The sequence below is a fragment of the Pristiophorus japonicus genome, chromosome X, assembly GCF_044704955.1.
Source record: "Pristiophorus japonicus isolate sPriJap1 chromosome X, sPriJap1.hap1, whole genome shotgun sequence".
NCBI lineage: Eukaryota > Metazoa > Chordata > Chondrichthyes > Pristiophoridae > Pristiophorus > Pristiophorus japonicus.
In genome coordinates this window covers 3,086,131-3,230,309 of record NC_092010.1, presented here as the reverse complement: position 1 = coordinate 3,230,309, position 144,179 = coordinate 3,086,131, and the positions used below count along the sequence as shown (strand labels likewise).

At 49.2% G+C, this 144,179-nt stretch overlaps 2 protein-coding genes and 1 long non-coding RNA gene across 4 annotated transcripts; all 3 read right to left on the bottom strand.

Moving 5' to 3' along the window:
* Positions 1–86,286: 86,286 nt before the first annotated feature.
* LOC139240832 (uncharacterized) lies at positions 86,287–89,473 on the bottom strand. Of its 2 annotated transcripts, XR_011588747.1 has the most exons (4): positions 88,978–89,473; positions 88,110–88,247; positions 87,428–87,960; positions 86,287–86,930 (listed from the first exon to the last, which is right to left on the bottom strand). It is a non-coding gene; the product is annotated as an uncharacterized lncRNA (long non-coding RNA). The 2 variants fall into 2 exon arrangements; XR_011588746.1 differs by having other exon boundaries at positions 86,287–87,960.
* A 2,898-nt stretch (positions 89,474–92,371) lies between these two features.
* LOC139240777 (zinc finger protein 235-like) lies at positions 92,372–93,590 on the bottom strand (the record flags this gene model as incomplete). The annotated part of the gene is made up of 1 exon (XM_070869255.1): positions 92,372–93,590. A coding segment is annotated over one exon (1,065 nt), but the record flags the coding sequence as incomplete, so codon positions are not given.
* Positions 93,591–94,413: 823 nt separating this feature from the next.
* Positions 94,414–142,696, bottom strand: LOC139240776 (histone-lysine N-methyltransferase PRDM9-like). The gene is made up of 10 exons (XM_070869254.1): positions 142,427–142,696; positions 134,561–134,684; positions 132,319–132,441; positions 131,910–131,980; positions 125,987–126,164; positions 125,591–125,728; positions 124,266–124,537; positions 122,003–122,070; positions 99,580–99,770; positions 94,414–94,430 (listed from the first exon to the last, which is right to left on the bottom strand). The coding sequence occupies exons 1-10, from the start codon at positions 142,448–142,450 to the stop codon at positions 94,414–94,416; spliced, it is 1,206 nt and encodes a 401-aa protein (XP_070725355.1). The 5' UTR covers positions 142,451–142,696.
* Positions 142,697–144,179: the final 1,483 nt, after the last annotated feature.

Below are 144,179 nucleotides of genomic sequence, written 5' to 3'. Positions count from 1 at the left end.
TAAAGGGTACACAGCCAGATAGGGGATGGGTGACCAACAGGAAGAGCAGCAGAAGGAAGATAGTGCAGGGGTCCCCTGCGCTCATCCTCCTCCAAAACAGATACACTGCTTTGGGTACTTTGAGGGGGATGACTCATCAGGGGAGAGCAGCAGCAGCCAAGTTCATGGCACCATGGGTGGCTCTGTTGCACAGGAGGGCAGGAAAAAGAGTGGGAGAGCTACAGTGGTAGGGGATTCTATTGTAAGATAGGCGTTTCTGCGGCCGTAACCGAGACCCCAGGACGGTATGTTGCCTCCCTGGTGCAAGGGTCAAGGATGTCTCAGAGCGGCTGCAGGACATTTTGAAGGGGGAGGGGGAACAGCCAGTTGTCGTGGTGCACATAGGTACCAACAATACAGGTAAAAAAACGGGATGAAGTCCTACAAGACCAATTTAGGGAGCTAGGAGCTAAATTAAAAAATAGGACCTCAAAGGGAGTAATCTCAGGATTGCTAGCAGTGCCATGTGTTAGTCAGGGTAGGAATCGCAGGATAGCTCAGATGAATATGTGGCTTGAGGAGTGGAGCAGAAAGGAGGGATTCAAATTCCTGGTACATTGGAACCAGTTCTGGGGGAGGTGGGACCAGTACAAACCGGACAGTCTGCACCTGGGCAGGACTAGAACCAATGTCCGAGGGGGAGTGTTTGCTAGTGCTGTTGGGGAGGGGTTAAACTAATATGGCAGGGGAGTGGGAACCTCTGCAGGGAGACAGAGGGAAGTAGAATGGGGGCAAAAGCAAAAGATAGAAAGAAGAAAAGTAAAAGTGGAGGGCAGAGAAACCCAAGGCAAAAAGCAAAAAGGGCCACAATACAGCCAAATTCTAAAGGGACAAAGTGTGTTAAAAAGACAAGCCTGAAGTCTCTGTGCGTCAATGCGAGGAGTATTCGTAATAAGGTGGACGAATTAACTGCGCAGATAGCTGTTAATGGATATGATGTCATTGGCATCACGGAGACATGGCTCCAGTGTGACCAAGGCTGGTAACTCAACATCCAGGGGTATTCAACATTCAGGAAGGATAGACAGAAAGGAAAAGGAGATGGGGTAGCATTGCTGGTGAAAGAGGAAATTAATGCAATAGTGAGGAAGGACATTAGCTTGGATGATGTGGAATCAGTATGGGTGGAGCTACGGAATACCAAAGGGCAGAAAATGCTCGTGAGAGTTGTGTACAGACCACCAAACAGTAGTAGTGAGGTTGCGGACAGCATCAAACAAGAAATTAGGGATGTGTGCAATAAAGGTACAGCAGTTATCATGGACGACTTTAATCTACATATTGATTGGGCTAACCAAACTGGTAGCAATGCGGTGGAGGAGGATTTCCTGGAGTGTATTAGGGATTGTTTTCTAGACCAATATGTCGAGGAACCAACTAGAGGGTTGGCCATCCTCGACTGGGTGATGTGTAATGAGAAAGGACTAATTAGCAATTTTGTTGTGCGAGGCCCCTTGGGGAAGAATGACCATAATATGGTAGAATTCTTTATGAAGATGGAGTGACACAGTTAATTCAGAGACTCGGGTCCTGATCTTAAGGAAAGATAACTTCGATGGTATGAGACATGACTAGACTAGAATAGACTGGCGAATGATACTTAAAGGGTTGACGGTGGATAGGCAATGGCAAACATTTAAAGATCGCATGGATGAACTTCAACAATTGAACATCCCTGTCTGAAGTAAAAATAAAACAGGCAAGGTGCCTCAACTGTGGCTAACAAGGGAAATTAAGGATGATGTTAAACCCAAGGAAGAGGCACATAAATTGGCCAGAAAAAGCAGCAAACCTGAGGACTGGGAGAATTTTATAATTCAGCACAGGAGGACAAAGGGTTTAGTTAGGAGGGGGAAAATAGAGTATGAGAGGAAGCTTGCTGGGAACATAAAAACTGACAGCAAAAGCTTTGATAGATATGTGAAGAGAAAAAGATTAGTGAAGACAAACATAGGTAGGTCCCTTGCAGTCAGATTCAGGTGAATTTATAATGGAGAACAAAGAAATGGCAGACCAGTTGAACAAATACTTTGGTTCTGTCTTCACGAAGGAAGACACAAATAACCTTCCAGAAATACTAGGGGACCGAGGGTCTAGTGAGAAGGAGGAACTGAAGGAAATCCTTATTAGGTGGGAAATTGTGTTAGGGAAATTGATGGTATTGAAGGCTGATAAATCTCTGGGGCCTGATAGTCGGCATCCCAGAGTATTAAAGAAGTGGCCCTAGAAATAGTGGATGCATTGGTGATCATTTTCCAACAATATATCGACTCTGGATCAGTTCCTATGGACTGGAGGGTAGCTAATATAACACCACTTTTTAAGAAAGGAAGGTGAGAGAAAATGGGTAATTATAGACTGGATAACCTGACATCAGTAGTGGGGAAAATGTTGGAATCAATTATTAAAGATGAAATAGCAGCGCATTTGGAAAGCAGTGACAGGATCGGTCCAAGTCAGCATGGATTTATGAAAGGGAAATCATGCTAGACAAATCTTCTAGAATTTTTTGAGGATGTAACTGGTAAAGTGGACAAGGGAGAACCTGTGGATGTGGTGTATTTGGACTTTCAAAAGGCTTTTGACAAGGTCCCACACAAAAGATTTGTGTGCAAAATTAAAGCACATGGTATTGGGGGTAATCTATTGACGTGGATAGAGAACTGGTTGGCAGACAGGAAGCAGAGAGTCGGGATAAACGGGTTCTTATCAGAATGGCAGGCAATGACTAATGGGGTGCCGCAGGGCTCAGTGCTGGGATTTCAGCTATTTACATTATACATTAATGATTTAGATGAAGAAATTGAGTGTAATATCTCCAAGTTTGCAGATAAAACTAAGATGGGGGGGGGCAGTGTGAGCTGTGAGGAGGATGCTAAGAGGCTGCAGGGTGACTTGGACAGGTTGGATGAGTGGGCAAACGCATGGCAGATGCAGTATAATGTGGGTAAATATGAGATTATTCACTTTGGTTGCAAAAATACGAAGGCAGAATATTATCTGAATGACGGCAGATTAGGAAAAGGGGAGGTGTAACGAGACCTGGGTCTCATGGTACATCAGTGACTGAAAGGTGGCATGTCAGTACAGCAGCAGGCAGTGAAGAAGGCAAATGGTATGTTGGCCTTCGTAGCTAGGGGATTTGAGTATAGGAGCAGAGAGGTCTTACTGCAGTTGTACAGGACCTTAGTGAGGCCTCATCTGGAATATTGTGTTCAGTTTTGGTCTCCTAATCTGAGGAAGGACATTCTTGCTATTGAGGGAATGCAGCGAAGGTTCACCAGTCAGATTCCTGGGATGGCTGGACTGACTTATGAGGAGAGTCAGGATCGACTGGGCCTGTATTCACTGGAGTTTAGCGGAATGAGAGGGGATCTCATAGAAACATATAAAATTCTTACGGGACTGGACAGTTTAGATGCAGGAGGAATGTTCCCAATGTTGGGGAAATCCAGAACCAGATGCCACAATCTAAGGATAAGGGGTAAGCTATTTAGGACTGAGATGAGGAGAAACTTCTTCACTCAGAGAGTTGTTAATCTGTGGAATTCCCTACCGCAGAGATTTGTTGATGCCAGTTCATTGGATATGTTCAAGAGGGAGTTAGATATGGCCCTTATGGCTAAAGGGATCAAGGGGTATGGAGAGAAAGCAGGAAAGGGGTACTGAGGTGAATGATCAGCCATGATCTTATTGAATGGTGGTGCAGGCTCAAAGGGCCGAATAACCTACTCCTGCACCTATTTTCTATATTTCTATGTTTCTATGACAAACCTACTGGAGTTTTTTGAGGATGTAACTGATAGAATAGAAAAGGGAGAACCAATGAATGTAGTGTATTTGAATTTTCAGAAGTCCCTTGATAAAGTCCCACATAAGAGGTCAGTGTGCAAAATTAAAACCCGTGGGATTGGGGGTAATGTACTGACATGGATTGAAAATTGATTAACTGACAGGAAACAGAGATTAGGAATAAACAGGTCTTTTTCGGGGTGGCGGGCAGTGACTAATGGGGTACCACAGGGATCAGTGCTTGGGGCCCAGCTATTCACAATATATAGAAATGATTTCGATGAGGGAACCAAATGTAATATTTCCAAGTTTGCTGATGACATAAAACTCGGTGGGATTGTAAGTTCTGAGGAGGATGCACCAACACTGCAAGTTGATTTAGATAGGTTGAGTGAACGGGCAAACACATGGCAGATGCTGTATAACGTGGATAAATGTGAAGTTATCCACTTTGGTAGGAAAAACATAAGGGCAAAGTATTATTTAAATGGTGATGGCTTGGGAAGTGTTGATGTACAGAGGGATCTGGGTGTCCTTGTACACCAGTCATTGAAAGCAAACATGCAGGTGCAGCAAGCAGTTAAGAAGGCAAATGATATGTTGGCCTTCATTACAAGAGGTTTTGAGTATAGGAGCAAGGATGTCTTACGACAATTATACAGGGCCTTGGTGAGACTGTACCTGGAGTATTGTGTGCAGTTTTATTCTCCATACCTAAGAAAGGATATATTTGCCACAGAGGGAGTGCAGCGAAGGTTCACCAGACTGATTCCCGGGATGGCAGGACTGTCGTGTGAGGAGAGATTGGGTCGACTAGGCCTGTATTCACTAGAGTTTAGAAGAATGAGAGGGGATCGCATTGAAACGTATAAAATTCTGACTGGATTGGATAGATTGGATGTGGGGAGGATGTTTCCCCGGGCTGGGAAGTCTAGAACAAGGGGTCACAGTCTCAGGATACGGGGTAGGAAATTTGGGACTGAGATGAGGAGAAATGTTTTCACTCAGAGGGTGGTGACCCTGTGGAATTCTCTACCACAGAAGGCTGTGGAGGCCAAGTCACTGAATATATTTAAATGGGAGATAGATAGATTTCTAGATAAGGAATGGAGTGATTGGGGAATGGAGTGATCGGGGAATGGAGTGATCGGGGAATGGAGTGATCTGGGATTGGAGTGATCGGGGAATGGAGTGATCGGGGAATGGAGTGATTGCGGAATGGAGTGATCGGGGAATGGAGTGATCAGGGATTGGAGTGATTGGGGAATGGAGTGATCGGGGAATGGAGTGATTGCGGAATGGAGTGATCGGGGAATGGAGTGATCAGGGATTGGAGTGATTGGAGAATGGTGTGATCAGGGAATGGAGTGATTGGGGAATGGAGTGATCGGGGACTGGCGTGATCGGGGAATGGAGTGATCAGGGAATGTAGTGATCAAGGATTGGAATGATTGGAGAATGGTGTGATCAGGGAAAGGAGTGATTGGGGAATGGATTGATCAGGAATGGAGTGATCGGGGAATAGAGTGATCGGTGAATGGAGTGATTGGGGAATGGAGTGATCGAGAATGGAGTGATCAGGAATGGAGTGATCAGGAATGGAGTGATCGTGGAATGGAGTGATTGGGGAATGGGAGTGATTGGGGAATGGAGTGATTGGGAATGGAGTGATCAGGAATGGAGTGATCGGGGAATGGAGTGATCGGGGAATGGAGTGATTGGGGAATGGCATGATCGGGGAATGGAGTGATCGGGGAATGGAGTGATTGGGGAATGGAGTGATCGGGAATGGAGTGATTGGGAATGGAGTGATCAGGAACGGAGTGTTGTGGAATGGAATGATTGGAGAATGGAGTGATCAGGAATGGAGTGATCGGGGAATGGAGTGATCGGGGAATGCAGCGATCGGGAATGGAGTGATCGGGGAATGGAGTGATCGGGGAATGGAGTGATCGGGAATGGAGTGATCAGGAATGGAGTGATTGGGGATTGGAGTGACTGGGGAATGGAGTGATCAGGAATGGAATGATCGGAGAATTGAGTGATTGGGGAATGGTGTGATTGGGGAATTAAGTGATTGGAGATTGGAGTGATCAGGGAATGGAGTGATTAGGAATGGAGTGATTGGGGAATGGAGTGAACAGGAATGGAGTGATTGGAGAATGGAGTGATTGGAGAATGGAGTGATTGGGGAATGGAGTGATTGAGGAATGGAGTGATTGGGGAATGGAGTGATTGGGAAATGGAGTGAACAGAAATGGAGTGATTGGAGAATCGAGTGATAAGGAATAGAGTGATTGGGGAATGGATTGAAAAGGAATGAAGTGATTGGAGAACTGGGTGATAAGGAATGGAGTGATTGGGGAATGGAGTGATTGGGGAATGGAGTGATCGGGGAAGGGAGTGATTGTGGAATGGAGTGAAAAGGAATGGAGTGATTGGAGAATCGAGTGATAAGGAATAGAGTGATTGGGGAACGGATTGAAAAGGAATGAAGTGATTGGAGAACTGGGTGATAAGCAATGGAGTGATTGGGGAATGGAGTGATTGGGGAATGGAATGATCGGGGAAGGGAGTGATTGCGGAATGGAATGAAAAGGAATGGAGTGATTGGAGAATCGAGTGATAAGGAATGAAGTGATCAGGGAATGGAGTGATTGCGGAATGGAGTGATCGGGGAATGGAGTGATCAGGGATTGGAGTGATTGGAGAATGGAGTGATCAGGGAATGGCGTGATCGGGGAATGGAGTGATTGGGGAATGGAGTGAAAAGGAATGAAATGATTGGAGAACGGGATGATAAGGAATGGAGTGATTGGGGAATGGCGTGATTGGGGAATGGAGTGATCGGGGAATGGAGTGATTGGGGAATGGAGTGAAAAGGAATGGAGTGATTGGAGAATCGAGTGATAAGGAATGGAGTGATTGGGGAATGGAGTGAAAAGGAATGGAGTGATCGGGGAATGGAGTGATCTGGGATTGGAGTGATCGGGGAATGGAGTGAACAGGAATGGAGTGATTGGAGAATGGAGTGATTGGAGAATGGAGTGATTGGGGAATGGAGTGATTGAGGAATGGAGTGATTGGGGAATGGAGTGATTGGGAAATGGAGTGAACAGAAATGGAGTGATTGGAGAATCGAGTGATAAGGAATAGAGTGATTGGGGAATGGATTGAAAAGGAATGAAGTGATTGGAGAACTGGGTGATAAGGAATGGAGTGATTGGGGAATGGAGTGATTGGGGAATGGAGTGATCGGGGAAGGGAGTGATTGTGGAATGGAGTGAAAAGGAATGGAGTGATTGGAGAATCGAGTGATAAGGAATAGAGTGATTGGGGAACGGATTGAAAAGGAATGAAGTGATTGGAGAACTGGGTGATAAGCAATGGAGTGATTGGGGAATGGAGTGATTGGGGAATGGAATGATCGGGGAAGGGAGTGATTGCGGAATGGAATGAAAAGGAATGGAGTGATTGGAGAATCGAGTGATAAGGAATGAAGTGATCAGGGAATGGAGTGATTGCGGAATGGAGTGATCGGGGAATGGAGTGATCAGGGATTGGAGTGATTGGAGAATGGAGTGATCAGGGAATGGCGTGATCGGGGAATGGAGTGATTGGGGAATGGAGTGAAAAGGAATGAAATGATTGGAGAACGGGATGATAAGGAATGGAGTGATTGGGGAATGGCGTGATTGGGGAATGGAGTGATCGGGGAATGGAGTGATTGGGGAATGGAGTGAAAAGGAATGGAGTGATTGGAGAATCGAGTGATAAGGAATGGAGTGATTGGGGAATGGAGTGAAAAGGAATGGAGTGATCGGGGAATGGAGTGATCTGGGATTGGAGTGATCGGGGAATGGAGTGATCAGGGAATGGAGTGATTGTGGAATGGAGTGATCGGGGAATGGAGTGGTCAGGGATTGGAGTGATTGGAGAATGGAGTGATCAGGGAATGGAGTGATTGGTGAATGGAGTGATCGAGGACTGGCGTGATCGGGGAATGGAGTGATCAGGGAATGTAGTGATCAGGGATTGGAATGATTGGAGAATGGTGTGATCAGGGAAAGGAGTGATTGGGGAATGGAGTGATCGGGAATGGATTGATTGGGGAATGGAGTGATTGGGGAATGGAGTGATCGGGGAAAGGAGTGATCGGGGAATGGATTGATTGGGGAATGGAGTGATCGGGGAATGCAGCGATCGGGAATGGAGAGATCAGGGAATGGAGTGATCAGGAATGGAGTCATCAGGAATGTAGTGATTGTGGATTGGAGTGATTGGGGAATGGAGTGATCAGGAATGGAGTGATTGGGGAATGGAGTGATCGGGGAATGGAATGATCGGGGAATTGAGTGATTGGGGAATGGTGTGATTGGGGAATTAAGTGATTGGAGATTGGAGTGATCAGGGAATGGAGTGATTAGGAATGGAGTGATTGGGGAATGGAGTGAACAGGAATGGAGTGATTGGAGAATGGAGTGATTGAGGAATGGAGTGATCGGGGAAGGGAGTGATTGTGGAATGGAGTGAAAAGGAATGGAGTGATTGGAGAATCGAGTGATAAGGAATAGAGTGATTGGGGAACGGATTGAAAAGGAATGAAGTGATTGGAGAACTGGGTGATAAGGAATGGAGTGATTGGGGAATGGAGTGATTGGGGAATGGAATGATCGGGGAAGGGAGTGATTGCGGAATGGAATGAAAAGAAATGGAGTGATTGGAGAATCGAGTGATAAGGAATGAAGTGATCAGGGAATGGAGTGATTGCGGAATGGAGTGATCGGGGAATGGAGTGATCAGGGATTGGAGTGATTGGAGAATGGAGTGATCAGGGAATGGCGTGATCGGGGAATGGAGTGATTGGGGAATGGAGTGAAAAGGAATGAAATGATTGGAGAATGGGATGATAAGGAATGGAGTGAATGGGGAATGGAGTGATTGGGGAATGGAGTGATCGGGGAATGGAGTGATTGGGGAATGGAGTGAAAAGGAATGGAGTGATTGGAGAATCGAGTGATAAGGAATGGAGTGATTGGGTAATGGAGTGAAAAGGAATGGAGTGATCGGGGAATGGAGTGATCTGGGATTGGAGTGATCGGGGAATGGAGTGATCAGGGAATGGAGTGATTGTGGAATGGAGTGATCGGGGAATGGAGTGGTCAGGGATTGGAGTGATTGGAGAATGGAGTGATCAGGGAATGGAGTGATTGGTGAATGGAGTGATCGAGGACTGGCGTGATCGGGGAATGGAGTGATCAGGGAATGTAGTGATCAGGGATTGGAATGATTGGAGAATGGTGTGATCAGGGAAAAGAGTGATTGGGGAATGGAGTGATCGGGAATGGATTGATTGGGGAATGGAGTGATTGGGGAATGGAGTGACCGGGGAAAGGAGTGATCGGGGAATGGATTGATTGGGGAATGGAGTGATCGGGGAATGCAGCGATCGGGAATGGAGAGATCAGGGAATGGAGTGATCGGGAATGGAGTGATCAGGAATGGAGTGATTGTGGATTGGAGTGATTGGGGAATGGAGTGATCAGGAATGGAGTGATCGGGGAATGGAGTGATTGGGGAATGGAATGATCGGGAATAGATGGATTGGGGAATGGAGTGATCGGGGAATGAACTGATCGGGGAATGGAGTGATTGGCGAATGGAGTGATCAGGGAATGGAGTGACCGCGAATGGAGTGATCGGGGAATGGAGTGATTGGGGAAGGGAGTGATCGGGGAGTGGAGTGATCGGGAATGGAGTGATTGGCGAATGGAGTGATCGGGGAATGGAGTGACCGGGAACGGAGTGATCGGGGAATGGAGTGATTGGGGAAGGGAGTGATCGGGGAGTGGAGTGATCGGGAATGGTGTGATTGGGAGTGGAGTGATCAGGAGCGGACTGTTGGGGAATGGAGTGATTGGAGAATGGAGTGATCAGGGAATGGCGTGATCGGGGAATGGAGTGATTGGGGAATGGAGTGAAAAGGAATGAAATGATTGGAGAACGGGATGATAAGGAATGGAGTGATTGGGGAATGGCGTGATTGGGGAATGGAGTGATCGGGGAATGGAGTGATTGGGGAATGGAGTGAAAAGGAATGGAGTGATTGGAGAATCGAGTGATAAGGAATGGAGTGATTGGGGAATGGAGTGAAAAGGAATGGAGTGATCGGGGAATGGAGTGATCTGGGATTGGAGTGATCGGGGAATGGAGTGATCAGGGAATGGAGTGATTGTGGAATGGAGTGATCGGGGAATGGAGTGGTCAGGGATTGGAGTGATTGGAGAATGGAGTGATCAGGGAATGGAGTGATTGGTGAATGGAGTGATCGAGGACTGGCGTGATCGGGGAATGGAGTGATCAGGGAATGTAGTGATCAGGGATTGGAATGATTGGAGAATGGTGTGATCAGGGAAAGGAGTGATTGGGGAATGGAGTGATCGGGAATGGATTGATTGGGGAATGGAGTGATTGGGGAATGGAGTGATCGGGGAAAGGAGTGATCGGGGAATGGATTGATTGGGGAATGGAGTGATCGGGGAATGCAGCGATCGGGAATGGAGAGATCAGGGAATGGAGTGATCAGGAATGGAGTCATCAGGAATGTAGTGATTGTGGATTGGAGTGATTGGGGAATGGAGTGATCAGGAATGGAGTGATCGGGGAATGGAGTGATCGGGGAATGGAATGATCGGGGAATTGAGTGATTGGGGAATGGTGTGATTGGGGAATTAAGTGATTGGAGATTGGAGTGATCAGGAAATGGAGTGATTAGGAATGGAGTGATTGGGGAATGGAGTGAACAGGAATGGAGTGATTGGAGAATGGAGTGATTGAGGAATGGAGTGATCGGGGAAGGGAGTGATTGTGGAATGGAGTGAAAAGGAATGGAGTGATTGGAGAATCGAGTGATAAGGAATAGAGTGATTGGGGAACGGATTGAAAAGGAATGAAGTGATTGGAGAACTGGGTGATAAGGAATGGAGTGATTGGGGAATGGAGTGATTGGGGAATGGAATGATCGGGGAAGGGAGTGATTGCGGAATGGAATGAAAAGGAATGGAGTGATTGGAGAATCGAGTGATAAGGAATGAAGTGATCAGGGAATGGAGTGATTGCGGAATGGAGTGATCGGGGAATGGAGTGATCAGGGATTGGAGTGATTGGAGAATGGAGTGATCAGGGAATGGCGTGATCGGGGAATGGAGTGATTGGGGAATGGAGTGAAAAGGAATGAAATGATTGGAGAATGGGATGATAAGGAATGGAGTGAATGGGGAATGGAGTGATTGGGGAATGGAGTGATCGGGGAATGGAGTGATTGGGGAATGGAGTGAAAAGGAATGGAGTGATTGGAGAATCGAGTGATAAGGAATGGAGTGATTGGGTAATGGAGTGAAAAGGAATGGAGTGATCGGGGAATGGAGTGATCTGGGATTGGAGTGATCGGGGAATGGAGTGATCAGGGAATGGAGTGATTGTGGAATGGAGTGATCGGGGAATGGAGTGGTCAGGGATTGGAGTGATTGGAGAATGGAGTGATCAGGGAATGGAGTGATTGGTGAATGGAGTGATCGAGGACTGGCGTGATCGGGGAATGGAGTGATCAGGGAATGTAGTGATCAGGGATTGGAATGATTGGAGAATGGTGTGATCAGGGAAAAGAGTGATTGGGGAATGGAGTGATCAGGAATGGATTGATTGGGGAATGGAGTGATTGGGGAATGGAGTGACCGGGGAAAGGAGTGATCGGGGAATGGATTGATTGGGGAATGGAGTGATCGGGGAATGCAGCGATCGGGAATGGAGAGATCAGGGAATGGAGTGATCGGGAATGGAGTGATCAGGAATGGAGTGATTGTGGATTGGAGTGATTGGGGAATGGAGTGATCAGGAATGGAGTGATTGGGGAATGGAGTGATCGGGGAATGGAATGATCGGGAATAGATGGATTGGGGAATGGAGTGATCGGGGAATGAACTGATCGGGGAATGGAGTGATTGGCGAATGGAGTGATCAGGGAATGGAGTGACCGCGAATGGAGTGATCGGGGAATGGAGTGATTGGGCAAGGGAGTGATCGGGGAGTTGAGTGATCGGGAATGGAGTGATTGGCGAATGGAGTGATCGGGGAATGGAGTGACCGGGAACGGAGTGATCGGGGAATGGAGTGATTGGGGAAGGGAGTGATCGGGGAGTGGAGTGATCGGGAATGGTGTGATTGGGAGTGGAGTGATCAGGAGCGGACTGTTGGGGAATGGAGTGATTGGAGAATGGAGTGATCAGGAATGGAGTGATCGGGGAATGGAGTGATCGGGGAATGGAATGATCGTGGGATGCAGCAATCGGGAATGGAGTGATTGGGGAATGTAGTGATCGGGGAATGGAGTGATCAGGAATTGTGAGATTGGGGATTGGAGTGATTGGGGAATGGAGTGATCAGTAATGGAGTGATCGGGGAATGGAGTGATCGGGGAATGGAGTGATCGGGGAATTGAGTGATTGGGGAATGAAGTGATTGGGGAATGGAGTGATCAGGGAATGGAGTGATTGGGGAATGGAGTGATCGGGGAAGGGGGTGATTGGGGAAGGGAGTGATTGGGGAATGGAGTGATCGGGGAATGGAGTGATCAGGGTTTGTAGTGATTGGAGAATGGAGTGATCAGGGAATGGATTGATTAGGGAATGTAGTGATCAGGAATTGGTGTGATTGGAGAATGGAGTGATCAGGGAATGGAGTGATTGGGGAATGGAGTGATTGGGGAATGGAGTGATCGGGAATGGAGTAATTGGGGAATGGAGTGATTGGGGAATGGAGTGATTGGAGAATGGAGTGATCGGGGACTGGCGTGATCGGGGAATGGAGTGATCGGGGAATGGAGTGATCAGGGATTGGAGTGATTGGAGAATGGAGTGATCAGGGAATGGAGTGATTGGGGAATGGAGTAATTGGGGAATGGAGTGATCGGGAATGGAGTAATTGGGGAATGGAGTGATTTTGGAATGGAGTGATTGGAGAATGGAGTGATCGGGAATGGAGTGATTGGGGAATGGAGTGATCAGGGAATGGAGTGATCGGGGAATGGATTGATTGGGGAATGGATTGATCGGGGAATGCAGCGATCAGGAATGGAGAGATCGATGAAGGGAGTGATCGGGAATGGAGTGATCAGGAATGGAGTGATTGGGGAATGGAGTGATCAGGAATGGAGTGATCGGGGAATGGAGTGATCATGAATGGAGTGATTGGGGAATGGAGTGATCGGGGAATGGAGTGATTGGGGAATGGAGTGATCGGGAATGGAGTGATCAGGGAATGGAGTGATTGGAGAATGGAGTGATCAGGGAATGGAGTGATTGGGGAATGGAGTAATTGGGGAATGGAGTGATCGGGAATGGAGTAATTGGGGAATGGAGTGATTGGGGAATGGAGTGATTGGAGAATGGAGTGATCGGGAATGGAGTGATTGGGGAATGGAGTGATTGGGGAATGGAGTGATCAGGGAATGGAGTGATCGCGGAATGCAGCAATCGGGAATGGAGTGATTGGGGAATGGAGTGATCAGGAATGGAGTGATCGGGGACTTGAGTGATCGGGGAATTGAGTGATTGGGGAATGAAGTGATAAGGAATGGAGTGATTGCGGAATGGAGTGATTGGAGAATGGAGTGATAAGGAATGGAGTGATTGGGGATTGGAGTGATTGGGGAATGGAGTGATCAGGAATGGAGTGATCGGGGAATGGAGTGATCATGAATGGAGTGATTGGGGAATGGAGTGATTGGGGAATGGAGTGATTGGGGAATGGAGTGATCGGGAATGGAGTGATAGGGGAATGGAGTGATCGGGGAATGGAGTGATTGGGGAATGGATTGATTGGGGAATGGAGTGATCGGGGATTGGAGTGATTGGCGAATGGAGTGATCGGGGAATGGAGTGACCGGGCATGGAGTGATCGGCGAATGGAGTGATCGGGAAATGGAGTGATTGGGGAATGGAGTGATTGGGAATGGTGTGATCGGGGAATGCAGCAATCGGGAATGGAGTGATTGGGGAATGGAGTGATCGGGAATGGAGTGATTGGGAATGGAGTGATCGGGGAATGCAGCAATCGGGAATGGAGTGATTGGGGAATGGAGTGATCAGGAATGGAGTGATCGGGGACTTGAGTGATCGGGGAATTGAGTGATTGGGGAATGAAGTGATAAGGAATGGAGTGATTGCGGAATGGAGTGATTGGAGAATGGAGTGATAAGGAATGGAGTGATCGTGGAATGCAGCAATCGGGAATGGAGTGATTGGGGAATGGAGTGATCAGGAATGGAGTGATCGGAGAATGGAGTGATCAGGAATGGAATGATCGCGGAATGCAGCAATCGGGAATGGAGTGATTGGGGAATTGAGTGATCAGGAATGGAGTGATAAGGAATGGAGTGATTGCGGAATGGAGTGATTGGAGAATGGAGTGATAAGGAATGGAGTGATTGGGGAATGGAGTGATTGGGGAATGAAGTGATAAGGAATGGAGTGATTGCGGAATTAAGTGAACAGGAATGGAGTGATTGGAGAATGGAGTGATAAGGAATGGAGTGATTGGGGAATGGAGTGATCGGGGAAGGGAGTGATCAGATCGGGGAATGGAGTGATCAGGGATTGGAGTGATCGTGGAATGGAGTGATCGGGGAAGGGAATGATTGGGGAATAGAGTGATCGGGAACTGGCGTGATTGGGGAATGGAGTGATCGGAATGGAGTGATCAGGGATTGGAGTGATTGGAGAATGGATTGATCAGGGAATGGAGTGATTGGGGAATGGAGTGATTGGGGAATGGAGTGACCGGGAATAGAGTGATTGGGAATGGAGTGATCGGGGAATGGAGTGATCAGGAATGGAATGATCGGGAATGGAGTGATCGGGGAATGGAGTGATCAGGGAATGGAGTGATTGGGGAATGGAGTGATTGGGAATGGAGTGAACGGTAATGGAGTTATCGGGAATGGTGTGATTGGGGAATTTAGTGAGGGGGAATGGAGTGATGGGGAATGGAGTGATCGGAGAATGGAGTGATCGGGAATGGAGTGATCGGGGAATGTAGTGATTAGGAATGGAGTGATCGGGAATGGATTGATTGGGAATGGAGTGATTGGAGAATGGAGTGATGGGGAATGGAGTGATGGGGAATGGAATGATCGGGAATGGAGTGATTGGGGAATGTAATGATCGGGAATGGAATGATTGGGGAATGGAGTGATGTGGAATGGAGTGATCGGGGAATGGAGTGATCATGAATGGAGTGTTCGGGGAATGGAGTGAACGGTAATGGAGTTATCGGGAATGGAGTGATCGGGGAATGTAATGATCTGGGACTGGAGTGAACGGTAATGGAGTTATCGGGAATGGTGTGATTGGGGAATGGAGTGATCGGGGAATATAGTGATCAGGAATGGAGTGATTGGGGAATGGAGTGATGGGGAATGGAGTGATTGGGAATGGAGTGATTGGGGAATGTAGTGATCGGGGAATGGAGTGATCAGGGTTTGGAATGATTGGAGAATGGAGTGATCAGGGAATGGAGTGATCAGGGAATGTAGTGATCAGGGATTGGTGTGATTGGAGAATGGAGTGATCAGGGAATGGAGTGATTGGGGAATGGAGTGATTGGGGAATGGAGTGATCGGGGACTGGCGTGATCGGGGAATGGAGTGATCGGGGAATGGAGTGATCAGGGATTGGAGTGTTTGGAGAATGGAGTGATCAGAGAATGGAGTGATTGGGGAATGGAGTAATTGGGGAATGGAGTGATCGGGAATGGAGTAATTGGGGAATGGAGTGATTGGGGAATGGAGTGATTGGAGAATGGAGTGATCGGGGACTGGCGTGATCGGGGAATGGAGTGATCGGGGAATGGAGTGATCAGGGATTGGAGTGATTGGAGAATGGAGTGATCAGGGAATGGAGTGATCGGGAATGGAGTAATTGGGGAATGGAGTGATTGGGGAATGGAGTGATTGGAGAATGGAGTGATCGGGAATGGAGTGATTGGGGAATGGAGTGATTGGGGAATGGCGTGATCAGGGAATGGAGTGATCGGGGAATGGATTGATTGGGGAATGGAGTGATCGGGGAATGCAGCGATCAGGAATGGAGAGATCGATGAAGGGAGTGATCGGGGAATGGAGTGATAATGAATGGAGTGATTGGGGAATGGAGTGATCGGGGAATGGAGTGATTGGGGAATGGAGTGATCGGGAATGGAGTGATCAGGGAATGGAGTGATTGGGGAATGGAGTAATTGGGGAATGGAGTGATCGGGAATGGAGTAATTGGGGAATGGAATGAATGGGGAATGGAGTGATTGGAGAATGGAGTGATCAGGAATGGAGTGATTGGGGAATGGAGTGATTGGGGAATGAAGTGATCAGGGAATGGAGTGATCGGGGAATGGATTGATTGGGGAATGGAGTGATCGGGAATGGAGTGATTAGTGAATGGAGTGATTGGAGAATGGAGTGATCAGGGAATGGAGTGATTGGGGAATGGAGTAATTGGAGAATGGAGTGATCGGGAATGGATTAATTGGGGAATGGAGTGATCAGAGAATGGAGTGATTGGGGAATGGAGTAATTGGGGAATGGAGTGATTGGGAATGGAGTAATTGGGGAATGGAGTGATTGGGGAATGGAGTGATTGGAGAATGGAGTGATCGGGGACTGGCGTGATCGGGGAATGGAGTGATCGGGGAATGGAGTGATCAGGGATTGGAGTGATTGGAGAATGGAGTGATCAGGGAATGGAGTGATCGGGAATGGAGTAATTGGGGAATGGAGTGATTGGGGAATGGAGTGATTGGAGAATGGAGTGATCGGGAATGGAGTGATTGGGGAATGGAGTGATTGGGGAATGGCGTGATCAGGGAATGGAGTGATCGGGGAATGGATTGATTGGGGAATGGAGTGATCGGGGAATGCAGTGATCAGGATTGGAGAGATCGATGAAGGGAGTGATCGGGAATGGAGTGATCAGGAATGGAGTGATTGGGGAATGGAGTAATCAGGAATGGAGTGATCGGGGAATGGAGTGATCATGAATGGAGTGATTGGGGAATGGAGTGATCGGGGAATGGAGTGATTGGGGAATGGAGTGATCGGAAATGGAGTGATCAGGGAATGGAGTGATTGGAGAATGGAGTGATCAGGGAATGGAGTGATTGGGGAATGGAGTAATTGGGGAATGGAGTGATCGGGAATGGAGTAATTGGGGAATGGAATGATTGGAGAATGGAGTGATTGGAGAATGGAGTGATCGGGAATGGAGTGATTGGGGAATGGAGTGATTGGGGAATGGAGTGATCAGGGAATGGAGTGATCGGGGAATGGATTGATTGGGGAATGGAGTGATCGGGGAATGCAGCGATCGGGAATGGAGAGATCGATGAAGGGAGTGATCGGGAATGGAGTGATCAGGAATGGAGTGATTGGGGATTGGAGTGATTGGGGAATGGAGTGATCAGGAATGGAGTGATCGGGGAATGGAGTGATCATGAATGGAGTGATTGGGGAATGGAGTGATCGGGGAATGGAGTGATTGGGGAATGGAGTGATCGGAAATGGAGTGATTGGAGAATCGAGTGATCGGGGAATGGAGTGATTGGGGAATGGATTGATTGGGGAATGGAGTGATCGGTGAATGGAGTGATTGGGGAATGGCTTGATTGGCGAATGGAGTGATCGGGGAATGGAGTGACCGGGCATGGAGTGATCGGAGAATCAAGTGATCAGGGAATGGAGTGATTGGGGAATGGATTGATTGGGGAATGGAGTGATCGGCGAATGGAGTGATCGGGGAATGGAGTGATCGGGGAGGGGAGTGAATGGGGAATGGAGTGATCGAGGAATGGAGAGATCGGGAATGGAGTGATTGGGAAAGGAGTGATCAGGAACGGACTGTTGGGGTATGGAGTGATTGGAGAATGGAGTGATCAGGAATGGAGTGATCGGAGAATGGAGTGATCAGGAATGGAGTGATCGCGGAATGCAGCAATCGGGAATGGAGTGATTGGGGAATGGAGTGATCAGGAATGGAGTGATCGGGTACTTGAGTGATCGGGGAATTGAGTGATCGGGAATGGAGTGATCGGGGAATGGAGTGATCAGGAATGGAATGATCGGGAATGGAGTGATCGGGGAATGGAGTGATCAGGGAATGGAGTGATCGGGGAATGGAGTGATTGGGAATGGAGTGAACAGTAATTGAGTTATCGGGAATGGTGTGATTGGGGAATTTAGTGATGGGGAATGGTATTATCGGGAATGGAGTGATTGGGGAATGTAATGATCGGGAATGGAGTGATTGGGGAATGGAGTGATGTGGAATGGAGTGATCGGGGAATGGAGTGATCATGAATGGAGTGTTCGGGGAATGGAGTGAACGGTAATGGAGTTATCGGGAATGTAGTGATCGGGGAATGTAATGATCTGGGACTGGAGTGAACGGTAATGGAGTTATCGGGAATGGTGTGATTGGGGAATGGAGTGATCGGGGAATGTAGTGATCAGGAATGGAGTGATTGGGGAATGGAGTGATGGGGAATGGAGTGATTGGGAATGGAGTGATTGGGGAATGTAGTGATCGGGGAATGGAGTGATCAGGGTTTGGAGTGATTGGAGAATGGAGTGATCAGGGAATGGAGTGATCAGGGAATGTAGTGATCACGGATTGGTGTGATTGGAGAATGGAGTGATCAGGGAATGGAGTGATTGGGGAATGGAGTGATTGGGGAATGGAGTGATCGGGGACTGGCGTGATCGGGGAATGGAGTGATCGGGGAATGGAGTGATCAGGGATTGGAGTGATTGGAGAATGGAGTGATCAGAGAATGGAGTGATTGGGGAATGGAGTAATTGGGGAATGGAGTGATCGGGAATGGAGTAATTGGGGAATGGAGTGATTGGGGAATGGAGTGATTGGAGAATGGGTGATCGGGGACTGGCGTGATCGGGGAATGGAGTGATCGGGGAATGGAGTGATCAGGGATTGGAGTGATTGGAGAATGGAGTGATCAGGGAATGGAGTGATTGGGGAATGGAGTAATTGGGGAATGGAGTGATCGGGAATGGAGTAATTGGGGAATGGAGTGATTGGGGAATGGAGTGATTGGAGAATGGAGTGATTGGGGAATGTAGTGATCAGGAATGGAGTGATCGGGGAATGTAGTGATCAGGAATGGAGTGATTGGGGAATGGAGTGATCGGGAATGGAGTGATCAGGGAATGGAGTGATTGGAGAATGGAGTGATCAGGGAATGGAGTGATCGGGAATGGAGTAATTGGGGAATGGAGTGATTGGGGAATGGAGTGATCAAGAATGGAGTGATCGGGTAATGGAGTGATCATGAATGGAGTGATTGGGGAATGGAGTGATCGGGGAATGGAGTGATTGGGGAATGGAGTGATCGGGAATGGAGTGATTGGGGAATGGAGTGATTGGAGAATGGAGTGATCAGGGAATGGAGTGATCGGGAATGGAGTGATCAGGGAATGGAGTGATCGGGAATGGAGTAATTGGGGAATGGAGTGATTGGGGAATGGAGTGATCAGGAATGGAATGATCGGGAATGGAGTGATCGGGGAATGGAGTGATCAGGGAATGGAGTGATCGGGGAATGGAGTGATTGGGAATGGAGTGAACGGTAATGGAGTTATCGGGAATGGTGTGATTGGGGAATTTAGTGAGGGGGAATGGAGTGATGGGGAATGGAGTGATCGGAGAATGGAGTGATCGGGAATGGAGTGATCGGGGAATGTAGTGATTAGGAATGGAGTGATCGGGAATGGAGTGATCGGGAATGGAGTGATTGGAGAATGGAGTGATGGGGAATGGAGTGATGGGGAATGGAATGATCGGGAATGGAGTGATTGGGGAATGTAATGATCGGGAATGGAGTGATTGGGGAATGGAGTGATGTGGAATGGAGTGATCGGGGAATGGAGTGATCATGAATGGAGTGTTCGGGGAATGGAGTGAACGGTAATGGAGTTATCGGGAATGGAGTGATCGGGGAATGTAATGATCTGGGACTGGAGTGAACGGTAATGGAGTTATCGGGAATGGTGTGATTGGGGAATGGAGTGATCGGGGAATGTAGTGATCAGGAATGGAGTCATTGGGGAATGGAGTGATGGGGAATGGAGTGATTGGGAATGGAGTGATTGGGGAATGTAGTGATCGGGGAATGGAGTGATCAGGGTTTGGAGTGATTGGAGAATGGAGTGATCAGGGAATGGAGTGATCAGGGAATGTAGTGATCAGGGATTGGTGTGATTGGGGAATGGAGTGATTGGGGAATGGAGTGATTGGGGAATGGAGTGATCGGGGACTGGCGTGATCGGGGAATGGAGTGATCGGGGAATGGAGTGATCAGGGAATGTCGTGATCAGGAATGGAGTGATTGGGGAATGGAGTGATGGGGAATGGAGTGATTGGGGAATGGATTGATTGGGGAATGGAGTGATCGGGAATGGAGTGATCAGTGAATGGAGTGATTGGAGAATGGAGTGATCAGGGAATGGAGTGATTGGGGAATGGAGTAATTGGAGAATGGAGTGATCGGGAATGGAGTAATTGGGGAATGGAGTGATTGGGGAATGGAGTGATCAGGAATGGAGTGATCGGGAAATGGAGTGATCATGAATGGAGTGATTGGGGAATGGAGTGATGGGGAATGGAGTGATTGGGAATGGAGTGATTGGGGAATGTAGTGATCAGGAATGGAGTGATCGGGTAATGGAGTGATCAGGAATGGAGTGATTGAGGAATGGAGTGATGGGAAATGGAGTGATCGGGGAATGTCGTGATCAGGAATGGAGTGATTGGGGAATGGAGTGATGGGGAATGGAGTGATTGGGGAATGGATTGATTGGGGAATGGAGTGATCGGGAATGGAGTGATCAGTGAATGGAGTGATTGGAGAATGGAGTGATCAGGGAATGGAGTGATTGGGGAATGGAGTAATTGGAGAATGGAGTGATCGGGAATGGAGTAATTGGGGAATGGAGTGATTGGGGAATGAAGTGATCAGGTATGGAGTGATCGGGAAATGGAGTGATCATGAATGGAGTGATTGGGGAATGGACTGATCGGGGAATGGAGTGATTGGGGAATAGAAACATAGAAACATAGAAAATAGGTGCAGGAGTAGGCCATTCGGCCCTTCTAGCCTGCACCGCCATTCAATGAGTTCATGGCTGAACATTCAACTTCAGTACCCCATTCCTGCTTTCTCGCCATACCCCTTGATCCCCCTAGCAGTAAGGACCTCATCTAACTCCTTTTTGAATATATTTAGTGAATTGGCCTCAACAACTTTCTGTGGTAGAGAATTCCACAGGTTCACCACTCTCTGGGTGAAGAAGTTCCTCCGCATCTCGGTCCTAAATGGCTTACCCCTTATCCTTAGACTGTGACCCCTGGTTCTGGACTTCCCCAACATTGGGAACATTCTTCCTGCATCTAACCTGTCTAACCCCGTCAGAATTTTATATGTTTCTATGAGGTCCCCTCTCATTCTTCTGAACTCCAGTGAATACAAGCCCAGTTGATCCAGTCTTTCTTGATAGGTCAGTCCCGCCATCCCGGGAATCAGTCTGGTGAACCTTCGCTGCACTCCCTCAATAGCAAGAATGTCCTTCCTCAGGTTAGGAGACCAAAACTGTACACAATACTCCAGGTGTGGCCTCACCAATGCCCTGTACAACTGTAGCAACACCTCCCTGCCCCTGTACTCAAATCCCCTTGCTATGAAGGCCAACATGCCATTTGCTTTCTTAACCGCCTGCTGCACCTGCATGCCAACCTTCAATGACTGATGTACCATGACACCCAGGTCTCTTTGCACCTCCCCTTTTCCTAATCTGTCACCATTCAGATAATAGTCTGTCTCTCTGTTTTTACCACCAAAGTGGATAACCTCACATTTATCCACATTATACTTCATCTGCCATGCATTTGCCCACTCACCTAACCTATCCAAGTCGCTCTGCAGCCTCACAGCATCCTCCTCGCAGCTCACACTGCCACCCAACTTAGTGTCATCCGCAAATTTGGAGATACTACATTTAATCCCCTCATCTAAATCATTAATGTACAGTGTAAACAGCTGGGGCCCCTGCACAGAACCTTGCGGTACCCCACTAGTCACTGCCTGCCATTCTGAAAAGTACCCATTTACTCCTACTCTTTGCTTCCTGTCTGACAACCAGTTCTCAATCCATGTCAGTACACTACCCCCAATCCCATGTGCTCTAACTTTGCACATCAATCTCTTGTGTGGGACCTTGTCGAACGCCTTCTGAAAGGCCAAATATACCACATCAACTGGTTCTCCCTTATCCACTCTACTGGAAACATCCTCAAAAAATTCCAGAAGATTTGTCAAGCATGATTTCCCTTTCACAAATCCATGCTGACTTGGACCTATCATGTCACCTCTTTCCAAATGCACTGCTATGACATCCTTAATAATTGATTCCATCATTTTACCCACTACCGATGTCAGGCTGACCGGTCTATAATTCCCTGTTTTCTCTCTCCCTCCTTTTTTAAAAAGTGGGGTTACATTGGCTACCCTCCACTCCATAGGAACTGATCATAGAGTGATCGGGAATGGAGTGATCAGGGGATGGAGTGATTGGAGAATGGAGTGATTGGGGAATGGAGTAATTGGGGAATGGAGTGATCGGGAATGGAGTAATTGGGGAATGGAGTGATCGGGAATGGAGTGATAGGGGAATGGAGTGATCGGGGAATGGAGTGATTGGGGAATGGATTGATTGGGGAATGGAGTGATCGGGGAATAGAGTGGTTTGCGAATGGAGTGATCGGGGAATAGAGTGATCGGCGAATGGAGTGATCGGGGAATGGAGTGATTGGGGAGGGGAGTGAATGGGGTATGGAGTGATTGGAGAATGGAGTGATGAGGAACGGAGTGATCGGAGAATGGAGTGATCAGGAATGGAGTGATCGCGGAATGCAGCAATCGGGAATGGAGTGATTGGGGAATGGAGTGATCAGGAATGGAGTGATCGGGGACTTGAGTGATCGGGGAATTGAGTGATTGGGGAATGAAGTGATAAGGAATGGAGTGATTGCGGAATGGAGTGATTGGAGAATGGAGTGATAAGGAATGGAGTGATTGGGGAATGGAGTGATTGGGGAAGGGAGTGATCGGATCGGGGAATGGAGTGATCAGGGATTGGAGTGATCGGGGAATGGAGTGATCGGGGAAGGGAATGATTGGGGAATAGAGTGATCGGGGACTGGCGTGATTGGGGAATGGAGTGATCGGAATGGAGTGATCAGGGATTGGAGTGATTGGGGAATGGAGTGATTGGGGAATGGAGTGACCGGGAATAGAGTGATCGGGAATGGAGTGATCGGGGAATGGAGTGATCAGGAATGGAATGATCGGGAATGGAGTGATCGGGGAATGGAGTGATCAGGGAATGGAGTGATCGGGGAATGGAGTGATTGGGAATGGAGTGATCATGAATGGAGTGTTCGGGGAATGGAGTGAACGGTAATGGAGTTATCGGGAATGGAGTGATCGGGGAATGTAATGATCTGGGACTGGAGTGAACGGTAATGGAGTTATCGGGAATGGTGTGATTGGGGAATGGAGTGATCGGGGAATGTCCTGATCAGGAATGGAGTGATTGGGGAATGGAGTGATGGGGAATGGAGTGATCGGGGAATGTCGTGATCAGGAATGGAGTGATTGGGGAATGGAGTGATGGGAAATGGAGTGATCGGGGAATGTCGTGATCAGGAATGGAGTGATTGGGGAATGGAGTAATTGGGAAATGGAGTGATGGGGAATGGAGTGATTGGGGAATGGAGTGATCGGGAATGGAGTGATTGGGGCATGGGGTGATTGTGGAATGGAGTGATTGGGAATGGAGTGATCAGGGAATGGAGTGATTGGGGAATGGAGTGATGGGGAATGGGGTGATCGGGGAATGGAGTGATCGGGGAATGTCGTGATCAGGAATGGAGTGATTGGGGAATGGAGTGATGGGGAATGGAGTGATCGGGAATGGAGTGATCGTGAATGTCATGATCGTGGAATGGAGTGATGGGGAATGGAGTGATCGGGAATGGAGTGATCAGGGAATGAAGTGATCGGGGAATGGCGTGATGGGGAATGGAGTGATCGGGAATGGAGTGATTGGGGAATGGAGTGATCGTGAATGTCATGATCGTGGAATGGAGTGATGGGGAATGGAGTGATCGGGGAATGGAGTGATCGTGGAATGGAGTGATGGGGAATGGAGTGATCGGGGAATGAAGTGATCGGGGAATGGCGTGATGGGGAATGGTGGATATTTAATGGGAAGTAATTGTGCAGAAGTTGCATTTTTTAATTAAACTGACGTTTAATCTTGAGTTGCTGAGCAAATACATCGGAAAATGTGAGACTGTCCCAATGACCACACCTGTGCGCAATCTCTCTGCCGTGTGTCACTGCAGCTCAGAGTCGTTGACAATTAACATTCGTGCCACACAAGTGCCAGGCAATGACTAACTCCAGCAAGTGAGAGTCTAACCACCTCCTCTTGACACTCAATGGCATTACCCTCGCCGAATCCCCCACCATCGACATGATGAGGGTTACCATTGACCAGAAACTTCATTGGACCTGTCTCATAAATACTGTGGCAATAAGAGCGGTTCAGAGGCTGGGTATTCTGTGATGAGTGTCTCACCTCCTGAACTCCCCAAAGCCTTTCCACCATCTACAAGGCACAAGTCAGGAGTGTGATGGAACACTCTCCACTTGCCTGGATGAGTGCAGCTCCAACAGCGCTCGAGAAGCTCGACACCATCCAGGACAAAGCAGACCACTTGATTGGCACTCCATCCACCTCCTTAAACACTCACTCCCTCCACCACCGGCGCACTGTGGCTGCAGTGTATATCATCGAGAAGATACACAGCAGCAACTCACCAAGGCTTCTTCGGCAGCACCTCCCAAACCCACGACCTCGACCACCTAGAAGGGCAAGGACAGCAGGCGCATGGGGACATCATCACCTCCACGTTCTCCTCCAAGTCACCCACCATCCTGACTTGGAAATATATCGCCGTTCCTTCATCATCGCTGGGTCAAAATCCTGGAACGCCCTCCCTAACAGCACTGTGGGAGCACCTTCACCACACGGACTGCAGCAGTTCAAGAAGGCGGCTCACCACCACCTTCTCCAGGGGCAATTAGTGATGGTCAATAAATGTCGGCCTTGCCGGCGATGACAGGCCTAGAATTAATAAATGAATAATAGCTCTCGGACACGAAACGTTAACTCTGTTTCGCTCCACAAATGCGGCCTGACCTGCTGAGTATTTCCAGTATTTTCTGTTATTATTTCGGATTTCCAGCATCCGCAGTATTTTGTGGAATGAAGTAAATGTGTGACTGAAAGACTGGTGTGGGCAGTGGGACAGTGGCAGCAGTACTGGGACAGGAAGGAGCTGCACTACTCCTGCACTGGGCCAGGAAAGGTCTTGGCAGAAAGAGTAGTACAAAGTATTTAAACCAATCCAGGGTAGTGCATGTCTGGGTGGAGATAATGATAATCTAAAGTTAAGAAACAGGGATAAAAAGATTAAAAAAAGAATAAGTGCAAAGATATGAGCACAAAAAGCGATAACAGTAATATAACTATTCCGGGAACAGAATAGATTATCAGAAATAATAAAACTCTTGACTTGGAGATAAATAGGGGCCGTTCCTTCATCGTCGCTGGGTCAAAGTCCTGGAACTCCCTCCCTAACAGCACTGTGGGAGCACCTTCACCACACGGTTCAAGGAAGCGGCTCACCACCACCTTCTCAGGGCAATTAATGCTGCTCTTGCCAGTGAGGCCCACGAATAATAAAACAAAATAAAACAGTACTGAGAAATGATGAAAGATATTAACTTCCTCGTATAGCAATATACAAAGCATCAGCAAGGGAGGGGGGTGAGGGGAGGGAGAGGGGAGAGGAGGGGGAGGGGGGAGAGAGGGAGAGAGGGGGTGAAGGGAGAGAGAGAGAGAGGGACCAGGGGAGGGATCGCGGAAGGGAGGGGAGTGGGAAGTGAGCGGGAGGTGGGGCGGCGGCGGGGGGAAGAGGGAGAGACAGAGCGAGAGAGAGAGAGAGAGAGGGAGGGAAAGGGAGGGAGGGACCCGGGGAGGGAAGCAGCGGGGGAGCGAGAGAGTGAAGGAGCGGAGGAGGGAGTGAGGGAGCGGGGGAGAGGGGGAGGAAGAGAGGGGTGGAGGTGGAGGGAGAGAGGGGAGGAGGGGGGAGCGGGGCAGGGAGGGAGCGAGGGAGAGGGAGAGGGAGGGAGATAGGGAGGGGGGAGTGGGAGGAGGGGGAGGGAGAAAGGGAGCGAGGGAGGGAGAGAGGGAGGGAGCGGGGAAGAGAGGAAGGGAGCGGGGGGTAGGGGATGGGAGGGGGGAGGTGAGGTGATGATGAGAGAGGAGGGGAGGGGTGATGGCACGAGGGGAGGGAGAGAGGGATGGAGGGGAAGGAGGGAGCAGGAGAGTGGGAGAGGGAGGGAGCAGGGAATGGAAGGAGAGAGTGGGAGGGAGAGGGAGGGAGAGAGGGGGGAGGGAGGGAGGAGGGGAGGGAGCGAGAGGGGGGACAGAAAGAGGGGCAGGAGGGAGAAAGGAAGGGAGCAGGAAGGAGAGAGTGTGGGACCGGGGGGGGGAGGGGGCGGAAGAGAGGGAGAGAGAGAGGGATAGAGAGATCGGGGGTAGGGTTGGCGGGAGTGGAGGGGGGGGTGGAGGGAAGGGGTGGAGGGTGGCAGCGAGGGGAGGGAGGGAGGGTGGTAGGGAGGACTGGGGGAGGGAGAGAGGGAGGGACCGGGGGAAAGGCAGGGAGAGAGGGAAAGAGGGATGGGGGGAGTGGAGGGGTGATAGGTAGGGGGGAGGAGCGGGAGGGAGAGAGGGGAGGGAGAGAGAGGAGGAGGACAGGGAAGGAGAGAGAGAGGGAGGGGGAGAGGGAGGGAGAAAGGGAGGAGGAGAATGGGGAGGGGGAGAGGAGTGAGGAAGCGAGAGAGGGGGAGGGAGAGAGGAAGGGAGAGAGGGAAGGAGCGGGGGTGGGAGTGGAGGGGAGGGGAGGTGAGGAAGGAGGGGAGGGGATGAGGGGGATGGGAACGGAGGGAGAGAGGGGTAGGGAGAGTGGGGAAGGGAGAGAGAGAGGGAGGGGGAAGACGAGAGGGAGGGAAGGGAGAGGGGGGAGGGAGAAAGACGAGGGACGGAAGGGACCGGGGGGTGGGGGCTTGGGGTGGGGGGGGGAGGGAGTGAGGGAGTGAAAGGGAGAGGGAGAGCAAAAGGGAGAGGGGAGGGAGAGAGAGAAGGAGCGGGGAAGAGAGGATGGTAGTGGGGAGGGTGAGGGGGAATGGGGAGGGGAGGGATGAGGGGAGGGAGGAGTGAGTGAGGGGAGTGAGAGAGGGGGAGGGAGAGTAGGGAAGGGAGAGAGAGATGGAGCCAGGGAGGGAGAGAGGGAGGAAGTGGGGGAGGGAGAGAGGGAGGGAGGTAGGGACTGGGGGAGGGAGGTAGGAAGAGAGGGAGGGAGAGAGGAGCGAGGGGGGAGGGAGAGAGGGAGTGGGATGGGGAGGAGGAGGAGGGGGGATGGAGAGAGGGAGAGAGTGAGAGGGGGGAAGGAGAGGTGGGGAGGGAGAGATGAGGAGGGGGAGGGAGGGGGGAGGGAGAGGGTGGGGATGGAGAGGGGGTGAGGGAGAGAGGGGGAGGGAGAGGGGGTTTAGGGAGCGGGTGGGGATGGAGAGGGGGTGAGGGAGAGAGGGGGAGGGAGAGAGAGGGGAGGGGCCTTGGGGGGGAAGAGTGGGAGAGAGGGATATAGAGATAGTGGGGGTGGAGGGTAGGGGGGAGGGGAGGAGTAGGAGTGGGGACGGGGCGGACGGTGGCAGGGAGGATGGAGGGGAGGGTTGAGGGGAGGGTGGAGGGGAGAGGTCAAGAAGGGTGGCGAGGGGAGGGAGAGAGGGGTGTAGGGAGGGACCAGAGGAGGGAGAGTGTGAGCGACTGGGGGAAAGGGGGATAGATAGAGGGAGAGAGAGATAGAGGGGAAGGGTAGTGGGGAGAGAGGGCGTGGGGTAGGGAGAGAAGGAGGGTGTAGGGGGAGGGAGAGTGGGGGGAGAGAGGAAGGGACCAAGGCATGGAGAGTGGCAGGGGGGGCTTAGGGGGGGGAGAGAGGGAGACAGAGAGGGAGACAGAGAGGGAGGGAGAGGGTGTGGCAGGGAGGGAGCGGGGAGGTTGTGAGTGGAGGCGAGTGGGGAGGCGAGGGCTGGGAGAAAGGGGGTGAGGAAGAGAGTGAAGGAGGGAAAGATGGGGGAGGGAGAGAGAGGGCCTGGGGGAGGGAGCGGGGGAGGGAGGGGGTGGAGGGGAGGTGGGAGAGGGAGGGGAGGAGGGAGGGGATGGGGGAGGGGAGGTGGGAGGGGGTGGGGGAGTGGGAGGCGAGGGCAGGCTGAGATGGGGTGAGGAATAGAGGGAAGGAGGGAAAGAGGGGGGAGTGAGAGAGGAAGGGACTGGGGGAGGGAGCAGCAGAGGGAGAGGGAGGGACAGGGGGGTGGGAGACAGGAGGGGTGGGGAGAAGGAGAAAGAGAGAGAGTGAGGGGGGGTGGGAGAGAGAGGGGGAGAGAGAGGGAGGGAGAGATGGGGGGAGAAAGGGGGGAGTGTAGGGGAGCGAGTGGAGTGGGAGCGAGGGTAGGGGGAGTGGAGGGGTGGGCGTTGAGGGGGAGGGGAGGGGAGAGAGAGAGGACCGGGGGCAGGAGCAGTGGAGGGAGAGAGGGAGGGAGAGATGGGGGAGGAGAGAGGGCCAGAGAGAGGGAGAGAGAGAGAGGGTGGGAGAGGGAGGGAGGGAGAGAGAGGGAGGGAGAGGGAGGGAGGAGGGAGTGGAGGACCAGGGGGGGAAGAAGGGAGGGAGTGAGAAAGAGGGAGGGAGGGGGAGAGAGAGGGACGGTGAGGGCGAGGGAGTGAGGAAGCAGGGAAGGAGAAGGGGGAGAGAGGGGGAGGGGGGAGGAAGAGAGGGAAGGAGGGAAAGAGGAGGGAGAGAAAAAGAGAGGGGATGGGAGAGAGAGGGAGAGAGAGATAGGGGAGGGAGGGGGATGTGTAGGGGCGAGTGGAGGGGGGGCAAGGGTAGGAGTGAGTGGAGGGAATGAGGTGGAGGTGGAGGGGGAGGGGTGAGGGGAGGGGTGTGGAGAGAGAGGGAGGGACCAGGGGAGGGAGCGGGGGAGGGAGAGACGGGGGAGGAGAGAGAGAAAGAGAGGGGAGCAGAGAGAGGGAGAGAGAGAGGGAGGGAGGCAGAGGGAGGGACCGGGAGGGGGAGGGAGCGGGGGAGGGACCAGGAGGAGGGAGGGAGGGAGTGAGAAAGATGGAGGGAGAGAGGGAGGGTGAGGGAGAGGGAGGGAGCGAGGGACGGGGGAGCGGGGGAGGGATAGAGGGGGAGGAGCGATGGAGGGGGAAGCAGGGGAGGGAGAGAGGGAGGGTGAGGGAGAGGGAGGGAGAGAGGGAGAGAGGTCGGGAGAGACCGGGGTTGGGGGGGTGGGGGGCTGGTGGTTTACATATGCAATAACTCAATAGGCTTAGTACCGTGAACCTGACTCTACTTTATTCGCTCTCAAAAAGAGGATTAAACATGGAAGCTTTCTTTATATACAAGGGCTGCACGTGTGTGGCTGTGGCCCAATGACCTCCGATGGTCACTCCCCCTGGTGGCAGGTAAACCCAGACATACATACATTACATCATTCTCCCCCCAAGATCTTGGTATCAGTCCTATTTACAAATTGAGATGGTCCAGGGCTTTCTGCTCCTTAGTTCATCGTATCAGTTCAATCCAATTCTGGGTGAGCTCTCCGTAGTCATTCATGACTTGAGGCAGGGTAGCTGATCTAATGGGAGTGGCAGTATCCATGTCGGGGATTGAAGGCCCAGATTCATTGACAACAGCAGGGTCTTTTGAAGGCTAAATATGAATCGGTTGGTCATTGATGGTGCCTTCTTCAAGCTGTTCCGGTTCGTCTGAGTGCCGTAATTTCGTCTGATCAATGTGCCTCCTGCATGTTTGCCCATTAGGCAATAAGCACCCTGTTACACTCCTTGGCCGTAACAGTGCCAGTGAGCCACTTGGGGCCTTGAGCATAATTTAACACATGCACAGGATCATTAATAGAGATGTCGCGTGACACGGCAGTGCGATCATGATACCACTGCTGATGTTGACGTCTGTTTTCGACGTGATCGTTAAGATCAGGGTGCACAAGCGAGAGCCTGATCTTGAGACCTCTCTTCAGCAATAGTTCAGCAGGGGGTACCCCGGTAAGCGTATGGGGTCTCGTCCTGTAACGGAGCAGTATGTGTGACAAGCGAGTCTACAAAGAACCGTGACTTATGCGTTTCAGGCTCTGCTTGATGGTTTGGACGGCCTGCTCCGCTTGACCATTGGACGCAGGTTTGAATGGTGCTTGTTATGTATTTAACCCCTTGTAACCTTGTAACCTGCATCACACCTGTCCACCAGAGGGCCTACCTGTTGGAGTCCCAAGGGATCCCAGCATCCCTTGGGAGCACAGTATATAAGCAGGCCACCCTCGAGGTACCTGCACTCTGAAACTATAATAAAGGAGCTAACGTCACACTTGCTCATTACGCACAGTACTGGTCTGACCATTTATTATGACTATAACAATTGGCGACGAGGTAACGAACCGCGCGAAAATGCAAAGAACATTCGGCATCCTGGAGAAGTTCTCAGAGGGGGACGATTGGGAGGCTTTTGAGGAGAGATTCGACCAATAGTTCGTAGCCAACGAGCTGGAAGGGGACAAGAATGCAACCAAATGAAGGGAGATCCTCCTAACTGTCTGTGGAGCAAAAACCTTTGGCCTCATAAAGTAACATAGAAACAAAGAAAATAGGTGCAGGAGTAGGCCATTCAGCCCTTCGAGCCTGCACCCTCATTCAATAAGATCATGGCTGATCAAAATCTAAAGACCATTGCTGTGTCATTGCTTTATCCACAATGCCGTGAATCTCCTGGCCCCGGCTAAACCAACAGAGAAATCCTACGAAGAACTGTGTACGCTGGTCCGGGAGCATCTAAATCTTAAGGAAATCGGTTCTACACGTGTCAACGATCAGAGGGCCAGGACGTGGCGAGCTACGTCACCGAACTAAGGCGTCTTGCAGGACATTGTGAGTTTGAGGGATCCCTAGAACAAATGCTCAGAGACGTTTTTGTACTGGGCATCGGACACGAGACAATCCTTCACAAACTTGACGATAGAATCTCCAAATCTGAGTAAAGGCATTTCTGTCCACCAGCGACAAAACCAAGCAGATTTCACAGAACGAAGAAGTTTCAGCCAGTCCTGCACATAAAGTAACGTCGGTTTTGAGCAGAAATGTACAGGGCAAAATGTACATGGCGGCAGCTGTGGCCCAACCTCAATTGACCCAGAGTCCGCCATCATCTGTTAATGCGAGGCAGTTAACATGCTGTTGGTGCTGCGGGGGTGATCATCAGCCCCATCAATGCTGCTTTAAGCACTCTGCGTGCAATGGCTGCAGAACAATGGGACACCTGCAACGAATGTGCAGGCGAGCTGCAAACCCTGCAAACCACCACATTGCAGAGGAAGATCAGTCCACAGTGGACCAGACAGAATTGGAAACTCGTACTGAGGAGGCAGAAGTGTACGGGGTACACACGTTCACTACGAAATGCCCACCAATAATGTTGAAAGTTGAACTGAACGGTATTGCAGTGTCTATGGAGCTGGACACGGAGGCAAGTCTGTCCATAATGAGTAAAACGGCCTCCGACAGACTGTGAGGGAAGAAGGCACACAGGCCCAAGCTCAGCCCCATTCACACCAAACTATGGAGTTATACAAAGGAACTAATCCCGCTAATTGGCAGTGCTGAAGTCAAAGTTTCCTATGATGGAGAAGTAAACAAACTCCCGCTGTGGATTGTGCCAGGGGATGGCCCCAAGTTATTTGGCAGAAGCTAGCTGGGGAAAATCCGCTGGAACTTGGACGACATCTGAGCGCTTTCGTCAGTTGACGACACAGCATGTACCCAGGTTCGAAGCAAATTCCCTTCGTTATTTGAGTCAGACATTGGAAGTTTCTCGGGGGCGAAAGTGCAGATCCATTTGGTTCCCGGTACGCGACCCATCCACCACAAGACTCAGCCTGTACCGTACATGATGCGTGAAAAAATGGAAATCGAGCTGGACAGGCTGCAACGTGAAGGCATCATCGCCCCGGTGGAGTTCAATGACTGGACCAGTCTGATTGTTCTGGTACACAAGGAGGAAGGTACAGTTAGAATTTGCGGTGACTATAAAGTAACGATTACCATTTTTTGCTGCAGGACTAGTACCCACTACCCAAGGCAGATGACGTATTTGCGACCCTGGCTGGAGGGAAGACATTCAACAAGCTGGACCTGACCACCGCCTACATGACGCAGGAGCTGGAGGAGTCTTCAAAAGGTCTCACCTGCATCAACACGCACAAAGGTCTGTTTATTTACAACCGGTGCCTGTTCGAGATTCGGTCGGCTGCAACGATGTTCCAGCAGAATATGGAAAGCCTGCTAAAGTCGGTTCCTTGTACAGTGGTCTTCCAGGATGACATATTGGTTACAGGTCGGGACACCATGGAGCATTTGAAGAACCTGGAGGAGGTTCTTAGTCGGTTGGATCGCGTGGGGCTCAAGGTGAAATGGTCGAAGAGTCTTTTCCTGGTACAGTACGTTGAATTCTTAGGAAGGAGGATCACAGCAGACGGCATCAGACCCACCGACACCAAGACGGAGGCCATCAAGAATGCACCGTGACCACAGAACGTGATGGAGCTGTGGTCGTTCCTGGGACTCCTGAACTACTTTGGTAATTTCCTACTCGGGTTAAACACCCTGCTAGAACCGTTGCATGCGCTACTGCGCAAGGGAGACGACTGGGTCTGGGGGAATTCACAAAAGACTGCCTTTAAGAAAGCCAGAAATTTACTGTGTTATATCAAACTGCTTTTTCTGTATAACCCATGTAAACGACTCGTGTTAGCTTGTGATGCATCGTCATACGGAGTCAGGTGTTTGTTACAACAGGCTAATAAATCGGGAATATTGCAACCAGTTGCGTATGCATCCAGGAGTTTGTCCAAGGCCAAAAGGGCCTACAGCATGGTTGAAAAAGAGGCTCTGGTGTGCGTTTACGGGGTAAAAAAAAAAATGCACCAGTACTTATTTAGCCTCAAGTTCGAGCTTGAAACTGACCACAAGCCGCTCATATTGCCATTGTCGGAGAGCAAAGGGATCAATACCAATGCCTCTGCCCCCATCACGCTGTCGACATACAACTATGCAATTTGCCACAGACCGGGCACAGAGAACTGCGCAGATGCTCTCAGTCGGCGACCATTGCCCACCACCGGGGTGGAAATGGCACAGCCAGTGGACTTGCTCATGGTCATGGAGGCATTTGAGAATGAGAAATCCCCCGTTACAGCTCGCCAGATCAGGACCTGGACCAGCCAGGATCCTTTACTGTTGCTGGTAAAAAAAACTGTGTCCTCCATGAAAGCTGGTCCAGTGTCCCAGTGGAGATGCAGGAAGTGATTAAGCCATTCCACAGACGCAAAGCCGAGTTCTCCCTGCAGGCAGACTGTCTTTTGTGGGGCAATCGTGTGGTCTTGCCCAAGAAAGACAGAGACACATTTATTTGTGAACTGCACAGCACCCACCCAGGCATCGTGATGATGAAAGCCATAGCCAGATCCCACGTGTGGTGGCCCGGCATCGACTCAGATTTAGAGTCATGTATACGCCAGTGCAAGGCTTGCTCTCAGTTGAGCAATGCACCCAGAGAGGCACCGCTAAGTTTATGGTCCTGGACATCCAAACCGAGGTCGAGGATCCATGAAGACTTTGCGAGCCCATTCCTAGGCTAAATGTTTTTGGTTGTCGTGGATGCTTACTCAAAGTGGATTGAATGTGCAATAATGTCTGTGAGCACATCCATGGCCACCATTGAAAGCCTACGAGCCATGTTTGCCACGCACGGCTTGCCTGATGTCCTTGTCAGCGACAATGGGCCGTGCTTCGCAAGTGCCGAATTCAAGGAATTCATGACCCACAGCGGGATCAAACATGTCACATTTGCGCCGTTCAAGCTCGCATCCAACGGTCAGGCAGAACGGGCAGTTCAGACCATCAAGCAAAGCCTGAGATGCATGTCGGAAGGCTCGCTGCAGACCCGGTTGTCCCGAGTACTGCTCAGCTACCGCACCAGACCCCACTCACTCACCGGGATTCCCCCAGCCCAGCTGCTCATGAAAAGGGTGCTTAAAACAAGGCTCTCTCTGGTCCACCGTGATCTACATGATCACATGGAGGACAAGCGGCAAGAACAGAAGATGTACCATGACCACCAAACTTGTCACGCGATATTGAGATCAATGATCCTGTCTGTGTTTGTGCTCAATTATGGACATGGCCCCAAATGGCTCGCTGCACGGTCACAGTCAAAGAAGGGAGTAGGATGTTTCAGGTCAAACTGACCAATGGACAAATGCACAGAAAACACTTGGACCAAATTAAACTGCGGTTCACCAACAGCTACGAACAACAGGAAACCAGTTGACCAGGAAACCAAACTCATCATCCCCAGCAACCTGGCAAGGCCGGCTGCCCAACAGCCCAGTGAAGAACTGACCAACCCACCCACACCAACATTTATACCGAGACGATCGACAAGGGAGCGCAAAGCCCCAGATCCTCTCACCTGGTAAATAAGTGTATGTTGACACCACGGGGGAGTGATGTTATGTATTTAACCCCTTGTAACCTTGTAACCTGCATCACACCTGTCCACCAGAGGGCCTATCTGTTGGAGTCCATGGGATCCCAGCATCCCTTGGGAGCACAGTATCGAAGCAGGCCACCCACAAGGTACCTGCACTTTGGAACTACAATAAAGGAGCTAAGGTCACACTTGCTCATTACACACAGTACTCGGTCTGACCATTTATTATGAGTATAATAGTGCTGACCATACATGCTTGATACCATTGAGTCTTATAAACTCTTGTCGTGTCTCAAATAAAGTAATGTAACTGAGTACTGTAGACGTGAGTAAGTGTGACCTTAGTTGCTTTTTTCTGACTCCAGAGTGTTGGTTCAGCATGGGAGGCCTGCTTATATACAGTGCTCCCAAGGGATGATGGGATCCCTTGGGACTCCAACAGGTACGCCCTCTGCTAGTAGTATAATAGTGGTTACATAGGGTTGCATACATAACATCACTCTCTCCCAAAGTCAATAGTACACGTAGTTACAGGGCGAGACGATCTGGGGCCTTTTGCTCCCGAGTCGATCGTCTCGGTACAAATGCAGGTGCAGGTGAGTTGGTTGGTTCTCCGCTGTGCAGCTGTGCAGCAGGCCTTGTTGGGCTGCTGGGGATGGTGAGTTCAGCTTTGTGGTCAACCGTGATATTGGTTCCCACTTGTGTGTGTATCGGAGGGTCGAAGTTGGTGGTGTCCTCTTCAGGTTGCTCGTGACTGTCTGTGAATCGCAGTTTGGTTTGGTCCAAATGCTTTCTGCAAGTTAGTCCATTAGCAAGTTTGACCTGAAAAACCCTACTCCCTTCTTTGGCTATGACAGTGCCAGCCAGCCATTTGCGACCATTCCATAGTTGAGTACAAATACAGGGTCGTTGACTTCAATATCGCGGGACAAATTTGCGCGATCATGGTACCTGCTTTGTTGATGCCGCCTGTCCTTGACGTGATCCTTGAGATCAGGGTGGACAAGAGAGAGCCTTGTTTTGAGCATCCTTTTCATGAGCAGCTCGGCTGGGAGAACCTCAGTGAGCGAGTGGGGTCTGGTGCAGTAGCTGAGCAGAACTCGGGACAGGCGAGCGGTCCGCGTCCAACTTCTTAGAGGGACAAGTGGCGTATAGCCACACGAGATTGAGCAATAACAGGCCTGTGATGCCCTGAGATGTCCGGGGCTGCACGCGTGCTACACTGAATGGATCAGCGTGTGTCTACCCTACGCCGCCAGGTGTGGGTAACCCGCTGAACCCCATTCATGATAGGGATTGGGAATTGCAATTATTTCCCATGAACGAGGAATTCCCAGTAAGTGCGGGTCATAAGCTCGCGTTGATTAAGTCCCTGCCCTTTGTACACACCGCCCATCGCTACTACCGATTGGATGGTTTAGTGAGGTCGGATCAGCCCCGCCGGAGTCGGCAACGGCCCTGGTGGAGCGCCGAGAAGACGATCAAACTTGACTATCTAGAGGAAGTAAAAGTCGTAACAAGGTTTCCGTAGGTGAACCTGCGGAAGGATCATTATCGGCCGGGGGCCCGCACGTGGCGGCCCGTCACACCCGTTTTACACTTCAGCCTGAGGCGTGGAGGCCAGCAGGAGTGCTTCCCGGGATGCTGCAGGCCCGGAGCCTTGGTCGACCGCGTCCGGCGCCTCTTGCGCGGGTGAGAGGTTCATTCCGAAAAAAAAGCACAACGAAGAAGCGAACTCGCACGAACAGGCAAATGTCGCACCCAACCGGCTCGGCCCGGATGTGAAACGAGCGAGATGTGGGTCAGCAGATGAGAGTCGTGTTACAGAGAGAGAGAGAGAGCGAGAAGAGAGTTGAACGTTCGCGCACGCACACAGAAGACGTTTCGGTCGGCTTGAGACAGGGACGGCCCTGGCATGCTTGGTCTTTTCGGTCAGCTGGTCTGCGGTTACATGACGGGCAGAGCAAGGTCGAGGTGTCCTGGTTTTTGATACAAATGCCTCGTCCTCGTCTTTCTGCTGCCTACTGCCGCTCCACACCGCACGACCCCCGCTGTTCGTTGGTCCTGTGTGACCTTGGCCTGCGGCCCTTCTTTCGACTTCCGTCTCGTCCAGTCTTGTGCGTGTGGCTGCCTCTCTCTCTCTCTCTCTCTCTCTCTCTCGCCATTGCTCCCGCTGTTTTCCCCGCACCGCACACTGCTCGTCCGGACCAGCAATGGACTTGCCACCGTCTTGCAACATTACACCGCAGTCGAATTGAAGGGAGCTCCTGCGGGCTCGAATGTTGCCTGGCGGCTCGTCGTCGGGACCTCGGCGAACGGCCACTGTGAGCTCCGCAGGGACTGAACCGGTGATGCAGGCCCGGCTTTCTTTCCCCACGCGGTGACACTTTGGTCGCACTAGTCACTCTCCCTTTACTGGTACAGGGTACCTAAACGCTCCCCCTCCAGCTCCCGCGAGCTGGTGCTGTCTGGGGGCGGCCGTTTAAAGACTCGAGTGTCTGTTGGTCGGTTGTCGAGACGTGTTGTTGTTGTTGCCAGCTTGCAAGTCAACGTTCGAGAGAATGTACCTGCCGCCCCGCGGTCGTCTGCACCCCACAGCGGGGTGTGTCCTGCGTCGGCTTGTACGCCACTCAGTTCGTTTTTTTGCCTGCTTCTTCAGCTTCTTCTCGTCCTCCCGGCCAACGGTGGCAGCAGAGACCCTGCCTCTGTTGACCGTGGCGCGTGTCGGCCGGTGGGCTCAGGCGTTGACCCGACGTGCGTAACTATTTAGCATGGAGGAGTCTCGTTCGTTATCGGAATTAACCAGACAAATCGCTCCACCAACTAAGAACGGCCATGCACCACCACCCACAGAATCGAGAAAGAGCTATCAATCTGTCAATCCTTTCCGTGTCCGGGCCGGGTGAGGTTTCCCGTGTTGAGTCAAATTAAGCCGCAGGCTCCACTCCTGGTGGTGCCCTCCGTCAATTCCTTTAAGTTTCAGCTTTGCAACCATACTCCCCCCGGAACCCAAAGACTTTGGTTTCCCGGAAGCTGCTCGGCGGGTCATGGGAGAGAGGGTGCGGGGGAGGGATGAGCAGGGGAGGGAAGGGTGAGATTGCGGGGGGAGAGACCGGGGGAAGGAGCGGGGCAGGGAGTGGGGCAGGGAGGGAGGGGGAGAGGGTGGGGGGATGAGAGGGAGAGAGAGAGAGAGGGAATGGGTGAGGGACCGGGGGAGGGAGGAACTGGGGGAGGGACAAGGGAAAGGCATGGGAGGGAGAGAGGGGGGAGTGAGGGACCGGAGCACGGAGAGAGGTGGAGGAGAGAGAAAGGGAGAGAGGTGGGGAGGAGACTGGGAGAGCGAGAGGGAGAGAGAGAGGGTGAGGGAGAGGCAGAGTGTGAGAGGGGCAGTGGAGGGGGGTGGAGGGAAGGGGAGAGGGAGGAGAGGGGGAAGGGAGAGGGGAGGGGAGGGGAGGGATAATGGGGGGAGGGGGAGAGAGGAGAGGGAGAGAGAGGGAGGGACTGGAGAAGGGAGCGGGGGAGGAAGAGGCGGGGAGTGAGGGGGGAGAGAGGGAGAGAGAGAGAGAGAGAGATAGAGGGAGAGAGATAGGGGGGACCGGCGAGGGAGTGGGGGAGGGAGCGGGGGAGGGAGAGAAGGATGGGGAGAGAGGGAGAGTGGAGATAGAGGGAGAGAGAGAGGGAGCAATAGGGCGGGGAGGGAGGGGAGGTGGGGGAGGGGAGGGAGTGGGGAGGGGAGAGGGGGGAGGGGAGGGGGAGGAGGTGGGAGGGGAATGTGGAGGGGAGGGGGGGCGGGCACAGGAGGAGAGAGGGGAGGGGAGCGAGGGAGAGAGAGTGGGGGGGGAGAGAGAGAGAAGAAGAGATAGAGAGTAAGAGGGAGAGGGAGGAAGGCAGAGGGAGGGAGGAAGCAGGGGAGGGAGGGAGCGGGGGAGGGAGCGCTGGAGGGAGGGAGTGGACGAGGGACTGGGGGAGGAAGGGAGGGAGCATGGGAGAAAGAGGAAGGGGAGGAAGAGAGAGAAGGAGAGAGAGAGAGAGGGAGGGAGCCGGGGGGAGGGGCGGGGGGGTGATGGAAGATTTCTCAAAATTCACAGTTCACCCAATTCTTGAAGAAACCCTCAGGAGAATAACTTTGGGCTCTTTTAAACAAACTTTGGGATGGTAAAATACATGCTGGGCCTAAGAGAGGGAGATTGAAGGTCGAAAACCAAGGTTTGGAACTTTAAACGTTCATGTTCCTGTAAAGGGAAAAACCAACGGATGGGATCCGCCTCTGTAAAACCAGTTTGGATATTGAAGTGAATCAAATTGTCCGGGAGAACTGTTTAACCTCAGTCAGCTCCCTCGAAGACATTAACATTTCCAACAATCGACCCACGGAAGAGCAGTCTCCACCCTAATCACAGGACCCATTCAACACATGCATAATTCTAATCACCTTTCCAACCTGCATAGACATCTCAGACCCAGACAGGCAACTCGAAACCAGAGTATAACTTTAACAATAGCTGGGAGTAGTGAATACAGCAGTCCCAAAACCATTTTTCGCAACACTGACACATTTTAATCAGGTTACCGTTGATGAGCCGCCAAAAATTAAACAAAGAACGAGGGTCGATTTGGAGCGCAGATTCAAAGGCCTCTCAAGTTCTAATTGAGGGCCAGTCTTACAGTCAAGTCAAGTCAAGACGGAGCAGTTAAGAGTCGAGATGGTGCAGTCAAGAGTTCTACAGTGCACCCGAGTTCAGTGACATCTTCAAACAGCTTCAGTGGCCCAGAACATCATCGGACACAAGAGCCTTACGAAACTACCAACAAAGCACGACCATCAACCAACTTGGTAATACTGAGCCACCACGACCGACAAATTTCGGCAAAACTCAACTCGGGAGAAACCCGGCGATTCGAAAGTTTTCCACTCTACAATCTGTTCCTGACCTGCCAACGGGTAAAACCTGACCTAAAGTAACTCAAAACCCCATCTCTGCAAGAAGAAAAGTGGGTACTTACCCCATACATCCAACACGCGCCCTGCTGCACCAGCAAATACACCCCAACTGGAGAACGCAGTAAGAGGTCTTCTACCACATTCGGGGTATGGAGGTAGAACCTACGGAATCCAGCGAACCCCGACATCGTGAACCACCATCAACTGTCCAAAAGAAGGATTGGTGAGCATTATCCCTGGTACCCGAGAGTTCAACTTAGCGAGAGAGAGGAAATGGGAGGTGGGAGGTATTTTCTGCTGTGTTTCCCTTGTGTATATTAAAGTGTTCCCCATTTTAGAGAGTGTAATATTTTGACAGTGCATTATAATATTGTATTTATTTCTTGAATAAAACCAAACGTTTTTTGCACCAAAACCAGTTGCCTGCTGCACTTTTGTCACATCCCCAAATATATCCAAGGTCTAGAATCGAGGGTGTGGGAGCGAGTCGAACCGCTCAGAAAGTCAGAGGTGAAGCTGACCGACACATCAACCCAACAGGAAGGAGAGAGGGTAGAGGGGGGAGAGAGAGAGGGGGAGAGACAGGGGAGGGGGAGAGAGAGGGGGGGAGGGAAGGAGAGGGGGGAGAGGGAAGGAGAGAGGCAGGGATGGGGGAGGGCACGTGGAGGGAGCGACAGGGGAGAGAGGGAGAGGGGTGTGAGAGAGAGGGAGCGAGAGAGAGGGAGGGTTCAGAGGATGGAGAGAGGGAGGAATCGAGGGAGGGGGAGGCGGGAGGGAGAGCGGGGGAGGGACCGGTAGTGGGAGGGAGTGGGGAAGGGAGGAGGGGGGGGGAGGGGGGGGAGGGAGTGAGGGGAGGAGGGGGTGAGAGGGGAGGAGGAAGAGAGACATAGGGGAGAGGGAGGGAGAGGGGGGAGAGGGAAGGAGAGAGAGGGTGGAGAGGGAGGGAGAGAGGCAGGGACGGGGGAGGGTGCAGGGGAAGAAGTGAGAGGGGGGAGAGAGGGAGTGGGAGAGAGGGTGAAGAGGGAGGGAGAGAGAGGGAGAGAGAGAGGGAGAGATGGGGGGAGGGAGTGGGGGAGGGGAGGGGATGGTGGAGGGTGAGGGGGGGCGGGGAGTGGGAAAAGAGTGGGGGCGAGAGGGAGCGATAGAGAGCTAGAGGGAGAGGGTGGGAGGCAGAGGGAGGGAGCAGGGGAGGCAGAGAGTGGTGGAGGGGGATAGAGAGAGGGAGAGAGGGAGGGAGGGAGAGAGGGAGAGAGCAAGGGGGTGGAGGGAGAGTACGGGAGGGACCAGGGGATGGAGGGAGCGGGGGTGGGACTGGGGCTGGGAGGGAATTCAGTCATTGAAAGTTGGTATGCAGGTACAGCAGGCGGTGAAGAAGGCAAATGGTATGTTGGCCTTCATAGCTAGGGGATTTGAGTATAGGAACAGGGAAGTCTTACTGCAGTTGTACAGGGCCTTGATGAGGCCTCACCTGGAATATTGTGTTCAGTTTTGGTCTCCTAATCTGAGGAAGGACATTCTTGCTATTGAGGGAGTGCAGCGAAGGTTCACCAGACTGATTCCAGGGATGGCTGGACTGACATATGAGGAGAGACTGGATCAACTGGGCCTGTATTCACTGGAGTTTAAAAGGATGAGAGGGGATCTCACAGAAACATATAAAATTCTGATGGGACTGGACAGGTTAGATGCGGGAAGAATGTTCCCAATGTTGGGGAAGTCCAGAACCTGGGACACAGTCTTAGGATAAGGGGTACGCCATTTAGGAATGAGATGAGGAGAAACTTCTTCACTCAGAGAGTTGTTAACCTGTGGAATTCCCTGCCGCAGAGAGTTGTTGATGCCAGTTCATTGGATATATTCAAGAGGGAGTTAGATGTGGCCCTTACGGTTGAAGGGATCAAGGGGTATGGAGAGAAAGCAGGAAAGGGGTACTGAGGTGAATGATCAGCCATGATCTTATTGAATGATGGTGCAGGCTCGAAGGGCCAAATGGCCTACTCCAGTACCTATTTTTTATGTTTCTATGTTTCTATGATCGGTGGGGGGAGAGAGGTGGAGAGTGAGGGAGAGGGGGGAGAGGGAAGAAGAGAGGCAGGGACTGGGGGAGGGTGCAGGGGAGGGAGCGAGGAGGGGGAAGGGGGGAGGGGAGAGGATGGGGAGGGGAGGGAGAAGGGGAGGGTGGACAGGGAGTGGGGAAGAGTGGGAGGAAGGGAGGGGAGAGAGAGCGGGAGAGAGAGAGAGAGAGAGGGAGAGGGTGGGAGGCAGAGGGAGGGAGGGAATGGGTGAGGGACGGGGAGGGAGGGAGGGACCAGGGGATGGAGAGAGGGGAGGGGAGGAGGAGGAAGGGGAGCGGAGAAGGGCGCAGGGGAGGCGAGGGAGAAAGGTGGAGGGGGAGAGAGGGGGTAGGGGGAGAGAGAGAGAGTGAGAGAGGGAGGGAGAGGAGGGAGAGGGAAGGAGAGAGGCAGGGACCAGGGGAGGGTGGGGGGTAGGGAGATAGGGGGGAGAGAGTGAGAGAAAGAGAGAGTGTGTGAAAAGAGAGGGAGAGACACAGAGGGAGAGAGAGAGGGAGAGATGTGGGGGGGAGGGGTTGAGGGGGGGAGGGGATAGGAGAGGTGAGGGGAGGGTGGAGGGGAGAGGGTGCGGGGAGTGGGGGAGAGAGAGGGGGGAGAGAGAGAGGGGGGAGAGAGGGGGAGAGAGAGAGGGAGAGGGAGAGGGCGAGGGAGAGAGAGAGAGAGAGGGAGAGTGTGAGGAAGGGAGGCAGAGGGTGGGAGGGAGCGGGGTAGGGAAGATAGAGGGAGAAAAGGAGACACAGGGAGGATGGAGGGAGAGAGAGAAGGAGAGTGAGAGAGGGAGGGAGGGAGGGAGAGAGTGAGGGGAGGGGAGCGGGGATGGAGAGGAGATGGGGAGGGGAGAGGAGAAAGAGATTGGGGGAGGGAAAGAGGGGTGGAGGGAGAGGGGGAGGGAATCAGGGTGGGATAGAGGGTGAGGGAATGGGGAGGTTGGGTGGGAGAGAGGGAGGGGGGAGGTGAGGGGTGGGGGTGGAGGGTGGCGAGTAGGGAGGGGAGAGGGAGGGGAGGGAGAAGGGGGGAGGGAGAGAGAGGGTGAAAGAGGGGGTGGGGGGGAGGGGAGGGAGAGAGAGGGGAGGGAGGGAGAGAGAGGGTGAGGGAGGGTGGGGGAGGAGGAGGGGAGGGGGAGCAGGGAGAGAGGGGGAGGGAGAGAGGGGGGTGGGAGAGAGGGGGGAGGGCAGAGGAAGGTAGCGGGGGAGAGAGAGAGTGGGTGAGGGACTGGGGAGAGGGCGTAGGGGAGGGAGAGATGGAGAGGAAGCAGATGAGGGAGGGAGAGAGGGACGGCGGGAGGTGAGGGGAGGGGGTGTGGAGTGAAGAGACGGGAGGGGAGTGGGGAGGATAGGGGGAGTTGAGGAGGGAGGGAGGGAGGGAGAGAGGGAGAGAGAGAGAGAGAGAGGAGAGGGGGGAGGGGTGGGTGGGAAGGGAAGGAGGGAGGGACCATGGGAGGGAGAGAGAGGAGGTGAACGGGAGAGAGGGGCAAGGCCCACGGGATGTGAGGGAGAGAGAGAGGGACAGAGAGAGGGGGAGAGAGAGAGTGAAGAAGACAGAGGAAGGGAGTGGGGGATGGATGGAGGCAGGCAGCGAGGTGAGGGGAGGTGGGAGTGGAGGGGGAGTGGAGGGAATGGGGAGGAGGGTGGAGTGGAGGGGAGGGGAGGGAGAGAGGGGGAGGGGGTCAGGGGTGAGTGAGAGAGAGAGGGTGAGGGAGGGGGTGGGGAGGAAGGCAGAGGTGAGGGGAGGGAGGGAGAGAGGGGGAGGGAGAGGTGGAGGGCGGAAGAAGGAAGCGGGTGAGAGGGGGTGGGGGAGGGAGAGAGGAAGAGGGGGAGGGAGTGGGTGGGGAAGGGGCGGAGGGAGGGGAGGGAGGGAGAGAGAGGGAGGGAGTGGGGGAGGGAGCAGGGGAGAGGGGGTGGGGGAGGAAGAGAGGTAGCGGGGGATGGAGGGAGAAAGGGAGGGAGAGAGCTGGAGATAGAGAGGGAGAGAGAGAGAGAGAGAGAGAGGGGGGCGAGGGAGGGGGAGGGAGGGAGAGGGGAAGGGGGATGGGTGGGGAGTGGAGGGGGGAGGAGGGATGAGGGGAGGGAAAGGGGAGGGAGGAGGGGAGGGGAGGGGGAGGGAGAGAGGGAGGGAGAGAGAGGGGGAAGAGGGAGGGAGAGAGAGAGAGGGGGAAGAGAGAGGGAGAGAGAGGGGGGAGAGAGAGATGGAGGGAGGAAAGAGTGGTGGACAGAGGTTGGGAGTGGGGTAGGGAGCGAGTGAGGGTGGAGCGGGGAGGGAGGGAAACAGCGGGGAGGGAGAGAGGGAGAGACGGAGGGGGGAAGGGAGAAGGGGAGGCAGAGGAGGGGGAGGGGAGGGGGAGAGAGGGAGGGAGTGGGAGGGGCCTGGGGAGGGAGCAGGGGAGTGAGGGAGCGGGAGAGGGAGAGAGGGAGGGGAGTGGGAGGATGGGAGGAGGAAGGGGAGGTGAGCGGTGGAGGGAGAGAGCGGAAATGGGGGAGGGAGTGGGAGCGGAGGTGTGCAGGGAGGGGGGAGGCGAGAGGAGGGGAGGGTAGGGGATGGGCGGAGGAGGGGGATGGGAGGGGAGGGGAATTGGAGGGTAGGGAGAGAGGGGGCGGGAGAGAGGGAGGGGGGACAAGAACTGGAGGGGGGAAGGGGGGAGGGGAGAGGAGCTGGGATGGGGAGGAGGGGAATGGAGGGGAGAGGAGCGGAGGGAGAGAGGGTCGAGGAAGAGAGGCAGAGGAGCGGGGGAGGGTGGGAGATAGGGTGGGATTTGGGCAGAGAGGGGGGGATGTGAGTGGAGGGGGGAGTGGAGGGGGAATGGGGGGAACGGGGAAGTAGAGGGGGGGAGTGAGAGAGGGGGGAGGGAGAGGGAAAGAGAGAATAAAAGATAAAGGGTGAGGGTGAGGGAGGGAGGAAGAGGCAGGGAGGGAAGCGGGAGGGCCCGAGGGAGGGAGGGAGATAAAGAGGGCGATTGAGAGGGGGAGAGTAGAGGGAGGAAGAGAGGGGGTGGGAATGGGGGAGGGAAGGAGAGAGGAAGAGGGGGAGGTGAGGGAAGTGGCTCGTGGAGGGGGAGTGGAGGAGGGGTTTTGTAGGGGGAGGGGATGGAGAGAGTGGGGAGGTAGACAGTGGGGAGGGAGAGAGAGAGGGGGGAGGGAGAGGGGTGGGGAGGATGGCGGAGGGGAGGGGAGGGGAGGGAGAGGAGGGAGGGAGTGGGAGGGCAGAGGCAGGGAGCAGGGGAGGGAACGGGGTGGGAGAGAGGGAGATAGAGGGAGAGAGAGAGAGAGAGAAAGGGAGGGAGAGGGAGGGGGAGGAGGGAGAAGGGGAGGGGAGAGGGGAGTGGGGGGGCAGGGGAATGGAGTGGGAGGGAGAGAGGGAGGTGCCGGAGGAGGGAGAGCGAGAGGGAGCGAGAGAGAGGGAGAGAGAGAGGAGAGAGAGGCAGAGGAAGAGAGAAGGAGGGAGAGAGCAGGGGATGGAGCGGGTGGAGAGAGGTAAGCAGCAGGGGAGGGAGAGAGTGAGAGCGCGGGGGGAGGGAGGGAGAGACGGAGAGGGATGGGTGGGGGAGGGGAGGGAAGGGGAAGGGAGAGAGTGAGGGGGAGGGAGAGAGGAGTGGAGGAAGAGAGGGAGGGGCCGGGGGAGCAAGCAGGTGAGTGAGCGAGCAGGAGAGGGAGAGAGGGAGGGGAGTGTGAGGATGGGAGGGGGAAGGGGAGGGGGGAGGGGAGCGGGGAGGGGAGAGGTGAGGTGAGCGGGTGAGAGAGAGTGAGAGAGGGAGTGGGGGAGGGAGATAGAGAGGGAGGGAGAGGGGTGCGGGAAGGGGAGGGAGAGAGGTGACGGGAGAGAGGGAGGGGAGACTAGGACTGGAGGGGAGAAGGGGAGAAGGGGAGAGGACCGGGGATGGGGAGGAGGGAGGGAGGGGAGGGGAGGGGATGCAGAGGGGGAGAGTGAGCGGGGGAGCGTGGGAGAGAGGGTGGGAGTCGGGAAGGGACGGAGAGAGGGAGGTTGAGAGGTGAGGGGGAGGAGTGGGGAAGTGGGGAGGCGGGAGGAGAGGAGGGGAAGGGGGTGGGGGAGGTGTGTGGAGTGTAGGGGAAGGAAGGGGGAGCGAGAGAGGGAGGGGCTGGAGGAGGGAGAGAGCGAGGGAGAGAGAGAGGGAGAGCGCGAGGGGGAGAGAGAGACGGAGGAAGAGAAAGGGAGGTAGAGAGCGGGGAATGGAGGGAGGGAGTGGGGGAGGAAGTGGGGGGAGAGAGGGAAGCAGCAGGGGAGGGGAGTGAGCGAGCGAGAGGGCTGCAGGCTGATGTGGACAGGTTAGGAAAATGGGCAAATGCATGGCAGATGCAGTATAATGTGGATAAATGTGAGGTGGCAAAAACACGAAGGCAGAATATTATCTGAATGGCGGCAGATTAGGAAAAGGGGAGGTGCAGCGAAACCCGGGTGTTATGGTACATCAGTCATTGAAAGTTTACATGCAGGTACAGCAGGCGGTGAAGAAGGCAAATGGTATGTTTGCCATCATAGCTAAGGGATTTGAGTATAGGAGCAGGGCTTTGGTGAGGCCACACCTGTAATATTGTGTTCCGTTTTGGTCTCCTAATCTGAGGAAGGACATTCTTGCTCTTGTGTGTGGGGGACCTGACCCATCCACCTCCATGGCACGAACCTGGTATTGCAGTACTTCCAGGAACGGTGCAGTGGCTCTAGGCCTTTTGGCTAAGAGCATTGGCGCAGAGTGATCCTTGAATGGGCCCAAGGTGACCTCTGGCGTTTGTGATTTGACAAAGAATTGGAACGATTGGCTACGAATTTTAAAAATAAATAAATAAATAAATAAAAAATTCTTGCTCTTGAGGGAGTGCAGCGAAGGTTCACCAGACTGATTCCAGGGATGGCTAGACTGACATAAGAGGAGAGACTGGATCAACTGGGCCTGTATTCACTGGAATTTAGAAGAATGAGAGGGGATCTCATAGAAATGTATCAAATTCTGACGGGACTGGACAGGTTAGATGCGGGAAGAATGTTCCCAATGTTGGGTAAGTCCAGAACCAGGGGACATAATCTTAGGATAAGGGGTAGGCTATTTAGGACTGAGATGAGGAAAAACTTCTTCACTCAGAGAGTTGTTAACCTGTGGAATTCCCTACCGCAGAGAGTTGTTGATGTCAGTTCATTGGATATAATCAAAAGGGAGTTAGATATGGCCCTTTCGGCTAAAGATACCAAGGGGTATGAAGAGAAAGCAGGAAAGAGGTACTGAGGTGAATGATCAGCCATGATCTTATTGAATGGCAGTGTAGGCTCGAAGGTCCGAATGGCTCACTCCTGCATATTTTCTATGTTTCTATGGAGGGGGGAGTGTTGGGAAGGGGGAGTAGTGGGGAGGGCGGAGGGAGAGAGAGAGGGAGAGAGAGAGGGGGGAGCGAGGCGGGTGGGGAGGAGGGGGAAGGGTAGGGGAGGGAGAGTAAGAGGGGGAGGGAGAGAGAGAGAGGGGGCGGAGAAGGAGGGAGAAAGGGAGGGTGGAGGTTAGGGGAGGGGGGAGTGGAGGGGGGAGTGGAGGGGCGAGGGGAGGAGGAGGAGAGGAGAGAGAGAGGGAAGGAGAGAGAGAGGGGAGAAAGGTAGAGAGAGAGGGGGAGGGAGGGTGGAGAGGAGTGGGGAGGGGAGGGGGGAGTGCTGTGGAGGCGAGGGGGTAGGGGAGGGGGGAGGAGGGGCGGATGAGAAGAGGAGGGGGGAGGAAAGGGGAGGGTGGGAGGGAGAGAGGGAGAGAGGGAGGGGCCGGAGCAGGGAGAGAGAAACGGAGGAGAGAGAGGGAGAGAGAGAGTGAGACACAGAGACGGAGAGAGAGGGAGGGAGCAGGGGACAGAGGGAGGGAGTGGGTGAGGGAGGGAGAGAGGGAGGGGCTGGAGGAGGGAGAGAGAGAGGGGAGAGAGAGAGCGTGAGAGAGAGGGAGAGAGAGAGAGAGAGAGCGAGTGAGAGAGAGAGAGAGAGAGGGGGAGAGAGAAAGGGAGGGAGGGAGCGGGGGGAGAAAGGGAAGCAGCTGGGGAGGGAGAGAGGGAGGGAACAGGGGAAGGAGGATGAGAAGGAGGGGAGGGGAGGTGGTAGGGGAGATGGGACAGGAGGGGAGGGAGAGAGGGGGGAAATGAGAGAGAGGAGGGAGGGTGAGAGGGAGGTACCGGGGGAGGGAAAGACGGGGGGAGACCGGGGGAGGGAGAGAGGGGGGACCAGGGAGGGAGAGAGAGAGGGAGAGTGGGAGAGAGAGAGAGTGAGAAAGAAAGCAAGGGAGAGAGGGGTGTAGGGGGAGGTAGAGAGAGAGGGAGAGAGAGAGGGGGAGGGTGAGGGAGGGAGTGTTATGTCTCAAATAAAGCAATGTGACTGAGTACTGTCGACATGAGTAAGTTTGACCTTAGTCTCTTTATTCTGACTCCAGAGTGCTGGCACAGCATGGGAGACCTGCTTATAGGCAGTGCTCCCAACGGATGCTGGGATCCTTTGGGACTCCAGCAGATGCACCCTATGCTGGCGGTAAGATACTGGTTACATCGGGTTGCATACATAACATCACTCCCCTCCCAAAGTCAATAGTACACGTATTTACAGGGTGAGATGATCTGGGGCTTTCCGCTCCCTAGTCGATTGTCTCGGTACAAACACAGGTGCAGGTGTGTTGGTTGGTTCTTTGCTGGGCTGCTGTGCAGCAGGCCTTGTTAGGCTGCTGGGGATGGTGAGTTCAGCTTCGTGGTTAGGATGTCGGTTGGCACTTGCGTGTGTATCGGAGGGTCGAAGTTGGTGGTGACCTCTTCAGGATGCTCGTGGCTGTCTGTGAATCACAGTATGGTTTGGTCCTAATGCTTTCTGCAAGTTAGTCCATTTGCAAGTTTGCCCTCAAACACTCGACTCCCTTCTTTGGCGATGACAGTGCCAGCAGGCCATTTGGGACCATGTCCATAGTTGAGTACAAACACAGGGTCATTGACATCAATATCACATGACAAATTTGCGCAATCATGGTAAATGTTTTGTTGATGCCGCCTGCCCTGGACATGATCATGGAAATCAGGGTGGACGAGAGAGAGCTTTGTTTTGAGTGCCCTTTTCATCGGAATCCCGGTGAGCGAGTGGTGTCTTGTGCGGTAGCTGAGCAGGACTCGGGACACGTGGGTCTGCAGGGAGCCTGCCGACATGCGTTTCAAGCTTTGCTTGATGGTTTGGACTGCCCATTCCACCTGGCCGTTAGATGTGGGCTTGAACAGAGCAGATGTGACGTGCTTGATCCCACTGTGGGTCATGAATTCCTTGAATTCAGCGCTGGTGAAGCACAGCCCATTGTCGCTGACAAGGACATCAGGCAGGCCGTGCGTGGCAAACATGGCTCGTAGGCTTTCGATGGTGGCAGTGGACGTGCTTACAGACATTATTACACACTCAATCCATTTTGAATAAGCATCCACAACAACCAAGAACATTTTGCCTAGAAAGGGGCCAGCGAAGTCAACGTGGATCCTAGACCACGATTTGGAGGGCCATGACCACAAACTTAGCGGTGCCTCCCTGGGTGCATTGCTCAGTTGAGAGCAAGTGTTGCATTGGGACACGCAAGACTCCAAATCTGAGTCGATGCCGGGCCACCACACATGGGAGCTGGCTATAGCTTTCACCATTACTATGCCTGGGTGGGTACTGTGTAGGTTGCATATGAACGTTTCCCTGCCTTTCTTAGGCCAAACCATGCGATTACCCCACAAAAGACAGTCCGCCCGTATGGACATTTCGCCTTTGCGCCACTGGAACGGCTTGATCTCTTCATGCATCTCCGCTGGGACGCTGGACCAGCTCCCATGGAGGACACAGTATTTCACAAGGGACAGTAAAGGATCCTGGCTGGTCCAGGTCCTGATCTGGCAGGCCGTAAGGGATGACTTTTTGTTTTCAAATGCATCTATCACCAAGAGCAAGTCAGCAGGCTGTGCCATTTCCACCCCGGTGGTGGACAATGGTAGCTGACTGAGAGCATCAGAGAAGTTCTCTGTGCCTGGCTTGTGGCGAATTATATAGTTATATGCAGACAGAGTGAGCGCCCATCTTTGGATGCAAGCAGAGACATTGGTATTAAGAACTTTGCTCTCTGAGAATAGCGATATGAGCGGCTTATGGTCAGTTTCTAACTCGAACTTAAGTCCAAACAGATACTGATGCATTTTTTTCACCCTGTAAATGCATGCCAGAGCTTCTTTTTCAATCATGCTGCAGGCCCTTTCGGCTTTGGACAAACTCCTGGACGCATAAGCGATCGGTTGCAATGTTCTCGATTCGTTTGCTTGTTGTAACACACACCTGACCCCGCAAGCTAGCACTAAACTTTTACATGGGTCATACAGAACAAGCAGTTTGTTGGAAAATTACAGATTTCTGGCTTTCTCAAAAGCAGCCTCTTGTGATTTCCCCCATACCCAGTCATCTCCCTCGTGTAGCAACACATGTAGAGGTTCGAGCAAGGTGTTTATCCCATGTAGGAAATTACCAAAATAATTGAGGAGTCCCAGGAACGACCGCAGCTCCGTCACATTCTGTGGTCTCAGCGCATTCTTGAAGGCCTCCGTCTTGGCGTCGGTGGGTCTGATGCCATTTGCCGCGATTCTTCTCCCTAAGAACTCGACCTCTGGCGCCAGGAAAACACACTTCGAGCATTTCAACCCGAGTCCCACACGATCTAGCCGACTTAGAACCTCTTCCAGGTTCTGCAAGTGTTCGATGGTGTCCCGACCTGTGATCAATATGTCGTCCTGGAAAACCATGGTGCACGGAACCGACTTTAGCAGGCTCTCCATGTTCCTTTGAAAAATAACCACGGCCGAACGAATCCCAAACAGGGATCCATTGTGGATGAACAGATCTTTGTGTGTGTTGATGCAGGTGAGGCCTTTCGAAGATTTCGCCAGCTCCTGCATCATGTAGTCCGAGGTCAGGTGAACTTGGTGAACGTCTTCCCTTCCTGCCAGCGTCGCAAATAGGTCACCTGCCTTGGGTAGTGGGTACTGGTCCTGCAGCGAAAAATGGTTAATCGTTACTTTATAGTAACGATTCCCACAAATTCTCACCGTGCCATCGCCCTTGAGAACCGGAAAAATCGGACTGGCCCACTCGTTGAACTGAACCGGTGCTATGTTGCTCTCTCGTTGCAGCCTTGTCCAGCTCGATCTCCAGTTTCCCTCACATCATGTATGGAACCGCACATGCCTTCTGGTGGATGGGTCGTGTAACGGAAACCAAGTGGATCTGCATCTTTGTCACAGACAAATTTCCGATGCCTGGCTCAAAGAACGACGGGAACTTTCTCAAAACCTGGGCACAAGGCGTCATCGACGGGCACATGAGGCGTCGTTGACGGACAACTGCGCTCGGATGTCGTCCCAGTTCCACCGGAATTTTCCCAGTCAGTTTCTGCCGAACAGTGTGGGACCATCTCCTGGTACAATCCATAGTGGTAGTTCGTGCACCGCTCATAGGAGACTTTTACTGCTGCACTGCCAATTACAAGGATCTTTCGTGTAAGTTTTGAGCTTGGTATGAATAGGGCTCAGCATGGGCCTTTGTGCCTCTCAAAGGTCTTTTTGTTGATGATAGACTGACTCACACCCATGTCCAATTCCATGGATACTGGAATTCCTTTCAGTTCTAATATGTCCTTATTATACAGTATAAATGCACACGAGGCCCATACTTAAGAGAAGGTCACTCTGTGACCAGTAACCTTTATTCCGCCAGCACTGAAGTGATGAAGGTGGGTGGAGCTTCCCCTTTTGTACCTGAAAGTCCAGGTTAGGAGTGTCTCTCGCAAGTTCACCACCTAGTGGTCAGTGTTCTCATGGTGTACAACTTAGGTCAGTTTATACATGGGTTACAATGACAGTTGAATACATGACAAGTTCAACTTTTAACATGATCGGTGGACATTTCGTGGTGAAGGTGTGTACCCCGTACGCTTCTGCCTCCTCGGTTCGAATCTCCAGTTCAGTTTGATCCGCCATGGATCTGTCTTCCTCTGCAACGTGGTGGTTTGAAGTTTGCAAACCCCGCAAACCACCACGTTCGCTGGAGGTGTCCCATTGTTCCACAGCCTTTCCACGCATAGTGTCTGAAGCGGCACTGATGGGCTTGATGATCAACAAGGTGTTGATTGCCTCGCATTCACACATTGATGGTGGACTCTGAGTCATCTGAGGTCGTGTACGTTCTGCAATATGCATACCTGCCTGAAAACGACGTTACTTTGTGTACAGTACTTGCCGATGCATTGTTATGCTGCGAAATTTGTTTGGTGTTATCGCTGATTGACATAAATGCCTGGGCTATCGTTATGGCTTTGCTCAGGTTTGGTGTTTCAACATTCACTTGTTTGCGAAGGATAACCTCATGGCCAATGCCAAGCACAAAAAAAGTCTCTTAGCATTTGCTCCAGGAATCCATCGAATTCGCAATGTCCTGCAAGGCGCCTTAGTTAGACAACGTAGCTTGTCACTGCCTGGCCTTCAGACGTTGACATAGATAAAATCGATACCTTGCCATTAAAACGCTCTCCTTTGGATTTAGGTGCTCCCGGACCAGCGTACACAGTTCTTCATATGATTTGGTTGTGGGTTTCACTGGAGCACGAAGATTCTTCATGAGGCCATAGGTTGTTGCCCTGCAGACGGTGAGAAGGATCACCCTTCATTTGTCAGCGTTCTCATTCCCTTCCAGTTCGTTGGCCAGAAAATATTGGTCGAGTCGCTCCATGAAGGCTTCCCAATCCTCACCTTCGGAGAATTTCTCCAGGATACCAACAGTTCTCTGCATTTTCACGTGATGGTTCGTTATCTATTACTCGTTGCCAGTTGTTATGTGTCCAATAAAGCAATGTGACTGAGTACTGTAGACTTGAGTAAGTGTGACCTTAGTCTCTTTATTCTGACTCCAGAGTGCTGGCACAGCATGGGAGACCTGCTTATATGCAGTGCTCCCAAGGGATCCTTTGGGACCCCAGCAAATGCGCCCTCTGGTGGTGGTATAATGCTGGTCACAAGGTGTTGCATACATAACACAGAGAGGGGGAGGGGGAGGGAGGGAGGGAGGGAGAGAGAGAGAGGGGGAGGGGGAGGGATGGAGGGAGAGTGAGGGAGGGAGCGGGGGAGGAACCAGTGGAGGGAGGGAGCGGGGGAGAGACCGGGGAAGGGAGGGAGCGGGGCTGGGAGAGGGGGGGAAGGGGGGAGGGTGTGAGGGGGGAGGTGGAGAGAGGGAGAGGGGGAGAGAGAGGGAGAGAGGAAGAGACCAGGGGAGGGAGCGGGTGATGGAAAGATGTGGGGGAGAGAGGGAGAGAGAGAGAGAGGGAGAGATGGTGGGGAGCGGGATAGAGAAGGAGAGAGGGAGGGAGTTGTGGAGGCAGGGACAGAAGGAGGGGAGGGGGGGCCGGGGGAGGAAGAGGGTGGGGGGGAAAAGGGGGAAGGGAGATAGTGAGGGACCGGGGAGGGAGAGAGGAGGTAGAGGGAGAGAGAGAGAGGAAGCGAGAGAGGGAGAGATGGGGGGGAGGGAGGGGGAAGGTCGGGAGTAGGGGGTTGGAGAGGGGAGCAGTTGTGAGGGAAAAGGAGGGTGGAGGAGGTTGGAGGGGAGGGTGGTGGGGAGGGGGGAGGGGAGGGAGGGATAGAGGGAGGGACCAGTGGAGTGCAAGAGAGAGGGACCGGGGGAGGGAGAGGGGTGGGGAGAGAAGGAGAGAGGGAGGTGGGGGAGAGAGCGGGAGAGAGTGAGGGAGAGAGAGAGAGGGAGAGGGTGGAAGGCAGAGGGGGGAGAGTGTGGGTGAGAGACCAGGGGTGGGAGAGAGCAGGGGAGGGAGCGGGGTAAGGAGGGAGGGAGGGAAAAGAGGGAGGGCGGGAGGGAGGGAGAGAGAGAGAGGAGAGGGGGGGAAGGGGAGGGAGAGAGAGGTGGGAGGGAGAGGAAGAGAGAGGGAGAGGGAGAGAGAGAGGGAGAGAGAGGGGGAGGGATGAGTGAGGGGAAGGTGAATAAGGGAAGGGGAGGTGGCGAGGGGGTAGGAGAAGTGGGAGGGGATGGAGGAGGGGATGGAGCGGGGAAGGGAGTAGGGAGGGAGGGAGAGATGGACGGGGAGGAGAGGGGAAGATGAGGGGTGAGGGGAGAGGGGGCAGAGGAGGGGAGAGAGAGAGGGAGGGACTGTGGGAGTCAGTGGGGGAGGGAGAGGGAGCAAGCGGGGGAGGGAGAAATGGGGAGGGAGGTAGGGACTGGAGGCGGGAGCGAGGGAGGGAGAGAGGGAGCGTATGGCTGGAGGGAAGGAGGAGGGTGGGGAGGGAGAGAGGGAGGGAGGAACTGGAGGCGGGACCAGGGGAGGGAGGGAGCGGGGGATGGAGAGAGAGGGAGCGGGGGAGGGAGGGGGTGAGGGAGAGAGGGCGGGTGAGAGGGAGGAAGCGCGGGAGAGAGGAAGGGAATGAGCAAGGAAGGGTGAGAGGGAGTGAGTGGGAGAGGGAGGAAGCGGGGGAGGGAGAGAGAGAGGGGAAGGGGAAGGGAGAGAGGGGAAGGGGGAGGGAATGACGGAGAGAGGGAGGGACCGGGGAGGGAGCGAGGGAGGGAGGGTAGGGCTGGAGGGAAGGGGAGGGAGCGGGGAAGCGAGAGAGAGGGAAAGAGAAGGGAAGAGGAGGTGGTGAGGGGGGAGGAGAGGTGGGGAGAGGGGAGGGGTGGGAGGATGGGCGATGGGAGGAGGGAAGGGAGCGGGAAGGGAGGGAGCAGGAGAGGGAGTGGGGAGGGAGAGGGGGAAGGAGGGAGAGATGGAGGGGGGAGGGGAAGGGGAGGGGGGAGGGAGGAGGGGAGGGGCGAGGGGAGGGAGTGAGGGGGAAAGAGGGACAGTGGGAGGGGGGGTTGGGTGAGAGGGAGGGACTGGTGGAGGGAGCGCGGGAGGGGGAGAGAGAGGGAGCAGAGGAGGGAGTGGGGGTCGAAGAGAGGGGGGGTGAGAGAGGGGGAGATGTGGTAGGGGTAGAGAGGGAGAGAGAGCGGGAGAGAGTGGGCGGGAGACAGAGTGGGAGACAGAGAAGGAGAGACAGAAGGAGAGAGAGAGGGCGAGGGAGGGTGGGGGAGGGGGAGAGGGAGGGAGCAAGAGGGAGGAAGGCAGCAGGGGAAAGAGGGCATGGGTGAGGGTGAGGGGGGGGAGAGGTGGCTGACAGAGGCAGAGAGAGGGGGAGAATGAGAAGGAGGGACAGGTGGAGGGAGTGGGGACGGAGAGAGGGAGGTGAGAGAGTGAGAGAGGGGAGGAAGAGAGGGAGAGAGACAGGGAGAGGAAGAGGGAGAGGGAGTGGGAGAGAGAGGGAGGGAGAGGGAGGGACTGGGGGGAGGGAGGCAGTGGGGGAGGGAGAAAGAGAGGGAGTGGGGGAGAGAGGGATGGAGCAGGGGAGGGAGGGAGAGAGGGAGGGAGTGAGGAAGGGAGCTGGTTGGGTATGGGGGGGATTGGAGTCGGGAGGGAAAGAGGGAAGGGGATGGTGATGGGAGGGGAGAGTGGACGGAGGTGGGGATGGGGAGGAGGCAGAAGGGGAGGGGAGCGAGAGAGGGAGGGAGTGGGGGAGGGAGGGAGAGAGGGGGGATGGGGAGGGACTGGGGAGGGAGAGAGAGATGGAATGGGGGAGGGAGGGAGGGAGGGAGAGAGGGAGGAGGGAGAGAGAGAGAGGGAGAGTGGGGTGATGGAGGGGAGAGGTGAGGGGAGGGGAAGGGAGAGAGAGAGGGGGGAGAGGGAGTGAATGGGGAGGGAGAGAGAGAGGGAGCGGGGGATGGAGAGAATGAGGGAGTGTGGATGGCAGTTGGTAAGTCGGAGAGGCAGCGAGGGGAGTCGGAGAGGCAGCGAGGGGAGTCGGAGAGGCAGCGTGGGGAGTCGGAGAGGCAGCGAGGGGAGTCGGAGAGGCAGCGAGGGGAGTCGGAGAGGCAGCGAGGGGAGTCGGAGAGGCAGCGAGGGGAGTCGGAGAGGCAGCGTGGGGAGTCGGAGAGGCAGCGAGGAGAGTCGGAGAGGCAGCGAGGGGAGTCGGAGAGGCAGCGAGGGGAGTCGGAGAGGCAGCGAGGGAAGTCGGAGAGGCAGCGTGGGGAGTCGGAGAGGCAGCGAGGGGAGTCGGAGAGGCAGCGAGGGGAGTCGGAGAGGCAGCGAGGGGAGTCGGAGAGGCAGCGAGGGGAGTCGGAGAGGCAGCGAGGGGAGTCGGAGAGGCAGCGAGGGGAGTCGGAGAGGCAGCGTGGGGAGTCGGAGAGGCAGCGAGGGGAGTCGGAGAGGCAGCGAGGGGAGTCGGAGAGGCAGCGAGGAGAGTCGGAGAGGCAGCGAGGGGAGTCGGAGAGGCAGCGAGGGGAGTCGGAGAGGCAGCGAGGAGAGTCGGAGAGGCAGCGAGGGGAGTCGGAGAGGCAGCGAGGGGAGTCGGAGAGGCAGAGAGGGGAGTCGGAGAGGCAGCGAGGGGAGTCGGAGAGGCAGCGTGGGGAGTCGGAGAGGCAGCGTGGGGAGTCGGAGAGGCAGCGAGGAGAGTCGGAGAGGCAGCGTGGGGAGTCGGAGAGGCAGCGAGGGGAGTCGGAGAGGCAGCGAGGGGAGTCGGAGAGGAAGCGAGGGGAGTCGGAGAGGCAGCGAGGGGAGTCGGAGAGGCAGCGAGGAGAGTCGGAGAGGCAGCGTGGGGAGTCGGAGAGGCAGCGAGGGGAGTCGGAGAGGCAGCGAGGGGAGTCGGAGAGGCAGCGAGGGGAGTCGGAGAGGCAGCGAGGGGAGTCGGAGAGGCAGCGAGGGGAGTCGGAGAGGCAGCGAGGGGAGTCGGAGAGGCGTGGCTTGTGCAGCTGCAGCAGCGGCAAAAGGCAAAGTAGTTTTTCGATTTCTTTCTTTATTAGTCAGTCACCTTTTAACATTGTTGTTGCCCAATCAACGGTTAAGTCATGACAGGAGAGCTCGGACATGTGTTATGCTCCTCCTGTACTATGTGGGAACTCAGGGATGCTTCCGGTGTCCCTGACGACTACGTGTGCGGGAAGTGCATCCGCCTACAGATCCTGACGGACCGCATTGCGGCACTGGAGCTGCGGGTGGATTCACTCTGGAGCATGCACGATACTGCGAATGATGTGAGTAGCACGTTTAGTGAGTTGGTCTCACCACAAGTAAACGGGACACAGCCAGATAGTAAATGGGTGACCAACAAGAAGAGCAGTGCAAGGAACATAGTGCAGGGGTCCCCTGTGGTCATCCCCCTGCAAAATAGATACACTGCTTTGGGTACTGTTGGGGGGGATAACTCTTCAGGGGAAGACAGCAGCGGCCAAGTTCATGGCACCGTGGCTGGCTCTGCTGCACAGGAGGGCAGGAAAAAGAGTGGGAGAGCGATAGTGATAGGGGATTCAATTGTAAGGGGAATAGATAGGCGTTTCTGCGGCTGCAACCGAGACTCGAGGATGGTATGTTGCCTCCCTGGTGCAAGGGTCAAGGATGTTTCGGAGCGGGTGCAGGACATTCTGAAAAGGGAGGATGAACTGCCAGTTGTTGTGGTGCTTATGGTACCAACGATACAGGTAAAAAACGGGATGGGGTCCTACGAGAAGAATTTAGGGAGCTTGGAGCTAAATTAAAAAGTAGGACCTCAAAAGTAGTAATCTCAGGATGGCTACCACTGCCATGTGCTAGCCAGAGTAGGAATCGCAGGATAGCTCAGATGAATATGTGGCTTGAGAAGTGGTGCGGAAGGGAGGGATTCAAATTCCTGGGACATTGGAACCGGTTCTGGGGGAGGTGGGACCAGTACAAACCGAACGGTCTGCACCTGGGCAGGACCGGGTCTAATGTCCTCGGGGGAGTGTTTGCGAGTGCTGTTGGGGAGGAGTTAAACTAATATGGCAGGGGGATGGGAACCTATGCAGGGAGGCAGAGGGAAATAAAAAGGAGACAGAGGCAAAAGACAGAAAGGAGAATAGTAAAAGTGGAGGGCAGAGAAACCCAAGGCAAAAAATAAAAAGGGCCACATTACAGCAAAATTCTAAAGGGGCAAAGTGTGTTAAAAAGACAAGCCTGAAGGCTCTGTGCCTCAATGCGAGGAGTATTCAGAATAAGGTGGACGAATTAACTCACAGATAGCAGTTAATGGATATGATGTATTTGGCATCACAGAGACATGGCTCCAGGATGACCAAGGCTGGGAACTCAACATCCACGGGTATTCAACATTTAGGAAGGATAGACAGAAAGGAAAAGGAGGCGGGGTGGCATTACTGGTTAAAGAGGAAATTAATGCAATAGTAAGGAAGGACATTAGCTTGGATGATGTGGAATCGGTATGGGTGGAGCTACGGAATACCAAAGGGCAGAAAACACCAGTGGGAGTTGTGTACAGACCACCAAACAGTAGTAGTGAGGTTGGGGACAGCATCAAACAAGAAATAAGGGATGTGTGCAATAAAGGTACAGCAGTTATCATGGGCAACTTTAATCTACATATAGATTGGGCTAACCAAACTGGTAGCAATGCAGTGGCGGAGGATTTCCTGGAGTGTATTATGGATGGTTTACTTGACCAATATGTCGGGGAACCAACTAGAGAGCTGGCCATCCTAGACTGGGTGATGTGTGATGAGAAGGGACTAATTAGCAATCTTGTTGTGTGAGGCCCCTTGGGGAAGAGTGACCATAATATGGTTGAATTCTTTATTAAGATGGAGGGTGACACAGTTAATTCAGAAACTCGGGTCCTGAACTTAAGGAAAGGTAACTTCGACGGCATGAGGCGTGAATTGGCTAGAATAGACTGGCAAAGGATACTTAAAGGGTTGACGATGGATAATCAATGGCAAACATTTATAGAACACATGGATGAACTTCAACAATTGTACATCCCTGCCTGGAGTAAAAATAAAACAGGGAAGGTGGCTCAACCGTGGCTAACAAGGGAAATTAAGGATAGTGTTAGATCCAAGGAAGAGGCATATAAATTGGTCAGAAAAAGCAGCAAACCTGAGGACTGGGAGAAATTTAAAATTCAGCAGGGGAGGACAAAGGGTTTGATTAAGAAGTGGAAAATAGAGTACGAGAGGAAGCCTACCGGGAACATAAAAACTGACTGCAAAAGCTTCTATTGATATGTGAAGAGAAAAAGATTAGTGAAGACAAACCTAGGTCCCTTGCAGTCGGACTCAGGTGAATTTATAATGGGGAACAAAGAAATGGCAGACCAATTGAACAAATACTTTGGTTCTGCCTTCACGAAGGAAGACACAAATAACCTTCCGAATGTACTAGAGGACCGAGGGTCTCGAGAGAAGGAGGAACTGAAGGACATCCTTATTAGGCGGGAAATTGTGTTGCGGAAATTGATGGGATTGAAGGCCGATAAATCCCCGGTGCCTGATAGTCTGCATCCCAGAGTACTTAAGGAAGTGGCCCTAGAAATAGTGGTTGCATTTTCCAACAGTCTATCAACTCGGGATCAGTTCCTATGGACTGGAGGGTAGCTAATGTAACACCACTTTTTTAAAAAGGAGCGAGAGAGAAAACGGGTAATTATAGACTGGTTAGCCTGACATCAGTAGTGGGGAAAATGTTGGAATCAATTATTAAGGATGAAATAGCAGCGCATTTGGAAAGCAGTGACAGGATCGGTCCAAGTCAGCTTGGATTTATGAAGGGGAAATCATGCTTGACAAATCTGGAATTTTTGGAGGATGTAACTAGTAGATTGGACAAGGGAGAACCAGTGGATGTGGTGTATTTGGACTTTCAAAAGGCCTTTGACAAGGTCCCACATGAGAGATTGGTGTGCAAAATCAACGCACATTGTATTGGAGGTAATGTGCTGGCGTGGATAGAGAATTGCTTGGCAGACAGGAAGCAGAGAGTCGGGATAAACAGGTCCTTTTCTGAATGGGAGGCAGTGACTAGTGGAGTGCCACAGGGCCCAGCTCTTTATAATATACATTAATGATTTGGATGAAGGAATTGAATGTAATATCTCCAAGTTTGCAGATGACACTAAACTGGGTGGCGGTGTGAGCTGTGAGGAGGATGCTAAGAGGCTGCAGGGTGATTTGGATAGGTTAGGTGTGTGGGCAAATGCATGGCAGACGCAGTATAATGTGGATAAATGTGAGGTTATCCACTTTGGTGGCAATAACACGAAGGCAGAATATTATCTGAATGGCGGAAGATTAGGAAAAGGGGAGGTGCAACGAGACCTGGGTGTCATGGTACATCAGTCATTGAAAGTTGACATGCAGGTACAGCAGGCGGTGAAGAAGGCAAATGGTCTTCATAGCTAGGGGATTTGAGTATAGAAGCAGGGAGGTCTGACTGCAATTGTACAGGGCCTTGGTGAGGCCTCACCTGGAATATTGTGTTCAGGTTTGGTCTCCTAATCTGAGGAAGGATGTTCTTGCTATTGAGGGAGTGCAGCGAAGGTTCACCAGACTGATTCCAGGGATGGCTGGACTGACATATGAGGAGAGACTGGATCAACTGGGCCTTTATACACTGGAGTGTAGAAGGATGAGGGGATTTCATAGAAACATACAAGAAGGGAGGGCAAACTAAGAGTGACAGGGAAGGTACTGAAGAGGACAAGACCATGTCTGAGAAGAACAAATCGGAGGGAAGGTGCTGGGAGATTTGAAATGGAAACCAGAGAGAAAACGCTGCATCAATGGATTGTTTACAACTTGAGATGGGGAAGGTTCAGCTGCTCAGTCCCAAAAAATCCCGATCATGTTATTTTTAATTATCAGGACGAGGAAAACGTTCGACTCTGAACTCCAGCGTCCAACAGGACACAAGTCTTCTCCGCTGGTCTGAAGGGGGAGGGAAGCTCTTCTATCATTTTGCCCCACGGGACGTTTTACTGCGTTAAAGGCGCTATATAAATGCAAGTTGTTGTGTGTATCCAGTCATTTACATAGTGCCCTTTCTCTCACTACTTTTATTGCTCGATTACTTTGAGGCAATTGATGAAAATGACCGGAGTTTTGTTGTCGGAAATAGTGCAGTAATTAATGATTATTCATCATACTCTATAATATATATTTATATATAATCCACCAGACGATCGTCATTTGCTCAAACTCCCGGCCCACAGTGTTACTCGGAGTGAGGTGACACCAGTTGTAACCGAGTGAAACATTCGCTCTTACTTTGAGTTTTGTTCAGCGTTTCTTTGGCACCAAAACTCAGCGTCATGTTCGGGTATCTCCGAGCTCGGGTCAGAGCGTCGCTTTTGTGCCGGTGACATCCGACACTTCTGGGCTCTTATGTTTGCAGCCTGCGTTCACTCAGCACGGTCTGTATTTGGGGAGGGGTGTTCCGGGACCCCGGGCTTGGCCACTGATGCCCATTGCTGACTGTGTTTGGTTGTATTTAGTGAACTGAAGGCACTGATCAAATGCTCGACCTAAATCGCTCACCTTTCACTTTCGGTTAACATGACATCGGAGGCCCTTAAGTTGCATTGATCTTTCGGAGTTTATTCAGACGGTAAATCCTTTCCTGCCGTTGTATTACACAACCGTCTCATCGCTTTAACACCGCCTCAGACTTACAAAGCACAATTTTGTGTCCTCGACCACTATCTCTAGCCGGCTGGAGGATAAAGTATTCAATAAACCACTCAATCATTTATTCAAATCATAATTTGCTTGTTTAATATTGTTCGAATAACACTGCACATCAACACAGATTTTACTGGAACAATGTAGACACAGATCAACCAGTTTGCATAGAAACATTTTACATACAATACAGAATAATACAAACTAAAGCACATTTCGGCCTGTCGAGCCTGTGTCAAATAAATTACACGTTTCAACACATCCAACTTTTCAATTTTCAAATTCAGCTTCTGCTTAATCTTTTCTCGTCACTTTCTTAAAGTTTGAAAACTACAATAACAGCATTTTACTGAACATCTGTTCCGGAACTCTCATTGGAAACAATTTTTCAGTCGCTATATTTATTAACAGAGTGGGGCTGAAATTCACTCTCCCGATAAGGCCTCTGTCCGCTGGAAAGTGACGGCCACGTGTCGGTGTCGAATGGCAGCCAATTTTTCATCGATTGGTCGACGCTCGCAAAATCCTCCTCGAGATTTTTCCGGCGGTGACCATATCCGCCCCGCTCCCCCCACTTCCGCCCCGCTGCTGCCGAAGCCTCCTAAGTGCGTCATCAAAGCGCGTAAAGCCGATGTCCCGACCCGGACGCAAAATTCAGGTGAGAGAGTCTTCCAGCCGTCGGTCAGTACCCTCGACAGAATTTTCTGTTGGTGCATTGCGACCACCATTAATGGGGAGGGCGCACTGCCACAGCCCCCACCTTACTTTTTTTTCCAGCCGACTGCTAGGTCAGTCCGACAATTGTGCCCCCGGGTTCGGCTGGCCTGCCAACAGGCAGCCTTGCACCCGCGCTTGGGTGCCGGGCCCCTGACCAGGCCGAAACCCTCCCATGGCCCAGTGGACCCAACTTAAAAAGATGCAGAACTCGCAGCAGCCCTCCCCTTTAACTGAAGAGAGATGTTGTGACGCACAGCGCGATGATGTCACCAGCCCGGTGCTGACAACTGACAGTAGCGGAGACTCCGTTCCCGCTCCCACTTCCACCCCCATTATGATCAACTTCCATCCTGCTCGAAAAAAAATGACAAAGAGCTACAATTCGCAAGATGGGCCACCGCATCCATTGCAAAACACAACAAAAATGGGAGGTGCAACCGGTTTCCGACGGAAGTGAAATGCGGCCACAGTATATATTGCGATGGGCAACTTTACCAACACAGATCTAGCCAGACTGCATAAAGACAGCATCGATCCCAGCGATCTCTCACCATCAGAATAAAGGGGTGGGATTAAATTAGCTTGCACAGACAATGGCCAGTGATTTGTTTTTATGCTACAACATTCTATGATTCCGTGGATTCCCTCTTGTTGCCTCTTTGTCTTGTGAAACTTCATTTCCGGTCTGGCAGAATTGGATTAGTACACCTGCTATTCAGCTCCAAAATCTGAATTTGAATCCAAATCCCAAAGTGATGGGTTACGGTATTCTCTCTCTCTCGATTGTAAGAATCCTTTGTAAATGTATTTGGAAGTCTGAACTCCGTTCTTCATTGACATGGGGACGGGACAAAGCTGACACTAATTGGAACTCGCTTGGCAAACTTGCTTGTAGAGGCCATCGAATGAGTGCAATGAGAAATGATGCACTGATGTAGTAAAGGGAATGCATCTTGGATTGGGGATGAGGCACACTGTGGAGACTAAATGATAAAATTACAAAAGGATGGAACAAGGTAGAAGCAGACTGTTTCAATGTGATGAAGTAGGGTGTGTTGAGAAGATTTTGAGGGGGGGAAATCCCACTGGGCTAACTCAATATTTGACTCACTCTAGATACAAGAATAATAGAATATCTAACTGCAATGAGTAGGTTGGGCCTCTACTCATTGGAATTCAGAAGATTGAGAGGTGATCTTATCGAAACATATAAGATTATGAGGGGGCTTGACAAGGTGGGTGCAGAGAGGATGTTTCCACTGATGGGGGAAGACTCGAACTGGAGGGCACGATTTTAGAATAAGGGGTCGCCCATTTAAAACAGAGATGAGGTGAAATTTCTTCTCTGAGGCTTGTAAATCTGGGGAATTTGCTGCCTCAGAGGGCTGTGGAAGCTGGGACATTGAATAAATTTAAGACCGAAATAGACAGTTTCTTAAACGAAAAGGGGATGAGGGGTTATGGGGAGTGGGCGGGAAGAGGAGCTGAGTCCATGATCGGATCAGCCATGATCTTATTGAATGGCGGAGCAGGCTCGAGGGGCTGTATGGCCTACTCCTGCTCCTATTTCCTATGTTCTATGTTCTTATGTGACAGCTCGGTGGGTCAAAGGCTCTAGGAGATTAAACACAATCTGCAGATGGTGCTGCTTATATCAGAGGGAACATTTTTAAATCCCAATTGGAAGATACAATTTCAAAGCGAGAAGGTCAGACACTAGACTACAACAATATAGCGCCAAATCTCTAACACTCACTGGCAGTGAGGAATCAGAGAATTTACCCTTATATTCCATCTTAATCCACATAAATATTATCATAAAGAGTGAAAGGTAAGAAGTATAAATATGAGTAATGTTTGCGGAAGTGATTATTGAAGGCCATTCAAATAGAAAGAAAAATTCAAACTCAGTAAAATTATAAATTGGTTCCTGTTCTCTACATTTATGCGCCCTCTTTCCTGTGTGGATCCGTTGGTGTTGATGGAGGTTCCCTGCCATTGTAAATCTCTTTCCACATTCCGTACATTTATACGGTCTCTCTCCTGTGTGGATCTGCTGGTGTTGATGGAGGTGCCCTGCCCGTGTGAAACTCTTTCCACATTCAGTACATTTATGCAGTCTCTCTCCTGTGTGGATCTGCTGGTGTCTATGGAGGTGCCCTGACACTGTGAAACTCTTTCCACATTCAGTACATTTATGCGGCCTCTCTCCTGTGTGGCTCCACTGGTGCAGGTGAAGATCTCCTAATTTTTTATCTTCTCTGCTTTGGACAGATTGTGTGAACGATCGCTGCCCACTTTCTCGTTGGAAAAGATATTTTGTGCTCGGTGGAGAAAATTGTCCTGTTGAAATCTGCCCACTGGATTCAGGGTGTCTTCTGATGTGCTTCTGGAGAAATGTGCAGATGTAAATGCAACATTGCAATGAAGGCAAGGATGGCACCCATCTCGGTGCACTTGTTGCCCTGCTGGAGAAGGAAGAAAGAGAAATTATCAGCGTATTGAAACATCTCGAAGTTTCTTTGGGAAGTACAACTCATGATTATTTCAGTATTAAAGCAGGGCTCTTAAGATGTAAATTTTGTGAATTTAGAGCCTCCTGCTGTGGAAGGAGTGGTGGGGGATCATCAATAGGGCGTGTCCATTTAAAGATTACTGTCTAATGTTTCACGGTTCATGTATTCAGTCTGTGAAATCCTCCAAGGAACAAGGTGTACATCAATACCCTTTTAAGAATTGTTATTAACCAATGTGAAAATCAGCTTTGTTAAAACAGTGGAAAGAAAATTAAACAGCAAGTGTTGAATAAAAGAGCTGGGGAGCTGGCTGGGAGTTACCAGTGACCCCAACAGTGCAATGATGCTCATTGTATCTTTACAAATGCGCAATTATTCAGCTTGAGTGACTGCAAGTAACCTTTCTAATAACATCAATATTCAAAAATGTTTATATTTATAAAACCCATAAAATGGATACTAACGATATAATAAATACTCGATTTTCCCTGGCATTGGGCAGTCTCAAGTCAAGCAAGGTTAGAGAATGGGGGAATGAGAGGACCAAGGTGTGGAAGGGAGAATGAGAGAGGGGACAAAAACAGAAAATGCTGCAAACACTCAGCAGGCCAGGCAGCATCTGTGGTGAGAGAAACAGTTAACCTTTCAGGTCTGAGACCCTTTATCAGAACTGGAAATGTCAGAGATGTAACAGGTTTGAAGCAGGTGCAGAGGCAGGGAAATGGGGGAAGGGAGGAAAGAACAAAAGGGACGGTCTGTGATCGGGTGGAAGGCAGGAATGATTAAATGTTGCAAATGGGGATGGCAGAATCATAAACAGCTGCCGCCTGAAACAATAGGTGCAGAAGTTTCAGACATTAGCAACATTTGCTGTACTGAGGGAGTGAGGCACTGTCAGAGGTGTCATCTTTCAAACCGTGCAAAACTTTGTCCTTGTGTCCTGGCCAATATTTATCCCTCAATCAACATCACAAAAATACATTATCTAGTCATTATCACATTGCTGTTTGTGGGAGCTTGCTGTGCGCAAGTTGGCTGCCACGTTTCCCACATTACAACAGTGACTACACTCCAAAAGTACTTCATTGGCTGAAAAGTGCTTTGAGACGTCCGCTGGTCGTGAAAGGCACTATATAAATGCAAGTCTTTCTTTCTTGTCTGCCTGTTAAGTTGTACAAGAACAATCCCATCACCAGACCATTTATCTCATTGCTGTTTGTGGGATCTTACCGTCTGCAAACTGTGCTGCTGGATTTGCCTACATAACAGTGATTGCACTTCTAAAAGTAAGTCATTGCCTCTGAAGAACTTTGGGATATCCTGAGCACATCTAAAGCGCGATATGATGCAATTCTTTCTTCAGGTGAAAAGTAGACGGATGATATTTAAGGGAGCAGTTCCTGACCTCAGTGCCTATTCTGTGGGGACATCCTTTGTCTCAGAGACAACAATGCTAGCGTCTGAGGATAATTGACACACCAAAGAGTCACTGTAGAGGGATCAGGAGAGGGATCACTTGCTGAATTCACCCCTTCCCAGTCCAAGAGTACTAAGGACAATGATACCGCCTCACCTACTGTCCAGGTAGGGATACTGGGAACCGGTAAAGCCTGTACAGACTTAGTTACACCTGAATCTTTCATTGCTCTCTATCCCCTATTACAATATAAAAGTCACAGTCAGTCAATGATCATAGAATCACACAGCACAGTAGGAGGCCATTTGGGCCATCATGTCTGTGCTAGCTCTTTGCAGAGCTATCCAATCAATCCCACTCCCCTACTCTTCCCCATTGCCCCGCAATTTTTTCCTTTTCAAGTATATATCCAATTTCCTTCTGAAAGTTACTATTGAAGCTGCTTCCACCACCCTGTCAGGCAGTCCGTTACAGATCCGAACAACTCAAAGATTTTTCCTCATCTCCCATGACCTTTTTTGTGTATTCCCTGTGTCCTCTGGTTAGCGACACTCCTGCCAGTGGAAGCAATTTCTCTCCATCTAGTCTGATCAAAACCCCACACATTTTTTGAACATCTCTAATAATGCTCCCCTTAACCTTCTCTGCTATAAGGAGAAATACCTCCGCTTCTTTCATCTCTACACATAACATAAGAACATAAGAATTAGGAGCAGGAGTCGGCCATTCGGCTCCTCCAGCCTGCTCCATTCAATAAGATCATGACTGATCTTCGATCCGAACTCCACTTTCCTGCCCGATCTCCACATCCCTTGAAACCCATGGATTAAAACATCTATCCATCTCAGCTTTGAATATACTCAACGACTCAGCATCCACAGTCCTTTGGGGTAGAGAATTCTAAAGATTCACAACCCTCTGAGTGAAGACATTCCTCCTCATCTCAGTCTTAAATGGTCACCCGCTTATCCTGAGACTGTGCCCCCTAGTTCTAGACTCTCCAACCAGGAGAAACTGCCTCTCAGCATCTACCCTGTCAATCCCCCTCAGAATCTTATATGTTTCAATGAGATCGCCTCTCATTCTTCTAAACTCCTGAGAGTACAGACCCAATCTACTCAGTCTCTCCTCAGTGTTAACTGTGGCTCAGTGGGTAGCACACTCGCCTCTGAGTCAGAAGGTTGTGGGAGTGCTGCACTGTCGGAGGTGCTGTCTATTGGATGAGACATTAAGCCGAGGCCCTGTCTGCTGTGTCAGGTGGGCACAACAACAACAACAACAACTTGTATTTATATAGCGGCTTTAACATAATAAAACATCCCAAGGTGCTTCACAGGATGAGTTAAGATAAAACAAACAAATGCAACACCGAGCCACATAAAAAGAAATTATGGCAGATGACAAAAAGCTTGGTGAAAGAAGTAGGTTTTAAGGAGTGTCTTCAAGGAGGAAAGAGAGGCAGAGAGGTATAGGGGGGGCAGTTCCAGAGCTTAGGGCCCAGGCACGGGCACCAATGGTTGAGCAGTTATAACCAGGGATGCTCAATTGGGCAGAGTTTGAGGGGTGCAGGCATCTTGGGGGGTTGTGAGACTGAAGGAGATTACAGAGATAGGGAGGGGCACAACCACGAGGCATTTGTTAAGCGATTGACTATTTGTTCTGTACTTTTTCTGTCCTTCTGCGCATGCGTGCTGTCGAGACTCTGCCTCTGATGCCTCCTGCCCAAACCAGAAGTTCCAGGCCCGGACGTGCGGCCCTGAACCGGAAGTAGGACCCGACAATCAGTCCGACCACATTACCCGATCGGTGGAGAGAGACAGAGCCTGGGGGAGAGACAGAGAACCTGGAGGGGAGAGAAAGATAACAAACAAATATTTAAGTACAGTGTCAGCTGTGGCTCAGTGGGTACCACACTCGCCTCTGAATCAGACGTTTGTGGGTTCAAGTCCCACTCCAGGAACTTGAGCACATAAACCTCTCTGCCCTCTTAATTGGACATAAAAGATCCATGGCACTATTTCGAAGATGATTAGGGGTGTTATCCCTGGTGTCCTGGCCAATATTTATCCTTCAATCAACGTAACAAAAACAGATTATCTGATCATTATTACATTGCTGTTTGTGGAATTGGCTGTGTGCAAGTTGGCTGTCGCGATTGCCACATTACAACAGTGACTACACTCCAAAAGTACTTCATTGGCTGCAATGTGCTTTGAGACGTCAGGTAGTCATAAAAGGTGCTGTATAAATGCAAGTCTTTCTTCCTTTAAGTGGACAAAAATAAGTTAAAATTTTGAATTGATTACAGAATTAAAAGCATAGTGTTTAAGAATGACAGGACATGTCCCCAGCCGTGGACAAATTTCAACTTGCTGTGGGGAGCAGGAACTCAGAGGAGACCAATCACTTCAGTGTAGATGTGAAAAATAATAGGCCAGAAATTGCGGTCGGGGGCTTCCCGTGGGCGGATGCCTCCGAGCAAATTTTTTATAATGAAAGTACCTGGTGGTCCTGGAGGAATGAACACTTCCGATCCGAGGCCTAGATGTGCAGCCCAGAGCAGAGGCCCATGCATCCCCTGAGCGTACGGGCAACCTGGGATCACATGGGCCTGGACCACCAATGATAATTGAGTATTCTCATTGATAGTAATGGTGAGTTCCGTTTGTACAAGCTCCAATTACTATCAATGAGAATACCCCCAAAAACACAGAAACACAATACAGAAATTTACAATAAACACTTCACATATTTAAAATTAATTGAAATTGAATTAAATATTTTCGAAAAAAGATTGTTCTTTGCATTAAAAAAAATGTTTTAAAGGGTTAAAAATAAACTTGCCTTAATGGACAGGGTTTTAAATATAAACATTAGTGATAACATTTAATGTTTTTTATCTTTTAAAACTCTTACACTGGTAAAATCAGGTCTTACATCTGCTTTTTCCAGGCGTAAGAATTTTAAGGACAGTTGCTGGGCAGGAGGTGGGCAAATAGCCCAACTCTCCACCCGCGAAGGCCCTTCCCCGGGATGCGTGCGATCTGTCAACAGAAACATTGACAGATCGCAAGTGTGGGGTTTAGGTGCATGAGCATCACGTTCCTAAACCCGGATCTTGCGGGGTCTCTTCAGGCACATGCGCACATCGTACACATCCGGAGAGGACGCAGTTTACTGCCCAATGTCCCTGATATTTCCAGGGAGGGAGCAGGGGGAGGGTGTGATGGGGACGGAGAGGTGCAGTGACCCAGAAATGTGTGTTTCCCAGATCCAGCTGAATTTAACGCCGAGAGCTGATTTAAAATGTTGTACTCGGTTTCCTGGTCACAGCCATCCAGAATGAGAGGCTGACTGCCTGTTGGGCGGATATTGTCCTGGATGATCAAACGAAATAGGACAAATGTTGTTCTTCATCCATTACTGTCTTGTGATCCTCACAACATGGTATCAGTCTTGCCTCACCTCATCCAATTTGATGTTGCTTCATCCTTCGCATCAATGTATTCAAAATTCTTGTTGGATTTACTGATCTGCAGAAAGGTGTTTTGATAAAAAGATTACAAATTTTAAAAGCAACTTTATCTTTATTTTAGCCTGTGATCAGCCTTAACACATATTACAAGATTCTTGTAGAGTTGCCCTCCACTTCTTTTAGTATTCACTGACCATCCCCTTACCTGTTTTCTGTGATTATACCTTTGCATCAGGGTGCTCTGATCAGCAAAATGGCTGGGACTGAGATGTTGTGGCATTGCAGCTACAAAGATAGAATAATGGGGCTGAACATTTTCAGGAAGCTTTGTACAGTCGCAAAGGCCCCTGAATTACTGTATTGTCAGCGCACAGGATGTGTATTTGGCAAATACTGTTCAATGCATTCTGAAACTAGGAACGATGAGAGTTGGTTGAGGTGATGCCTGACTCTCCTCTGTCCATAAATACAATGACAGCAGGCTCTGGGAATCTCCTGGAACGGCTTTAATAGGAGAATACCTGAATTAGAGCAGCAGGACTGGATCAATCAGACTATGAACAAAGTACAAGGGACTGGAATGTCGGCTCATTCTCAGTTGACCCTGGCTCCAGTACAAAGCCATTGGATTAAAATGGTAACAGCTACAAGGCTATCCATTACCAACGGGCCCTGTTCCTCAAACACAGGAGTGGGGAATCAATGTAAGAATGCAATAGACAAATCAGCGTTCCACACTCACTGACATCACGATCTGCTTCATCTAAATATCTGGAGCGAGCACAGACAACGGCAGCACGACTGACCTTCCCAAAATGGCGGTGCCTGCAGGACCCAGCGGTAGTGAGGCAGCCGCCATTTTTTCCACATAAACTGGTCTTAATGACTGACGCCAGACCTCCGAATTTGACTCCCCCAGAGTTTGGTCCTTTCGGCACGAATGGATTTCTGTCTGTGTGAAGAGTGTGATTTTTCTCTCAGCACTGACACTATCAGCCGTGGGGAAGGTGCTGTTAACTTTGATACACCTTTGGTCTCAGTGCGGTGAATTGCAACTGTTTCCCTTGTGGGGGTGTTTGGTGGGTTTCAGTCAGATAGAGGCATGTTTGCTTTCTCCCTGATGGTGGTGATTCATGTTCGGGTAGTCTGCTGCCAGCCATCCAATAAACACACCCAGTAATCCATTTGTGAATATTTCCATGTGTTGGCAGGCTTGTTGAACACAAGAGGCATCACAGCAAAGACTAGTTCTGTATTCATTCTGTTAGCACTCACTGAGTAGCAACCAGGAATGGGAACTTTAGATAATTTATTGAAAATAAATTGAAATAGGTACAACTTTTATTTTATAAAATAGGGACCTGGATGGTCACTTACCGCCCATGCATATCCACTGACAGCAGCTGCTTCTTCATTTAATACTACTCTTTCATAGGGTCCAAAGTGAATGCCTTTGGGAATAACCTGCCCTTCATTCCATACACCAAGACCAGCTTTTGGAATTTTTGAAGTCACTATGCTGAGACCCTCTGGAAGGGTTAAACGTGCTCTGTCTGGCTGACTGAATTCGAGCACCGTGTCCTTTATGAACACTGGAGGACCATGCATAGGGCATTCTTCAACAAAAAATGTCTCGCAGTCTTCACAAACTAACATAAAATACAAATTAAAATGGATCAGTCTCTCAGTTCATTATTCAGTGATCATTGAGGTGAAGGGGGTTAGTGCTGAGAAAGGATAGATTATCTATTGTAGCTTTGATCTTCCTCATTGTTTGATTGCAATTCAGTCTGCAAATACAGGTTCGGTATTTCCGTGATCTATCAACTGGGGAAAACACTTGGGGCATCTTCTCTCTATGAAAATTACACCCACTAGTGCCAATCAGATCTTCCCCCACTCTGCTGTATACAAGGGCATGTTCTGGGCGACATGTTCGGTTCTTTACTCCAAGAAGGCAGTACTGACCTCAATTAACAACAGCAATGCAAAAACTGGCAACAATATCTCCAAGCTGTGCCACACCAGATAAGATTAGGAGTGGGCAGGAAGAGAAATTTGCACAAGGAGACCGAATTACTTCCTTTAGGTTATAGTTCCTCATTCTTTGAATGAAGTTCAACCTGCAAATCCAGTTAGAAAGTTCACTCTAAAGCATCAGGCAAATCACTCTTCGAGACACTGTCACTTCTCAAATTTGCCCTCTCAATTCTGTCATCATCTTTTCTCCACTCCCCTTCAGAACCATGCTGATTCCCAACTTAATTCTGGCTGCATCGTTAATTCTTTGGGGACGGTCATTGCTTGCATTTGATCAGTTTGAATGTTGGCTGCCACTTGTCAGCCCGAGCTTGGATGTTGTCCAGGTCCTGCTGTAGGCTGGCATAAGATGCCTCACAATCTTAGACAATTCCCTATAATAAGGAGCCATTAGTTTTTGATTATTGAAAATTCTATTCTATTTTATCACAAAATTCCAGAATTATTATCAATAGTTTGGAGATCATTTTTGTGAATGTTCTTTTTCATTAAGGAAAAACAATTGGTGCCTGTTTGTGGGCAAACACAGGCCTGCACTCCTGTCCCAACACTCTGACATGCTGTATTGCTCCACCAATCCCCTGGCCTATCAAGACCCTGTGTCATCTCACCAAAACACCCAATAAATTATTCCTGCCCTGAGGAAATGGATAGGTTACTTTACACATACATAGGTAATCATCGTCACAAAGTTCCCTTTCTTCAGTGTAAACTTTTCTCTCTCTATTTCTCAAACAGTATCTTCTGCTTTCAGTCTCTTTGGTTGTTTCTTCGTTTGTTGACCCCAAAATCTTTCCAGTGCAGAAAACTGTGGAACACATTGAAAAGATCGTCAACAAAAATTGAACCAATTCATTGTAATATTCTTGTTTGTTTTCGGTTGAACAGGAGATGCTGAAGATATTTACATAATAATCCAAGACATTGCGTTAATCTGAACACCAGCGGCAGGTTGGGGCCATAAAAGGAGCAGCATGGAGGCCTCGGGTGTAGCGTGGAGGAATACTAATTCAGGGAGCAGCACAAGCTGGTGCAGGAGGTCGACGGCAGCGAAGAGTGATGTCACCATGCTCCAGGTCGGTGATTGGAGCGTGGGCAGGTACAGCAGGAGCGGCGAGGTCAGGCGAAGGAGCAGCGAGATAGTGTAGAGGGACGTGATCGGGGCCCAGGAGAGGAGTGAGTTCGAGGCCCAGGGGAGCACGGGCCAGCCCATACTTCGATATGTGTGCGCACTAGGTCCGTGCAGGAGAGCAGGTCTCCAGTTGTCTTGGGTAATCCTTGCCACTGGACCAAGACCAAGCTCTGTCAAGCCTGTGTGGTGGCTGGTGTGCAACGCACACCACATGTTACAAAAATCCACACATAGGCATCTTCCACCCTTCAAGATGTAATTCATGACCTGGAATATTAGGTCCTTCATTGAAACTCCTGTGAACTCAACCCTTTTTTGGCGTGGAAGCAAGTCATCCTCGTTTCGAGAGACTGCCTATGATGGATGATGATAATCTGATTTGAATGACTCATGCAGTGATCAGGTTATCAGTGTAGAGCATCGCTTCCTCATTAAAACACCCTCAATTATACAAAATACAAATAGTTTACTGAAATCCTTTATTCCAGGACAAATACCTTTATCGCATTCACTATGAGCTTCACTTTCACAAATCAAGGTTCTCATTTCTTTGTTGATCTTTTGAACTGAAACTGTCTCTTCCATAGCTGAGGCAGTGTCCTTAGTGAAGCCGCTGAAACCTTCATCTTTATCCTTTTCTGAATGGGATGCCATCTGTGATGGGGCTTTTTGGTTCTAAAATGCAGAACGTGAGGGTAAAACTTTACCTCACAATTCTTGAATTAGAGAATAGCTGCCTCAAGACTGCCTGTATTACTTAAGGGATTATGCACAAGTTAAAGTGTTTGTCTATTTTCCCTCGACAATAATTCTTTGGCATATTTATTAAACAAAGCTACCTGACTACCATTGATAAATACAGTCGCTCCCCAGTATCGTACTGAGCCATACATATCAGAAAGTTCTCATGTTTGATACTGTACTGATGTGTTGAGTTCAATGGTCTCAGCAACTGTGGTAAACCTGTCACAATTAACCTCAGCATGTTTTTGCAAGGAAGGGAATACAATTAGTCAGGATTCACACTGATTGCTAACTAATCATCACATCTGGAAAGGGTGTGTGCGTGAATATGATAACAGGATTGATCTTCTCCAACAATGAAGAGCCGAACACATGAAGAATAGCCATTTAGCAATTACCAAGTGAGATGCCCATTAATCAGCACAGACGAAGGGAACATATCTACTCGTGAATCAGTGCCTCCAGGAAAAGGGGAAAGGAGGAGATTTAACACATCGTTTAACTCCGTCACATTTGGTCTTCCCACACTACACACAATCCCTGAAAGAGAGGTCATATTTGACAGTGCCTAAAAACTAACATTGAATTCCAGCTGATGTACACAAGCAACTGGAGGCAAAGATCTTCATTCTGTGGAATGTGCAATTGTCTTTCCAAACTTCAGCACATCTATTCCACCAGCTGTGTGTGTGAAGGCTGTCCACAGGTATTTAGAATACAAAATCACAATGAGAGATAAGGTATTAACTGTATGAATAAGTATCTATCAGCTATGATACTTGCATTCCCTGTTTTCTCCTTGCTCTCCTGAAGGAATTGAAGTCTCGTCCTATCGGAGCTAATTGTCCTCCAGTGCCCTGTCCAAGTGTCTGGACAGTAAATATTGGCAGGAACTCAAGTTTCAGGAGGCACCAAAGCCCAGCTTGATCATGGGCTCCTCTAACACTCCACACACATATACTTTGAGCCCTGATTAAAAAGTGCATATCAAGAGCAGGGACCCTGGCTAATCCTTTACTGGGAACCCTGAAGCCCAGTGGAATTGCCCCACTGCCAAATCCCAGCACACAGCAAGAATCAAACGTGGCTTGTTGTACCACAAATGGAGAGAATACTTCAGATTGAAACCACATTGCACGCAGAATATATGCTTCAGGTAAAAGCTAACTGCTCATTCATGAAGCATGGTAGCTCTGGGAGGTTAGTCAGAGGCAAGAGCCCAGGAGAGGAAATAAATGGAGGATACAGAAGCAGAAAAAAAATTAGTTACTGTATCTGCCATGCTGGTTACCAAAATTGGGTGGATCTTTCTGCAGCCCTGCATCACTGGAAATATTACCCCTCAGATCTAGTTCCCAACATGAGAATTGCAATTCTTGATTATAACAACAGTAATAACTAGGAACCTTAGTTAGTCAGCAGTGAATTTTGGCTTTGCGAATCAGTTAGATCCATATTATGGAGCCTCACGGGCAACATATAACATTTATGTCCATGTTCCGATTAACTTGCAGTTATTTCAAGCTGCTGATATTCACAGAGTATCCACCAACAGTGCTAAGAGACCTTTCCAAATCTCCTGGCCTTAAGTCTTAAGGACAAGTAAGCAAGTAAGAATATAAATGCAAAGCTGCCAGGGACCATGAACACAAATTGGACATTCATGTACCAAAATTAAAGAGAAAAATTGATTGCTGAAAATCTGAGATAAAGACAGAAAATGCTGGTAGTGTGTAGCAACTCAATTTGTGTCTGAAGGAGAAAGACTGGTTAATGTGTGAGTGGGACCCTGTATCAATATATCCTTCAGATACTGACAGGCCTGCTGTGAATATCTGGTTAATGTGTGAGTGGGATCCTGTATCACTGTATCCTTCAGATACTGACAGTTGTGCTGTGAATATCTGGTTAATGTGTGAGTGGGACCCTGTATCACTATATCCTTCAGATACTGACAGGCCTGCTGTGAATATCTGGTTAATGTGTGAGTGGAACCCTGTATCACTGTATCCTTCAGATACTGACAGGCCTGCTGTGAATATCTGGTTAATGTGTGAGTGGGATCCTCTATCACTATATCCTTCAGATACTGACAGGTCTGCTGTGAATATCTAGTAGTTTGTTTCTATCTCGACACATTCGTCTAATAAGAATTTCTGTTCACATTGAATTACCTTTCTGGTATTCTCTTTCCCAGTCTTCTTGGTATCTTCATTCTTAAAACAAGTCTTCAAGATTCTCACCTCTTGAAATAAAAGTAAGACATCAGTGCTGATTGAGATCATTTCAGTTTGTTTATGTTAACAGCCTGATGATTCGAAAAATATCTAGTTTATTCAGGCCCAAAATGGAATCATACATTATGCAGATAAAAACTTACACAAGTATAAGGGAATATGTGATCAGACTGTAATATAGAGTTCCACTTAGTGGACTGTTGCTCCACCTAGTGGACTACTGTGGTGATGCAACTGCTGCTGTAAATACAATAAAAGTCACATGATGTAATGGAGCCATCTGTGTGTGTTTGTGATGTTGTAAAGAATATGTCACATTTGGCGACGTGGGGTAGGATAATTGGGATCCCGAGCTGAAACTTTTGTTGGTGGATGATTCCAGCCAAACAACAGAGAAAGTTTGAGAGGTTCTTTGTGTTGCAGCACAGCTAAAAATCCAGGTAAATTTCAAGCACACTGTTGACATTGCCAGAGTGCAGATGGCTGTGCCTATGGGAATAATAGGGCGCTTGGGTGAGTTCCATCATGACCAGGAGACTTTGAGCCTATGTGGAAAGGCTAGAAATGTTTTTCACCAGGAATACTATCGGCGATGTCCGCGGTGATGAAAACCATAATCGGGTGGTTTTAAAAAGAAAACAAGCTATTTTGTTGATTGAAGCAGGCCCCGAGGTGTATCTAACCCTGAAAAATGTGCTTGTTCCTGTCAAGCCAAAGGATACGCCACTGAAGGAGAGAACAGAACTACAGTCCTGAGCCTCTGGAAATTGATGAAAGTTATCGTTTTGGAACACAAGATTATTTCCATGATGAGAGTATCAGTGAGTACATTGTAGCTTTAAAATAGCTATCCTTTCATTGTCATTTTGGAAACTTTCAGGACTGAACATTGCGTGACCGCTTTGTTTGTGGGATGAAAACTGAAGCAATTAGAAGAAAGTTGTTGACAACCCCGAACTTGACTTTTGATTTAGCTTGTCAGACAGCTAGATCGATCGATATGTCCGACCAATACTCCAGACAATTTTGTGCCCTTTCCAGTTGTCAAGCAACCGAGATCAATCACCTGCAGGTTAAAAGTAAAAGGCAGTTGGGCCCCAATTCATCAGAAAATAGCCACGGTAACAGTTAATTGAAGTCATAATATCGGTGCCTCGGACAACACATTACACAAACGTGAAGGTAGAGCGTTTCTTCTGCAAGAAAGCTGGGCATCCAGCGAAGGCATGTCGACTGAAGAGTTAACCAACTTTCAATGCCATAAGTAGAAATCGCCAGAGACTACATAGTATTAAAGAGAAGCAACAGGATGAGGAGGGTCTGGAGATACACATCATCAGGGTTATCTAACAGCGATTCACAAAGTATTGTCATCCAAGTAAACATTGCAGGAACAGGATACACAAGGAACGCGACACTGGTGCATCCATGAGCGAATTACCAGAATCGCTTATATCTCAACAAGTTGAGTGAGTTTCCAATAGAGAAGTCAAAGATCGAGCTGCGAGGCTACTCAGGAGAGAAAATCCCTGTTGTAGGACGTATCACCGTACCGGTGAATGCAAAGAACAATTTCAGAGCTTGCGTCTCTTAGCAGTGGCAGGAGACAAGCCTGCCTTAATAGGTAGAAATTGGTTGGAATCACTGAAGCTGGAATGGAATAAGATTTTTCGTGTTGAAATGAGATTTGCATCGAAGGATGATATCATCAAGCGATATCGGAAGGTGTCCCCCAAACAGACAGTCTGATCCAAGATAATTGTCAGGATACAGAAGGAAGCTAGACCAATATACTGCAAGCCACGTCCTGTACTATACGCATTCAAGGAGAAAGTTGAGCAAGAACTCAAAAGTCTAGAAACTAAGAACATTATCTCTCAGGTAGATCCAAGTAATTGGGCTATACTTATTTTTGTTGTATCTAAGTCAGATATTAATGGTGATGCTACGTCGAGGTTGCCATCCCCATCACAAGTTACATGCAATAGGGAAGAAGTATTCTATTTTTCATACATTGATGAATTGCCAGCCACAGCTGAAGAGATTGGTAGAGCAACCAAATGTGACCCAGTTGTGTCAAAGGTGAATTATTACACAGCAAATGGCTGGCCAAACCAGGTATCAGAGAAATATATTCATCCATACATCGTTCATAGGAATTAATTATCAGTGGATAAAGATTGTATCATGTGGAGTGCAAGAATACTTATCCCAAAAAAGTTCAGGTCCAAATTATTAGGAGATATTAATGACCAGCACCTGGGAATGTGCTTGACAAAGAGTTTTGCATGCAAGTTACTTATGGTGGCCAGGTTTAGATAAAGATATATAGTACATCATTAGTCAGTGTACAACATATCAATTGACAAGCAAGAAACCATCATCAGTACCATTACAGGAATGGAAATGGTCTCAAATGGTGTGGCAAAGATTACATATAGATTTTGCTGAGCCAGAAGGACAGCAATTGGTCATTGTGATTGACAGCCATTTGAGGTGTTTCTGCTGCAGAAAATAAGTCAAACACTAAACAAATTGTGAAGATGGTTGTCTTCAAAAGGCCTCCCAGAAGAAATTGTGTCTGATAATGAGCTGCAATTTTGTTCAGAAGAATTGGCACAGTTCATGAGCAGAAATGGTGTGAAACATACCAAAGTTCCACTATACCACCCTGCTTCAAATGGTGCAGTTGAGTGCACAGTAAAAATTGTAAAACATGCCCTCATCAAGCAAATGTTGGATCCAAATACAAAGAAATGGCAGTTTTCGTTAGACCACAAATTGACAAATTTTCAAATTGCTTATCATAATAATCCTCATACAACTACTGGTAGAACACCAGCAGAGTTGTTTCTCAAATGACAGCCACAAACTAAGTTTTAGCTCAAAGCCAAACTTGGCACAGTCAGTAAAAGAGAAACAAGACAGAAAGAGAATCATGCCAGAAGTAGAGTAAGAGAGAGAAGTGTGAAATTAAATCAGAAGGTTAGAATGAAGAACCATCACCATAAATGGTGAAAGTGGCAACCAGGAAGAGTAGTGAAAATATGTGGCCCTTGCACATATTTGGTCAAGATGTTTGATCATGGAAAGGTTAGGTTTGTTCACATTGATCGTATTTTATCTACAGATGTGGAAAGGTTTGAAAGTCAGAATGTTTTGATTATTTCTGATGAGTCAGAGAGTCTCGTGACAAGTAGAGTACCAGTAGAAAATCCAACATCAGATGTATTAGAACCAAGTCCAAGAGAAAGTCAGAATTTAAGTTTGAGTCCGAGTCAGGCAGACAGTCTGAAGTTGTAGACAGCACCAGCGGAGCAGGCCGGGGAGCGGAAGGAGCAACGTGGCGGCATACCACTCCAAGGAGCAGCAACGTGCTAGAGTAGGAGAGCAATGGCAGCAAAGAGTAACGTCACCAAGATCCAGGTCGGTGATTGGAGCATGAGCAGATACAGCAGGAGCGGTGAGGTCGGGGCAAAGGAGCGGCGAGAGATTCCAGAGAGATGTGATCGGGGCCCAGGAGAGGCGAGGGCCCAGAGGCAGCATGGGCCAGTCCACACTGCGATATAAATGCGCACTAGGTCCTTGCAGCAGAGGTGGTCTCCAGTTGTCTTGGTTAATCCTTGCCACTGGACTAAGACCTAACTCTGTCAAGCCCATGTGGTGTGCAACGGGCACCTCACGTTAAAAAAAATCCACGAACAGGCATCTTCCACCCGTCAAGTTTTAGTTCGGGACCTGGAATTTTAGGTCCTTCATTAAAACACCTGTGAACTTTTTGACGTGGAAGCAAGTCATCCTCGATTCGAGGGACTGCCGATGATGATGAGATCACAGGTTACCCTTGGAGGAAAACTATCTTCATGCTCAACCTAGAAGGAGTAAGTTCGATACCAAGTTTCGAAGGTTCTGTTTGAGAGCGAAGGTATCCTCTTCGAAACAAATAACGTGGTCAAATTGATTTGTAAATATGGCAAAATAAGTCCATATATTTTGTTATGTATAACCATGCAAGATATTAATGATGATTATTTGTTATGATTGCTTCTTCATTGAGGAGGGAGAGGTGTAATATAGAGCTCCACCTTGTCAACTACTGCTCCACCTAGTGGACTACTGTGGTAATGCAACTGCTGCTGTAAATACAATAAAAGTCACATGATCTAAAGGAGCCACCTTGTACTCTGTGCGTTTGTGATGTCGTAAAGAATATATCACACAGACAATTTACTTATCTTTCCAGCTTTCCAAAACATCAAAGTAACGGCATCCTGACAAAAAATATGTCCCAGCTGCTATAATCAGGGTGGTAAAAAAGCACATTTAATACTTTAACAAAGAAAAACAATTCAATTTACTTGTTGGGTTGTTCACAAGAAGTTTAGGCGTCCAATCCTCATCAGAGTCACTAGATTCATACACACAGGGTTGGCGCCATCTGCTGGGTCTTGTCATGAATGCTGGTTTAGGTACATTCAATCCTGTAAAAATTAAAATATTCCAATCACCTGCTGTTGAACATTCCCTGTATTTAATTTGCCTTAACTTACTGATGTGAGGCATCTGTTGAATTGAACCATTTTCGAATAATATCAGTAAGAGCAGCACAGAGGCTTTCCTTCCTCAATGGCATCTGGATTTAAATCCAGCCCTGATTGATCAGATGCAAATGAGCTTTTATGTTATGCTGGGAGCACAGCACTCCCCTCAGGACCTTTAAGAGCCGAATTCTCCCAGTAGTTTTATGCCACAGATTCCTATTTACATTGTGACAGCTGACGGTCACTCACAGTACCGAGGGAAAGGAGGGTCCTTGATGGTATCTGAGATGCAGAGTTCACCTCCCTATTGCAAAATGTACTATTTTTATTCTTCATTTAGTTTTTAATGACAATCATTTATTGGTTTTGCACAAAGAGTGGGGGAAAAGCCACACGGGTACAATAGGAGGTGATCTGATAGTCAGTGGAGATCTGGATCAGCTGCACTGTGCTCACATCACAAGCCGACCAACACAGACAGGATTTTATTCAAGACAATTAAATTAATATTCAGTGAATCACAGGTTGGAGATTCTGCATTTCATGTTGTTAGCATTAGTGTTTTCTCAGAAGAATCACTCAACACTCAGAGTCGGTTCCAACGCTGTCGCGGCCTTTATTAACGCTAGCGGGGAGGAAATCACAAGACTGAGTCCAGACTTCTCTCCACAGAACAAAGGGTTACATGCACTTTTATATGTTTCACAACAGTTACAAACAGTTTACTACAGTTACACAGCCCATCACGGCTGGACACAAGCCAATCACAACGATTATAGATTACATATAGGTTCTTTTAACCCAATAGAATTCCCCTGGTGCCTCAGGAACCATATGTTCGGTTATTGTCAGCTCGGGCGGATTGATGACTTTGTTACAGGAGATAGGTTCCCTTCTTATCTCTTTCTTCCTGGGGAATTAATTGGTTTATGACCTTGTTTACAGGAGATGGGTTCTTTCCTCATTATTCTTATCCTGCATCCAGGCATTCCTATAGTGGGCCTCACAGGGTTATTGCTCGGTCATTGAACATTCAACAGTTCACAGCTTGACTACCTGATTTCCCATCATGCCTGGGCAGCCATTTTATGTGTGGCCACTTTAAACTTATATGCGTTCAGATATATCTAGCAGGTGCCTAATGCCTAGTGTTCTGGTATATTCTAAAGGTGCCTACCTCCTACAACAACTCCCCCTTTCGGTAAAGGGACTCGTCCTAGTCCCCTTTTAACTGACCGTTCTACCTTTATTAGATTTTTGTGCATGGCCCGGTACTCCCTGCCTCAACGTGCTGGCCAGTCACGCGGTTTCAGGAGTCCCGGTTGCTTAAATCAAATTGACAAAGGCTAAATCCTCCTGCCCCCTTATCAAACAGGCTTGTTTAGTATCCGGGGAATGGTGATTTGTCCGTCTTTGTTGTGCATGGTGTCTGCATGCCTGGCAGGCCATTATGCCCCATGTTATTGCTAAGATCAATTGTATCCCGACCAGTATGTGTGAAATTATTCGAATCCATGGGTGGATGTTCACATTTATTCCCCAGTCCCAGACCTTTCTCCACCAACTCTGACTTTGTAAGTCTACATTGGTATCTTCTTCTAGTACTTTGATTTTAGTTTGCAGTTGGTGATAGAGCTTTACGGATTGACCCACTCTGAGCCTCAACTCTCGTAATATTTCGGTTAGATGTGGGATAGGGACCTGATCTGGCTCGTCATAATCCTGTAAATGATCATGGAGCTGATCGGTTACCTCAATAACTTCGGACTTCCGGCACCTAACCTGTGTGATATGTGCTTGCCCGATCGCGACAGGTCGTAGTGGTGTAAAGCAAAAGTTTGGCTGTGGTATTGGGCACTGCAGGTCATTATACTGGTATGAATGCTCTGTGGTAGAGACGCAGTACCTTCCCTTCCCTCCATAGCCTGCCCTCGCGAAGTGCATGTGTGCGGGCACTATTTCTAGTACACACCCGTCGGTTCGGTTAAACCCGTACTCGTCGAGCTCCCCTCGGCCCACCGGGTGAGGGCATACTGTGATTTCCCCCTTTTGCTTGCAATCTGCTAGGGAAATCCCGGTAAGTATGTTGTTTCGACGAACGGCAGAGGTGATGGTCAGGTAGTAGCGTATGGAGACATTTTCCCGTATTACTCCGATATTCTCTAGTTGGTATAGGGGGAAGGGCCCTGAATCCGGCGTGGCTATAGGGATCATCAGGACTATCCCTATCCCGGTAGTCCTACCCATCTGGCAATCTGGAATTGCTGGGTATACTCGGGTCAGTCCCTTCAGAGTACAATCATCCAGTGTCCCCCTCTGGTTAGCCAACTGAGCTAAATGTGAACTGTCTATCCAATCGGGTACTTCCCCGCGTTGGATCTGGTCGAGATTGTGGCGGATCTGTCCCACCATCCACAGACCATAAGTGTGACAGAGTTGCCCCTGTCTTTGCTTTCCTGTATCTTCTTTTTCTCTATCAATGAGGTGATTGATGGTTTTGGCGTGAGCTTCCAGGACTGAGATGCCATCCAACTGGATTTCGGCACCCTCCTTTCCTAGGTTGGCTTGGTCTTCCTGGTTTTGCTCCACTCTCTCCAATAACCCCTTCATCACCCCTCTAAGCTGTTCCACCCTCTCATTTAACCCTTGTATGTCTATCGAGTTCACTACGGAGGTCCCTGTATTTCCCTCTTCATCCTGGGGGCTAACCCCTGTCCCCGGAACCTACTGGCACCCATTGCATCGGCAGCCTGCTGCATTACAACTTTACTTAATACATTGTACATTTTCCTTGACTGTTCGGTACAGTATTCCGGCATCTGGATGCCTGAAATATTGATCAGAACAGGCACAATTTCATGTTTAACATTATCATACAATAATTCCCCTTCGTTGTACATTACAATCCCATTCTCTGGTCCCTTAGTAGTTATGGGACAAGGCAGTTCCTCGGGCAATGTAGTGGTTCTTATGGGGCGCGGTGTTGGAGGGGGTGAGAAACATACATACAATTATATTGCAGCCGCCCCCGCCTCCTCGTAATACCCACACAGCCCCATTCCCTTCTTGTGGATGACCGATTGCTGGGACTGTCCCGGAGGCGCGCAAATTATGCCGAAAGTACATTCATCGGGCCCTTTGACATCCCTCCGTTTAATGCAGCTGCTCCTTATACCCGTGGAGCACTGCACACATACTCTTATTAGGATTCTTATTAGGATTCACTTGTAACCATGCATTAAAATAAGTCCTGTCCTTGCTCCAGTCCTTGGCTGCTGGGATGCACAGTCCATCCGTTAAATTAAACAAGACTCCATAGTTCATGTAGTTGTTTATTTCCAGCGTGCTCTGCTGTCCGTCGGTGTTGCGCAGGGTACGTGCATGTCGCAGGGCTATCCATATTACAAGTAGCGCCGTTCGTATTCCCATTCCGGTAAGTATTATCTGTAATTTTAAACAGATGGCCTGGTCGTCACCAGGGGTTAAGTTTTTTGCTCTACGAGTGTCCCTGTCACCCTGCGAAATCAGAAGCACAAGGTTATAATCGAACCATTTCGAGTTGAATCTGTGGGGCGTGCGCCCGTGTCTTTACCCACTTAAATATTACCCAAACTCCTATTATGACCAAGGCCAAAGCTATTCCTCCAAACATCGTTGTCTGCTTTACCGTTAGGTTGGGTTTGTGGACTACACCTACCCACCGTGGGGTACATTGGCTCTATTGCCATAGGTGATGGTGCTATGGCTGCGCACTGCACTATCCGTCTAGTCCCATTATCTCTTCCAGCCTGTTTATCTTAGCTTTTAACTCGTCAATTTGTTTTATTGAGTATCTATTTCTTTATTGTATCAGGCAAGTATTATTACATAAGCTAGTTCTGTTTTTATTTCACGTTTCCTCTGTTAGGTGAGTCTTTTTTTTCTATTAAGAAATCCAAACTAATAATGTTCAGTATCTTAAACGGCTGTCAATGGAAAGGGTTAACTCCTTTCCAGGTTTGTAAGAAGACCTGATGTCATTACGTGACTTCACGTAATCATCTGAAAAAAAAAGTCTTTGTGCCTTCAAAACTGGCTTAGAAATTAGGAATCCGTTAAACAGCATAAATCATTAGAGTAAACTCCAATGTTTTCTTAACTTCTAATTCAAGTACTTGCCAAAGAATTTTTTTTTTAAATTGATTTAAAACGAGACCACACATACAATAGCAATTTTGTTTCCTGAAATTCAATGTTGTTTTTTTTAAATTTCTCTCTTTCTCCTCGTTATCTTCAAAACCCTCCTGCTTGTTTAGACTGTTCGGGACTTTTCTTGATATCTTTTTCACAGCAAACATCAACTAGTATTTAGTAAGTTATGTCTTTTTCCATTTAGTCCGTTACATCTTTTTTTTTTCTTTCTTCAAATTAGGTTTTGTATTTTACACGGAGGGTTCGTAACTCCATAACGTTGTTAATTTAAAATCATTTGTTTACTTTCAAAGTGGCGTCTTTATCTTTTTCTTTTTCTCCATAACTGGAATGGAGTCCAGCTTTGAGAGTTTGAGGGCTGCCTTTCGTTATCTCAAAATGCTCCAGTTTCAAAGTCGTTACTAAAGCTTGCTGTTTTTAACATTTTCCAAAAGTCCCTTTTACACCTTCACAGATAGCTTGCCACTCGCCCAGAAGTTTGACCTGATCAGATTTAATTCTTTTTTGAATCCACCTCAGTATTTTCTGTGCCTTCTCTGAATATCTCAAAATCCCAATTCAAACTTTGTAATTTCAAGCTTTATCTTTTTTTTTAACCACCGGGACCATGTATTTTTTATCTTTTGCTCAACAAACCTATTCTTTGTACATTTCCTAGTTCCGTAACTTATCATCCGAATAAATCCACACCTGCGTTTCTAACTTAAAATGTCTTAAAACTTCCCACATGCAGGACAGCACTACAAATGGTTAAAAAAGACTTTCACTCTGTTTCTAAAATAAACAGACACTTGCATTCCTCTTCCAACCAGGCTTTCGGAACATGAAAACATAAAAAAATTCATTCCGCAGTCAAAAATCACACAGGCACTTCTCACTCAACGATCAGACATTTACAACAGTCTCTCTTCTTGTTTTGGCCGGCTCTATTTTTGGATCCATGACCTTTCAGGGAATTCGTAGTTTTATCTAAATAATTCCTCACATAACTTTTGTAGTGGACTACCGGTATTGGTTTTTCCGTTCCTTCACCCACCATTCCCTTTGCTTTGCTGGTAGTTCCTGAGGATTCCACCCTGCTTTAATCATTTTTTCGATTAGCTTCTTTTGTTTTTACGCCAGGTGGCGGGTAAGCGACCCTTCTGGTCCCCACTCGAGGTTACTTGTTTTCATGGCCATTCCTGGGTAGGACTAGTACTGTTAGGAATCTACTCAGAGGTCCGCTTTCTTTCTAGCGCGACTTGTAGTAAACTGTCTCTTGGCTACTGTCAGGTCACAAGTTCTGCTTTTGCACAAACTTATACAATTCTTAAAAACGCGTTTAAGCAATTCCCGCAGTGCTCTACGTATCCTTAACGACTACCGACCACCGCCAGGCCCGTTGGTCCGACCCTCTTCACAGGTTTGGATTCCGTTAGCCGCTGTACACCACTTGGTTCTACCCCGGGGTATTTCTAATTGCACTACTGGGTCCGGAAGATGTCTCTCGGTATCACGATCCTACGGTCTAAGTGTGTTCCCTACGCCTACTTGGTTCCTGGCCGTCACGTGGGACAAAAGTCCTCTTAATTCAGGCTCAGGCTAGGCGTTTGAGATATTGGACCGTCCCCTCGTGTCGATCAACCAGCTTCCACCTCCCACCCTTTATACTTAAAAATTGTTTTTTATACTCACCCGGGTTTTTTCCAAGGGCGTCCAGCGACTCCTGGAAATCCCGTCGACTACGCCACTGTTAGCGTTAGTGTTTTCTCAGAAGAATCACTCAACACTCAGAGTCGGTTCCAACGCCGTCGCGGCCTTTATTAACGCTAGCGGGGAGGAAGTCTCAGGACTGTATCCAGGCTTCTCTCCACAGAACAAAGGGTTACATGCACCTTTATGTGTTTCACAACAGTTACAAACAGTTTACTACAGCTACACAGCCCATCACGGCTGGACACAAGCCAATCACAACGATTATAGATTACATATAGGTTCTTTTAACCCAATAGAATTCCCCTGATGCCTCAGGAACCATATGTTCGGTTCTTGTCAGCTCGGGCTGATTGATGACTTTGTTACTGGAGATAGGTTCCCTTCTTATCTCTTTCTTCCTGGGGAATTAATTGGTTATGACCTTGTTTACAGGAGATGGGTTCTTTCCTCATTATTCTTATCCTGCATCCCAGGCATTCCTATAGTGGGCCTCACAGGGTTATTGCTCGGTCATTGAACATTCAACAGTTCACAGCTTGACTACCTGATTTCCCATCATGCCTGGGCAGCCATTTTATGTGTGGCCACTTTAAACTTATATGCGTTCAGATATATCTAGCAGGTGCCTAATGCCTAGTGTTCTGGTATATTCTAAAGGTGCCTACCTCCTACAACAATGTTATACATTCCGAATGTGTATCCACAGCGGTGAAATGGAAAATCACAACCAAAATGTCCAACCACATATGGGGAGAAAGTCCACTTGGGTGTAATATTGGAAGAATTGTTTGCCAATGTGAATGAGAATGTTCAGGCGAGGAAGGGAGAAATATTGAAAACAAGAAAATAATTGATTTTGTACAAACCTATTGCACTCATGGTTTCAAAGTTCTGCTGCACATTCTTCTATCGGATGTCTACCCATTCACTGAGCTCTGCCCAATTATCTTTGGAAAGATGAACAGCAATGTCTTTAAGCTTCTCAAGAATCTGCAGACAAAATAAGTGACATTTCTGATATATCTAGACATTAAATCTGTAATCTTCACAAACTAGGGCTCTACAAATGTAAGATTAGCTACCCTGTCAGATCACCCAATCTTTAAAAGAATACCCTCCACACCACTTGAATGGGCCGGCACAGCCAGCCTTTATTGGGGGCCATCAATATCATGGCAACATGATGTTGAATGGTCTTGAAGGAAAGTTGTCTCAAGACCTTCTACAATCAGTGTTGGTGCTACCATGCTCCAGAGGGTGTCTGAGAAGGTAAAACAAAATGGCTAAAACGCTCCCACACACCACCCCATTTCTAAATGATTCTTCCTCACCGCCTTTCTGCTCACATGCAACATTCCCCAGCTAATTATAGTCAAACAACTTACAGCAGGTTTTCTGGCACTGCTGTTTTTGAGCCAGTTGTTCCAGGACACCCATAGTGAATGCCTCCAATCCCTCCCCATCATTGTGACATTATCCACACTCACCCCAACGTCATAGTCGAGATCAGTCTGCTAACTTCAAGGAACACAGCAAAAGACCATTCAGCAAGCGTCGCCATGTTGCTAATTGTGGTAGATCTACTTTTTAAAAAAAAACTAATTTTGCTACTTTCTCAATTCACTTAATATCCATACAATCAAATATCTTTCCCCTTTTAAATACCTGAATTAAATCTGCACCAATGTCCTCCTGTGGTAGTGCATTTCACATTCCCACAACATGTTCCATTAAGAATTATTTCCTGGATTACCTTTACAACAGCTTAGTTGAAATTTAAAATGGATGCCATTGATTACATATTCCCCAATGATAAACATGAGTTTTAGAAATCTTTATTTGTCAATTCCCTCTTTAATTTTCACTCAGGATATCAACAATACTGACAAGACCATCTTTAATGCCCATCCATAGTTGCCTTAAAAGATGGTGCTGGGCGTTCTTTTTAAACATCTCGATCAGATCACTCCTCATCTTTTGGGAGGTCACAGAAAGAATGATCCATTCCTGAAATGGTCGCCTGGGGAGGGTGATAGAGGCAAAAAAAGAATAATGAATTAATTTGAACAGTTAGATATTGTGAAAGGGAATCTTAAGCTTCTACTGGAGGATAAGTTTGATGGACCAATATTAATGTTAGTGATCCAATCTAAACACTGGGGAACTCACCTTATCCCTACTGACAGTATTAATGTGATTGGGATCTTCTGGGACTGAGCAGCTGAATCTTCCCCATCTCAAGTTGCAAACAATCCATTGATCCAGCATTTTCTCTCTGGTTTCCATTTCAAATCTCCCACCATCTTTCTGCAACAACATTTATTTATATAGCACCTTTAACGTAGCAAAATGTCACAAGGCACTTCACAGCAGTGATACATGACAAAAGAGATAAATTTGACACCGAGCCGCAGAAGAAGAAATGACAGCAGATGGTCAAAGAGGTAGATGTTAAAGGAACGTCTTAAAGGAGGAAAGAGAGGTAGAGAGGCGGAGAGGTTTAGGGAGGGAGTTCCAGAGCTTGGGGCCCAGGCAGCCGAAGGCACGGCCACTGATGGTTGAGCGATTATAATCAGTGATGTTCAGGAGGACAGAGTTAGAGGAGTGCAGACATCTCGGGGGGTTGTGGGGCTGGAGATTACAGAGATAGGGAGGGGCGAGGCCAGGGAGGGATTTGAAAACAAGGATGAGAATTTTGAAATCGAGGCATTGCTTCACCGGGAACCAATGTTGGTCGGCGAGCACAGGGGGTGATGGGTGAGTGGGACTTGGTGCGAGTTAGGACAGGAGCTGCCGAGTTTTGGATCACCTCTGGTTTACGTCGGGTAGAATGTGGGAGGCCAGTCAGGAGACAGTCGGAATAGTCAAGTCTGAAGTAACAAAGGCAGGGATGAGGGTTTCAGCAGTGAATGAGCTGAGGCAGGGCGGAGACGGGCGATGTTACGGAGGTGGAAATAGACGGTTTCAGTTATGCTGCGGATATGTGGCCGTAACTCATTTCAGGGTGAAATATAACACCAGGGTTGTGAATAGTTACCTCCGATTTGCTCTTCTCAGACATGGTCTTGTCCTCTTCAGTACCTTCCCTGTCACTCTTAGTTTGCCCTCCCTTCCTGAGCTTGGCCACCTTATTCACTCCACTTTGCCCCAATGTTTGTGCCCTTGTGGAGCCCTGAGTCTGTTCAATGGTTGTGCCCCAGGTCTGTTATTTGTGCCTTTTGTGTGAGCTGCCGGGCTAAAGTGAAGCACAATGTGAGTGAAACCCTTTGCTATCAGCAGCAGTGTTTAGTTTGGATGCACTAATATGTGAAGCGTCTTTTGTTGTGACTGTCCCTGAGACTAAGACGACCCGAGTCTGTTTGTGACTACAAGTCACCCTGCCAGCTCCTGTCTCTCCTCAGGGTATTTTGCTCCTGTTCTTGTCATAAATAAATTATTGACCCAATGTCCAAAATGTGAAATATAATTTATGAACTGAATTGCCCTCACACGGTTGACAATCCGCCTGCGCAGCCGCACACCACCATCTCCCTCCTGCAGCCTCCCGCTTTCTGCCCGTTGCCCGGCGACGCCGCCTCTATTTGTAGCGCCCGCTCCCCCGGGGGCGGGGCCATTGGAAGGGTAACACGTGAGCGGGGCTTCGGCCAATCAAAGCGCTGCAGCTGAGAGTTGAGCGGGGCCCCGCCCCCCGCGAGCTCCGGCGGGAGGAGCCAGCCCGCCTCACGCGCCCAGGAAGGCAGAGCGCGAGCCCTTTGGAACAAGGCACGTGTCGCGCTTCGAACCGCCCCGCCCCCCGGGGGGGAGGCGGAGGCTATAAATAGAGGCGGCGTCGCCGGGCAACGGGCAGAAAGCGGGAGGCTGCAGGAGGGGGAAGGCGGTGTGCGGCTGCGCGGGCGGATTGTCAACCGTGTGAGGGCAATTCAGTTCATAAATTGTATTTCACATTTTGGACATTGGGTCAATAATTTATTTATGACAAGAACAAGAGCAAAATACCCTGAGGAGAGACAGGAGCTGGCAGGGTGACTTGTAGCCCGTCACCTCACACAAAAGGCACAAATAACAGACCTGGGGCACAACCATTGAACAGACTCAGGGCTCCACAAGGGCACAAACATTGGGGCAAAGTGGAGTGAATAAGGTGGCCAAGCTCAGGAAGGGAGGGCAAACTAAGAGTGACAGGGAAGGTACTGAAGAGGACAAGACCATGTCTGAGAAGAACAAATCGGAGGGAAGGTGCTGGGAGATTTGAAATGGAAACCAGAGAGAAAACGCTGCATCAATGGATTGTTTACAACTTGAGATGGGGAAGGTTCAGCTGCTCAGTCCCAAAACATCCCGATCATGTTATTTTTAATTATCAGGACGAGGAAAACGTTCGACTCTGAACTCCAGCGTCCAACAGGACACAAGTCATCTCCGCTGGTCTGAAGGGGGAGGGAAGCTCTTCTATCATTTTGCCCCACGGGACGTTTTACTGCGTTAAAGGCGCTATATAAATGCAAGTTGTTGTGTGTATCCAGTCATTTACATCGTGCCCTTTCTCTCACTACTTTTATTGCTCGATTACTTTGAGGCAATTGATGAAAATGACCGGAGTTTTGTTGTCGGAAATAGTGCAGTAATTAATGATTATTCATCATACTCTATAATATATATTTATATATAATCCATCAGACGATCGTCATTTGCTCAAACTCCCGGCCCACAGTGTTACTCGGAGTGAGGTGACACCAGTTGTAACCGAGTGAAACATTCGCTCTTACTTTGAGTTTTGTTCAGCGTTTCTTTGGCACCAAAACTCAGCGTCATGTTCGGGTATCTCCGAGCTCGGGTCAGAGCGTCGCTTTTGTGCCGGTGACATCCGACACTTCTGGGCTCTTATGTTTGCAGCCTGCGTTCACTCAGCACGGTCTGTATTTGGGGAGGGGTGTTCCGGGACCCCGGGCTTGGCCACTGATGCCCATTGCTGACTGTGTTTGGTTGTATTTAGTGAACTGAAGGCACTGATCAAATGCTCGACCTAAATCGCTCACCTTTCACTTTCGGTTAACATGACATCGGAGGCCCTTAAGTTGCATTGATCTTTCGGAGTTTATTCAGACGGTAAATCCTTTCCTGCCGTTGTATTACACAACCGTCTCATCGCTTTAACACCGCCTCAGACTTACAAAGCACAATTTTGTGTCCTCGACCACTATCTATAGCCGGCTAGAGGCTAAAGTATATTAGCGTTAAATAAACTGCTCAATGACAATGAATCTGATCACAATTTGCTTGTTTAATAATGTTTGAATAACACTGTACAACACAGATTTTACTGGGTCACTGTAGACACAGATCAATCAGTTTGCATGGAAACATTTTAAATACAATACAGAATAATACAAACCAAAGCACATTTCAGCCTGTCGAGCCTGTGTTAAATAAATTACACGTTTCAACACATCCAACGTTTCAATTTTCAAATTCAGCTTCTGCTTAATCTTTTCTCGTCACTTTCATAAAGTTTGAAAACTACAATAACAGCATTTTACTGAACATATCATCACGAATTCTCACTGTTAATAAATATAGCGACTGAAAAATTGTTTCCAGAGTGGGGCTGAAATTCAGCCTCCCGATAAGGCCTCTGTCCGCTGGAAAGTGGTGGCCATGTGTCGGTGTCGAATGACCGCTGATTTTTGGTCGATTGGCCGCCGCTCGCAAAATTCTCCTTGGGATTTTTCCGGCGATGACCATATTCGCCCCACTCCCCCCACTTCCGCCCCACTGCTGTCAAAGCCTCCTAAGTGCGTTATCAAAGCGCGCAACGCCAATGTCCCGCCCCAGAAGCAAAATTCAGGTGAGAAAGTCTTCCAGCCCCCGGTCGGTGCCCTCGACAGCTTTTTCTGTCAGTGCACTGTGTTTGAAATGGCCGCCACGTTATTTGTTTTCCCGGCCGACTGCTAGATCGGTCCGACAATTGTACCCCCGGGTTCGGCCGGCCGCGCCCCCACTTCCAACCCCATTATGACCGACTTCTGCCCCGCTCGAAAAAAACAACAAAGAGCTGAAATTCACAAGAAGGGCCAACGCATCCATTGGAAAACACAACAAAAACGGGAGGTGCGACCTGTTTCCGACGGGGATAAATTTCGCCCACAGTATATATTGTGATGGGCAACTTTACCAACACAGATCTAACCAGACTGCAGAAAGACAGCGTCGATCCCAGCGATCTGTCACCATCAGAATAAAGGGGCTGTGACAGCTCGGTGGGACAAAGACTCTCGGAGATTAAACACATTCTGCAGATGCTGCAGTTTATAGCAGAGGGAACATTTTGAAATCCCAGTGGAAGATACAATTTTAGAGCGAGAGGGTCAAACATTAGACTACAACAACACAGCCCCAAATCGCCAACCCTCACTCAGTGAGGAATCATGGAATGTACCCTTATATTCAATCTTCATCCACACAAATATTGTCATAAATAGTGAAAGGTAAGAAGTATAAATATGAGTAATGTTTGAGGTAACAAGTGATTATTGAAGGCCATTCAAATAGAAAGAAAAATTCAAACTCAGTAAAATTATAAATTGGTTACCGTTCTCGACATTTATACGGCCTCTCTCCTGTGTGGATCCGCTGGTGTCTGTGGAGGTTTCCTGCCTGTGTGAAACTCTTTCCACATTCCGTACATTTATACGGCCTCTCTCCTGTGTGGATCCGCTGGTGTCTGTGGAGGGTCCCTGCCCGTGTGAAACTCTTTCCACATTCCGTACATTTAAACGGCCGCTCTCCTGTGTGGATCCGCTGGTGTTTATGGAGGTCCCCTGCCTGTGTGAAACTCTTTCCACATTCCGTACATTTAAACGGCCTCTCTCCTGTGTGGATCCGCTGGTGTGTATGGAGGTGCCCTGCCTGTGTGAAACTCTTTCCACATTCCGTACATTTAAACGGCCTCTCTCCTGTGTGGATCCGCTGGTGTCTGTGGAGGGTCCCTGCCCGTGTGAAACTCTTTCCACATTCCGTACATTTAAACGGCCTCTCTCCTGTGTGGATCCGCTGGTGTTTATGGAGGGTCTCTGACAGTGTGAAACTCTTTCCACATTCCGTACATTTAAACGGCCTCTCTCCTGTGTGGATCCGCTGGTGTCTGTGGAGGGTCTCTGACAGTGTGAAACTCTTTCCACATTCCATACATTTAAACGGCCGCTCTCCTGTGTGGATCCGCTGGTGTCTATGGAGGTTTCCTGCCCATGTGAAACTCTTTCCACATTCCGTACATTTAAACGGCCGCTCTCCTGTGTGGATCCGCTGGTGTGTATGGAGGTGCCCTGCCCATGTGAAACTCTTTCCACATTCTGTACATTTATGCGGCCTCTCTCCTGTGTGGATCTGCTGGTGTAGGTGAAGATCTCCTGATTTTTTGTATTCTCTGCTTTGGACAGGTTGTGTCAATGATCGCTGCCCACTTTCCCGTTGCAAAAGATATTTTGTGCTCGGTGGAGAAGATTGTCCTGCTGAATTCTGCCCACTGGATTCAGGATGTCTTCTGATGTGTTTCTGGAGAAAATGTGCAGAAGAAAAAGCTACATTGCAATGAGGGCAAGGATGGCACTCATCTCGGTGCACTTGTTGCCCTGCTGGAGAAGGAAGAAAGAGAAATTGTCAGTGTATCAAAACATCTCAAAGTGTCTTTTGGAAGTACAAATGATGATTATTTGAGTATTAAAAGCAGGGCTCTCAAGATGTTAATTTTGTGAATTTACTGCCTCCTGCTGTGGAAGAAGTGGTGGGGGATCATCAATAGGGCGTGTCCATTTAAAGATTACTGTCTAATGTTTCACGGTTCATTAATTCAGTCTGTGAAATCCTCCAAGGAACAAAGTGTACATCAATACCCTTTTAAGTATTGTTATAAACCAGTGTGAAAATCAGCTTTGTTAAAACAGGGGAAAGAAAATTAAACAGCAAGTGTTGAGGAGCAGGGGAGCTGGCTGGGAGTTGCCAGTGACCCCAACAGTGCAATGATGCTCATTGTATCTTTATAAATGCTCAATTATTCAGCTTGAGCGTCTCCAAGTAAGTTTTCTAATAACATCAATATTCAAAAAATATTTATATTTATAAAACCGCTAAAATGGATACTAACTATATCATAAGTAGTTGATTTTCCCTGGCATTGGGCAGTCTCAAGTCAAGCAAGGTTAGAGAATGGGGGAATGAGAGGACCAAGGTGTGGAAGGGAGAATGAGAGGGGACAAAAACAGAAAATGCTACAAACACTCAGCAGGCCAGGCAGCATCTGTGGTGAGAGAAACAGTTAACGTTTCAGGTCTGAGACCCTTCGTCAGAACTGGAAATGTCAGAGATGTAACAGGTTTGAAGCAGGTGCAGAGGCAGGGAAAGTGGGGAGGGGAGGAAAGAACAAAAGGGACGGTCTGTGATCAGGAGCGATTAAATGTTGCAAATGGGGATGGCAGAATCATAAACAGCTGCCGGCTGAAACAATAGGGGCAGAAGTTTCAGACATTTGCAGCAATTGCTGTACTGAGGGAGTGCTGCACTGTCAGAGCTGTCATCTTTTAAACCGTGCAAAACTTTGTCCTTGTGTCCTGGCCAATATTTATCCCTCAATCAACATAACGTAAACAGATTATCTGGTCATTATCACATTGCTGTTTCTGGGAGCTTGCTGTGCGCAAGTTGGCTGCCACGTTTCCCACATTACAACAGTGACTACACTCCAAAAGTAATTCATTGGCTGAAATGTGCTTTGAGATGTCCGCTGGTCGTGAAAGGCACTATATAAATGCAAGTCTTTCTTTCTTGTCTGCCTGTTAAGTTGGACAAGAACAATCCCATCACCAGACCATTTATCTCATTGCTGTTTGTGGGATCTTGCTGTGTGCAAACTGTGCTGCTGAATTTGCCGACATAACAACAGTGATTGCACTTCTAAAAGTAAGTCATTGTCTCTAAGGAACTTTGGGACATCCTGAGCACATCTAAAGCACGATATGATGCAATTCTTTCTTAAGCTGAAAAGTAATAGGATGATATTTAAAGGAGCAGTTCCTGACCTCAGTGCCTATTCTGTGGGAACATCCTTTGACTCAGAGACAACAGTGCTAGCGTCTGAGGATAATTCACACCAAAGAGTCACTGTCGAGGGATCAGCAGAGGGATCACTTGCTGAATTCACCCCTTCCCAGTCCAAGATTACTAAGGACAATGATACCGCCTCACCGACTGTCCAGGTAGGGATACTGGGAACCGGTAAAGCCTGTACAAACTTAGTTGCACCTGAATCTTTCATTGCTCTCTATCACCTATTACAATATAAAAGTCACAGTCAGTCAATGATAATAGAATCACAGCACAATAGGAGGCCATTTGGGCCATCATGTCTGTGCTGGCTCTTTGCAGAGCTATCCAATCAATCCCACTTTCCTACTCTTCCCCATTGCCCTGCAGTTGTTTCCTTTTCAAGTATATATCCAATTTCCTTCTGAAAGTTACTATTGAAGCTGCTTCCACCACCCTGTCAGGCAGTCCGTTACAGATCCTAACAACTCAAAAATATTTTTCCTCATCTCCCATGAACTTTTTTGTCTATTCCCTGTGTCCTCTGGTTATCGATACTCCTGCCAGTGGAAGCAATTTCTCTCCATCTAGTCTTATCAAAACCCCACACATTTTTTGAACATCTCTAATAATGCTCCCCTTAACCTTCTCTGCTATAAGGAGAAATACCTCCGCTTCTTTCATCTCTACACATAACATAAGAACATAAGAATTAGGAGCAGGAGTCGGCCATTCGGCTCCTCCAGCCTGCTCCATGAATAAGATCATGACTGATCTTCGATCTGAACTCCACTTTCCTGCCCGATCTCCACATCCCTTGAAACCCATGGATTAAAATATCTATCTATCTCAGCCTTGAATATACTCAATGACTCAGCATCCACAGTCCTTTGGGGTAGAGAATTCTAAAGAATCACAACCCTCTGAGTGAAGACATCCCTCGTCATCTCAGTCTTAAATGGTCACCCGCTTATCCTGAGACTGTGCCCCCTAGTTCTAGACTCTCCAACCAGGAGAAACTGCCTCTCAGCATCTACCCTGTCAATCCCCCTCAGAATCTTCTATGTTTCAATGAGATCGCCTCTCATTCTTCTAAACTCCTGAGAGTACAGTCCCAATCTACTCAGTGTCTCCTCAGTGTTAACTGTGGCTCAGTGGGTAGCACACTCGCCTCTGAGTCAGAAGGTTGTGGGAGTGCTGCACTGTCGGAGGTGCTATGTATTGGATGAGACGTTAAGCCAAGGCCCTGTCTGCTCTGTCAGGTGGGCACAACAACAACAACTTGTATTTATATAGCGGCTTTAGCATAACAGTGTGTTCAGATAAAACAAACAAATTTGACACCACGCCCCCACATAAGAATTAATTACGTCAGACTTGGTGAAAGAAGTAGGTTTTAAGGAGCGTCTTAAAGAAGGAAAGAGAGGCAGCGAGGTATAGGGGGGAGTTGCAGAGCTTGGGGCCCAGGCACGGGCACCAATGGTTGCGCAGTTATAACCAGGGATGCTCAATTGGGCAGAGTTTGAGGAGCGCAGGTATCTTGGGGGTTGTGAGGCTGAAGGAGATTACAGAGATAGGGAGTGGTGTGCCCATGGAGGGATTTGTTAAGGAATTGACTATTTGTACTGTACTTTTTCTGTCCTTCTGCACATGCGTCCTGTCAAGACTCTGCCTCTGATGCCTCCCGCCCAAACCGGAAGTTCCAGGACCGGACGTGCCGAACCGAACTGGAAGCAGGACCCTGCAATCAGTCCGACCACGTTCCCCGAGCAACCACCGACCGGGCTCTGATGCTCCGTGGGGCTCCGAGCAACCGGGGAGAGAGAGAGCCTGGTGAGGTGGCAGGAGAGAGAGCCTGGGGGGGGTGGTGCGGTGGGGAGGAGAGAGAGAGAGAGAGAGAGAACCTGGGGGCGGGTGGGTGGAGAGAGAGCGAGGGAGAGAGAGCCTGGGGGGCGGTGAAGAAAGAGAGAGAGAGAGAGAGAGAGAGAGACTGGGCAGAGCTGGGGGAGGGGAGAGAGAGAGAGCGAGCCCGGGGGTGGGGGAGAGAGAGAGAGCGCCTGGGGGTGGGGGGTGAGAGAGAGAGCGCACCAGGGCAGGGGCAGTGGTTGGAGAGAGAGAAAGCGAGACTGCGGGTGAGGGGTGGAGAGAGAGAGTGAGAGCGAGCCTGGGTTGGGTGCGGGGGTGGGAGAGAGAGTGAGGGGGGGGAAGAGAGAGAGAGAGACTGGGGGCGCGGGGGAGAGAGAGAGCCTGGGGGAGTGGGGAAATAGAGAGAGAGAGCCTAGAGGGGGGTGCTGGCATGAGAGAGAGCCTGGGGGTGGGGGGGCGGGTGGAGAGAGAGAGAGAGAGAGAGAGAGAGAGAGAGAGAGAAAGAGCCTGGGTGGCGGAGGGGGGGTGGGATGGATAGAGCGAGAGCCTAGAGGCGAGAGAGAGTGCCTGGGGGAAAAGAGAGAGATGACTTTGGGGAGAGAAAGAGCCCTGGTGGGTACGGGGGGAGGGAGCGATAGAGAGAGCCTGGGGGAGAGTGAGAGAGAGAGCGAGAGAGACTGGGGTAGAGTATGAGAGAGAGAGAGAGAGAAAGAGTGTAGGTGGAGAGAGAGAGAGCGCGCCTGGGGAAGAGATAGAGAGCGCTTTGGGGTGAGAGAGAGAGCTTGGAGGAGAGCGGTGGAGGGAGAGATAGAGAGCGCATGCGAGGGGAGAGTGAGAGCCTGGGGGAGAGAGAGAGCGAGCCCGGAGAAGGGGAGGGGAGAGCAAGAGAGGGAGGGGGAGGGAGTGGTAGAGATCGAAGGGATAGAAACATAGAAACATAGAAAATAGGTGCAGGAGTAGGCCATTCGTCCCTTCTAGCCTGCACCGCCATTCAATGAGTTCATGGCTGAACATGCAAATTCAGTACCCCATTCCTGCTTTCTCGCCATACCCCTTGATCCCCCTAGTAGTAAGGACTTCATGGGGGTGAATAAAGAGACACGGGGGGATCAGAGGGGAGAGAAGTGCCTCCAATTCAAAAGTTACGACACTGTCACTATTCACTTCATACCGAATAAACCTGTTAACAATCCACACACAATACCCCTTCCAAGGCGGGGGAGGGGAGGCAGCACTTGCGCTGGGGTAAGGGACTTCAGCTGGCACTTGGTGGCTTCTGGGGAGATCTATCCTCTGTGGCTTTTGGAAGTCAAAGTGGATCGAGTTACAATTTGCAAAGTCAGTGAGAACTTGGGCTGGGCGGTTCCAGTTACACATTCCAGAGAAACTTCAGGGTGTGGCTTATCCCCCAAGGGGACCAATCAGAGACAAGCGTGGCCATTTTCACAGTACAAAAAAACACAACCATTTGTAAACAAGGATGAGGATTTTGAAATTGAGGCATTGCTTAACCGGAAGCCAATGTAGGTCGGTGAGCACAGGGGTAATGGGTGAGTGGGACTTGGTGCGGGTTAGGACATGGGCTGCCGAGTTTTGGAATGAGCTCAAGTTTACGTAGGGTAGAATGTGGGAGGCCAGCGAGGAGTGCACTGGAGTAGACAAGTCTAGAGGTAACAATGGTATGGATGAGGGTTTTAGCAGCAGATGAGCTGAGGCAGGGGCGCAGACGGGCAATGTTATGGAAGTGGAAAAAGGCGGTTTTAGTTAGGCCACAAATTGTGCCATAGGATCTTTAACTTTTCTATTACTCTTTACTATTAAACGTCTTCTTAAACCCCTCTCCCCTGTCTCTACCACACTCACCTCTAACAACAAGTTTGAGGAGCTCATGGACTTCTTTGTCGCAATGATTTAGGCCATCCGATCAGCTGCATCTGCCAGTTCCCTTCCTTCCCCTGGCCCACCGGGCCGGAACTCCTCTGAGGTTCCTCCCAACCCCAGCCCTGAACTCTCATCTCTCTCCAGTTTCTCTCTGATCTACCCTCCTGACCTCTCCATGCTCATCTCATCCATGAGACCCACTTCCTGCTCCCTTGACCCGATGCCCACTAAACTGCTGACCACCCGACTTCCTTTTCTGGCTTCAATGTTAGCTGACATCGTTAACGGTTCTCTCTCCTCAGGTACTGTTCCCCTCTCCTTCAAATCTGCCACCATCACCCCTCTCCTCAAAAAAACAGCCCTTGACCCCACTGTGCTTGCAAGCTACCGCCGCCACAAGACTTCACCGAATTTTCCGCCACAACATTTGCCCTGTGCCTTCCTATTTCACCTGTTTATCTACATCTTCCTGAACACTTCTACGAGCCTCTTCACTGTTTACTACATTTCCAAACTTTGTGCCATCTGCAAACTTTGAAATTATGCGCTCAATACCCAAGCCCAGATTGTTAATATACATCAAAAAGAGCAGGGGTCCTAATACTGACCCCTGGGGGATAACACTGCATACTTCCCTCCAGTCTGATAAACAAGCATTCAGCACTACTCTCTGCTTTCTGTCTCTTAGCCATTTTTGGATCCATGCTTCAATTTTGCTAACAAGTCTACTATGAGGCACTTTATCAATCACCTTTGAGATTGTAACAAAAAAAAATGATACTTTGGCTACAGTTTGTATTTTGGTCAGAATCCTTACATTTTGGTTCTTGTTTTGCCATGCACATTGTGGTCCTTTTGATACCGAGTTCCTTGGCATATTCATCACCGTACCAGACCAGCAGCTCGCACCGAGGAGGAACAGGCTTGCAGGTCCGGTAATAAATTTTGGCGCAGTGTTGAAAGGCTACAAGGTTCTGTTCCTCCTCCTTTCTGGCACAGTTAACAAATCTGGAACATAACAAACAAATATTTAATATTTGAGTCAGAAGTTTGTGGGTTCAAGTCCCACTCCAGGAACTTGAGCACATAAACCTCTCTGCCATCTTAATTGGACATAGAAGATCCATGGCACTATTTCGAAGAAGAGCAGGAAGTTATCCCTGCTGTCATGCCCAATATTTATCCTTCAATCATAGAAACATAGAAAATAGGTGCAGGAGTAGGCCATTCGGCCCTTCGAGCCTGCACCGCCATTCAATGAGTTCATGGCTGAACATGCAACTTCAGTACCCCATTCCTGCTTTTTCGCCATACCCCTTGATCCCCCTAGTAGTAAGGACTTCATCTAACTCCTTTTTGAATATATTTAGTGAATTGGCCTCAACAACTTTCTGTGGTAGAGAATTCCACAGGTTCACCACTCTCTGGGTGAAGAAGTTTGTCCTCATCTCGGTCCTAAATGGCTTATCCCTTATCCTTAGACTGTGACCCCTGGTTCTGGACTTCCCCAACATTGGGAACATTCTTCCTGCATCTAACCTGTCTGAACCCATCAGAATTTTAAACGTTTCTATGAGGTCCCCTCTCAATCTTCTGAACTCCAGTGAATCCAAGCCCAGTTGATCCAGTCTTTCTTGATAGGTCAGTCCCGCCATCCCGGGAATCAGTCTGGTGAACCTTCGCTGCACTCCCTCAATAGCAAGAATGTCCTTCCTCAAATTAGGAGACCAAAACTGTACACAGTACTCCAGGTGTGGCCTCACCAAGGCCCTGTAGAACTGTAACAACACCTCCCTGCCCCTATACTCTGTAGGGGAGGACGGAAACCCCCTCATTTTACCCAGAAGGAAAAGGGCTGTGGGATCAGTCTGTGCTGTGAATTGAAACCGATACAGTTTGACCTTGGCAGAGCAGTGATTGGACGGGGGAGGACACCGGAGGGCCAATGGTGAGACAGAGTCAGCCCGAAGCATGGGGCTTTCAAGCCAATGGGAGAGCACTTGCTCGAAAACTGTGGGACTGAGTCACAGCCATTATCGGACTATTGTCTTCCCCATCTTTACACTATGGAAGGAAATTATGCAGATCTTCAGAAAACTAGGGAACCCAAAACAAACCAAGGACCGACATAATGGCTACAGGAGACCAACCCAATTAACACCTACTCAAACCTTGAGTAGGTTAGAGAAACTGAATTGAAGGAAAATTATGCAGACCTTTAGAAACCAGGGAACCCAAAACAACCCAAGGGCCTACACAATGGCTACAGGAGGCCAACGCAATCAACACCCATTCAAACCTTGAGTAGGTTAACATCAGTGGAAAATACTCGCAATAATCTAAAACTGCTGCATTTTTCAAAATCACAAAGCCCACCAATGGGAAGAATTGATTTCAGCAGGAGAGGCGGACTGGATAATCTGGCTATAAAAAGGGGTTTCTGACGTAGTGTGGGTGGTTCCCTGCCCTCGTGATCCAACAACCAGCAAGCCTCTCGACACTGAAGGAAAACCAGTGTCCGAAGACACCGAAGATAGAAGAAACAAACCACCAGACTTGCAGAAGGCACAGTAGTGAGTATAACCTCTGGTCCCCGGAACTCCCAACTCAGTTAGGCCAGGAAAGGTGGGAGGTTGGGCATTGTACTGCTAAACTTGTGTTAAGATTTTTGTTGTTTCCGTTTAGTGGGATTTAGGGGGATTGTTTTGTTGGTGTATTGCTGTTTGTTGAGATACACCTTGTCAAATAAATTGGAAGCCTAAGTTCCTCTAGGAATCACCTTGTCTCAGTTCTATTGTATTACATCTCCTGATCGTGAGTCTTATGTCAGAACAGTGTAAGGGAAGCTAGGAGTGCCTCGAAAACGCTCAACTGTGTGTCACAGGCTAGGGAAGAAGGGGTTAGGAGTGTTTGACACTCACAGGTGCCTCACAGGCTAGGCATAAGCTGTGGGGACGCACGAGTCTCGAAACCCCCTTCATAAGCTGTGGACACAGTCTCTCCAGGGGTGCTCTTGCAGCACTCAGGGTACCTCATAGGCCAGGCATAAGCAGTGAGGGCAGAAGCCCAGAGAGAGACACCCAAGGTACAACAACACTCCCTGAAAACCCCTTACAGAACATGGTGACCGCGGCAGGACATAAGCAAACAGGAGATGTTAATATAACAGATGAGGTGATAAGAGAGGAAACTAAAATGGAGGAGAGAATTTCCTCATACATTTTTGGCAAAGTGAATCTCGCTAAACCTTGGGTGCAAGCCCTCACACGGGCAGAGCGCCCAGTGGATGCTGCTGCTCAGTGGACAGCAGGGAAGGACCACACCACAGGGTGGAAAAGGCCATCTGGCTTATCTGCCTCACCCGTCAAGTCCGAAAGCTCGACCAGCGAGTGAAGGACTTGGAACAGAGTCTTCAGAAATCAGAGGAGCTCTCTGCTATCCGGGCTGCGGTTGGGGACAACCTGCTGGCCGAATTAGCTGGGGAGCAGCAAAGGAACCGGCAGTTGGAGGAGACCTTCCGAAATAGCCTGGACTATCTTCAGTGTCAGGTCACTGAGGCCAAGGGTAGTGAGGGGTCCCTCCAGGAACAGAACTCTCGGTACACCCAGAAAATTTGGGAACGAGAGAATAAATTAAAAGATGTACATGCAGCCTATAAAGTGGCCAGTAGCAGTGAGTTTGCAGATCACGGTCCCTGCCAGGAGAGGATTAAAACTCTCACCCACGCTCTATCCCAGGCAAAGGGGATGGTCGCCCTGATAGGACCCGGAAGGTCCACAGGGGACAAAGGAGAGTATTGGGGGGTAGAGGAGAATCCAAAGGCAAGAGACGCCCGACCATATCCTGAGGCACCGGTGGTTTGTCCGGTGGGATACCAAGAGGAGCGGGGCACGCAGGTAGTAGCATACCCAGGGCTGGGGGCAGGACCAATGTGTCCCGCTCGGCAGCAGGGATGTGAGGCTCCAGCCGAGTGTCAGTTAAAGGCTGGATCAGGCGACCAGGCACTGTCTGCTGCACCGGGTATGATGGGACAGCCGGAGGTAGAGGGACCAGTGCAGAAAGATCCTGAACAAAGGCGGATGTGCCCGGTCAGGCAGCGCAAGTACGGTCCTCCACGGGCAGGTGGCCAAGGTCGGGGAGCGCTGGAGAGCGACTTTATTATTCCCCATGGAGTTCAATCACTCAGGGCCATGGTGGCCCATTTGGCCAAACTCACTCGCAGTGGGGACCCATCTATCCACTTCATGGAGGTGATGCAGGCAGGGGAAATTAACGGGTGCGACGAGGAAGAGACAGCCAAGCTGCTGCTCTTCTCTCTGGACAGCAAATTGTACCAGGCCCTACCGGCATTCTACCGGCAGAATGCCGGAGGGGACAGCGTACATTTACTGAGGTCCAGAGGGCCGTCCTTGAGGCTATGGGCTTCGGTGACGGCAGTCCTTTCGAACGGGTCGAAAGGACAAGGCAGCTTGCAGGGGAAACCCCGCAGGCGTTTGCGGACAGGCTGTGGGTGGTATACCACGCAGCCTGTGGGGAGCTCCTCGACCGGGTGAATCTTTCCGCGGTACAGACTGGCCGCTGGCTGAGGATGCTGGTGGAAAACTGCTTGCCCCGTCTCAAGGCCAGGGCAGAACTGTGGTTCGATTCCCGGGACCCCAACCTCACCGAGGAAGCAGTGGTCAGGCATCTGGCACTCGTCCAACGGAATGGAGGAGGGGAGGAGGAGAAAACCTCCAAAGGTCGGGTAAATGAAGTAAAACCCAACTTGATTACCAAAATGGAATGGCACCAGGAGGGTGGCCGCTCGATTGATAAGGAGGGAGTGTGCTACGGGTGCGGGAAAGCTGGGCATTTTAAAAGGGATTGCAGGAGCCCAGTAAAGAGATATAGGGGTAGAAGTTCTTTAGGAGCCGCCCAGAGTGGGGGAAGTGGAGGGAGCTCCTCACCATCCCTTGATGAGATAGTAGCTGCAGTGAGGACAGCGCTGGAGGGGACTGGGAAGGTAGCCACGGCAACAAGCAGGGAAGCACCAGCAACCCTGCCAGTACTGAGGCCGTGACTAGCCCAGACCCAGACTGCATACCTGTGCCCAAGGGATCTTGGGGGCAGATTTCATCATCGCTCGGCAGATCCGAGTAGACTTGAGAAATCACTGTCTATGGGGCACAGTGGGCACGGGAGCAGAGGGAGAAGTCATGGTCATTGATAAGAAACAGGGAAAAGGGACTCTGTGTACAATGAAGCCAAAAGTGGGTTACGACCTGAAGGTTCTGGTCGGTAACACCCCGGCCGAGTACCGGGCCTATGTGCAAGCAAATCTTGCAGCATTTGCCACCCATAAACACGATTGTGGGAGAGTCACAGGAGTGGAGGTTAGAATAGATGGAGATCCCATGTCTCGCCCGCAAAAGCAGTATGGCTTTCCCCGAGAGGCAGAAGCAGACTTGGAGACAGCTTTAAGCTCGCTTGTCGAGCAGGGTGTTTTGAGACCCATAGCCACCCATGTCAACTCCCCGCTTTGGCCGGTTAGGAAACTGGACAATTCTTGGAGGGCTACGGTGGATTATAGGGTGCTCAAAAAAAACATCCCAGCTTGTGCTCCCACAGTAGCGGCGGTTGTGGATCTGATAGGGGAAATCCCTGCATCCGCAACCACGTTCACAGTGTTGGACATATCCAACGGGTTCTGGTCTATCCCTGTACGGAGGGAAGACCAGTACAAGTTTGCCTTCACCTTCCGGGAACAGCAGTATACATGGAGCTGCCTCCCACAGGGCTTTCATAATAGTCCCAGCATCTTTCACCAATGCATGGCGAACTGCTTAAAAGGCTTCAGCCAACCACACCAGCTGGTCCAGTATGTGGACGACCTGTTGTTGTTCACAACAGCAGTGAGGAACACGGTCCACTGCTGGCCGAACTGCTGGTCTTACTGAAGGAAGGGGGTTTTAAAGTTAACCCCAAGAAAGCCCAGATAGGTCTAGGAGAGGTAAAGTTCCTGGGCCTGACGATAAGGGCAGGAGAAAGAGCCATTGATGAGGCTCGAAGAAAGGCAGTGCAGGAACTCCCTGTCCCTAGGAATGTGTCGGGGGTAAGGTCTTTACTGGGAATCACTGGCTACTGTAGGGACTTCATCGAGGACTATGCAGCCACTGCCACCCCTCTGCTCAGACTCCTGCATAAGGGGGTCGAGTGGGAATGGGACGAGGGCTGTGAGGCAGCATTTGTCCGTCTTAAGAGAGACCTGCAGGTAGCACCAGCCCTAGGGGCAATTGATGGGGGGGGAGGAATTCTTCCTGGAGGTGGCAGCCAGTGGCGACAGCTTAAGTGCAGTGTTGCTCCAGGGGCGAAACGGTCAGCTGAGACCAGTGGTGTACTCCTCCAGGGTCCTCACGGAGGTAGAAAAGGGATACTCCAATTGTGAGAGGCACTTGCTTGCCACCCACTGGGCAGTAAAGAGAGCTCAGATCTTTACCGGAATATCCCCCATTACACTCCTCACCCATCATACCCCGACGCAGATGCTGTTGGATGGGAGGATTCAGGACGGGACAGTGAGCAGTGCTAGAATCACTCGCTGGACCCTCCTCCTCTCCCAAATGACTTTAAAGGTCAAGGGCCTCTGCGAGCCCAGGCTCGCAGCAAATTTAATCTATCCAGGGCAGCCCGCATAGATGCTCTGTGGAGGGGGTATGGGACATCAACTTTGGATTTCGGGCAGGGATACACCCCACAAGCCGCGAGATCAACGTTGATGGCTCCAGTTCAGTGTCCGCGGGTACAAGACTCACGGGCTGCGGAGTTTGGGATCCCAAGGCAGGGATTGCCTTGGCTCTTAAACTCCCATGCACCCTGAGCGCCCAGCAGGCGGAACTCTCGGCGGTGATGTATGTGGTCACACACCCCGAGGAATTTCCTACCCCATACACGATTTGCTCGGACAGCATGTTCACTTGCAATTCGTCTACAGAGTATCTGGCAATTTGGTCACGCCGGGGGTACACCTCTGCGGATGGGAAGCCCCTTGTGACCAAACCCCTGCTAGAAAAGATCGTGGCTGCAGTGGGAGAAACCGGGGATGTATATATCCATAAGGTAAAGGCCCACTCCAAAACTGAGCCATGGGGGGAAGGTAACCAGCAGGCAGACCTGTTGGCAAGGGAAGGTGCTCGTACAGGTCGCCCATGGGACCCATACGAGGCAGGCAGGATAGCAGCAGCAAGAAGCAAGCCAGGGACACAAGGGAGCGTAGGGGCAGCTGCGGCCCCGGACCTTAAAGTAGTCCAGATGCAGGATCCGGTCCTGAAGGCTGCCTTGGCTGCTATCAAAAAGGGGGAAAAGGCGGAGGGCCCATACAGTGCTGCAGATATTGCTGTGCGGGTAGGCATGTTGTTTAAAGGGGACAAATGGGTAGTGCCGCCACAACACCGGAGGGAATTCCTTCAGCTGGCCCATGAGGGTCCAGGTGCGGGACACCCTGGGCTGGAATCTACCTGGCAACGGTAGAAAAGGCAGGGTGGTGGCCAGGCCTCCAGGAAGATTTGGATAGGTTAAGCGAATGGGCTAAGGTTTGGCAGATGGAATACAATGTCGGAAAGTGTGAGGTCATCCACCTTGGGGAAAAAAAACAGTAATAGGGAATATTATTTGAATGGGGAGAAATTGCAACATGCTGTGGTGCAAAGGGACCTGGGGGTCCTTGTGCATGAAACTCTTTTGGATCCCAAAAGGTTAGTTTGCAGGTGCAGCAGGTAATCAGGAAGGCAAATGGAATGTTGGCCTTCATTGCGAAAGGGATGGAGTACAAAAGCAGGGAAGTCTTGCTGCAACTGTATAAGGTATTGGTAAGGCCGCACCTGGAGTACTGTGTGCAGTTTTGGTCACCTTACTTAAGGAAGGATATACTAACTTTGGAAGGGGTACAGAGACGATTCACTAGGCTGATTCCAGAAATTAGGGGGTTATCTTATGATGATAGATTGAGTAGACTGGGTCTTTACTCCTTGGAGTTCAGAAGGATGAGAGGTGATCTTATAGAAACATTTAAAATTATGAAAGGGATAGACAAGATAGAGGCAGAGAGGTTGTTTCCATTGGTGGGGGAGACTAGAACTAGGGGGCACAGCCTCAAAATACGGAGGAGCCAATTTAAAACTGAGTTGAGAAAGAATTTCTTCTCCCAGAGGGTTGTGAATCTGTGGAATTCTCTGCCCAAGGAAGCAGTTGAGGCTGGCTCATTGAATGTTTTCAAGTCAAAGATAGATAGATTTTTAAGCAATAAGGGAATTAAGGATTACGGGGAGAGGGCGGGTAAGTGGAGCTGAGTCCACGACCAGATCAGCCATGATCTTATTGAATGGCGGAGCAGGCTCGAGGGGCTAGATGGCCTACTCCTGTTCCTAATTCTTATGTTCTTATGTTCTAAGACATCCGCGACTTCTGTGCAGGCTGTCTGGTTTGCGCTGCAAACAACCCAGACCCTCAGAAAAGGAAGGTGTCTATGGGACACGTCAGGCGGGTAGAGGGACCATGGCAGTCAATCCAGATCGACTACATCGGACCCCTACCGGCTGCCCAGTGAGGTTTTAAATACTGCCTCGTCCTGGTGGATGTGTTTTCTAAGTGGGTGGAAGCCTTCCCTTGCCGAACAGCTCCCGCGGTGAGGACTGCAAAAATCCTGGTGAGGGAGGTGTTCTCTCAGTGGGGTCTACCTCAAGTCGTGGAGTCCGACCGGGGAAGCCACTTCACCGGCCAGGTGATGCAGGCCACCCTAAAGGTGCTGGGGATAAGAGCCAAATGGCATGTCGCCTACAACCCTCAGTCCTCAGGCCCCATAGAACGCCTGAACCGGACCCTAAAGGAAAGGCTGCGCAAGGAGACGGGAGACTCACCGAACAAGTGGGTGGAGGTCTTACTGTTGGTCCTCATGGGAATCCGGGCCAGTCAGTCAAAGAGCACAGGGTACTCACCCCGTGAGCTGATGACGGGCCGGATCATGAGAACCCCAGTGCATGTGTTGCCGCCGGTTCTCACCGAAGGGCAGCTTCGAGAGGTGAACCGGAACCGCTTCGTCAGGAATCTGTTTGAACAGCTTCAACAGATTCACTGACAGGCGGCCAACAACATGGGTAAACAGCACCGTACCAATCGGCTGCTGCTGGAACCCCGCAGTCACCACGTTTGGGAGGTGGGCGATCAGGTGATGGTGAGAAGCTTCGCCCGGGTCGGGGTATTTGAACCACTGTATATGGGACCATACAGCATAGTCGACAAGGCTAGCCCTATGGTCTATGCGGTTCGATTGCCTCGCCGGGTGAAGTGGTATCACATTAATCAGTGTAAATTGTTTGACCCCAAAAGAGGTAAAAAAACAGAGGGGACGAGCAAGGGAAGGGAATCAGGCACTGGGGGAAGAACAGGCCCCATGGATTTGGAGGCTCCGGAGGAGGCAGTGGGCCCCGAAGCTCTACAGCCAGGGCTGGTTCACTGCTCCTGTAAGGCTATCCCACCACTGGGTAGAGGTTCCCAGCCCACTAACAGAAGTAGGGAGAAAGGCTCTACCATTAGCAAGGTCCAAGGGGAAGCTGAACCTCCCATGGTGGATCAGCTGGGGCTAGCCCAAGTGGTGGAGGAGATAGCATTGCAGCCCATAACGTGGGACTCTGCACCGACAGTAACGAGGAGTAACAGAGTGCCACAAACCAGGGCGCCGTGGTCCCCTGTTTACTTAGCTTCCCGCCCCAGACCGAGAAGGCGAAAGACAACAGGGAGGGTGCTCTGTTGCGCTAGCAAGGGTCTCCCACCGATTATCCGGGGCTCGGGACGCCCTTGGAGGGCAGCACAAGACTCATTAAGGGGGACGATACGAGCCCCTCAGCGGAGGGTGTCCTGGTGTACAGGGTACGGTCAGCCGAGTGGTCGACGACACCTGTACAGTGACAGGATGTAGCCTGGCCACCCGGGGACGGGTGGCGGTGTGTATATTTTCCCTTCCTGTTTTGTTACTTTGTGTTGTGTGCATATGTGTTTAGGTAAGGCAGTGACGGTTGGGTACAGCATTTTATGTTCGGAACATGTTAAGTGGGCCGAGCCTGGAGAGGTCTCTCAAGGCAAGGCCATGTTCTTCTTGCCTTTCAGATGTCAACACCTCCCTACTGGACGTTAGTGATGCTGGTATCGCAAAGGATCTGCACCGGGCACCGAGGGGACACCGAGGACTCCCTGGTTTTCGGATGCTCCGGGGGCAGAGCGCCAACAGTGATCACAGGAGAAGGGACTCCGGCGGCGGATAGCCGGGTCACCTACTCCCACGAGGGGAGATGGCCTGGGTGGTTGGGATCGAACTCCACCAAGTACTCCAACCATAAGGACTTTACCTACGGAGAGGCCTCCATCCCCTGCCCGGAGATCGCTGTGGCCACTTCCAGAGTGAGAGTGACAGAAGGCAGGAAGGTATGCCTAACTTGCCAAGGGGACATACCTCTGGGACGGTGGTGGTGGCTCAGAAAGCTCAAGAGGGACGTGGGAGACCGACACTCGGACTGGGAACATCTGGATAATGATACCTACCGAACCATCATGGGGTCATCTGGCGGGGTAACGGTGTGCTGGGAGAAATGGTGGGCGTACGACCAAGGAATTTATTTGTGTATGTGGGGATCCACTCGCATGTGTTCAGAGGGGGTCTCCATTGCTTTCTATAGGTGGTGGCAGGATGTCGGGGATGGGGTGGTATGGGATCGCAGCGGGGAGGCGTGTGTGACCCCCAATCCCCGGGTTCCAGTAAACGCCACCGAACTTGTAGTTCGGGAAAGAAAACCCCCACCCACGGCCAAGCCCACCGTCCCACACGGGTGCCCGACAACAACCAGGGGGCCGGGGAATGGTTTAGTGTTGGTCCCTACCGAGAAACTACTTTATCAGGGGGTACACTACGTGGTGGCATCAGTGGTGCTAAATCTGACAGAAGTCCGCCTACCTACGTGGTGTCCCCGGGAAACCGAGCTGTTATACCAGGCTCTGCTGCGGGAGGTGTTCCAGAAGTTCTACGAACTGGACTTCGGGGATGTCAAAGTGACAGACTTGCATAAACAGTGGGATAGGGCCGAACCGGGCAGGCAGAGGCGTGGCACTTGAAATGACATTTTTACGGGGTTTAACACCGGGGCGTCCACCATAAACAGTTTGGATAACATGCAGCTGGCCCTCCAGATAAATGGGTGAAAGAATCAGCTGCGCAAAATCCTGGGGGACGAGAATATCCTTGTGGGATCCACGCTCCACGTAGAGGTGGCAATGACAGTTCACTTAAACGAGATTATCTCTCAATTGGAGGCACAGGCCAGGGCTGTAAACGCCTTGATTCGGGAGGATAGAAACGCCTCCGATCAAGCCGCCCAAAATGAGGTGTTCGTGCTCTATGGGGCCTGGTTTCTGGGAGAGGGACGGAGTAACCTCGAGGATCTGAGACAGGGACAGGTCCCCTCCTGGATCAGCAACCAGCACTTAGCAGCACTGCACCCTTATGATAATGTTTTGAGTCCTTGCCAACTTCGTGTAGCGTCGGAAGCCTACCTGGTACCGGTGAACTGTGGAAAGTCAAACCATACCATCATGGGTGTGGTGGTCAGGATGCCCGTGATGGGGGCGTCCCCACGACCAGCACCCCTGTACCGAGTGGAGAATGTGGGAGTCATTCGTGGAGGGGTGCATGTTCGATTCCAAGAGGTCCCACCTTATGTCACAATGTGGGAGCACACTGTGACAGGTACAGACCTCTCGGGTTGTCGGAGCAGGGGAGCACAGGTAATCCTGTGCCCCCAGCACTTGAACGCTTTTGCAAGGCCACAATACGGGTTCAGCACTGCTGGGGCAGAGCCTATCAATTGCACAATGGAGGTAATGGCCCCTAACCACATGCCTCCACAGGTAGCATATGTAGGCGGTGGGATATATTGTGTCACCACAAGTGTCCAACGGTATGAACACGGACCGGGAAGGTGGTGTCCAATACCGTACAGCAGCTTTTGCTTTAAACCCAGGGCAGAGGTTCAAGTGGCACACACCAGAATCACACCCATCCCTGAACCTTCCACGATTCACCTCACGGTACAAAACAACCTCAGCCACCTACAACAATATGTCGCCCAGTTTGGCTATCCCTTGCCCCACTACCTGAGAAACTTACAGCCCTCCTCCAGGCAGTGGATTTGTCTCAAAAACATTTTTACACCATGGAGCAGAAAACTGAAATTCTAGCAGGGGAGATTGCCCAGATTAAACCCCCAGCATGGTGGGATTTGGGAATACGGGCAGACACACCTGCATGGATCCGGGTGGGGTCGCATGCCTTCGTAAACGACCAACTCCTGATTGTAGCTTATCTGCTAGTTAAAAGCTGTAAGCTCAGGAGAAAAAGAAAAAGAAAGCAGTTCCTCAGGCTGCTACACAGACAGGAGAGCCGTTGCTAAACACTCAAGGCGTGTAAACAAAGCTTGACCGCGACACTTAGGCGGTTTTGTTATTCCAAGGGATGACTGCGTTTTCATACATGGCCCCTGGGAGTTTGCAGGGCAGGTTTCTTTGTCTTACGGTTAAGACTGAATGAGACACAATGTACAATTGCTGCTGTAACCTTAAGTACATATATGTATATTGCTGTCGTATATTGTAACCTGTTGGATTCTGTGTTTTGTACCGCGCTAAAAGGAATTACGATATATATCGACGGGATCAGTTTAGAGTTAAACTGGGGAACGTTGGGCAACTTGGGAGACCTAGGGTTTTCTCAGCACCCAGAACTTTGACACACTCGAGTGGTGTCTGACTGTGTCAGATGGAAGATTATGGAGGGGAGGACGAAAACACCTTCATTTTACCCAGAAGGAAAAGGGCTGTGGGATCAGTCTGTGCTGTGAATTGAAACCGATACAGTTTGACCTTGGCAGAGCAGTGATTGGACGGGGGAGGACACCGGAGGGCCAATGGTGAGACAGAGTCAGCCCGAAGCATGGGGCTTTCAAGCCAATGGGAGAGCACTTGCTCGAAAACTGTGGGACTGACTCACAGCCATTATCGGACTATTGTCTTCCCCATGTTGTTGTTGGTGAGTTGGTCTTACCGCAGGAGAAGGGTCCACAGCCAGATAGGGAATGGAAGACCAACAGGAAGAGCAGTGCAAGAAAGATAGTGCAGGAGTCCCCTGTGGTCATCCCCCTGCAAAACAGATACACTGCTTTGAGTACTGTTGGGGAGGATGACTCATCAGGGGAGGGCAGCAGCAGCCAAGTTCATGGCACCGTAGGTGGCTCTGCTGCAAAGGAGGGCAGGAAAAAGAGTGGGAGCGCGATAGTGATAGGGGATTCGATGGTGAGGGGAATAGATAGGCGTTTCTGCGGACGCAACCGAGACTCCAGGATGGTATGTTGCCTCCCTGGTGCAAGGGTCAAGGATGTCTCGGAGCGGGTGCAGGACATTCTGAAATGGGAGGGAGAACAGCCAGTTGTCGTGGTGCACATTGGTACCAACGACATAGGTAAAAAAAGGGATGAGGTCCTACGAAAAGAATTTAAGGAGCTAGGAGCTAAATTAAAAAGTAGGACCTCAAAAGTAGTAATCTCGGGATTGCTACCAGTGCCACGTGCTCGTCAGAGTAGGAATCGCAGGATAGCGCAGATGAATACATGGCTTGAGCAGTGGTGCAGCAGGGAGGGATTCAAATTCTTGGGGCATTGGAACCGGTTCTGGGGGAGGTGGGACCAGTACAAACCGGACGGTCTGCACCTGGGCAGGTCCGGAACCAATGTCCTAGGGGGAGTGTTTGCTAGTGCTGTTGGGGAGGAGTTAAACTAATATTGCAGGGGGATGGGAACCGATACAGGGAGACAGAGGGAGACAAAAAGGAGGCAAAAGCAAAAGACAGAAAGGAGATGAGGAAAAGTGGAGGGCAGAGAAACCCAAGGCAAAGAACAAAAAGGGCCACTGTACAGCAAAATTCTAAAAGGACAAAGGGTGTTAAAAAAGCAAGCCTGAAGGCTTTGTGTCTTAATGCAAGGAGTATCCGCAATAAGGTGGATGAATTAATTGTGCAAATAGATGTTAACAAATATGATGTGATTGGGATTACGGAGACGTGGCTCCTGGATGATCAGGGCTGGGAAATCAACATCCAGGGGTATTCAACATTCAGGAAGGATAGAATAAAAGGAAAAGGAGGTGGGGTAGCATTGCTGGTTAAAGAGGAGATTAATGCAATAGTTAGGAAAGACATTAGCTTGGATGATGTGGAATCTATATGGGTAAAGCTGCAGAACACTAAAGGGCAAAAATCGTTAGTGGGAGTTGTGTACAGACCTCCAAACAGTAGTAGTGATGTTGGGGAGGGCATCAAACAGGAAATTAGGAGTGCATGCAATAAAGGTGCAGCAGTTATAATGGGTGACTTTAATATGCACATAGATTGGGCTAGCCAAACTGGAAGCAATACGGTGGAGGAGGATTTCCTGGAATGCATAAGGGATGGTTTTCTAGACCAATATGTCGAGGAACCAACTAGGGGGGAGGCCATCTTAGACTGGGTGTTGTGTAATGAGAGAGGATTAATTAGCAATCTCATTGTGCGAGGCCCCTTGGGGAAGAGTGACCATAATATGGTGGAATTCTGCATTAGGATGGAGAATGAAACAGTTAATTCAGAGACCATGGTCCAGAACTTAAAGAAGGGTAACTTTGAAGGTATGAGGCGTGAATTGGCTAAGATAGATTGGCTAATGATACTTAAGGGGTTGACTGTGGATGGGCAATGGCAGACATTTAGAGAACGCATGGATGAATTACAACAATTGTACATTCCTGTCTGGCGTAAAAATAAAAAAGGGAAGGTGGCTCAACCGTGGCTATCTAGGGAAATCAGGGATAGTATTAAAGCCAAGGAAGTGGCATACAAATTGGCCAGAAATAGCAGCGAACCTGGGGACTGGGAGAAATTTAGAACTCAGCAGAGGAGGACAAAGGGTTTGATTAGGGTAGGGAAAATGGAGTACGAGAAGAAGCTTGCAGGGAACATTAAGGCGGATTGCAAAAGTTTCTATAGGTATGTAAAGAGAAAGAGGTTAGTAAAGACAAACGTAGGTCCCCTGCAGTCAGAATCAGGGGAAGTCATAACGGGGAACAAAGAAATGGCAGACCAATTGAACAAGTACTTTGGTTCAGTATTCACTAAGGAGGACACAAACAACCTTCCGGATATAAAAGTGGTCAGAGGGTCTAGTAAGGAGGAGGAACTGAGGGAAATCCTTATTAGTCGGGAAATTGTGTTGGGGAAATTGATGGGATTGAAGGCCGATAAATCCCCAGGGCCTGATGGACTGCATCCCAGAGTACTTAAGGAGGTGGCCTTGGAAATAGCGGATGCATTGACAGTCATTTTCCAACATTCCATTGACTCTGGATCAGTTCCTATCGAGTGGAGGGTAGCCAATGTAACCCCACTTTTTAAAAAAGGAGGGAGAGAGAAAGCAGGGAATTATAGACCGGTCAGCCTGACCTCAGTAGTGGGTAAAATGATGGAATCAATTATTAAGGATGTCATAGCAGCGCATTTGGAAAACGGTGACATGATAGGTCCAAGTCAGCATGGATTTGTAAAAGGGAGATCATGCTTGACAAATCTTCTGGAATTTTTTGAGGATGTTTCCAATAAAGTGGACAAAGGAGTACCAGTTGATGTGGTATATTTGGACTTTCAGAAGGCTTTCGACAAGGTCCCACACAGGAGATTAATGTGCAAAGTTAAAGCACATGGGATTGGGGGTAGTGTGCTGACGTGGATTGAGAACTGGTTGTCAGACAGGAAGCAAAGAGTAGGAGTAAATGGGTACTTTTCGGAATGGCAGGCAGTGACTAGTGGGGTACCGCAGGGTTCTGTGCTGGGGCCCCAGCTGTTTACATTGTACATTAATGATTTAGACGAGGGGATTAAATGTAGTATCTCCAAATTTGCGGATGACACTAAGTTGGGTGGCAGTGTGAGCTGCGAGGAGGATGCTATGAGGCTACAGAGTGACTTGGATAGGTTAGGTGAGTGGGCAAATGCGTGGCAGATGAAGTATAATGTGGATAAATGTGAGGTTATCCACTTTGGTGGTAAAAACAGAGAGACAGACTATTATCTGAATGGTGACAGATTAGGAAAAGGGAAGGTGCAACGAGACCTGGGTGTCATGGTACATCAGTCATTGAAGGTTGGCATGCAGGTACAGCAGGCGGTTAAGAAAGCAAATGGCATGTTGGCCTTCATAGCGAGGGGATTTGAGTACAAGGGCAGGGAGGTGTTGCTACAGTTGTACAGGGCCTTGGTGAGGCCACACCTGGAGTATTGTGTACAGTTTTGGTCTCCTAACTTGAGGAAGGACATACTTGCTGTTGAGGGAGTGCAGCGAAGATTCACCAGACTGATTCCCGGGATGGTGGGACTGACCTATCAAGAAAGACTGAATCAACTGGGCTTGTATTCACTGGAGTTCAGAAGAGTGAGAGGGGACCTCATAGAAACGTTTAAAATTCTGACGGGTTTGGACAGGTTGGATGCAGGAAGAATGTTCCCAATGTTGGGGAAGTCCAGAACCAGGGGTCACAGTCTAAGGATAAGGGGTAAGCCATTTAGGACTGAGATAAGGAGAAACTTCTTCACCCAGAGAGTGGTGAACCTGTGGAATTCTCTACCACAGGAAGTAGTTGAGGCCAATTCACTAAATATATTCAAAAAGGAGTTAGATGAAGTCCTTACTACTCGGGGGATCAAGGGGTATGGCGTGAAAGCAGGAAGTGGGTACTGAAGTTTCATGTTCAGCCATGAACTCGTTGAATGGCGGTGCAGGCTAGAAGGGCTGAATGGCCTGCTCCTGCACCTATTTTCTATGTTTCTATATGTTTCTATGTTTACACTATGGAAGGAAATTATGCAGATCTTCAGAAAACTAGGGAACCCAAAACAAACCAATGGTTACAGGAGGCCAATTTGAGTCGGTTAGAAAAACTGAATTGAAGGAAAATTATGCAGACCTTTAGAAACCAGGGAACCCAAAACAACCCAAGGGCCTACACAATGGCTGCAGGAGGCCAACGCAATCAACACCCATTCAAAACTTGAGTAGGTTAACATCAGTGGAATAAACCCGCAATAATCTAAAACTGCTGCATTTTTCAAAATCACAAAGCCCACCAATGGGAAGAATCGATTTCAGCAGGAGAGGCGGACTGGATAATCTGGCTATAAAAAGGGGTTTCTGACGTAGTGTGGGTGGTTCCCTGCCCTCGTGATCCAACAACCAGCAAGCCTCTCGACACTGAAGGAAAACCAGTGTCCGAAGACACCGAAGATAGAAGAAACAAACCACCAGACTTGCAGAAGGCACAGTAGTGAGTATAACCTCTGGTCCCCGGAACTCCCAACTCAGTTAGGCCAGGAAAGGTGGAAGGTTGGGCTTTGTACTGCTAAACTTGTGCAAAGATTTTTGTTGTTTCCGTTTAGTGGGATTTAGGGGGATTGTTTTGTTGGTGTATTGCTGTTTGTTGAGTTACACCTTGTCAAATAAATTGGAAGCCTAAGTTCCTCTAGGAATCACCTTGTCTCAGTTCTATTGTATTACACGTCCTGATCCTGAGTCTTATGTCAGAACAGTGTAAGGGAAGCTAGGAGTGCCTCGAAAATGCTCAACTGTGAGTCACAGGCGTGGGAAGAAGGGGTTAGGAGTGTTTGACACTCACAGGTGCCTCACAGGCTAGGCATAAGCTGTGGGGACGCACGAGTCTCAAAACTCTCTTCATAAGCTGTGGACACAGTCTCTCCAGGGGTGCTCTTGCAGCACTCAGGGTACCTCACAGGCCAGGCATAAGCTGTGAGGGCAGAAGCCCAGAGGGAGACAGCCAAGGCACAACAACACTCCCTGAAAACCCCTTACAACTCAAATCCCCTCGCTATGAAGGCCAACATGCCATTTGCTTTCTTAACCGCCTGCTGTACCTGCATGCCAACCTTCAATGACTGATGTGCCATGACACCCAAGTTTCGTTGCACCTCCCCTTTTCCAAATCTGTCACCATTCAGGTAACAGTCTGTCTCTCTGTTTTTACCACCAAAGTGGATAACCTCACATTTATCCACATTATACTTCATCTGCCATGCATTTGCCCACTCACCTAACCTATCCAAGTCACTCTGCAGCCTCACAGCATCCTCCTCGCAGCTCACACTGCCACCCAACTTAGTGTCATCTGCAAATTTGGAGATACGACACTTAATCCCCTCGTCTAAATCATTAATGTACAGTGTAAATAGCTGGGGCCCCAGCACAGAACCTTGCGGTACCCCACTAGTCACTGCCTGCCATTCTGAAAAGTACCCATTTACTCCTACTCTTTGCTTCCTGTCTGACAACCAGTTCTCAATCCATGTCAGCACACTACCCCCAATCCCATGTGCTTTAACTTTGCACATTAATCTCTTGTGTGGGACCTTGTCGAAAGTCTTCTGAAAGTCCAAATATACCACATCAACTGGTTCTCCCCTGTCCACTCTACTGGAAACATCTTCCAAAAATTCCAGAAGATTTGTCAAGCATGATTTCCCTTTCACAAATCCATGCTGACTTGGACCTATCATGTCACCTCTTTCCAAATGCGCTGCAATGACATCCTTAATAATTGATTCCATCATTTTACCCACTACTGAGGTCAGGCTGACCGATCTATAATTCCCTGTTTTCTCTCTCCCTCCTTTTTTAAAAAGTGGGGTTACATTGGCTACCCTCCACTCGATAGGAACTGATCCAGAGTCAATGGAATGTTGGAAAATGACTGTCAATGCATCCGCTATTTCCAAGGCCACCTCCTTAAGTACTCTGGGATGCAGTCCATCAGACCCTGGGGATTTATCGGCCTTCAATCCCATCAATTTCCCCAACACAATTTCCCGACTAATAAGGATTTCCCTCAGTTCCTCCTCCTTACTAGACCCTCTGACCCCTTTTATATCCGGAAGGTTGTTTGTGTCCTCCTTAGTGAATACCGAACCAAAGTACTTGTTCAATTGGTCTGCCATTTCTTTGTTCCCCGTTATGACTTCCCCTGATTCTGACTGTAGGGGACCTACGTTTGTCTTTACTAACCTTTTTCTCTTTACATACCGATAGAAACTTTTGCAATCCGCCTTAATGTTCCCTGCAAGCTTCTTCTCGTACTCCATTTTCCCTGCCCTAATCAAACCCTTTGTCCTCCTCTGCTGAGTTCTAAATTTCTCCCAGTCCCCCGGTTCGCTGCTATTTCTGGCCAATTTGTATGCCACTTCCTTGGCTTTAATACTATCCCTGATTTCCCTTGATAGCCATGGTTGAGCCACCTTTCCTTTTTTATTTTTACGCTAGCCAGGAATATACAATTGTTGCAGTTCATCCATGCGGTCTCTAAATGTCTGCCATTGCCCATCCACAGTCAACCCCTTAAGTATCATTCGCCAATCTATCCTAGCCAATTCACGCCTCATACCTTCAAAGTTACCCTTCTTTAAGTTCTGAACCATGGTCTCTGAATTAACTGTTTCTTTCTCCATCCGAATGCAGAATTCCACCATGTTATGGTCACTCTTCCCCAAGGGGCCTCGCACAACGAGATTGCTAATTAATCCTCTCTCATTACACAACACCCAGTCTAAGATGGCCTCCCCCCGAGTTGGTTCCTCGACATATTGGTCTAGAAAACCATCCCTTATGCACTCCAGGAAATCCTCCTCCACCGTATTGCTTCCAATTTGGTTAGCCCAATCGATGTGAATATTAAAGTCACCCATTATAACTGCTGTACCTTTATTGCATGCACCCCTAATTTCCTGTTTGATGCCCTCCCCAATATCACTACTACTGTTTGGAGGTCTGTACACAACTCCCACTAATGTTTTTTGCCCTTTGGTGTTCTGCAGCTCTACCCATATAGATTCCACATCATCCAAGCTAATGTCCTTCCTAACTATTGCATTAATCGCCTCTTTAACCAGCAATGCTACCCCACCTCCTTTTCCTTTTATTCTATCCTTCCTGAATAACCCTGGATGTTGAGTTCCCAGCCCTGATCATCTTGGAGCCACGTCTCTGTAATCCCAATCACGTCATATTTGTTAACATCTATTTGCACAGTTAATTCATCCACCTTATTACGGATACTCCTTGCATTAAGACACAAAGCCTTCAGGCTTGTTTTTTTAACACCCTTTGTCCTTTTAGAATTTTGCTGTACAGTGGCCCTTTTTGTTCTTTGCCTTGGGTTTCTCTGCCCTCCACTTTTCCTCATCTCCTTTCTGTCTTTTGCTTTTGTCTCCTTTTTGTTTCCATCTGTCTCCCTGCATTGGTTCCCATCCCCCTGCCATATTAGTTTAACTCCTCCCCAACAGCACTAGCAAACACTCCCCCTAGGACATTGGTTCCGGTCCTGCCCAGGTGCAGACCGTCCGGTTCATACTGGTCCCACCTCCCCCAGAACCGGTTCCAATGCCCCAGGAATTTGAATCCCTCCCTGCTGCACCACTGCTGAAGCCACGTATTCATCTGCGCTATCCTGCGATTCCTACTCTGACGAGCACGTGGCACTGGTAGCAATCCTGAGATTACTACTTTTGAGGTCCTACTTTTTAAATTTAGCTCCTAGCTCCTTAAATTCGTTTTGTAGGACCTCATCCCTTTTTTCACCGATGTCGTTGGTACCAATGTGCACCACGACAACTGGCTGTTCTCCCTCCCTTTTTAGAATGTCCTGCACCCGCTCCGAGACATCCTTGACCCTTGCACCAGGGAGGCAACATACCATCCTGGAGTCTCGGTTGCGGCTGCAGAAAAGCCTATCTATTCCCCTTACAATTGAATCCCCTATCACTATCGCTCTCCCACTCTTTTTCCTGCCCTCCTGTGCAACAGAGCCAGCCACGGTGTCATGAACTTGGCTGCTGCTGCCCTCCCCTGATGAGTTATCCCCCTCAACAGTACTCAAAGCAGTGTATCTGTTTTGCAGGGGGATGACCACAGGGGACCCCTGCACTACCTTCCTTGCACTACTCTTCCTGCTGGTCTTCCATTCCCTAGTTGGCTGTGGACCCTTCTCCTGCGGTAAGACCAACTCGCTGTACGTGCTACTCACATCATTCTCAGCATCGTGGATGCTCCAGAGTGAATCCACCCTCAGCTCCAATTCCGCAACGCGGTCCGTCAGGAGCTGGAGGCGGATACACTTCCCGCAGATGTAGTCATCAGGGACACCGGAAGTGTCCCTGAGTTCCCACATGGTACAGGAGGAGCATATCACGTGACTGAGCTCTCCTGCCATTACTTAACCCTTAGATACACTTAAATTGGCAACAACAATGTTAAAAGTTACTGACTGATATAAAAAAGAAAGAAAAAGAAAAGCTACTCATCAATCACCAGCCAATCACTTACCCCCTTGGCTGTGATGTCACCTTTTGATTTCTTTCTACTTCTTTTTTGCTTTCTCTCCCAACTGGAGCTGTACAAGCCACGCCTCTCTCGACGCTCCCCGGACTGCCCGACTGCTGAGCCTTTCTAGGCCGCTGCCTCTCGCCGACTCCCGCCTCTCTCGACGCTCCCCGGACTGACCGACTGCTGAGCCTTTATAGGCCGCTGCCTCTCGCCTGACATCTCAAAGCACATAATACTCTATTATCATTGGTGGTCCAGGCCCATGTGATCCCAGGTTGCCCACAAGCTCCAGGGTTGCATGGGCCTCTGCTCTGGGCTGCGCATCTAGGCCTTGGATCGGAAGTGATCATTCCTCCTGGACCACCAGGTTCTTTTGTTAAAAAAAATTTGATCGGAGGCATCTGCCCACGGGAACATAACAAAAACAGATTATCTGATCATTATTACATTGCTGTTTGCAGAGTTGGCTGTGTGAAAGTTGGCTGTTGCGATTGCCACATTACAACAGTGACTACACTCCAAAAGTATTTCATTGGCTGTAATGTGTTTTGAGATGTCAGGTAGTCGTGACAGGCATGATATAAATGCAAGTCTTTCTTCATTTCAGTGGACAAAAATAAGTTAAAATTTTGAATTGATTACAGAATGAAAAGCATATTAGCATAGTGTTTTGGAATGACAGGACATGTCCCCAGCCATGGACAAATTTCAACTTGCTGTGGGGAGCGGAGACCAATCGCTTTAGTGTAGATGCAAAAGATAATAGGCCAGAAATTGCGGTCGGAGGCTTCCCGTGGGCAGATGCCTCCGATCAATTTTTTTTTAACAAAAGTACCTGGTGGTCCAGGAGGAATGATCACTTCCGATCCAAGGCCTAGATGCGCAGCCCAGAGCAGAGGCCCATGCAACCCTGGAGCTTGTGGGCAACCTGGGATCACATGGGCCTGGACCATCAATGATAATAGAGTATTCTCATTGATAGTAATAGTGGCTTCCGTTTGTACAAGCTCCAATTACTATCAATGGGAATACCCCCAAAATTACAAACACAATACATAAATTTACAATAAACACCTCACATATTTAAAATTAATTGAAATTGAATTAAATATTTTCGAAAAAAAATTGTTTTTTGAATTAAAAAAATATTTTAATAAGGCTAACACTAAACATATCTTAATGGACAAGGTTTTTAATATCAACATTAGTGATAAAATTTATCTTTTAAAACTCTTATGCTGGTAAAAGGCCTTACATCTGCTTTTTCCAGGCGTAAGAATTTTACGGACAGTTGCTGGGCAGGAAGTGGGCAAAGAGCCCAACTCTCCACTCGTGAAGGCCCTTCCCCAGGTTTCGTGCGATCTGTCAACAGAAACTTTGACAGATCGCAATTGCGGGCTTTTGGTGCATGAGCATCGCGTTCCTAAACCCGGATCTTGCGGGGCCTCTTCAGCCACATGCGCACATCATACACACCTGAAGAGGATGCAATTTATGGCCCAATGTCCCCGATATTTCCAGGGAGGGAGCAGAGGGAGGGTGTGATGGGGACGGGGGAGGTGCAGAGATCCAGCTGAATTTAACGCCTAAAGCTGATTTAAAATGTTGTACTCGGCTTCCCGGCCACAACCACCCAGAATGAGAGGCTGACTGGTTGTTGGGCGGATATTGTCCTGGATGATCAAATTAAATGGGAGAAATGATCTTCCTTATCTGTTACTGTCTTGTGATCCTCACAGTATGCTATCAGTCTTGCCTCACCTCATCCAATTTGATGTTGATTCATCCTTCGCATCAATGTATTCAAAATCCTTGTTGGATTTACTGATCTGCAGAAAGGTTTTTTGATAAAGACTGGATTAATAAAAATTTTAAAAACAATGTTATCTTTATTTTAGCCTGTGATCAGCCTTAGCAAGAATTGCAAGATTGTTGTACAGTTGCCCACTACTTCTTTTAGTATTAACTGACCATCCCCTTACCTGTTTTCTGTGATTATACCATTGCATCAGGGTGCTCTGATCAGCAAAATTGCTTGGACGGAAATGTTGTGGCATAGGACCTACAAAAATAGAATGGAGCTGAACATTTTTTGGCATCATTGTACAGTCGGGAAAGGTCCCTGAATTACTGTATTGTCAGAGCGCCCCAGATTTGTATTTGGCAAATACTGTTCAATGCATTCTGAAACTAGGACTCTTCTCTGTCCATAAATACAATGACAGCAGGCTCTGGGAATCTCCTGGAACTGCTTTAATAGAATACCTGAATTAGAACAGCGGGACTGGATCAATCAGACTATGAACAATGTACAAGGGACTGGAATGTAGGCTCATTCTTAGTTGACCTTGGCTCCAGCTCAAAGTCATTGGATTAAAATGATAACAGCTACAAGGTCATCCATTACCAAGAGTCTCTGTTCCTCAAACACAGGAGTGGGGAATCAATGTAAGAATGCAATTGACATAGGCCTAGAAATTGGATTAGGCCTGAAAATGGCCGATGGCAGAGCGAAGCGTGATGTGCCTGTTGAAAGTAGTGCAGACAGCCTCTAAAATTCATGCTGCCTCATTATAATGATTGTAGCACTTATCTGAGGGCTAAACATGCTGCTGATTGGCCAGCAGACAACACATGATATTGGCCCCCATGTTCAGGACTAAGCCAGTGAAGTTTGGGCTTGGCTCCCTGCACTAATAAAAGGGGAAGTGCTTTGTTGCAGAGACACCTCATTGTCATTGTGGAGAAAGCCATGGCCAAACAGCCAAGAGAAACAGTAAGGAGATTTTCTGAGGCTGCAGGTTCGGTTGCAGGAGGCGGCAGAGTTCTGTGACCACTTCCTCGGTGAAGCCAAGCCTCCTAATACTCTGCTCCTGCTTAAGCACAGGTAGGAGAAGTGATCTTGGATGACCCTAAGTGGGTAAGGCCTCTTGCCGAGAGCTGTCCTGCCTCTCCCTCTGCGAGCACCTTATCCTCTTCTTTGCTGCCTCTGCGCCATTTCCCTGTCATACCCGAGCGTCAGGGGGGATGCAAGTAGAGACCCCATGACTGGGAGCAATTGGTGTGACCAGAAGCCTTTAAATGAGAAACAAGGTGTTCTCCACTTGCAGCAACACTGCCTGTCACCTCAACAACTTTAAATAACTATGGAAAGCTCCAAACAGTTGCAGACACAGTGACAGAGCCAGGACAATCAAACAGCAAGTCAGCTGCAAGTTGTTGATGATCTTTAAATACCACTGCTGGGGGTCCTTACTGCTGCTGAACACATGGTCAGCTGGTCGTGATGAGGAGAGGGCGCAAAATGGAGCGGCAACGTTGACAATGGCAGATATTGCATCAAATCAGCGTTCCTCACTCAGTGATGTCATGATCTGCCTCATCTAAATATCTGGAGTGAGCACAGTCAATGGCAACACCACCGACCTCCTGAAAATGGCGGCACCTGCAGGACCCAGTGGAAGCGAGGCAGCGGCCATTTGTTCAACATAAACCGACCTTAATGACCAGCACGAGAACTCTGAATTTCACTGCCACAGAGTTTGGACATAGCAGCTTGAAGGGATTTTTGTCTCTGTGGTGAGTGCGATTTTTCTCTCAGCACTGACACTATCAGCCCTGGGGAAGGTGCTGTTAACTTTGATACACCTTTGGTCTCAGTGGGAAGAATTGCAACTGTATCCCCTGTGGGGGTGTTTGGTGGGTTTCAGTCAGTTAGAGACAGATTTGCTTTCTCCCTTCCTGATGGTGGTGATTCATGTTTAGTTCCATGGCTGCTGCCAACCCTAAAATAAACACACCCGGTAATCCATTCTTCATTTGTGAACATTTCCATGTGTTGGCAGGCTTGTTAAACACAAGAGGCATCACAACATAGACTAATTCTATCTTCACTTGCTGGCGACTTACCAATAGGACTCACTGAGTAGCAACAAAGAATGGGAACCTTGGATAATTTATAGAAAATAAATTCAAATAGGTACAACTTTTATTTTATAAAATAGGGACCTGGATGGTCACTTACCGCCCATGCATATCCACTGACAGCAGCTGTTTCTTCATTTGATACTACTCCTTCATAGGGTCCAAAGTGCATGCCCTTGGGAATAACCTGCCCTTCATTCCATACACCAAGACCAGCTTTTCGAATTTTTGAGGTCGCTATGCTGAGACCGTCCGGAATAGTTAAACGTGCTCTGTCTGGCTGACTGGATTCGACCATTGTGTCCTTTATGAACACTGGAGGACCATGCACAGGACATTCTTCAATAAAAAATGTCTCGCAATCTTCACAAACTAACATAAAATACAAATTAAAGATGGTTCAGTGTCTCAGTTCATTGTTCAATGATCATTGAAGTGAAGGGGTCTAGTACTGAGGAAGGATAGATTATCTATCGTAGATATGAACTTCCTCATTTTTTGATTGCAATTTAGTCTGCTCATACAGGTACAATATTTCCATGATCTATCAGCTGAGGAAAACAATTGGGGCATCTTCCCTCTATAAAAATTACACCCACGATCTTCCCTCACTCTGTTGTATACAAGGGCTTGTTCTGAGTGACATATCTGGTTCTTTACTCCAAGAAGGCAGCACTGCCCTCAATTAACAAGAGCAATGCAAAAACTAGCAACAATATCTCCAAGCTGTGCCATACCAGATAAGATTAGGAGTGGGCAGGAAGGTAATTTTTCACAAGGAGGCTGAATTATTTCCTGTAGCTTTAGCGTCCTCATTCTTTGAATTAATTTCAACCTGCATATCCAGTTAGCAAAGTCCCTCTAAACCATCAGGCAAATCACTCTTGGGGACACTGCCACTTCTCAAATTTGACCTTTCAGTTATGTCTTTCAAATCTTTCCACACGCCTTCAAAACTATGCTGATTCCCAACTTAATTCTGGCTGTATTGTTAACTCTTTGGAGATGGTCATTGCTTGCATTTCATAAGTTTGAATGTTGTCTGCCGCTTGTCAGCCCGAGCTTGGATGTTGTCCAGGTCCTGCTGTAGGCTGGCATAGGATGCTTCACAACCTTAGACAAGGAGCTGTCTATAATCAGGAGCCAATAGTTTATTATTACTGAACGTCCCATTCAATTTTATTACAACATTCCAGAATTATCATCAATAGTTTGGGATCATATTTGTGATTGTTCTTTTTCATTAAGGAAAAACAATCGGTGCCTGTTTGTGGGCAAACACAGGCCTGCACTCCTGTCCCACCACTCTGACATGCTGTACTGCTCCACCAATCCCCTGGCCTATCAAGACACTGTGTCATCTCATCAAAACACCCAATAAATTATTCCTGCCCTGAGGAAATGGATAAGTTACTTTACACATACACAGGTAATCATCGTCACAAAGTTCCCTTTCTTCAGTGTAAACTTTTCTCTCTCTATTTCTTAAACCGTATCTTCTGCTTTCAGTCTCTTTGGTTGTTTCTTCATTTGCTGAACCCAAAATCTTTCCAGTGCAGAAAACTGTGGAATAAATTGAAAAGATCACAAACAAAAATTCAACCAATTAATTGTAATATTCTTGCATGTAAGGTTTGTTTTTTGTTGAACAGGAGATGCTGAAGTTATTTACATAATAATGCAAGACATTGTGTTAATATGATTTTAATGACTACTGTATTAATCATGTTCTCAACATAGAGCATCTCTTCCTCATTAAAACACCCTCAATTATTCAAAATAAAAATACTTTACTGAAATGCTTTATTCTGGTACAAATACCTTTATTGGATTCACTACGAGCTTTACTTTCACAAACCAAGGTACTAGTTTCTCTGTTGATCTTTTTAACTGAAACTGTCTCTTCCAAAGCTGAGGCTGTGTCCTCAGTGAAGCCCCTGAAACCTTCATCTTTATTCTCTTCTGAATGAGGCGCCATCTGCGATCGGGCTTTTTGGTTCTGAAATGGAGAATGTGATGTGAAACTTTACCTCACAGCTCCTGAATTAGAGAATAGCCGCCTCAAGACTGACTGTATTACCAAAGGGATTATGCACAAGATAACATTTCTGGGCTGGATTTTCAGTTATCTATAGCCTCAGTTAGTGGCCAAAGGGGTTGTTAATGCGAGCGTTAGAGTTTAGCATCTGGGTGCGCAGCTTTTAGTGCCCCGACGTCAAATTCGTTAGATGCTCTCCGGGGGCGCAAACCATTAGTGCCTGCCTGCTGACGATCACTCCAATCATGACATATTCTTGGTACAACGTGCACGCTTACACCCCAATCAGTAAATTCAGTGCATGCATCTCATTGAGTGCCCGGCAATAACAATGTCTGGAAAAACAGTCGGTCCAGACTCACAGAGTCGTTAACTGGCGGCTACTTAAACAAATGAGGAAGCGCTTCCCTCAGAAGACACAGTCAGTGCAAGGTTTACACAGAGCACGGTGCATGAGGCTTGTAGTTTGCAGCAGCCGACAGACATAACGGCAGAGGGTGAAATCAAGTGATTTTGAAAATATTAATGGGTGCATTACTATGCCACACCTTTAGGGATCGGCTTTTCCCAGGATCTGATTTGCAGTTCTGCGCTTGCACAATGGGTCTGCAAGATGTACAGTCCAAACTTTCGTTATCGCCCCCCCCAGCTCTGGTGTGCAACGGCTGATTTATCGCCCCTGTCAGCTCTGGAATGATTCTGTCGAATTTCTGGGCGAGAGACACAAACTTTTTCTAGGCGTTAAAAGTAACGCAAAAAAGGCGTTTCCGATTTCTCCCCCCTTGTCTAATGTTTATCTCCATAAGTTCTTGTAGCGTATTTCTGAAACAAAGCTACCCGACGATCCATTGGAGAAAAGCAGTCACTCCCAAGTGTAGAACTGAGCAACACATATCAGAAAGTTTCCATGTTTGATACTGTACTTCTGTGTTGCGTTCTCTGATCTTATGTTCTTAAAAACAGTGGAGGTTGAAAGAGACTTGGGAGTTCAGGTAAATACATTATTAATTTGTCATGAACAGTTACAGAAAATAATTAAAAAGGCAAATGGAATCCTGGCCTTTATCTCGAGGACCAGAATTCAAGGGGGTCGAAGTTATGCTGCAGCTGTACAGAACCCTGGTTAAATCATATCTGGATTGCTGTGAGCAGTTCTGGGCACCATACCTTAGAAAGGATATATTGGCCTTGGAAGCTGTGTAGTGTAGGTTTACCAGAATGATACCCGGACTTCAAGGGTTAAGTTATGAGGAGAGATTACACAAATTAGGGTTGTATTCCCTAGAATTTAGAAGGTTAAGGGGTGATATGATTGATGTTTTCAAGGTATTAAGGGGAATACTTAGGGTAGATAGAAAGAAACTAGGATTCTGGGACTGGGGTGCATAGTCTAAAAATTAGAGCCAGACCTTTCAGGAGTGAAATTAGGAAAGACTTATTCACACAAAGGATGGTAGAAGTTTGGAGCTCTCTTCCGCAAAGGGCTATTGATGCTAGATCAGTTGTTAATTTTGCATTAGAGATTGCTGGCATTTTGTTAGTTAAAGGTATTAAGGGATAGGGGCCAAAAGACTGGTATACGAAGACAGGTCATGGATCAGCCATGGTCTCATAGAAACATAGAAACATAGAAAATAGGTGCAGGAGTAGGCCATTCGGCCCTTCTAGCCTGCACCGCCATTCAATGAGTTCATGGCTGAACATGCAACTTCAGTACCCCATTCCTGATTTCTCACCATACCCCTTGATTCCCCTAGTAGTAAGGGCTTCATCTAACTCCTTTTTGAATATATTTAGTGAATTGGCCTCAACAACTTTCTGTGGTAGAGAATTCCACAGGTTCACCACTCTCTGGGTGAAGAAATTCCTCCTCATCTCGGTCCTAAATGACTTCCCCCTTATCCTTAGACTGTGTCCCCTGGTTCTGGACTTCCCCAACATTGGGAACATTCTTCCTGCATCTAACCTGTCTAACCCCGTCAGAATTTTAAACGTTTCTATGAGGTCCCCTCTCATTCTCCTGAACTCCAGTGAATACAAGCCCAGTTGATCCAGTCTTTCTTGATAGGTCAGTCCCGCCATCCTGGGAATCAGTCTGGTGAACCTTCGCTGCAGTCCCTCAATAGCAAGAATGTCCTTCCTCAGGTTAGGAGACCAAAACTGTACACAATACTCCAGGTGTGGCCTCACCAAGGCCCTGTACAATTGCAGCAACACCTCCCTGCCCCTGTACTCAAATCCCCTCGCTATGAAGGCCAACATGCCATTTGCTTTCCTAACCGCCTGCTGTACCTGCATGCCAACCTTCAATGACTGATGTACCATGACACCCAGGTCTCTTTGCACCTCCCCTTTTCCTAATCTGTCACCATTCAGATAATAGTCTGTCTCTCTGTTTTTACCACCAAAGTGGATAACCTCACATTTATCCACATTATACTTCATCTGCCATGCATTTGCCCACTCACCTAACCTATCCAAGTCGTTCTGCAGCCTCATAGCATCCTCCTCGCAGCTCACACTGCCACCCAACTTAGTGTCATCCGCAAATTTGGAGATACTGCATTTAATCCCCTCGTCTCAATCATTAATATACAGTGTAAACAGCTGGGGCCCCAGCACAGAACCTTGCGGTACCACTCTAGTCACTGCCTGCCATTCTGAAAAGTCCCCATTTACTCCTACTCTTTGCTTCCTGTCTGACAACCAGTTCTCAATCCATGTCAGCACACTACCCCCAATCCCATGTGCTTTAACTTTGCACATTAATCTCTTGTGTGGGACCTTGTCGAAAGTCTTCTGAAAGTCCAAATATACCACATCAACTGGTTCTCCCCTGTCCACTCTACTGGAAACATCTTCCAAAAATTCCAGAAGATTTGTCAAGCATGATTTCCCTTGCACAAATCCATGCTGACTTGGACCTATCATATTACCTCTTTCCAAATGCACTGCTATGACATCCTTAATAATTGATTCCATCATTTTACCCACTACCGATGTCAGGCTGACCGGTCTATAATTCCCTGTTTTCTCTCTCCCTCCTTTTTTAAAAAGTGGGGTTACATTGGCTACCCTCCACTCTATAGGAACTGATCCAGAGTCAATGGAATGTTGGAAAATGACTGTCAATGCATCCACTATTTCCAAGGCCACCTCCTTAAGTACTCTGGGATGCAGTCCATCAGGCCCTGGGGATTTATCATTGAATAGAGGAACAGCATCGAGGGGCTCAATGGCCTACTCTTGCTCCTATATTGCTAAGCAATTATATACGGTGCCCACAAAGCTACGTGCATGCAGTCGATGGTACCCTGTGCCATGGGGAAATCCGCTCTTGTGGCAAAGTTACATGCACACTCCATCTGCTTCTCTCTAGTCAGAGAGTTGTTAACCTATGGAATTGCCTGCCGCAGAGAGTTGTTGATGCCAGTTCATTGGATATATTCAAGATGGAGTTAGATATGGCCCTTACGGCTAAGGGGATCAAGGGGTATGGAGAGAAAGCAGCAAAGAGGTCCTGAGGGAATGATCAGCCATGATCTTATCGAATGGCGGTGCAGGCTCAAAGGGTTGAATGGCCTACTCCTGCACCTATTTTCTATGTTTCTATGTTTAAGACAATGAAGTCCCCTTTCCTGCCATTAAGTGCTTCTGTCACCTCTCTTATGCAGCAGTGGACAGCGAACTGTGACATGTTACAGATGTCACCTGCTCAAGCCTGGGAGGTTCCTGACACTAAAAGTGAGGGCCATGGTCACCTGCACATCCACTGGTAATGCTGTCCTTGCCCTGGAGTGAGGCTGCAGCTCTGGTTGTAAGAGGTGGAAGAGATCTGTGAGAACCTCCTTCATAAATTGCAGATGCAATTGACACTGCTCCTGGCTCAGGTTGAGGTAATAATATTTCACTCGGAAGGCCCGAGGTGGGTACAGCCACCTGCTGAGAGCTCTCCCTCTGTGAGCAGCTTGTTCTCTTCTTCGCTGCATCTGCTCCATCTCACTGTCATGTGGCAGGGGGATGACAACTACAGCACCCATGACTGGGAGAAAGTGGTCTGACCAGCACCCTTGATTTCAGAAGCAAGGCCTTCTCCAATTGCAACTGAACAACTTTGAAAAATGCTCCAATCAGTTCGACAAACTTACACCAGGCAGTAGAAATCAAAAAGCTAGTTACTTGAAAATTGTTGATGATCCCTTTAAATATTGCTGGTGGGGGATCCTTCCTGCTGCTGAACGCATGTTTAGCTGTGCGAGGTTAAGAGAGGGAGATAGCTTCAGTGAAGGTGACGAAAATAGCAGTGTGGCATCAAATCAGCATCACATGGCGCATCCTCCTCCGTTTCGGCTGCCCCCAAAAGTTTATCCCCATCCTCCGCCTGCTCCAGGACGACATGCAAGTCGTGATCCTGACCAACGGATCCACCACAGACCCAATAAATGTCCGGACCAGGGTGAAGCACAGATGCGTCATCGCGCCAACGCTCTTCTCGATCTTCCTTGCTGCAATAATCCATCTCATGCTCAACAAGCTCCCCGCTGGAGTGGAACTAAACGATGGAACCAATGGGAACCTGTTCAAACTTGGTCGCCTCTAGGCTAGATCCAAGGTCGTCCCATCCTCTGTCATCAGACTACAGTAAGCAGACGACACTTGCGTCTGTGCACATTCAGAGGCTGAACTCCAAGCCATTGCCAACATCTCCACCGAGGCATATGAAAGCTTGGGCCTTACACTAAACATCCGTGAGACAAAGGTCCTCCACCAACCTGACCCTGCCACACAGCACTGCCCCTCGGTCATCAAAATCAATGTCGTGGCCTTGCACAACGTGGACCATTTTCCATACCTCGGAAGCCGATTATCAGCAAGGTCAGACATAGACGACGAGGTCCAACACCGCCTCCAGTGTTCCAGTGCAGCCTTCGGTTGCCTGAGGAAGCGAGTGTTCAAAAACCAGGACCTCAAATCTGGCACCAGGCTTAAGGTCTACAGGGCTGAAGTGATACCCATCCTCCTATATGGCTCAGAGATGTGGACCATGTACAGTTGACACCTCAAAGCACTGGAGAAATATCACCAGGCTGCTTCCACAAGATCCTGCAAATCCACTGGGAGGATAGATGCATCAACATCAGTCTTCTCGATCAGGCCAACATCCCCAGCATCGAAGCACTGACCACACTCGACCAGCTCCATTGGGTGGGCCATATCATCCACATGTCCGGCACGAGATTCCCAAAGCAAGCGCTCTATTCGGAACTCCTACACAGCAGATGAGCCCCAGGTGGGCAGAGGAAACATTTTAGGGACACCCTTAAAGCCTCCCTGATAAAGTGTAACAGCCCCACCGAAACCTGGGAATCCCTGGCCCAAGACCGCCCTAAGTGGGGGAAGAGCATCTGGGAGGGTGCTGAGCACTTCGAGTCTCGTCGCCGAGAGCATGCAGAAAACAAGCGCAGGCAGTGGAAGGAGCGTGTGGCAAACCAGACTCCCCACCCACCCGTTCCCTCAACCACTGTCTGTCCCACCTGTGACAGAGACTGTAATTCCGTATTGCACTGTACAGTCACCTGAGAACTCACTTTTAGAGTGGAAGCAAGTCTTCCTCGACTTCGAAGGACTGCCTATAATGATGAGAATATCTACCAGTTTGTTTCCATCTCGACATTAGTCTGATAGTTTCTATTCACACTGAATTACCTTTCTGGTATTCCCTTTCTTAGGCTTCTTGGCATCTTCATTCTTCAAGGAAGGCTTAAGCATTCTCACCGCTTAAAAAAAAAAGTAATAAGTCAGTGCCTATTTAGATAATCTCAGAATTAAGTTTATTTATGTTAACAGAATGACAATTCTAAAAATATCTTGCGCATTCCAGGCTAAAGAAGAATCAACACATTATGCTGATGAAATTAAAAAAAAGAAAACTTGCATTAAGTATATATTTCAGTCAGGAAAAGTATCAGACAATTTACTTTTATATCCAGCTCTCCAAAACTTCAAAGTAACTGCTTCCTGACAGCAAATATGTACAAATTGCTGGGCAAAGTGGTCATAATCAGGATTTTAAAACACACTTAATATTTTAACAAAGAAAACACATTCAATTTACGTGGTGGGTATTTCACAAGAACTGTAGGCGTCCAGTCCTCATCTGAATCACTTGATTCATACACACAGGGTTGGCGTCCCCTGCTTCGTCTCGACATGAATGCTGGTTTTGGTACATTCAATCCTGTGAAAATTAAAATATTGCAATTATCTACAGCTGATCATTGCTTATTTCATTTGGCTTAACTTCCTGAGCAACAGAGGCTTTTCTTCCATCTGTTGATCCTGAACTTAGACAGCCCAGACTGATCAGATGAAAAGGAGCTTTTATGTTATGCTGCGGTGCTGGGAGCACAGCACTCAGGCCCAGGATCTCAGTGAGTCTTCTTCTCAGTTTTTCTATAGTATTATGTCACTGATCCCTATTGCACCCATTGGAGAGTCCAAAGGAAGGAGATTTACATTTGTGACAGCTGATGATCACTTTGAGGACCAAGAGAATGACAGGCTAGTGATTGCCTCTGAGATCCTGAATTTACTTCCCTTATCTCATATTTATTGCTTTTAATCATGATTTAGTATTTAATGATAATTTAGTGGTTTAGCACAATGAATGGGGGGAAAGCCATACTGGATAGCGACCAGTCAAGATTTTTAAAGGGAACAAAAATGCAATCACTATTTTCCTTCCAGTTTTATTCATTTCTACATAAAGTAAAATAGAACAGTACCCTTCTCTCCACCGCTGTTGGTTTAACACAATAACTCTGTTTTTGCTAACTCCAGTGACAGTGTCACTTTGACGTTCACTGTATTTACAATATCATTGTACAATGTGCTTATGATGCCACTACATATAGCAAACTTTTTTTCATTGATGGCATCTGGGTGTCGCTGACAAGGCCCGCATGTGTTGCCCTTCAGAAGGTGGGGGTGAGCTGCCATTTCAGAGGGCAGTTCAGAGTCAACCACATTGCTGTGGGTCTGGAATCACATATAGGCCAGACCAGGTAAGGACAACAGATTTCCTTCCCTGAAGGGCATTAATGAACCAGATGGGTGTTTATGACAATTCGGTAGATTCATGGTCACTGTTACTGACACTATCTTTTTAATCCAGATTTATTTAATTAACTGAATTTAAATTCCACAGCTACCAATATGTGATTTGAATTCAAGTCCCTAAATCATTAGTCCCGGCTTCTCGATTACTGCTCCAGTAACAGAACCGCTATGTTATCATGACCCTAACCAGGTCAATCTTTCCCTTTGTGTATGGGAGCATTGAGTTGTAGGCCATGGGGCCGAAATTCAGGGTCTCAAAGAGACCCGTTAATGCGTGTTTGTGACGGCCATTCCTAAAAATCGAATGTCTGCTGCTTTGGGGTCAACAGGCCGTCCCAATCAAAATTCAGGTCGGGTTTTTTTTTCCTGGACCCCTTTCTGCCCAAGGAGATGAACCTCCCAATTAAAATCAGATAAATACTTACCTATCCATTTTTAGCTCGATCCAGTGATCCCCCGCCACACGGTGGCCCGGTGCCCCCAACAGGTTTTTCTGGGCAGCATGGCTGCTCTTAAATGGGAGGGCCCACTGCCACAGCCGCAATGGAAGATTTTTGCTGGCCGACTTCCCAATCGGCTGGTAAAATACTGGCCTGGTTTCGACCAATGGGCAGCCTGGCACTCCCTCTTAACTTATAACTTATTTGGTAAAACGTACTAACAATGGAACAGGATCATAAAGACCAGAAAGACCCATGTCCGATGACTGGTCTGTGCAGTTAGCTCATCTCAGCCATTGTGACAACAGAATTGTTCTAAGTGGCCTCATTCAAGTTGGCAAGAGGTAAAAATATCAGTCAGCAATTTCACTCTTGGTCACTATCCAGTTTTTCTGCTGAAAAATACACATGTGCTCGTCAGATGAAGGCAGGTTCAGGATCAGCTTTGCTGTTCACGTCGCAAGCCTACTAAGCAAACTAAGACAGGATTTTTTTGCTTTAGCACTCCCGACCCTCACAAGCAGCGCATATTGGGAAATTCTGAACCTCGGCCTGTAATTTCACAGCCATTCATTTAATCTTCAGAGTATCACAGGCGATGAATACTGAATTTCCTGATATGCTTTCCTAATGTGTGCCAGATGGTGAAATGGAAAACCCAGCCCAAATGTCTGACCTCATCTGAGAATATCCACTTGAGTGTAATATTGGAAGCAATGTATGCCAGTACGTACCAAAGGTTTCAGGAGAGGAAGGGAAAATGTGGAAAGGATGAAAAAAAAAAGATTTTGTACAAACCTATTGCAAGCATGGCTTCATAGTTCCGCTTCATATTCTTATAACGGATTTTTTCCCATTCACATAGCTCTGCCCATTCATCTTTGGAAAAATGAATGACAATGTCTTTAAACATGTTTATCATCTGAAAAAGAAATGAATGTGATTCCTGATACATCTAGGCATTAAAATCTGTCATCTGCACAATCTACAGTTCTACAAATATTGGATTAGCTTCTCTGTCAGATCTGCCATTCTTTATAGGAATACCCTCTATGTGACTAGAATGGGCTGGTACTAATCGCTGGTAGAAAATTATATAAAAGATAGCCTCCCTACAAAACACTTCAATGTCATGATGGTGGGGTTGTTGTCCATATGATCTTTGTACTAAAGCGCACTAAAAATAAAGCTGGACAAGCACAAGTGTTGGTTTATTTTACCCAGAAACCTACCTGGTATAGAAGGATATTCTACGCTTCTTTCATGCAAGGCTCGGAGGAAATAACTGAGTAGAGGCTGTCTCATGGACTAACAGGACTCTTCAGTAGTCATCATCAAAAGGGAAGCATCTGTCACCAGCTACATTTGAGAAGGAAGTGGCTAGAGCAGAAATCATTAGAGAAGATTTTGTTTCTCCAACCATCTCCAATTCAAGAGCAGAGGCTTAGCCCACCTCTATCAGCTGAGACTGTGGAGAGACCACTGGCAACACAGGTTCTGATGAAGGGGTATCACAACAAGAACAAAAACCTGTATTTAAATAGTTCCTTTAACGTAGTAAAATATCCCAAGGACAGGAGCAACATGAATCAACATTTTACTCTAAGCCACATAAGCAGATATGAAAGAAAGGCAGACTTGGATTTATATAGCGCCTTGCACGTCCACCGGATGGCTCAAAGCGCTTTACAGCGAATGAAGTATTTTTGGAGTGTAGTCACTGTTGTAATGAGGGCAGAGCTCAGTCAAAGAGGTAGGTTTTAAGGAGCGTGTTTAAAGGAGGAAAGAGAAGTAGAGCAGCGGAGAGGTTTAGGAAAGGAATTCCAGAGCTGAGGGTCTTGGCAGATGAAAGGTACGGCCGCCAATGGAAGTGTCATGTATCCTACATGGTTACTGCTTGTACTATTGCTAGGTGTGCCATCAGAGGGCACCACAGTGGGAGACTTGCAGGGTACCTGTACAGATGTGCCAGGCCTAGTATAAAAGGTAGGCCACCAGGTGTGATCCTCACTCTGGAGTTATCAATAAAGCACTAAGGTCATTACAGTTCAAGTACAACACATTGCCTCGTGGAGTCATTATCAGAGCATCCAATGACATAATTGATGATGAGATTACGATCCTTCACGTGAAAATGGCTACCCTTGGTACGTTGCAGCAGTTCGCCGATGGTGTTGATTGGGACACCTTTGTGGAGAGGTTCGACTATTTCTTCACAGCAAATGACCTGGCAAGCAACAATCTGGCCACAGTGGCAGCTAAGCGCAGAGCTATCCTGGTAACCACTGTCGATGGCCTCGTCAGGGACTTGCTGGCACCAGCGAAGACAACGATCAAGGCATACGAGGAGCTGGTAACGCTGATCCAAGAACAATTCAAGCCCAAAGGGAGCATCCTCATAGCCAGACACTGGTTTTACACCCGACGGCCCAAAGGCTAGGAAATTGCGAAATATGCTGCAGACCTCAGGATGCTGGCAGTACCGTATGATTTCAGCGACCACCTCACCAAAGCTGCGGGATATCTTTGTCATTGGAATCGGCCATGTGGGCCTTCTTCATAAGCTACTGTCTGTGGATACCACAGTCACACTGCAGAAGGCCATCTCTGAGCCAGGCATTCATGACCTCGACCTGCGACTCTAGGCAGATGACTCATTCTCAGGACTCAACCTCAGCAGGTACTGTGCACAGAGTGGTGCCTTTTAGAGGCTGGACAGTAGAACATGAACCTTCTCAGGGAAGAGAGAACAGGCCCCCGGGTCCCTTAACTCAGAGTCCGCCGAGGGGGGCTAACCGAGTAGCTCCATGCTGGCATTGCAGAGGGAATCACAGGGCTCACGAGTGCCGCTTTAAAGATTGTGTGTGTAAAGGCTGCAGCACAAAGGGCCACCTCCAGCGAATGTGTAAAAGAAATATGACTCACTGTGTTGATGAAGAAGAGTCTGCAGATGACTAAGAATCCAGAGGCAGCTCAGCCCCATGATGAGGTATATGGCTTGTTTACCTGCACCACCGAGTGTTCCCCATGGAGGATGGAAGTCGAGATAAATGGTGTTCCAGTCTTCATGGAAGTGGACACGGGGGCGAGCCAGTCAGGAATGAATCAAGAAGCCTTTGAGAGGCTATGGGACAACTGAATGACCCAAATTGGCCCCGGTTCAGGCAAAGCTGCGCACTACACCAATGAACTTATCTCAGTCATTGGTAGCGCGGATGTAAAGGTACTCCATGATGGCGCAGTGCACAAGTTACCCCTGTGGACTGTTGCAGGTGATGGACCAACGCTACTTGGAAGAAGGTGAATGGAGAAGATCCATTGGAGTTGGGAAGATTTCACCCCTCCAGTGATCGACATCCTCCATGCTCAGAGGCAAAGCAAGTCCTCACCTGAGGGTGGACCCGGCACCAGAGAGCAGACCAGCACAGCACATGAGGCACAGACCGCCCAGCATGACCTGCGTGGAGATGATCCAGCTGAGACGACCCGAACGCACCTTCCAGGCTCCTGTGGCAGGACTCTGGAGGAAGAAATTCGGATCTAAAGGCGACTTCCCAGCTTCGTTGGCAGACCCCGGGGAGAAGAGGATCACCACAGTCGACATCGTGGATGGAGGAAAGATGGCGCCCAAACCACGAGGTGATGCGCTGAAGAAAAAGATGGCGGTGACCAGACCACGTGGCACCAAACAGAGAAGAGGATTGGGGTAAAGATAACAAGGCTCTCTTAAAGGAGGCCTGCAATCCACCAAACTGAAAGCGACAGCTCCACATTCTCAATCAATGTAAGAGCAACTGTGAGTTAGATGTAAAATGTGGAATTGATGATCAGAGTTGTGTACATGCAATCAGCAAAGAAAAGTCGTGTGATCACGATCGGAGCTACAGGTTACTTACAATGAGTAATGAAACATTGTGCGAAGTCGGATTTCAACTGCATTCAGTCAATGCAGCGGGCAGACATGCATCGGGAGCACACAGGTCCAGCGAGCTACCCAATGTCCCTGGGATCAGAGTTATGCACCATGGAGTGTGGCCACAAGCAGCCAATACATACAAGCTGCAGAGCAAGCGATCTCAGGAGGGCAACGGCACCGGTATCGATACCCTGGCCCTGATCAGCTCCACCTCTCAGGCACCCGATGGCACCAAACGCCACAAGCCTGAAAGAGCAAACTGTGCTAAGGCGCAGCTCCCAGACCCTATCGCCACCAAGGCCATACCCGGGAACAAAGGGTCACCCGCAACAGTTCTCCCAAATGGGGCCAGGACCTGCCAGGATCCCAAACTAAATAACGCCCAGGCAAGTGAGTCAGAAGTTCCCTGTGCACTGCTAGACGACTGCTCCTCAGGGAGTAGCAGTGACCCGGGGAACAAGGAGAGGACAGGGAAATTACAGGCATCTGTGAACCTGCCCGACAGTAGGAGCAACGGCAAAAACCCCAAGAGCAGGCAACTTGAGCCAACTGGGTTTCCACTGCTTGCAGTGGGCGCTGCGCGGCAACCAGCCTACCTGGACACCATCCAGCAGTCCTGGCACTAGTCTGTCCTCACACACTGGCACTGACCCCAGCACTGACTCCAAGAATATTCCAAGCATGTACCATGAATGCAATACTGTAAATGCAAATTTTATTTGGACTTGAACGTATATGAATGTAATGAGCCAGCGGCACCGTCTGTATGTGGGGCCGGGGGCGGCCGAGAGAATGGAGTGGTCATGGACACACAAACAGAAACCACCAGCACTCAACTGCCAAGGTAATACCACCCACTCACTCAAGATGGAAACAACCCGCCAAGGGTCAACCAGTTAGAGCTAAGCCCAGAGCACAGTCAATGCAGAGGCGATTTGCACTAAAGGCTTGGAGGAGAGTGGTGTCATGTATCCTACATGGTTTCTGCTTGTACTATTACAAGGTGTGGCTTATGGGAGACTTGCAGGTTACCTGACACCATCCAGCAGTCCTGGCACTAGTTTGTCCTCACACACTGGCGCTGACCCCAGCACTGACTCCAAGAATATTCCAAGCATGTACCAACCATGAATGCAATACTGTAAATGCAGGCCCAGTATAAAAGGCCAGGCCCAGTATAAAAGGCAGGCCACCAGGTGTGATCCTCACTCTGGAGTTATCAATAAAGGACAAATGTCACGACAGTTCAAGTACAACACATTGCCATGTGGATTCATTATCAGAGCATCCAAAGACATAACAGGTAGAGCAATTAAAATCGAGCATGCTCAAGAAGTCAAAAATGGAGGAGCGCAGCTGTCACAGAAGTTTGTGAGGTTTTAGGAAATTAGAGAGATGGGAGGGGTGAGTCCATGTAGGGATTTGAAACAAGGTTGAGAATTTTAAGTCAAGGCATTGCTTAATCAGGAACCAATGTAGGTCAGCGAGCACAGAGGTGATGAGTGACCGGGACTTGGTGCGAGTTTAGGACACCAGCAGCAGACTTTTGGATGACTACAAGTTTACGGAGTGTAGAGCATGTAAGGTCAGCCAGGTGTGCTTTTGAATAATAAAATTTAAAGGTAAAGGCATGGATAAGGGTTTCAGCAGCAGATGAACTGAGGCAGGGGCAATGCTCCAGCGGTGGAAATAGGCATTCTTCGTGATAAAGTGGATATGTGGGAGGAACCTTATTTCGGGGTCAAATATTACACACGTTTGTTAAAAGTCTGGTTCAGCCTCAGACAATTGCCAGGGTTAGAGCTGGAGTAGATGGCTCGAGAACGGAGTTTGTTGTGTGAACTGAAGGTAAAGGTTTTGGTCTTCTCAATATTTAGTTGCAGAAAACTTCTGCTCATCCGGCTGGATGTCGGATGAGCAGTCTGACAATTTAGACAGTGGAGGGGTTGAGAAAGATGGTGGTGAGGTACAGCTGGGTGTCGTCAACGTACATGTGGAACCTGACACTGTGATTTTGGATGATGTCACACAGCAGCAGCTTGTAGATGAGAAATAGGAGCTGGCCAAGTGTCAATCCTTTGGGAACCAGAGAGGTAATGTTGTCAGAGCAGGAAGAGAAGTCATTGCATGCAATTCTATAGCTATGATTAAATAGATCCGAGTGGAACCAGGCAAGTGCAGTCCCATCCAATTGGACGCTGGTGGAGAGGCGCTGGAGGAGGATGTCGAAGGCTGGACAGATGTCGAGAAAAATGACGTGAGATAGTTCACTTTTGTCATAGTCATACAGAATGTCACAAATAACAAAGTACTTAGAATGACAAACAGAACACCTTCAGTCCAAGATCACAAAGGAAGCTCTGGTGTAATCTGAGTCACTTCATGCAAATGGAACATCAGTGTCTAAGTAACTGTGTAGTTATCGAGACAATAACTTTCCTGGGGCTGTCCACTACAAGGTACCTACAAACATTAAGACTTGTTTTAGTTCGAAGGTGTCTCATAAGTAATAGGGAATCTGAAATTCTTGGAACCTGTTCATGATGTGATGGATAACCCATTGACAAATTGCAGCTAAGAGCCACAGCTTTATAAGGACTACAAGCCAGACTGTCATTTCACACATGCATAGCCGAGTAAAGGCCAAAACACGGCATTGTGTACTGGTATCTAGGACCCTCAAAACTAAACCTGAGGTAGCTGTAACTGGCAAAGCTAAATGGTATTCAAAGACCAACAGTGTCCAAGCCTGCATTATCAATCTGCTTTCAAAGCATGTGCTTCATAAGTTGAAGATGTAAGATGGGCAGAAACATTCTGGGGTTCCTTTTTATGGTAGGAAGTGAGGGGAGGGCATTACAATGTGACTGAGTAGAGTCCATTTGCTTCTTGATTGAACAAACCTCCTCGATTTCAGTTGACAGAAGACTGTAACTTGGTCAGTAGTATTTTCATAGCAAATGCTCAGAGAGGTTTGAAATTAGTTCAGAGTTGGAACAAGGTTAAAAAGCCTTGGTGCACTCTAAGGTGTTGATAGAAATAAATTACCCCATCCACCAAAATCTGCTCCAGTCATTTAGAACGTATTATGAGAGCACTCAATTGCCCCCAGACTCTCAATCAAGAAAGTACAGATGCCTCCCAGCAGTTGCAAAGAGCAGATTGATAAAAGATGCCCACAAAATGGCAACACAAGATACAGAAAGGAAGTCAGCTTGTGAGGATCCTGCACTTCAACAGTGCAGAGTTTCCCCTTCAGTAGAAGAAACCACTCAGTAGGGCCTGAGAGTTGAACTGGATATGCTCCCAAGTCACAAGCTTTTGCTGGGATCCACTGACCCAACATTGGTCAGTTTGCCAATGTGGAGCTTTCTGGGGGCAATCAAAGGCCCAGCCTTAAATATCTATGTCACCGGGAAGAATTGTTTACATTCAAGACTTGCAGATATGACCTCCTCAGGATGAAAGTAAAATGTGATTGTCTATTTAAGGCATCTGTCTTGATGGAAGATCTACTGGGGTCAAAATCCTTGTACATTTCTTTCATTCTTTGAGCCTGGTTCCTGAAGACATAATTAACAACAAATCCACTAGTCTATTTGGTCCAGTGAAGAAAATGACATTTGCTCCAAGGACACAGCCAGCCTTTATTGGGAGCAGAGTAATCGTTATTATGGCACTATGATGTTGAAATGTCTTGAAGAGAAGTTGTCTTACAAGACCTCCTGTAAACAGTTTTGATGTTAACATAATCCAGAGGATGTCTGGAGGGGTAAAACAAAATGGCTAAAAATGGTTTTACTCACCACTACTTTTCAACCATTCTTTCTCTCCTTCTTCATGTGCGCACGCACATTGCACAAGCAATTGTGATTTGATAACCCACAGCAGGATTTTTGTACTTCTATTTTTGAGCGAGTTCAAGGACACCCATAGTGAATGCCTGCAATTCCTCGCAGCTCAGTCTGACATTATTCACACTCACCTGAATGTCACGGTGAAGATCAGTCTGGTTCCTTCAAGGAACACAGGAACAGGAATAGGCCATGGAGCGTGCTCTGCCATGTTGTTAGATCTTAACATCATTCATATTTTGCCACTTTCATCATTCACTTAATATCCACACAACCCAATATCTATCCCCTTTTAAATACCAAGAATTAAATTTATGTCAATGACCTCCTGTGGTGGTGCATTTCACATTGCCACAACATTTTGCAATAAGAATGTTTTCCTGATTAACTTTACAACTGCTTTGTTTCAATTTTAAATTGATGTCCCTTTATTAGGGATGTTCCAATGAGAAAATGAGTCTTGGAAATCATCGTCCTTGTCAATTCCCTGTTGAATTTTACTCAGGACCATCTTTAATACCCATCCATAGTTGCTTTGAGAAGATGGTGCTGGACCTTTTTAAACACCTGGATCAGGTCACACCTCATGTTTTGGGAGGTTTGCTCAGTCTCTGATCAGACCCAAGGTACTAAATGGAACAGGAAAGGCAAATCCACAGCAGCACTTTAAGATCAATTGTAAGTACAAGACTAGGATAAACCTGGTAAAAGATAAGTTCAGGACTAAGGTCACAGAAAGAATGATCAGTTCCTGAAATGGTCGCCTGGGGAGGGGAGTAGAGGGAAAAAAGACAATTGAATTAATTTGAACAGTTAGATATTGTGACAGGGAATCTTAAGTTTCTACTGGAGGATAAGTTCTCAGTTTCCATTTCAAATCTCCCAGCACCTTACCTCCGATTTGTTCTTCTCAGACATGGTCTTGTCCTCTTCAGTACCTTCCCTGTCACTCTTAGTTTGCCCTCCCTTCCTGAGCTTGGCCACCTTATTCACTCCACTTTGCCCCAATGTTTGTGCCCTTGTGGAGCCCTGAGTCTGTTCAATGGTTGTGCCCCAGGTCTGTTATTTGTGCCTTTTGTGTGAGGTGACGGGCTACAAGTCACCCTGCCAGCTCCTGTCTCTCCTCAGGGTATTTTGCTCTTTTTCTTGTCATAAATAAATTATTGACCCAATGTCCAAAATGTGAAATACAATTTATGAACTGAATTGCCCTCACACGGTTGACAATCCGCCCGCGCAGCCACACACCACCTTCTCCCTCCTGCAGCCTCCCGCTTTCTGCCCGTTGCCCGGCGACGCCGCCTCTATTTATAGCTCCCGCCTCGCCCTCGAGCCGGGGCCGTTGGAAGAGGGACACGTGAGCGGCGCTGCGACCAATCAGAGCGCTGTGGCTGAGGATTGAGCGGGGCCCCGCCCCCCGTGAGCGCCGGCGGGAGGAGCCAGCCCGCCTCACGCGCCCAGGGAGGCAGAGCGCGAGCCCTTTGAAACAAGGCGGCAAAACGGCGCGTGTCTCCCTGAGGGCGGGGCCACAGGAGGGTCAACAACAAAATGTGTGTGTGGGGGGGGTGTGTGTGTGTGTGTGTGGGGGGAGTGTGTGTGTGTGTGTGGGGGGCGTGTGTGTGTGGGGGGGGGGGGAGTGTGTGTGTGTGTGTGTGGGGAGTGTGTGGGGGGGGGGGGAGTGTGTGTGGGGTAGTGTGTGGGGAGTGTGTGTGTGTGTGTGTGGGGGGCGTGTGTGTGTGTGTGTGGGGAGTGTGTGTGTGTGGGGGGGGGGAGTGTGTGTGTGTGTGGGGGAGTGTGTGGGGGGGGGGGAGTGTGTGTGGGGTAGTGTGTGGGGAGTGTGTGTGGGGTAGTGTGTGGGGAGTGTGTGTGTGTGTGGGGTGGGGGGGGGGAGTGTGTGTGTGTGTGTGTGGGGGGGGGTGTGTGTGTGTGTGTGTGTGTGTGTGGGGGGGGGGGGTGTGTGTGTGTGTGTGTGGGGGGTGGGGGGGGGGAGTGTGTGTGTGTGGGGGAGTGTGTGTGTGTGTGGGGTGGGGGGGGGGAGTGTGTGTGTGTGTGTGTGTGGGGTGTGTGTGTGTGTGTGTGTGGGGTGTGTGTGTGTGTGTGTGGGGTGGGGGGGGGGAGTGTGTGTGTGTGTGTGTGGGGGGGGGGGTGTGTGTGTGTGTGTGTGTGTGGGGGGGGGAGTGTGTGTGTGTGGGGGAGTGTGTGTGTGTGTGGGGTGGGGGGGGGGGAGTGTGTGTGTGTGTGTGTGGGGGGGTGTGTGTGTGTGTGTGTGTGGGGGGGGGAGTGTGTGTGTGTGGGGGGGGGGGGTGTGAGTGGGGGGGGAGTGTGTGTGTGTGGGGGGGGTGTGTGTGTGTGTGTGGGGGGGGGAGTGTGTGTGTGTGTGTGGGGGGTGTGTGTGTGTGTGGGGGGGGGAGTGTGTGTGTGTGGGGGGGGGAGTGTGTGTGTGTGGGGGGGGGAGTGTGTGTGTGTGGGGGGGGAGAGTGTGTGTGTGTGGGGGGGGGAGTGTGTGTGTGTGGGGGGGGGGAGTGTGTGTGTGTGGGGGGGAGAGTGTGTGTGTGTGGGGGGGGGAGTGTGTGTGGGGGAGTGTGTGTGTGTGTGGGGGGGGGAGAGTGTGTGTGTGTGGGGGGGGGAGTGTGTGTGTGTGGGGGGG

Coding starts and splice junctions, on each gene's coding strand:
- LOC139240776 (XM_070869254.1), bottom strand. CDS start 142,450: ATGTCTGAGAAGAACAAATCGGAG. Junction 126,165..131,909: donor AGAAAGGGAATACCAGAAAG/GTAATTCAGTGT, acceptor TCTCCATTTCAG/AACCAAAAAGCCCGATCGCA. Junction 99,771..122,002: donor TCAACATCAAATTGGATGAG/GTGAGGCAAGAC, acceptor GTTATGTTCCAG/ATTTGTTAACTGTGCCAGAA.